General features: G+C 48.1%; 6 protein-coding genes, 1 long non-coding RNA gene and 2 other non-coding genes across 10 annotated transcripts; 7 read left to right on the top strand and 2 right to left on the bottom strand.

Annotated features, from left to right (window-relative positions):
- Window positions 1-8,343: 8,343 nt before the first annotated feature.
- Window positions 8,344-8,745, top strand: LOC144146438 (CCR4-NOT transcription complex subunit 7-like). The gene has a single exon (XM_077678392.1). It carries the CDS (start codon window positions 8,344-8,346, stop codon window positions 8,743-8,745), a length of 402 nt encoding a protein of 133 aa, XP_077534518.1.
- Window positions 8,746-12,699: 3,954 nt separating this feature from the next.
- On the bottom strand, window positions 12,700-32,446 carry LOC144146437 (uncharacterized). The gene is made up of 5 exons (XM_077678391.1): window positions 32,255-32,446; window positions 26,561-26,678; window positions 22,340-22,599; window positions 16,102-16,692; window positions 12,700-13,494 (listed from the first exon to the last, which is right to left on the bottom strand). The coding sequence occupies exons 1-5, from the start codon at window positions 32,444-32,446 to the stop codon at window positions 12,790-12,792; spliced, it is 1,866 nt and encodes a 621-aa protein (XP_077534517.1). The 3' UTR covers window positions 12,700-12,789.
- A 6,770-nt stretch (window positions 32,447-39,216) lies between these two features.
- Window positions 39,217-40,443, top strand: LOC144146435 (uncharacterized). Its single transcript, XM_077678390.1, has one exon. It carries the CDS (start codon window positions 39,250-39,252, stop codon window positions 40,441-40,443), a length of 1,194 nt encoding a protein of 397 aa, XP_077534516.1. The 5' UTR covers window positions 39,217-39,249.
- A 3,949-nt stretch (window positions 40,444-44,392) lies between these two features.
- On the top strand, window positions 44,393-44,464 carry Trnaa-cgc (transfer RNA alanine (anticodon CGC)). The gene has a single exon. It is a non-coding gene; the product is annotated as a tRNA-Ala (tRNA).
- A 20,437-nt stretch (window positions 44,465-64,901) lies between these two features.
- On the top strand, window positions 64,902-71,249 carry LOC144146167 (uncharacterized). The gene is made up of 3 exons (XR_013317672.1): window positions 64,902-64,984; window positions 66,519-66,788; window positions 69,673-71,249. It is a non-coding gene; the product is annotated as an uncharacterized LOC144146167 (long non-coding RNA).
- An 11,625-nt stretch (window positions 71,250-82,874) lies between these two features.
- LOC144144681 (2-oxoglutarate and iron-dependent oxygenase domain-containing protein 2-like) lies at window positions 82,875-106,655 on the bottom strand. 2 transcript variants are annotated; one of them, XM_077676208.1, is made up of 8 exons: window positions 106,449-106,654; window positions 105,462-105,518; window positions 93,025-93,138; window positions 92,322-92,409; window positions 92,106-92,230; window positions 90,796-90,984; window positions 89,133-89,437; window positions 82,876-83,036 (listed from the first exon to the last, which is right to left on the bottom strand). In XM_077676208.1, exons 1-8 carry the CDS (start codon window positions 106,566-106,568, stop codon window positions 82,940-82,942), a joined length of 1,095 nt encoding a protein of 364 aa, XP_077532334.1. In that variant the 5' UTR covers window positions 106,569-106,654; the 3' UTR covers window positions 82,876-82,939. The 2 variants fall into 2 exon arrangements, with proteins under 2 accessions (XP_077532335.1, XP_077532334.1); XM_077676209.1 differs by lacking the exon at window positions 105,462-105,518 and having other exon boundaries at window positions 82,875-83,036; window positions 106,449-106,655.
- Trnaa-cgc (transfer RNA alanine (anticodon CGC)) lies at window positions 103,262-103,333 on the top strand. The gene has a single exon. It is a non-coding gene; the product is annotated as a tRNA-Ala (tRNA).
- A 525-nt stretch (window positions 106,656-107,180) lies between the features above and the next one.
- Window positions 107,181-111,373, top strand: LOC144146166 (synaptic plasticity regulator PANTS). Its single transcript, XM_077678132.1, has 4 exons — window positions 107,181-107,287; window positions 108,444-108,489; window positions 108,581-108,699; window positions 111,080-111,373. The coding sequence occupies exons 1-4, from the start codon at window positions 107,201-107,203 to the stop codon at window positions 111,290-111,292; spliced, it is 465 nt and encodes a 154-aa protein (XP_077534258.1). The 5' UTR covers window positions 107,181-107,200; the 3' UTR covers window positions 111,293-111,373.
- A 144-nt stretch (window positions 111,374-111,517) lies between these two features.
- Window positions 111,518-132,984, top strand: LOC144146165 (uncharacterized). The gene is made up of 6 exons (XM_077678131.1): window positions 111,518-112,450; window positions 115,462-115,618; window positions 117,387-117,489; window positions 122,183-122,291; window positions 125,090-125,146; window positions 132,650-132,984. The coding sequence occupies exons 1-6, from the start codon at window positions 111,600-111,602 to the stop codon at window positions 132,915-132,917; spliced, it is 1,545 nt and encodes a 514-aa protein (XP_077534257.1). The 5' UTR covers window positions 111,518-111,599; the 3' UTR covers window positions 132,918-132,984.
- The last annotated feature ends 9,456 nt before the right edge of the window (window positions 132,985-142,440 follow it).

Below are 142,440 nucleotides of genomic sequence, written 5' to 3'. Positions count from 1 at the left end.
CTTACTGTGGGTATGGTTGAAAGACAGCTGCCGCCTTCGTGCCATCCTGCGGCTGGCACTGCGGCGTAGCTGTCTTTTGCATTTGCATTTAAGACATTTGCATATAAAGCGACCGTTAGCGACGTACACATTAAAATGGATCGTACCACCATGGCTTGGCCCTTTCTCGCTTTCATAAAATAAGTTTTTTCTGTAGTTAGTTAAGATTTGGTAATAATATTTCGCGATATCTTTTTCCTGCAAATAAAACAGTATACCTGTACTACCCCTAATAAATTAATAGTTGCATTTGTTAAAACCCCAACTTCATTCTTGAGAAGAGCTGCGGGCGCTACAGACTGGCACTGCGACCGCGGAAAGGTTCTATTTTGTTAATTCTCGCTTTTTCTTTTTTTGTGTGCGTTGCATATAAGTGCATTCGTTTATGCAACCGTACGGACTGGCACCATCACTGCTGCCGCGGCGTACGCATGCGAGTAACACGTTCCAGACCGCGCTCGACCAACGCAGAAGCAGACGGAAGGTGTGCTGTACCGGGTCGGACGTAACGCAGCAACGTACGTGTTGTTTTTTAATTGGCGCCGCGTATCGTAAAACGGACCATTGCAAAAAGGTTGCAGGTTCATAGGGCGTCTTCATACTTTGGCTCCGCCAGCCGTAACGTTTTTTTACGGTGAAATACGTTTGACGTAACTTCAATTTAATTTTCAGGTTACGGCGGGCGCAAGTTTCTGACTTTCGGTTACGTCGAACGTAACTCAAAACATGAGGTTAAAATACAGTCGGACGCAACTTTAATTTTAAAAATCGCACGCCTCGGTTCGAATCACCTGAGTCGAAACTGGGTGCGTTATTCCGGGAAGGGGCTAAATGGGAAAATACGAAACGGGAAGGGCGTTTTGTACCGGGTTGAAGCGGCAGGGAACAAACGAGAAGGTTCAAATGGGAACGGGTTCAAATGGGAACAGGGGAAATGGGAAAGGCGAAGAGCTCTGATTCTCATCGTTTTTTCGCGTTCGTTGTCATCTGCATGCAATTTTCTGCAGCCAGAGCACCGGACTGGAGCTCGCCGGAACATCAAGAGCGCTCGAATAAAAGGGCTCGTTTTGGGGACGCAGGGTGCGCTGACGCTTCGTCAGCTGTTACATCTCGCTCTATCCCGCTTCCGTGTGCTGCCACAACAGAAACTCTGCCTGACGACGCCCCCGTGGGCACGCTACCAGATGGATATTCGGGACAGCCTGGAGCGGTGATCCTTGAAGACAAGCATGATGGAGGTGTTTATATTGACAGCAGATCGGCGTCAACCTTGTTGACTACAGAAAAAGTTAAGTGGAAGAGGAAGGAAAGCGACCTCATGAGTCAAATTGTGCGACTAAACCGCTGCAACAGCTGAGAGAGGATTCCTTCAGTGCGGACCTTTCGTACATACGGCAAAAGGCCGCTGAAAACGTGTCTTCCGCATTATTCTTGCTTGAACAAGTAAGGAATTTTAAGAAAGTAAGGCCGACATGGTCCGAGGAAACAACTTGTCGCTGTGTTGTTCTCAGCCCCATATATCTACAAAGGCATATGAACGTATACGAGGTGAAGCAATTCTGAGGCTGTACTGCAGAAGTGCTCAGTCCGGGCTTATCTGCATCCAAAGTGGCGATATGGGCTTCACAAAACTGGTTGCAGCTCGCCTTAAGACTGAGGCAGAAATCCTAAGCAAGCCACAATCAATGGGTGTAGCCCGAAAGAACCCATTCCCGTTTGACCCCTTCCCGTTTGAACCCATTCCCGAAACGCCCTTCCCGCTTGACCCGTCCCGTGTGCGCCAGTTCCCGAAACGACCTTCCCGTTCAGCTGGTTGGCTGCCTAATAGTCTTACTATGATGTCTTCTCGCTGAACGTCTGAAAGGCCCTTAGAGGTAGTATTCCCACGACAATTTTAAGTTTCTCTAGTAAAGAAAATTTAGGCTAGAGACGACCCTGCGCTGCTTAAGTTTTTGAAGGTTTGCCCTACTATGCAAACTGAGTACGCCGGAGTGACGGGAATAAACAGAATCAATAAAACGCAAAGCTAAGTTTATATTTTTCGCCGCTTCTCATGACTGCGATTTTTTATAGCCAGATGTGGCATATGTATCCAGATACATAGGGTTACTTTATTTTTATACATCTTTTTATCTTTTATAGTTTTCATCTGTTTCTTTTCGACATTGATGTACACTTGCGCTATTATAACGATTACATGTGTTAGTCCGCCAAATACGATTTCTTTCAAAGTGAGGGTGTTTTTGCGATTTTTTATTTGTGCTTCCGCGGCGCTTTTCTTGGCTTTTTTATTTTATCATTTTTTGGTTTGTTAGTTTAAAAGACTTGTTTGTTAATTTAAAAGATTTGTTTATTAATTTGTTAATTGTTACTTTGTTTGTTAGGCTTTGTTAATTTAAAAGATTTGTTAATTGGTATGACGAATTGTAACCAAATGTCGTCGTCTCTAGATTCAAAAAGTGAAGCCCACGTTTGAAAAGCAGTCAATTGACGACTCTGGATGTACTGAGCACGCTATCGCAGCGGCTGTGAACAAACGGAAATAAATGAAAAACAATATGAAAATGTTTTTATAACGTTTCATAAACTGGGTACGTTATTCCGGGAAGGGGCTAAACGGGAAAATGTGAAACGGGAAGGTTCTTTCGCCCGGGTTGAAATGGGAAGGAACAAACGGGAAGGTTAAAATGGGAACGGGTTCAAACGGGAACGGGCCAAGTGGGAAAGGGCGAAACGGGAAGGTCGTTTTGCGCCGGGTTGAAACGGGACGGAACAAGCGGGAAGGGTGAAATGGGAATGGGTTCAAACGGGAACCTCCCCGCTCCATAGGTGTAATCTGTCACTTGTACGATACACGACGTACGATGTACGATGCAGTGCTGTGGGTTCGAATCCCAGCTGGGTTGATGGATTTTTCAATTAAATAATTCATTTTTTTTATTTATTACAGCCTACCCGCCGTTGTCGCTTGAGCTGCGCTTCACGTAGATAGCGCGCTGCGCTCGCGCTCTGCTTCCAGAAAGACTCGTTTCCGCTCCGTCCGATGCGCCGTTCCCACTTAGGGTCGGTAGAAGCGATAGTATAGCTACGTCATCTACAAACTCAGCCAATCTTTCTCCCCTTACTTCTAACTCCTCTCCAGCCTGTATTTCTTTTTTAGCGTATGGCATGCGGTTGCGCCGGCAGAGTTTTCTGCGTACACGGCAGCGCCGGATGTTCCTTTCGCGTGTCCATAAAAAGCTTCGCTTTAACATGTCGTGTATGACCAGCATTTTTTTCTTGCCTTTATTGTAGCAAATCGAGGGTTCAACACGTCAAGTATTCATCTTATTCCCCGTGCGTTTGTTTTTTACATCGAAACTGTATATCGCTAGGATACAGCAGGTCGTCCCCGTGGACTCAGACGAACGATTTTCAGCGGCGGATATATATACTGGGTGTTTCCGGGAAGACGAAGTAATTTTTAAAAATGGGCATTTCGGAGCTAAAATTGTTTTAATTGCGCCAAGTGAACAGGAACCGTGGCGGGAGCTATAAAACGGTTTCAAGTGCCATGGCATACTTAACTAGAAGTTATTAATTAACTTTCTATTTATTCTAGTTAGGTGCTTGGTTGTAATAGGGAAATTGTAAAGGATCATGAGTCCATCCGATATCGATAATTAGATTTTTGAAATTGTAATTGCGTGCAGAGCCACAGCGCTCAGAACCTCAGCTCTCCAGATGCGCACAGCGGGCTCCGTGCGGGAGCTGAGCGCCGCAAAGCCACGCCCACGCGCTCATGGCACTCAGAGCTGTACACGTCACGCGCACGCCGTGCTTTTTCTTCTGCACGAACAGATGCAAGGGGAGTAGTTTTCATTGAACTTTCTCGCCCGCCCAAATGGGAGTTGGCATCATGCTTGCCGAGTGTGGCCGAGAACTGCCGCCATTTGCGTGCGGCGGTCACGATTCATCCGCAGATAATATATAAGGAAATACAAGTAAAAGAAACTGAGAACATTGTAATCCGGAAATCCGGCTATTAGATGCTTTTCGCCTGTTCAGATGCCCCTTGCCTCTGTTCGTGCCGAAGACAAAGCGCGGCGTGAGAAAAAAATGTGAGTGACGAACGAGCTGATAAGCGTCGCGTCCGCATCATGCGCCGTGATGATGACGTACTTACCTCATAAGGAATGTGTCTGAACAAGTGTATGAGCATATTGATCTGATATGTACTACTACATAATTATTTTTGGTCATTTTTTTCTAAAAAAACCACACAACAAAATAATCCATGTATAATCGAATTAATCGATGCCAATTAATCGAGTTGAAATATTAACTGACACCCAACCCTATTAATTACTCTTGAACCATGTAAATTGGTTAAAGAGTCTTCAAGATCTGTAAATTTTTTGTGCTTTATGTTATGCCGGACGTAACTCAAAACATTGGCCTAAAGTTCTATCGGACGTAACTTTATTTTTCAATTTGGGGTTCTGTCAGACGTAACTCTAGAAACCAGCTTAAAGTTCCGTTGGACGTAACTCTAGAAACGGGCTTAAAGTTCCGTCGGACGTAACTCTAGTTTTCGATTTTGGGTTCCGTCGGACGTAACTCTAGACACTGCGTTTCTGAAATCGTGCGTTCGCTATAGTGGTGGGGAGTGTTTAAAACAGGGGTATTGGGCTGGCTACCTTTCCGTGTGCCATCCAGAGACGCGCAATTGCCAACTTTGTGCTTTTTATCGTTTCATGGATGCGTCGGGTTACCTGTTCTAACGCGTCTTGTTCTTGTGACGGGCGTCAGTGCCCTTCCTCGCTAGAGTGGCAGGCAGGGAACAAGTGTCCTGCATTCGAAACAAGAGAGATCTCATTACGGTGGCTGCGCTTGGACACTGCAGCTTTTGCAGAAAAGCTAACGTGTATTAAAAAAGGTTTATAGGTATGTATGCATGGTGACGTTTATCACTTCTTATAATAAAGCAGGGTTACGGAATTGTTACACTGCAATCACGTCACAAGCCTTTTCGCGCAAAGCTCCTGTGTTCGCAAATGAATTTGAAAATCAAGTTTTTACCCGGCAATTTCGCTACTTTCGGGCTCTATTTATACCTTAAATTCCTGTTAGACTAATTAGTTTCGGTTTTCATTTTTCTTCTTTTTTTTGGCCACGAGTGGTCGCAGGCCAGAGAAACAGATCAACTCATTGCCTCAGAGATCAGATATGCTTGAAGTTGATTGATCATGATCCTGAGGTTTAAAGCGCTGACGCTACACAGGCGATGAGGCGCGCCGTAGTGGAGGTCTCTGGATTAATTTTGACCACCTGGGGATCTTTAACGTGCGCCGAAATCGCCAACACAGGGACGTTTTCGTTTTTCGCCTTTATCTGAAAAGTAACCGCCGCGGCCGGAAATCGACCCGCCGTCCATTCAGGTAATTGTTAAATCATTTGTTATCTCCTCTACACACCCTCTTTTACTCGAGGTAGACATCGTGGATACCGGCCCAGTTATCTCTTGAAAGGAACGATGCCTCATACCGCACCCTGCGCTTTCGCCGCGTGTTTCCAAACGCTTTGCCGCTCACCGCTCCCCAGGTGACGTGTGATGTCCCGTGGCGTGATGTCACTCTATTAATCACTTGCTAAAAAGAGCCCGCCACTCGGCCTCTGTATAGACATATGGCAGAGTTCTGGGTACAGGAGCGCAATATCTGGGTTCGGGCCTCAGGGGGTTTAATCATTCTCGTAATTTTTGATTCCAAAAACGTTTTCTAAAATCAATTCTGCGCGTTGTTTTTGTTAATATGGGTGATTCGGTACCAATTAATGGTCGATCTTTGTTGGGGGCGCAGCCTACGTGACCCCGTTTAATTAACGTTCTGCATCGCGCGTAGTGACACCACACGTCACGCGGGGACTCCCTGAGCAGCGAAGCGTTTTGAAACACGCCACCGGGTGTTTCTTTCCGGGATAGCAGACTATACTGCCATGACCACACTATGCAAAACCATCCCCGGATACTCCGACATTCACGCCCATCCTGACATTCTGGCCCGACATCCCCCGACATCCTGGCCGCCTACAAGCAAAACCTTCTCGTTTACACATCCTGAGATGTCTCCTGGAGCTCCAGATAAACACATTCCTTCGTGGTACATTACCACGCTCCATACACGTAACTCTCCGTACGCATACAACTGTAAATTTTGCGAAAATTCGGTGTGGGAGTGCCGACACACACCAACGCTTTCCCAAGTCACATCACCCCAGTTGAGTACTGGGAAAGCCGGCTGAGCAGCTCAAACCCGGATCACCACCAACGCCTCGTTTGTAGACAAGGCAAGACAGGCCGCCCCGACGAACAGCTGCCGGGACTAAGAAGGTCCACAGCTGGTGGTCAACCATAAAAGATTCAGGGGAGCTTGCACGGGCGCGCAAGACGTGAATGGCGAAGCTGTTGCATGGGAGCATTGCCGGGCACATAGTTGTTTCAGTGTCATTGTTTATTTGCATAGTCGCGGTGCTAGTAGGTTGGCTGGTTGGTTGGACCCATATATATACAAGAATGTCGCGTACCAACTCTAGGTGATTGGCAAAGTCTCAGTATAATCTCATTGTTGAAGCAACTTGCAAATTAAAACTCACAAAAATAGAAGTGGGATAATAGTGGGTAAAGGGATGATAACAATGTGAGAACATAAAAAACAAAAAAAGAATTCAATACTCTTGCATGTAACAACAGGAATTTGAATAAATGATTAGAAAAAAAAATTGGTTGATGGAACTGCAATTGTCGTCATCTGCATCGAAGTGGTCGTCGTTTTCTTCGCGGCACTGGGTGGATTCTGGTGAAGCTTGCGCTAAGTCGCGCAAGGCTTGACTCGAAGCTGCAGGATTTCTTTATATGTGAGCGCTGAAGGACCCTATCGGAAAACCCCGCGTTTTCCGGCGTTGAAAAAAACGCTGGAACACGCCGGAGGGAATGGAAAACAACGCCGGAAAACGCCGATCACGCCGGGAGCAACGCGGGAAGGTTGCTGGAAAGCGCAAAATAACACGCTGGGGGCAGGGCTCCCACGCGGGCGCGCAGGATAGCAAGAATCCTCGCTGGAACGGGGTCCAATGGGCGCTGGAGCGCCACTGCAAGGCTGGACACGCGGGAAGGCCGCGCGCTAGTGCACGACTTCAGTTGCGACGCTCGACATTGTCTCAAGCCAACGTTAAGCGCCGCGAACGCCAATGATGCTCCGGGATCCCTCGGGTGTTAGCGGCGAGTGTTTTGCTGAAAAATCGCAATTGCTTAGCGTGCGCGGAACGGTAGAATTACTAGGAATAGCTTCGTGCGAGTGGAAAGTGTAATTCGCCTACCGTGAAGTTCCGAGAGAACGGCCTCCTCCGACACATCGCCCACCCCCGTTAGGGGTGAAATATTCAAGATCCCAAAGATTGCACTAGCATTTGTACAAGTTTCAAATTGTTTATTTACACGCACCGTCGCTGCTTTGCACTGTGATAGTAGTAGTCAACGTCATACGCATCGATATCGTCGAGTACCTCATGCCAAGCATTAGTACATGTGCGGGAGCGCTCGACAACAGCAGCGCCAGGTACACGGTGGCCGCTGCGAGGCACGCGCTCTACACTGTTAGGTTACTGTGCGTTGTTCTGATGAAAGCTGCAGTCCACTGGCCGCTGCGCATAGTCATATTCATTGTTGTATTCGTGTTTTAGACGTTTTACACATTATAGACATGTATATGCATAAGGAAGGAAGTTGGGGCAAGGTGTCTATTCGTCGACAGCAGCCCGCTCATATTCCACATATCCATGCGGGGGAGTGACCAAAAACGGCAAAGCTACCTGTGAAACCATCGGGACAAATCCCACATGTGCACTCACGGCAGATGCCGACACTCGCTATTTCTCGCCAGTTTTAAAGCGGCCACTTTCAAACGCACCGTAAGAAATGCTGCCATCGCAGAATGACCATAATCGTAGAGCCGTACAATAGCTGGCGCTGGAAGGTGTATCACCGCTGAGCTTTCGGTCTTTACTTTTTGTTTCTTTTCGCCGGATTGAGTACGCCGTGCTTATGAGGAGTGAGGATAGGGAACAGAAACACCTCCATTACGCATGTGCTGTTTGCATTTCGAATTTTGGGTACGTTGATGTATTCGCGTTTGCACGTATGGTATACGAAACTGGATTATTTTTCATAGAAAAGCTAGGCCGGTGAAGAGGACGACGTTGCCCTTCGCACGCGCAGACGGCACTGCATACCCAGAACAGCCGGAGGTCGCCTCCCGACCTTTTGCCATGCTGCTTCCCAGCACCGGACGCCCCAGCCCCAACGGCAACGGCGTGAACAACGGGCCGAGAGATCCCGCCGATCTCTGCACCATTAGAGAAGTCTGGGCCTCCAACCTGGACGAGGAATTCTACGCAATCATGCACCTCGTCCAGGGGTGCAACCAGGTCGGTCAGGACACGGAGTTCCCTGGTCTTCTGGTGAGGCCCACGGACCCTCAGCTCCCCAAACCCTGCGCTTACCACTACTCGTTGATGCGGGAGAACAGAATCTGGGTGAAGCTGGTTCAGCTCGTATTCAGTTTCTTCGACGAGAACCCCCAGCCAGCACCAGACGACTGCGCGTGGCAGTTTCACTTCAAGTACAACGTCGAAGACGACGTCTGCGATCCTATTCGATCCGATTTATAATTCAATCAAATTTGACAAGCGTGAACGAGATGAAAATCACCCGAACAAGTTTGCTGTGCGGTGCACAACACCCGGCATCGTCCTTTCGGAGAGTGTCAAGTGCCTTGTCTTCCACGGAGCGTACGACTTATGCTATCTGCTCAAGGTGCTGTCGGAAAAGCATTTGCCGCAGAATGAGACTGAATTCTTCGAGTGGCCTTGGAGGTATTTTACAGCCATCTATGACTTAATGTGCATCATTAAGTACTACACCGGTCTCTGGGGACACCTCCAAGGTGTGGCGAGTACCCCGGATGTCGACAAATTCTGTAGACAACACCAAGGAAACGGAAACACATCACATGCTTTCCGGTGCAGTCTTCTTGCGTGCATGGCAAGTGCATTTTTCTACCATAATGGACGACCAGTACCTACTACGGGCACACATCCGTGGTGGATGAAGGTTAATTCCATTGTATACGGCAGAGTATCCAGCACTGCACAGTTGAGCAGCTTGGACATTCCACAGGACCCCACCGAGTCTTAGCGCGACCGTGTGAACTTATGTTTACCAGAGAATCTGGGGGACTCTGAGTCCCTGTTTAGTAATGCCTGTACGTGGTAATATCAGCTGCTTCTGTTCTGGACATCCCCGTCAAAATTGTGTGGCATAGCACGTGTGCTCGGGAAGTGCTGGTCCCTGCAGCTGCTTCTTCGAAAATATATGCTGAGCACAGTCCTCAAACTGCTGCTTATTAAATTTTGCTGTTCTATTTTTGCGTCGCCTTTGGGGGCTATTAATTGGCCAGTATTTTCCGCATCATTTGGGTTCTTTTTGTAGTATTAGTACTGTAATCTGTATTTAATTCCCTTTTCCCCTTTTTCTTGCCTAGAATATTGTTACGGCATGGCCAACCACGCCACGTGGTGAAGAAGAAGAAGAGAGACACGCGGCGAGCGACATAGAACTCGGTGGCAGCGGCGCTAGGGCGTTAGTTTTTTGTCGGGCTCAAGTTCGCTTTTTTACTAAATCTGTTAGACCTTTTACCGCCAAGATCATCTTCTTGAGTGTGTGCCTCGCTACAATATCATCCCTTATTTTCCCCACGCGGGGACACGGAGGATTTCTCTCGGTCACGACTTGCTTTATGGATAGCGACCTGCCCATGCGCGGTGATATCTGTGTACCAAAAAGTAAGGATGAAATGACGCGACATCATGTGCAGTGATGTTTTAATGAACGAGAGAAAAACTAAAACGAACTTTTTCCGTCTGGTCTTTGTCGGCTGTGTGGACCTCCTCGGCTTGCAGTAAGGTTATTAATGTGGAAGCGTTCTTAGTGGGACGGATTTGCGTCCTGTCAAAAAACTAATGCATTTTCCTATAGACCGGTAGGCCGACCGAAAAACTTTAATAGGATCTCTGTACACACGGCGCGCGCGTGAAGCCGGGCTTCTATCGCGTCAAAACGGTTACTTGAAAATCGCAAGAAAGTAACAGCACTGGACAATACAATACATGCAGTCGTTACGAAGAAGGAGTACTACAACAGCACACCTCTATCTCATAAACCGCGTATAAATATACTTTTATATCGCTCGTAGATGCGTTTACTTGGTGCGTGAGAAATTATCGCATGGGTTCGTTCTCCGTTCGCGATTTGGGCGTATGAAGGTTTGACGACCTATTGGACAAACTATCAGCAAAGGTTGGACTCACTCTTCGCTTTCGCGCTTCTCTCAGCTTTCTTTAGGAAGAGATTGTAATTTTTTTCCCTTTCTTTCTCGCCCGATTGCGCTTAGCCCTGCCGATGCACCGTGAAGGCATCCACGTAATTTTGTTTGTACCGTAATTAAAAAAAACTGTCATCCGTCGTGAGACAAAACGCGAATTCACCTCCAGAAGATGCTCTGGCATCATGGCCCATTAGCACTTGGAACGAAGAACCTTTTCGCCTTGAAACCTGAAGATGACTTGTGAGGACATGGCCATCTACTGAAGCTCCATACGAATACATCCCCGCACGGCAGATTAATGCGCTCCATACACCCGGCTCGCAACAGTCCCTTCCCAGATTGGTACAAGCCAGGCACACTTCCTGTACACACCCAGCGCCGTCTAGTTGATTGTTTGGAGCACTCATTCTTTCTTGTGAACTGCAAAAATAACTCTGGTGTTCGACCTCAGTAACCTCGGGGCAGAATCTCTGCACATATCTTGGGAATAAGGGTGGTTTGTTATTTTCTGTCAGCTGTCACCTCCTGAACCGGCAGAATCCTGGTATGGTCGGGATTTATGACCGCCTTTTAATAGAAACTCTCTTTCGTGGGTTCCGTGGTGTCGTTAATAAGGTTGAATGATAGAGGGTGGTAAAATGGTCCAATTTACTCGCTAAAGGGGACATATGGGAATGTAGCCCCTGTTCGAGTGCGGACAGTTGAAATCTATGAGCAGCAGGAGCGTGTCAGGGCTATGAGTTGCCATACACATCGTATACAGGGCGGGCAGTCAAGCGGTTGTTTGTTTGGGGTGTGCAGGGAACACGAAGAGTGGAGCAATTAGCCGTGATTCCGGCTTGTTGAGTCAGGTCGTGGCCGATGGGGGTAGTAAAGTTTTCCTTCGCACTCCTCCCCCAAAGGTGGATCCGCTGGTACCGCCGTCAGCCGGTGAGGACCAGACGCGATGTTCGCCGGTGCGGCCGATGAGGACCAGACGAGATGTTCGCCGGTGCGGCCGACGATCTGTTAAGCCGCCGGAGGCGGCCGTCGAGGAGTCGATGGGTTCGGTGGTTGCTGGATGCCGGTAGCCATTAGACGCAGGCTTGGGTACGATATAACTTGGAGTTTATGGGCAGTACTATTTACAAGAGAAATTTACAATATTTACATAAAATGGGGTAACTCGTTACAACTCTCGGCATAGCCGAAGGTACAGGGTACCTACAAACGAGAATGGACCCAAGTGGTGGATCTTAGAAGAACGCTCGGCATAGCCGATGGCGCGAAGCGCCTGCAAGAAGTAAAATCCGACCCCCGGAAATGGGGTTCCTAGCATTTATAGGATTTGGGCAGCGCCCCTGCTGGTGCGAGAGTGCAAATGATGTCAGGCGGATATCCGGGCTGACATCAGGGCGACATCAGCTCTCAAGGCCCCGATTGGTCCACTACAAACAAATAAAACACACACACAAAAAAAGAACTAACCAATCGTAAACATGTCACCCCCGCGGTCACATGACCCGATAATCTCTCTCACGCAACTCCTAGTCAGCTTTCCGCGAACGCTATTGCCACCGCTAAGCCAAGGCAAGGCCTCAGCTACCTAGAGTCGCATACCGTGAGGAGCGGCCACCCCACTAGGTTGAACGGGCGGTAACTGCTCCAAAGCGAAAGCCGGACGGCTTAGAACGGTCTAGACTAACGCCTTACAGCAACGTCTTAACGTCTCGCCGCTTCGCCTTTGTCCACGGGCGCTCGCCGGCACAATGAGGAAGTCGGGGCTAATCCCCTCCCGAGGCCAAGGACGGCCGCCGCCCGACCCGCGGGAAGAGCTGACCGAGTACCAGCGCAACAAAGGTTCTCGGGAAAAGCACCCCCTCCTCTCGCCGCACAAAAGGAAGGAACGCGAGGCATGCGCTCGCGGCTTCCAACTTCGCGTCTCGCCGGTAAACAAAACGAGAATTACGCAGCGGGCTTACACCCCCATGCCAAGATTCTGCAATAACTTGAACTCAGTATTAGCAGAACAAAAAAAAAAAATAAAAGTCAGCTGCATGTAGCTATTGTTTTTCACGCAGTTTAGGGCTTAGAACTGCAACTAAAAATGACACAATATAACGTGAGACACGCTATACCCTGACACAACAATACCGCAATGCTAGACAAAAGGAACAGAAAAAAAAACACATAGAAACACCACAGGTACACTGGCTGCCACTGGCTAGACGATTGTTCATACGGCCACTTCTTCAGTGTTCCGTTTTCGTCTACGCGCACACACTCGCACACACACCGGCACCGGTGGCCTCCCCACGCTGTTCCCCGGCCAATGCGTATGTCAGAGCCGTTACTGCGCCTCATTCCAGCACTCGTTCGGAAGGCGGGACAGGGTATCCGCGTTGGCGTGTGCCTCGCCTTTCCGGTGTTTTACCACAATGTTATACCGCTGCAGTGCCAAGGCCCAACGCGTGAGCTTTGCCCCTTGCGGTACTGTCTGGGTGAGGTAACTGAGTGGGTTGTGGTCGGACACGACTATGACTTGGGCGCCAAATACCCAAGTATCGAACTTCCTCAGACCCCAAATCACCGCGAATGCCTCGCGTTCAATGGTGGACCACCTCGATTGTGTGGGCGTGAAGCGGTGGCTGGCAAATGCTATCGGCAGCTCCTTGCCGTCGTCGGTCAGTTGAGCCAAACAGGCTCCCGCGGCAATGGCTGACGCGTCGGTGAACAGCCAAAAGGGTTTGGTGATATCGGGTGTTGTCAAGGAGGTGACATCACAGAGAGCACGTTTTATCATTTTGAAGGAATGATCGGCTTCAGTAGACCATGGGATGCGAGAGGGAGTGCCTTTAGCTGTCAACTGAGTCAGAGGCTTCGCGATGGCGGCAAAGTTAGGTACATAGTCCCTGTAATATCCGCACAGGCCCAGCGCGCTCCTGAGCTCTTTCTTAGTCTGGGGTACCTTAAGCCCTTTGATCGCCTCCAGCTTTGCCGGGTCGGGGCCATGCTTCCCGGAACCCACCACGTGACCCAGGTAGCGGATGGAAGACTGCGCGATCTGACACTTCTCTAAGTTCGCCGAGAGGCCCACCGAGGCGAGCGTCGCAAACACGGCGTCTAAGTGTCTCAGGTGCTCGGGCAGTGACTCGCTAAAAACGGCAATGTCGTCGAGGTACGCGCAAGCATAACCCTCATGAGGTGCGAGCAGCTGGTTCATGATTCGCTGAAAGCTGGCGGCGGCATTTCGCAGACCAAAAGGCATCACCCGCCACGCGAACTGTCCCATGTGCGACACGAACGCGGTGGCCATTTGAGAACTCTCCGCCAGTGGTACCTGCCAATACCCGCGTCGTAGGTCGATCAAGGTGATGAAATGTGCCTTGCCTACCTTCAAAACCAACTCCTGAGGGCAACCCATAGGAAAAGCATCGGGCTCGGTGATCGCGTTTAGGTTCCGATAATCGACGCACATTCTTATCGTGCCATCCTTCTTCGAAACGCACACCAACTGGTGGGCGGAAGGACTTTCGCACCTGTATATAAGGCCTAGCTCTAGCAGTTCGTTCACCTGCTTCGTCACCTCTCCCTTCAATGCCTCCGGCATGCGGTACGGACGGTTCCGCTTCAGTTCCGCGCCCTCGATGAGTTTAATCCTGTGCTCTCCCACCCTAGCGATTCTTAGGTTTCCGGAAAACAGGGGGGCGTAGTGCTGAAACAATTCGCTTATGCTGACCCTATCCTCCGGGCGTAGGTGCAAGGTTTTCTCCTCAGGGAGCACTGGGGCAACCTCAGCCGCAGCGATTTTCCTGGGCACGTATTCGACTTCTCCGAAGTCCTGGTCGTCATGGAATATGACGCCAATGTTCTGCACTCGGCAGGTGTAGGGTCGCAGTCGGTTACCGTGGACCAGCATACGTGCTCCCTCCGGCTTCTCTACATAGTAGGAATGCTGCCTGTATTTCTCCCTGACTGTATACGGACCCAACCACTTAGGGTATAACTTTCCGGGTCGCTTATCATCGAACACTAGCACCTGGTCCCCGGGGTCGAAGGACTTCGGGGTAGTGCGTAGGTTGTAGTGGGTAGCGTATTCGCGCTGGCGCTTAGCGCTTGTCCCTTCTGCAGCTTCGGCCGCTTGTTGAAGTTTTCGCCTCAATTTTAGCAAGTATTGCTCGGGACTCTCAGCTAGGGCGATCGGGAGCTCCTGTTCTCCTGTCCACGAGCGTTGGAGAATAGCTAGCGGGCCGACCGGGTCCCTACCATACAACAACCGAAATGGGGACACCCCGGTTGTGTCATGTGGCACCTCGCGGTAAGCCCAGAGCAAAAATGGGACGAACTTCTCCCATTCGCCCGCGTGTTCGCCTACCACATGGAAAAGCATATTTTTGAACACCCGGTTCCAACGCTCTACCGCTCCGTTGCTCTCAGGGTGGTCGGGTGTAGAGAACCGCGGGGAACACCCGAGCCGCGCCAGAAACTCGGTGGTGAGCTGCGCGGTAAAGTTCGTCCCGCAGTCTGAGCTAACTACTTCCGGGACTCCCGTCCTAGCGAACACCGTCAGCAGCGCGTCGCAGGTAGCCTTCGCGGTCAATGATCTTAGGCAGACCACCTCCGGCCAACGAGTACACAAGTCCACGACGCATAACGCGTATCGGTATCCGCGTCTCGAGGGCGGGTCTATCGGCCCCACCACGTCGACGTTCACTTTTTGGAATGGGTATTTTGGTCGGCTTAGCGGAGCTACCGGCATGCGGTCTGTTAGTCGCCGGTCTGACCTCACCTGACAACCGTGACAGCTGTTGCAACACTCCTGGATGTCCATCTCCATGCCTGGCCAATAGAAGCTGTACTTTATTCTAGCGCTCGTTTTTCGACAACCTAGGTGACCACCCCAGGGCGATTCGTGAGCCAGTCTGAGTACTTGGCGGAGACACGCCACTGGCAAAACCAACTGCTTGATCGGCTCCCCCAGCACCTTGTCTCGGTGGTAGAGCAAGCCGTCGATAACCAGCATGCCTCCCTTCCCGTCGGCTGCATCGCGCCACGCTTTTTCGAGGGTTGCGTCACCCTTTTGCTCTGCTCTAAGCGCTTGGGTGTCACTCGCGGCAGGCTCTCGTTCGTGAATGCTATCACCCGCGTCGCCGTCAACCTCACCGGTTACCGCTTCGTTCGCGTTTTCCTCACCCTGTTCCAGGGTTTCTTGGGGAGCGTCTGCCTCGTTCAGCTCAAGCGCGGCCACCAGCTCGTCGCGCTTCGTCTGTGTCGCGACCATCCCGGTTGCCTCCTGCTCCTGATCTCGGTTTTCCTGCAGAACGCCCCAATCCTCCGCGGATAGCAAACAGTCTGTACGCGATGTTAGCTTGTCGGTGAGTGCGCAAAGCACTGGAGTCCCTTCCCCGACGTTGGAGAAAATCGCCTGGCCCGCCCTTAGTGCAAGCGGGAGGACTACTAGCTTAGCCTCGACTTGTTCCCCAAACGCGGACGCAAGCTTCACGGTGCCGTGAGACTCCGTTAGCGCGTCGGGCACGATGCTCTCCCGCACGACAGTGATTTCTGCTCCGGTATCCACTATTGCGCTTATCTCTTGGTTCCCACAGTGCATGGTTACGCTCGTTAAGCGATCCCCCACACCTGTAGGTCCCTCGGTGGCGACCCGCGCGATTAGCCTTTCTGTGCGCGCTGGCGCGTTTGTCGCGGCTGTCTGTCGCTCCCGGACACGTGGGCAGTTCGGGCGCAGGTGACCCTCCGCGCCGCATTCGAAGCATGCGTTAGGTTTCCCCTTGCTCTGTTGGTTAAACCTTGTCTTGGGCCCCTGCGGAAGTTTCCGTGCCCCCTTCGGGTTGTCACCGCTCGGCTTAGTCGCCGGTTTCTCCCCGTTGGTCACGTTAGCCTCAGCGCTAGCGTCTTTGTTTCCTGCGGCACCCTCAAAGGTCTGCAGCAGCTTCGCGGACTCTGATGCGTCAAACCAGCTGGCCCCCTCACGCAGCCTCACGTATTTCAAAGCCTCCTCGGTCAGCCCCGTCGTCTTCAGCTGATCGGCCACGAGCAGGTCCAACAGCTTTTCGAAGGTTGACACACCTCTCGCTTCCACGTAGAAATTTAGGTAGCTGCGAAGGCGGGTAGTGAAGCTTTTCCACGTCTCCGACTTACGCTTGCGGGCCCCGAGGAACCGCTTTTGGTACTCTAAGGGCGAAAGCCTCAGCTCCTCAAGTACCACCTCCTTGACCGATTCGTAGTCGCGGTTCTGAGCGGGAGTTAGTCTCGTTGAAAGGTACTCGACCCTCTCGGCGATAATGGGAAACACTATCTGCCCCCAGAACTCCTTAGGGACTTCGTATGCCAAGAGGGTGCTTTCAACCGATTCAAACCAAATCGGTACTTCCGCGTCCGTAGGGAATTTTGGGAATGCGCCTGCCAGCATTTTCGCATAGTACCGCAAACCATTGTTCCTACCGCGCGGAGACGCACTGCCAGCTGGGCTGGGCCCACGCGATCGAGAGGCACTATTCGCAAGAGCAAGTTCCAGTTTTAGCGTATTTCGGCGCTCCCTTGCCATTTTCAAGTTGTACTCCATCTGGCGCTCTGAGAGCACCTCACTTTGTACGTCGCTACCGCCACTCACACTCTCGTTATCCTCGTCGCCAGACATGTTAGCCCTTTAACCCGCTATCTCTGGCCCACACACAGCTCTGACACAACAGTGGCAGCGGGGAAAGAAATGAGGAGACTCACCCACTTTAGCTGCGTCAAGTGTGGCTAGCGGCCTGTGGTCGCTCGAGATTTCCGCGGTTCGGCGTTCCCGCCAGGCTTCCTAGTGATGTTGTCGATCGGTGACTCCGCCCAGGGTGGTTATGGCTCTGTCGACGTTCGGCTGCTCCGCAGCCAGGGGCGACGATCCGAGATCTCGCCGCGGTGAAGTTCTGCCAAGTTGTTTCGCCCGAGGCGAATCGCCAGAGGCGATGCAGGTGTCGTACCGTTGCTTCCGGATACCAGCCTGTCCGACTGCGCCAGTAAAGTTTTCCTTCGCACTCCTCCCCCAAAGGTGGATCCGCTGGTACCGCCGTCAGCCGGTGAGGACCAGACGCGATGTTCGCCGGTGCGGCCGATGAGGACCAGACGAGATGTTCGCCGGTGCGGCCGACGATCTGTTAAGCCGCCGGAGGCGGCCGTCGAGGAGTCGATGGGTTCGGTGGTTGCTGGATGCCGGTAGCCATTAGACGCAGGCTTGGGTACGATATAACTTGGAGTTTATGGGCAGTACTATTTACAAGAGAAATTTACAATATTTACATAAAATGGGGTAACTCGTTACAACTCTCGGCATAGCCGAAGGTACAGGGTACCTACAAACGAGAATGGACCCAAGTGGTGGTTCTTAGAAGAACGCTCGGCATAGCCGATGGCGCGAAGCGCCTGCAAGAAGTAAAATCCGACCCCCGGTAATGGGGTTCCTAGCATTTATAGGATTTGGGCAGCGCCCCTGCTGGTGCGAGAGTGCAAATGATGTCAGGCGGATATCCGGGCTGACATCAGGGTGACATCAGCTCTCAAGGCCCCGATTGGTCCACTACAAACAAATAAAACACACACACAAAAAAAGAACTAACCAATCGTAAACATGTCACCCCCGCGGTCACATGACCCGATAATCTCTCTCACGCAACTCCTAGTCAGCTTTCCGCGAACGCTATTGCCACCGCTAAGCCAAGGCAAGGCCTCGGCTACCTAAAGTCGCATACCGTGAGGAGCGGCCACCCCACTAGGTTGAACGGGCGGTAACTGCTCCAAAGCGAAAGCCGGACGGCTTAGAACGGTCTAGACTAACGCCTTACAGCAACGTCTTAACGTCTCGCCGCTTCGCCTTTGTCCACGGGCGCTCGCCGGCACAATGAGGAAGTAGGGGCTAATCCCCTCCCGAGGCCAAGGACGGCCGCCGCCCGACCCGCGGGAAGAGCTGACCGCGTACCAGCGCAACGAAGGTTCTCGGGAAAAGCACCCCCTCCTCTCGCCGCACAAAAGGAAGGAACGCGAGGCATGCGCTCGCGGCTTCCAACTTCGCGTCTCGCCGGTAAACAAAACGAGAATTACGCAGCGGGCTTACAGGGGTGAACGCAGATACACAGGGGGAGAGTGGAGACTCTACCTTACAGTATCCTTGCCGAGAATGCGGAAAGTAAACGAATCAATAACGTAATAAAAACTGTTAACTGCCCCCAAGGTACTCCGACATCTTGGCCCGCTACCGGAACTCCCGACGACTCTATCCCACCTCCACCCCTCCCTCACAACCACCGACACCCGTATATGGCGCCGCCTACAAACACAGACGTACCACAATCACACTCGCCTTCACTATGTCTCCCCCACCCTCTACCCATTCAACTATCCACACTGCAACTCTCCCAACACCACCAGCCACTTAGTTTGAAGATGTCCGTCCAATCCCCCACCCTCCCCACCCCGCTCTCCCCCTCTCCTGAGCATTGGGAGCGCGCGCTGCGCTGCAGCCAGCTCGAAGAACAGGAAGCGCTGATTCTCCGGGCGAAGACTGCAGCCACAGCCCGCGGCCTACCGGAATAGGACGGCCACCCAGTGCTACTCCTTTTAAACCAACTCCCTCCCCCTCTTTTCTTAATAAACGTTTTCAACAACAACAACAACAACAACAACAACAACAAGCCTCTAATAGCAAGTAGTCATTACTACGAGGAAAACATGCTCGGTGTTCTCGCGGTGCTAAACCTGGGGCACAGGGCTGTGCCATTTTGAAGCGACAGCTGGAAATAGTTCATTACAGGGCTTCTCCTTTTGGCGTGTGCCTACCTCCGTGCGCTCATCACCGCCTTTTTATCGCCGTGCAGGCGAAGCAGTGCGGGCGTTGCTTTCGATGCCGAGCCCAGGCCAAGAAAACAATGAATTCACCTGTTTTGAAACTCGGACATACAGCCTGAGCCAGACTGCTCTGTTTGGTGGGCAGGCGAACTCAAGAAAAATTTACCTTGGCTTCTAGGTTTCGCCGCAAGAGGGAAAAGCGACGGCAAAACTGCAAGCCTCGACTGTTCCACCACCCGTGAATACTTGGCGCACGTGACGCATACGGCACATATCCACACGGGAGAGTGACCAGAAATGGCAAAGCCATCTGTGACGCTGCCGGCCAAAACAAGCACGTGCACGAATGGCAGGCGCCGACACTATAGTTATTTCTTGCCAGTTTTAAAACGGCCACATTTAGACGCACTGAAGGAAACATTGTCAATGGAGAACCACCATATATAATCGCATAGGCGTAAAATGGCTGGCGCTGGAAGACTTGTCACCGTGGATTGTTTGGTATTTATTTTTTTCTACCGCATCAAGGACGCTGCGCTTACGAGTTATCTAGCAAACAGAAACTCCTTCATTGCGCATGTGCTGTTTGTTTTTAAAGGTTTTGTTACGTTGGCGTATTCGAGTTTAAACATATATGGTTCACGAAACTTGCTCACTGAGAAAGGTCAGTCGCAGAGGAAGACGACGACGGTGTCAGTCGCGTGCTCAGAAGCAAGTGACGGATTAGTCAGTCACGAGCTTGTGAGGTTACCCTCACCAGCTTTCGATTTAGTGTCCCAAACGTAAAGTATTACTCGTACCACTGCAATCTGGCCCTTTCACCACTCTGTGCATTTTGTAACGAATTAGAGACAACTGAACATTTTTTCCTCTCCCGCCGGATGAGAACCGGCGTATTCAGCATGGTATGTGGAGAGCCTCATGAGACTCGTACCATCCTTCGCAATAAGACACGTAACGTACGTGGCATCATTACACAAGTAGAGGCAATGCGAGCGGAACAAAATCAACGCGCTGATACTCAAGGCGTACAAGGCGGCACTGGGGCTCAACGACGGCACAAGCACGGAGAGACTCCTGGTACACGGCGCTCACCGTGAGGCACGCGCTGATGAGTGCTCCGCATTTTCTTGGTATTTTTTTCCTGCAGCACCGAACTTACGTCCTAAACAACAGCTCCGCTGTAAAAGTTTTAACTGCTACAGTTAAACGTGAATATAAAAAAACCTCTATGTAACAAATTCTTGTATTTAACGAAGTTTTCAATTTCCCATTGCCAGCCCCATCGAAACCCACGTGTCGCAACCTCTATGTAACGAAGGCGTTGCAACGGTTAATCTTGATATAACGAATTCGCTATGGTGATGAGCCATTCTTTTGTACACTTTTGCTGAGAAATGGGCTGAAAAAATGCACTAATTTAGTGGACTTCCCCACACCGCAAACTACCGTGCGTATCCAGTGTGCGTGTGGTGTTGGTTAGGAGTTAGGCGTGCCTGTCGACACGTAGTCGCGTGTCTCCACTATCATCTGTGGTGGTTCATTGGTGATGAGTTCTGCGGCCAGAAAACGAAATGTCTTGTCTTTTCAAGACAAACTCCCAGTTTTAATTGCCGTCTCCACTGGCGACAAAGAGGAACGTTGACGCCGGTACGGTATCCCAGACAGCACCCTCTCTACAATTTTGAGTGCGACAAACAGCGTCAAGTTCGCGAAAAGGCGCCCTTGCAGCATAAGGTTGGTCCTTGAAATGGGCTAAGGCGCCCAAAAGTGTTAAAAGGCAAAACTGATACTTGAGTTACATTTGCAAATGCGGCGGTAAGGAACCTTCCGTCTCTGGAGTTCCGTGTAGTGACTAAGTTCGTGGGAAAGCAGCAGGTGCAAATCACGCAGTTTTTCAGTGAGAAATAAATTCGTCAAGTGTGAGTTCCCCATCACTGATGTCTAGCATTTTGGTTTCGTTTCTGTTTGTATCACGCGAGCATTACTTGGAAACCTGGATATAACGAAAAATTGCGAATTCTTGTCAACTTCGTTACATCCAGAATTGGAGGCTTAGCGCAAAAAAGACGATGACGGTGGCAAACGTCCTCGTCTTTTTTGCGCTAAGCCTCCCATTCAGTATGTACCAACTCGCCCAACAGCGCGTTCTGTTAACGTTACATCCAGGTTTAACTGAATATAATGAATGCATCTGTTCGCTTACAGACATGCCAACCCACACAAAACGCCGGGAAGGTGCTTCACTGTTAGGTTACTGTGCGTTATTGTTCTGATGAAAGCTGCAGTCCACTGGCCGCTGCGCATAGTCAAATTAATAGTTGTCTTCGTATTTTCGACGATTTACACGTAATAAACATACATATGCATAGGGAAGGAAGTTAGGGCAAGGTGTCTGTTCTTCGATAGTAGTAGTCAGCTTTTATTTTGTGAAAAGGGGCAAAAGAAAGGGGGAGATATCAAGGGTGGGATATAAATTTTAGGACCCCAGAAGCTATTTGGCTATCCCTGGCCCTACTAAGCAGCGCAAGCTGCTGTGCAGGGTCCCAGCTGGACAGGGCTTCCTCCCAGGACTCTAATAGCATCCCGCCCATATGGCACATATCCACTCGGGGGAGTGACCAAAAACGGCAAAGCTATCTTAAAAACCATCGGGACAAATCCCGCATGTGCACACACGCCACTTGCTGACACTCGCTATTTCTTGCCAACTGTAAAGCGATCACTTTTAAACACACCGTACAAAATAGTGTAATCGCAGAATGACCATAATCGCATAGCCTTACAACAGCTGGTGCTGGAAAGTGTATCACCACTGAGCTTTCAGTCTTAATTTTTGTCTTTTCGCCGCATTGAGTACGCCGTGCTTATGAGGAGTGAGGATAGGAAGCAGAAACACCTTCATTACGCATGTGCTGCTTAAAATACGAATATCTGTGCGTTGATGTATTCGCGTTCTCAAGTATATGGTATACGAAACTCGCTTATTATTCATAAAAAAAAGCTAAGCCGGCGAAGAAGAAGACGGTGCCATTGCACGCACACGCGCCACTGCATACCCAGAACAGCTGGAGGTCGCCTCCCGACCTTTCGTCTTGCTGCCTCCGAGCTCCGAACGCCCTAGCCCCAACGGCAACGGCGTGAACAACGGGCCGAGAGATCCCGCCGATCTCTGCACCATTAGAGAAGCCTGGGCCTCCAAACTGGACGAGGAATTCTACGCCATCATCCACCTCGTCCAGGGGTGCAACCAGGTCGGTCAGGACACGGAGTTCCCTGGTCTCCTGGTGACGCCTGAGGACCCTCAGCTCCCGAAAACCTCCGCTTACGATACTCGTTGATGCGGGAGAACAGGATCTGCGTGAAGCTGGTTCATCTCGGATTCAGTTTCTTCGACGAGAACGGCCAGCCAGCATCAGACTGCTGCGCGTGGCAGTTCAACTTCAAATTCAGTGTCGACGAGGATGTCTTTGCGGAGAACCTAAACATCTAACTGAATCGGGCCTCAAATTTGACAAGGACGAAAGAGACGAAATTCCCCCGAACAAGTTTGCTGAGCTGTGCAAAACACCCGGCGTCGTCGCCCTCTCGGAGAGTGTCGAGTGCCTTGTCTTCCACGGAGCGTACGACTTTGGCTATCTGCTCAAGGTGCTGACAGAAACGGATTTGCCACAAAAAGAGAGTGCATTGTTTAGGCTGTTTTCAATTTTTTTTCCAGCCATCTATGCCTTAATGTGCATCATGGACTGCCCCGGTCACCGGGGAGACCTGCAAAATGTGGCGACTGCCCTGGAGGTCCACAGATTCTGGAGACAACACCAAGTAAACAAAACAGCATGCTTTCTCGTGTCGTATTCTTACGCGCGTGATAAGTCTGTTTTTCTGGCATAATGGATTACGAGTACTACGGACACACATCCGTCGTAGGCGGAGGTTGATTTCAGGCTGTACGGCAGATTATCCGGCACTGGACAGTTGAGAAGACTGGACTTCCCACAGAATCCCACTTAATCTTGGCCCGACCGCGTGAATTTACATTTAACACATAACCTCAGGGACTCTCTGAGTGCGGTATAGTAATTGGTGTTTTGTGGCAAAACCAGCTGCTTCGGTTGTTAACGTCCCTGCCAGTCTGGATTAGCGTGTGTGCTCGGCCTGTGGGGCGCTCTGCAGCTGTTTATTTTAAAATATATTCGGAGCACAATCCTCAAACCGTTTCTAATTGAAAATATGCCTTCCTGTTCTTGCGTCGCCTTTGGGTGCCAATAATTGTGCAGTATTTTCTTTACCAGTTTGATTCTTGCTGCAGTATTAGTAGTGTAACCTGCATTGCAATCCTTTTCCCTATTTTTATCGTCCATAATATCATCTCTTATTTTCCTCACGTGGGGACAAGGAGGATTTCTCTGGGCTACGACCTGCTTTATGACTAGTGACCTGCCCATGCGAGGTGATCTCTGTTCGCCAAAAAGTGAGGATGGAATGACGCGCCTTTCTGCGCAAGGATGTTTTAATGAACGAAAGAAAAAGTAAAACGAGCTTTTTTCGTCTGCTCTTTGTCGGCTGTGCGTACTTTCTCGGCCTGCATCAAGGCTTTTAAAGCGAAAGCCTTTTTAGTAGAGCCGATGAAGTCCTGTAAAAAAAAAAATATTCCTTTTCCCGTAGACCGTCTGGAGGACCGAAAAGCTCGAATAAGATTTCTGGACACAGGGCGCTGCATGAAACCGTGCTTTTATTGCGTCATAACGATTACTTTAAAATTGCAAGAAAGAAACTGTTCTAGAAAAGATAATACACGCACCGATCGGAAAGTGTTACGGAAAGTGTCGGGCGCGTCATGTCGCCCCATACGAAGCGCAATGTCTCAGTCGTGGCCTTTGCTCAGTGGTCGCGGCCAATCAACATCTCAATCGCCGCTCCGAGACCATGCATTTTCGCGGCCTTCTGGGCACGCCGAGTTCGATATATCAGATGTGAACTTCGTCATAAGGAATATGTTTCGCGTGTATTTTCGTAACTGATTTATTTTTGTTCGATATATAGCATAATTCGCTCTATCCGGGTTCGCTATACTAGGGTTTGACTGAATTTGCTGGAGAGTGCGAGGGCCGTGGCGCCGGGATTACTTGTGCGCAGTCGCGACACAGGGGTGGAGGCCTTCATTTAGGGGACATCCACGGGGTACTTCTTTCGGGAAAATCAGTTCCTCCGGGTCAGCAGCGGCCCTCAGAAGTAGCCCTCTGTGTGAAGTGAACAAAAGAGAACAAAAAACAACAACACCCACAAGCCAAAAGAGACAACATACAAAACACATGCAAACAACAGCACGAACAATACAGCATCAGTTGGGCTGGTATGAAGGGGGTGACACGCATAGTTTAATTCACAAGCGGCCAGGGTAACAAAAAGTTCCTTTTTCTTTCCCCATAACTTTCCCCATTAGGATACTCGGGCGCCTTACTCCGGCGTTTGGTTCATCCTACAGTGCCAGTTCTGCTTACCAAAAGTGGCCCACTTCGCACTCTAATCGCAGCGGGAGGCCTCAAACCCAGAAGGCCTCGCACACATCCATTGAAAGCTTGAGAATAGGTTGAGGACGTTTCGACCCCAATGCCTCTAATCATTCGCTTTACCAGGTGCGACTGCTTTCCCATCGAGCGCCAGCTATCCTGAAGGAAACTACGGAGGGAACCAGCTACTAGATGGTTCGATTGGTCTTTCGCCCCTATACAAGGGTCGAACGGTCGATTTGCACGTCAGAATCGCTTCGGACCTCCACCAGAGTTTCCTCTGGCCTCGTCCTGCCCGGGTAGTTCGCTGTCTTTCGGGTGCCAACGAGTGCGCTTACGCTCCGCCCCGGTGACAAGAGAGCCCCTAAGACGGGCCGTTGCTGCTCCCTGGATCGGACCCCTGTGCGGTCGAGGATGGCAAAATGTTCCTGCGTTTTTGCAGCCACCCCATTTTATAGGGACGATTTCCCGTGCATGCCGGATGAACTTGCCAAGCGTTGTAGTCCCACACAAGGGCCGAGCGCCAGGCCGGGGAGTCACTTGTAGCTATTTTACCGGTAGGTACCATCAAGGCACACGAATGCACATCGGGCCTCCCACAGCCACGGTGGACACTTAAGTCACAACCGCCTGTGGCAGGACATGCCGCAAGACTCTTTCACCCTCGGCAATGCGGCATGATGGCCGGGTGCCCCGCCAGATGGACAAAGGTCAGGGGCCCCTCGCAAGGGCAAAGGCAGATTTCCAGGAGAGGAATCCCCTTTGAAGAGTCCGCACTCTACCAGGGAAGGCGTGTACCCATTAAAGAGTGGGTGCCCGGCGGTACGCCGATTCGAACCCGGTATCTCCCCTATACGAGGCAATAGCTGTACCTCTGAGCCATCGCTGAGCCATCGCTAGGTGACCTAAAGAAACCCTCCGTGTACCCACGTGAAACGGGACCTTCGTGGGATCTTCGCGAGCAAAAATACGAGATGGGAGACCACATCGCAATAAAGGAATCTTTAAATGCTGCACAAGATACTGCAGAATTTATGGCACCTAGAGGCGATGCAAACACAGGGAGGCAAATTTTAATGAGGAACGGTTTGAGGCCTGTTCTGCGTATTTTAGAAGAGGCGCAGAATGCAGCAAGGACTCAGAACACAGTGCAAGCCGCACAATTGTGGCGAGAACACCCAGAACAGGAAAACCTTCCATTACCACGAACTGCAAGTACGGTCGGGCTCGGCGTCCAGGGGATTTTCTGGTGAGTGTAAATGATCAGCCTATGTGGGACACTGCGACAAATCAAAGCTGCTGAACTGTTCACTGCCGCATACTATAGGCTGCTAGAACGTCGTGGCGTCCATGAAAGACAAAACACTTGACACTGTCCGAGAAGACGATGCCAGATGTGGTGCACTGCTCAGCAGACTTAATTGTTCGGGTCAATTCGATCTCGCTGGTGTCTGTAAATTCGATGCCGCATTCAGTTGGAGAGCGGATGGGGTGCTCCGCAGAGACGATCTCTTCGACGTTGACCTTGAAATTAAATAGCCGCGCAAAGCTGCCCGGTGCTGGCTGGCCGATCTCGTCGAAAGAAGTAAATCTCAAGTGGACGAACTGCAAGGAGGATTGGTACACTGATGGCTGGAACGCAGTGTCTGATGGCGTGACAAGAACACCGGGAAACTCCGTGTCCAGTGCGACGCGGTTGTTCTCCTGGACGAGGTACATGAAGGTACATGACAACATTGAATTCCTCGTCCAAGTTCGACACTCGCACACCTTGGATGGGGCTGGGATGGCAGGGATCTCTCGGCCCGTTGTTCACCAGGTTGCCGTTGGGGCTGCGGTGTTCTGGGCTGGCAACGAGTATGACGAAAGGTCGGGAGGCGACCTCCGGCTGTTTGGGGAAGCAGCAGCTTCTGTTCGTTGTTGTTGTTGTTGTTGTTGTTCCTTCGCAAAATGGCGCATACCCAATCAGGGGATCGGCCAAACATCAGTTGCTAATTCGAATGAGATTGCTGCCTAGGTGGATGATGCAAGGAAAGTTAGAAAATTTTGGAAGCTTTTTTCTTCTTGTTTTTGAGGAATCGAGATTGGAAATTAGTCAAAATTGAAACAAAATAAATAGAGAAAGAAAGAAAGAAACAAAGAAAGACGAAGAAGAAGAAGGAGGAGGAGGAGGAGGAGGAGGAGGAGGAGGAGGAGAATAATAATTATTAAAAAAAAAACAGCAATGGAAACGTTTGGAGGGCTCTGGTGAGGTTCCAGAATAAGATACGAATTAGGTTGTGAATCTTTTGGAATTTTCTAGTGCTAATGGCAACGCCGTCTTTTTCGCTGGCTGAGCTTTATCAAAAAGCCAGTTTGATATACCATACGTGTGAACGTGAATGCATCAACGTATCAGAAACTCGTAAAATAAATGGCACATGCGTAACGAAGAGATTTCTGTTTGCTAGCCTCACTCGTCGTAAGCGCAGCATCATCGCTACAAAGAAAACAAAAAAAAAAAAACATCAGAGGCCAACCACTCCGCGTTGCTAAACCGTAGCGCCAGCTGTTATACGGCTAAGCTATGACCATAACGATGATTTTCCAATGGCTGTACTTCATACGGCGCGCTTGAAACTACCCGTATCTCCCATCTGTGCGCGTATGGGATTTTGTCCTGGGGTGTCACAGATGGTCTTGCCATTTCTGGTCACTCCCCCGTGTGGGTATGTGTCACGTGCGTCATGTGGGCGAGGTGCGATATTCCGCTCCGAGATCGGTGTACGATGCACTTCCAGTATACGATGCAGACAGACAAGTAATCGTGTCGATACACCGTGACCCGTCGTCAAATCTACACTTAGCCAGATTATTGCCAATTATGGTCTAATATTATTGGCCAGAGTTCTTCAATATATACAGTTGAGAAACCCCGCTTCAGTATCCGGGCCGCGCGTGCCCCCCTGCTCCGTTGAAGTGAGGGGCAAGTGTACTGGCGCGCCCTTAGGGCACAAAAACTGAATTTCGATAAAGTATTACATAATCACAATTTTTTTGTAAAATAAAGCTAATTTTTAAATTATAAGACGTTAATTATGTAAAATGTACCTATGTGTTATGGTTTCTCGTTTTATGACTTACAGCAGCCGCCGCAAGCATTTCAGTACTACTTCAACTTTCTGCCGACAGACGACAGGCTAGTCAACTTGCCCCTTGCTTGCCCCCAGCGCAGGGGGGCAACTGAAGACCGGCTTTTGATACATGGGGCCTATGGGGAGTTTCGCAACAGGTATATATTCAGTAACTGTGATTATTGGCTATTCGCTGATTTTAAATGCGGAGCATTTCTTAGGCTCGCCTGGTCCTCCGTCGTTGATGGCGGCGCCGTCCACACGCTCACTGCGCATGCGCAACTCTCCTCCTTACACCCACAGCTCCGCGATACTACACTATAAAAAAAGAGTTACCGGCGCCCGGTTTCGATCCCACGACTCTCTGGCCGCAACGGGAGGTACGCGGTGCTCTTCCCACTACGCTACAGATCCGGGACAGGAGCAAGTGCTACGAACGCGCCTTATGTCCTTGACTCATTCAAACTACGTCCAAGAAGCTACTGATACAACGAAGGCACGCGAAGCTGAACGTCAACGGAAACGACGAACTGAAAACTTTAGAGGGGGATGCTGAATTTCCCGTGGGAAAGCTGTGGCGGGAAGCGCCACGCGCCTTGCAGCTCAACCAGCCCCGTCCGCAGCGCCTCTGATGCTGATTGTGGCAGGATGCCCCTAGGGATTGGCCAACCAAAGAATCCATCACGAGATAGGTTCGCGTTCAACCACCGTCGTCATCTTCCCGTCGGGGAACCGCCGAAGAAGAAGAAGAACGAGAAGACAAAGCTGACTTGCTCAGTATGATTAATTATTCTCTCAGGAATGCTTGGATACCCGATGGGTGGCGGATAGCAAAAATACTTCTTATACCGAAGAATGTTGGTCAGGGCTTCGCTGTTGATAACGTCAGGCCTATCTCTCTGACTTCTAACGTAGTAAAACTAATTGAGCGGATCTTGCTTCACCGAATTATGGAATTTATGTCTGAGTATAATATCCTCAGCCCAAGCCAAATTGGATTTCGCCCAGGTTGTTCTATTTGGAGTGCCCACATCGACCTTGAAAGTCGTATAAAACTTGCCCGTCGATATAAACAGGTTGCGGCTCTAGTGACCTTGGATATAGCAAAAGCATACGACAGCGTGGAGTATCCGGTGTTATTGTCTCGCTTACAGAAATTAAATTTCCCGAGATACATTATAGCATGGCTGTATGAGTTCCTAAAGGACAGGCAGTTCTGGTGTGTGAGGGGTAACATTTGTTCCTCTCGGCGCTCGCAGAAAAGAGGTGTACCACAGGGAGCTGTCCTTTCGCCGGTTCTTTTTAACATCCTGTTAAGCTCGGTCCCTTTGGTTTCGGGTGTCCAGACTTATGTTTATGCCGACGATATTGCGTTTTTCGCATCTGCTTCTGACATACACGAACTGTATGTATTAATGCAGTCGTATCTGAATACTTTAGATTCCTGGTTAGACAGCATCTCTCTCACTATAAATGCCAGGAAATGCTCTGTGCTAGTTTTTCAGTCCACTTTTTCCTTTAATATCTCTCTCTGTTATCGTCAGCACATCATACCCCAGGTTGATTCTTTAAAATACCTTGGTGTAGTATACACAAGCCAACTTGACTGGAGTCCACATATAGAGCGTATAGCTACTAAAGGAGCACGTGCTGTTGGCATATTGAGGCGCCTCAGTCATAGAAGAGGGGAATGCGCCGTGAATCTCTTCTGATGATATACCATATGTACGTGCGGCCTATTTTAGAGTTCGGGTGTGTTCTATTCTCGGGTGCTGCTACGTATAAGCTCCATCGCCTAGTTCTTCTGGAACGCCAGGCTCTGCGCTGCTGTTTAGGGCTACCTAAACATGCAGCTAATGCGTTACTTTATTTGGAAGCCGGAGTTCCCCCTCTGAATCACCGATTTCGAATACTTACGGTGGAGACTTTCTTGAGAGCCTATGGCGGGGGGGTTAGCAGGGCACAATTTATCTTTGTAGCTGAGCCAGCTGTGTTTCTGGCGGCCCAGTGGCCCAGGTCCTATCGACCGCAAGTTACTCTAGCACAAAGCTTGGTGTCTCCATTAGGGGTTGCGCTCAATAACATACTTCCATCTCTTGATAGGGGTCATACGATAACGGTCAACTTCCGGAACATATTTCCCCAAAATGCTAAAATGTTACCTGCCAGACTGCTCAATGGTATCCTAGAAGATCATTTGGCCTCAATTCAGCAAGATACTATCATTTATACAGATGCTTCTCAACGAGATGAAAAATCCGGAATAGGTATAGTTTCCCCTTCCCTAAATTGGTACTTTTCGGTTCGTCTGGTGGATTTTACCCCAATATTCTATGCGGAATTCTTGGCAATAGTGTTGGCACTACGAAAGCTTCACATATCGGTATCGTCTCCACTCATAATTACAGATTCCCTATCCGTAGGCTTAGCCCTTTCTTCTCCGAAAGACTCACCTCTTCTACGGACGTTTCGGTCACTTCTGCCACCTCATATTACTGAAGTCGACTTTCTTTGGGTCCCTGGGCATGCGGGAATCACCTTTAATGAAACCGCAGATTCTCTGGCAAGGGTAGCACTCTCCGGGCCTGTTGTCGATGTCATTGAGACTACGCCTCTATTAGCCGCCGCAAGGTTCCGTAGATTGTTGAAACTGCAAAGGCAGCACGAATCAGTCCTATTGTCGTTGCGAGATTTCTGTCATCTCAAATTCTCCTGGAAACCGAATTGGTGCCCCTCACGCGACCTGGAGGTGATAGTAACGAGCCTTCGATGTCGTGTGCCCCAGTTGAACAGATACCTCCACAGGTCTCGTCTGGTGCAGTCTGCCATGTGTAGTTACTGTAATGAAGAAGAGTCTGTCGACCATTTCCTTTTGTCCTGTCGACGATTTTCAAGCCTCAGACGTCAGCTCCATGAGGTGCCGCTTCATAGCGTGGTAATTGACATTATCAGTGCCGGCTCTGCTATCATTTGGGGCTTCAGAAACGGGATATTGCCGCCGGGATGTTTGTTCTGCTCTTCTGCGCTTCATAGAAGATTCCAAAAGATTCACAACGTAATTCGATTCTTATTCTGGAACCTCACCAGAGCCCTCCAAACGTTTCCATTGCCGGTTTTTTTTTTAATAATTATTATTTTCCTCCTCCTCCTCCTCCTCCTCCTTCTTCTTCTTCTTCTTCGTCTTTCTTTCTTTCTTTCTCTATTTATTTTGTTTCAATTTTGACTAATTTACAATCTCGATTCCTCAAAAACAAGAAGAAAAAAGCTTCCAAAATTTTCTCACTTTCCTTGAATCATCCACCTAGGCAGCAATCTCATTCGAATTAGTAACTGATGTTTGGCCGATCCCCTGATTGGGTATGCGCCATTTTGTGAAGGAACAACAACAACAACAACAACAACAAAGCTGCGAAGAGGAGGGCGTGTAAATTGCTCTCAGCCGGTGACCAATGTCAACAACCTTTACCTCACCAAAGCTGACGGAGACTACCTATTCTACCACAGAGACAACATCGACAAGAACATGATGGACGTGTTTCGGCGCCTCGAGAACCACCGCCTACTCACCTTAACACAACAGCACTTGCGTGCCTTTGCCACCGGTGTGGACCCGGACGCGGAATTCCCTCTGGCGCTAGTGAAAACCAGATCACTCAACATAACGGCAACACAATGGAACCACACGGAACCGCCACGATGCTTCGCATCCTCATCAGGGTTTCCCACGGGGAGATGGTGCAATTTTTTTTTCTCTTTGCCTTCAAAGCACCCCGCACGCTCCTACCGATTTGCCATTCAGCCCTCCGCCGCGTCGGCGTTATGCAACTCGGCCCTCCGCCTAAAAACATTGCCGAACCCTGCAATAGAGCATCTGTAAAAAATCCTCCGTCGCATGCCCCCGCGCGAGGGACACGAGTAAATGCAGAGCATTGGGGTCGTTTACGTGGCGTAGGGTTGGTGGTGGTGGTGGTAGTTGTTGGTGGTAGTTGTTGGTGGTGATAGTTGGGTTTGATAGAGAGAGAGAGGAGAGAGACGTAAGTAGGTAACGTTAACTTGTTGCGTTCGTCTGCTGCGCCGCGTTACGCATGTTCCCGACCGTGGTCAAGTTGTCGAACCACAGCAAAATTTGACGCCGGATTGAATTAGAAAGAGGATGCGGTCCCCCGCAGAGACGTGCTCTTCGACGTTGAACTTGAAGTGGAACTGCCATGCACAGACGTCTGGCGGGCTGGCCGTTATCGTCGAAAAAACTGAATCCGAGCTGAACCAGCTTCATCCACATCCCGTTGTCCTTCGTCAACGAGTAATGGCAAACGGGTGGATTGAGGAGCTGAGGGTCCGTGCGCCTCACCAGAAGACCGGGGAACTCCGTGTCCAGAGCGATGTGGTTGCACTCCTGGACGTGGTCCATGATGGCGCCAAATACCTCGTCCATGTTGGACGCCCCCACGTCTCCAGTGGTGCAGAGATCGGCGGGATCTCTCGGCCCGTTGTTCGTGCCGTTGCCGTTGGGGCTGAGGCGTTCGGAGCTCGGGGGCAGCATGACGAAAGGTCGGGAGGCGACCTCCGGCTGTTCTATGCAGTGGCGCGTGTGCGTGCGAATGGCAACGTCTTCTTCGCCGGCCAGCTTCCTATACTATACGTGCGAACGCGAATACATACAGGTACCAAAATTTTGTAATGCAAACAGCCCATGGGTAATGGAGGGGTTCCTGTTTCGTATCCTCACTTCTTATAAGCGCGGCGTACTGAATGCGGGAAAAAGAAAAAAAAATGAGACCGAAGGCTCAGCGGTCATGCACGTTCCAGCGCCAGGTGTTGTACAGCTATGCGATTAAGGTCATCCTGAGATGACAGTATTTTCTAAGGAGCGTTTAAAAGTGGTCGCTTTAAAACTGGCAAGAAAAAGCTAGTGTCGGCATCTGCCATGTGTATGTGTGCACGTGTGGGATTTGTCCTGATGGTGTCACAGATAGGTTTGCTGTTTTTGGTCACTCCCCTGTATGGAAATGTGGCATATGAGCGGGATGCTGTCGACGAATAGACATCTTTCCCCAATTTCCTTCACTGAGCATATAGTACATGTTTATAACGTGTAAGACGCCGAAAACACGAAGACAATAATTAATTTGACTATGCGCAGCGGCCAGTGGACTGCAGCTTTCATCAGAACGACGCACATGAACCTATAGTGTAGCACCGTCCCATCATGTTGTATGAGTTTGCATGTCTGTAAGTGAATAAACGCATTATATACGCAGTTAAACCTGGGTATAATGAAGTTGGCAAAAATTCGCAATTTTTTGTTACACGCAGGTTTAGATTATGGCTGGCGTGAATGAAGCAGAAACGACTCCACAATGCTAGACATCAGTGATGGGGAACTCACACTTGTAGAATTTATTTCACGGTGAAAAACTGCGTGATTTGCGAGTACTGCTTTCTCACGACCTTAGTCACCACACGGGACTCCAGACAAGCCAGGTTCCTTACCGCCGTATTCACAAACGTAACTTAAGTATGAGTTTAGCTTTTTGGCGCTTTTGGGTGCCTTAGCCCATTTTAAGGACCAACGTACGCTGAAAGGGTGCTTTTTCGTGAACCTGATGCTCTTTGCCACGTTCAAAATTGTCGGTAGGGTGCAGGTGGGATACAGTACTGGGCGTCAACATTTCTCTTTCTCGGCGGCGGAGGCGGCCATTAAAATTGCGAGCTTGTCTTGAAAAACATGGCACTTTTGGTTTTCTGAAAGCAGAACTCATTACCGACCAACGTACACCACAAATGATACTGGACACGCGCGACTCCACACCGACAGACACGCTTAGCTCCTAACCAACACCGCACTCACACTGGAAACGCACGGTAGTTTGCGGTGCGGGCGAAGTCCGCTAAATTAGTGCGTTTCTCCAGCCGATTTCTCACCAAAAGTGTAAAAGACAATTGCTCAGCAGCGTAGCGAATTCGTTATATCAAGGTTAACCGTCGCAACGCCTTCGTTACATAGAGGTCGCAAACACATGGGTTTAAATGGCACTGGCAATGGGAACTTGAAAAACTTCGTTAAATCCAAGAATTCGTTATATAGAGGTTCGTTACACCCTGGTTTTGCTGTAGCAGCCAAAATTTTAACAGCGGAGCTGTTGCTCAAACCGTAAGGTCAGTGTTGCAGAAAAAAATACCCCCAAAAAATGTGGAGCACTATTGAGCGCGTGCCTCACGGGGACCGACAAGCGTTCCCGGCATGCGCAGTGGCTTTATAAAAAACAAACTGGCAAAAACAACCTGGATGCTGAGCACGGTGTTGTGACGTTGTCATTCCACCGCTGACAACCCGTTGGTGCATATGTGAAGGCGTACCCGAGCCGAGCTCCGTCGCCTCCGACATGCGTGTGGTAGCGTGGTGAAGCGAGCGGCCAGCCAATGTTGCTGCATTGAAGAAGACCAGACGCTGAAGGCAAACCTAACTTGTTTACTTCTTGGCGAGAGATGGGCCGAAGCCAAAGAACAATGCCCCGACGGGCGAGGTTACAGTACAGGACTAGAGGAGTGGCAGCATTGATTCACTGCTGCATCAGGAATGAACTACAGCACTTGGTGGGTCTTATTTATACCCAAAGCGCTAACGGTCAAACAAGCGTTCCCTCTAGATTGTGCACACGACACAAACGGCACAGAACACTCTTTCCAGAGTTCAGGAGAGGTCGGAAGTAGCGGCGCACGCTGAGCCCGAGAGAGGAAAGAGAGGAGGTCTCCGCAACAGCTTGCACGCCCTTCGGACAAGTCTCTGCGTGTTGTGTCGGTCGCCGCCGAAGTTTGAGTCATGCCGATAGCGAGGCGCCAGCGATCCAGACATGTAGCGGCGCGTTTGAATCCGTCGGCTGCAAGCGGGAGTCACCGGCAGGGGGGCTTGCTTGAAAGGCGCACGTATTGGAGGCTTCGCCACACAGCCGAGGAGTGTTGCACAAAGCCCTGTGGCGGGCTGGGTCGTAACAGCTTCGCCGCCGGCGGTCTGCGATCCCGATGGATAAGGGCCTTCAACCGTTGTCTGGAGGGATGCTTTCGGAGAGAAGTGCTCGCCACACGCTCGACTTCAGGCCTAGGCTCTAGCAACGTGTGGGTACGAGCTTCACCGGGCCGGTCACTGGACGAATAGTGGCTCCCCAAGAACGTCTCTGGCATGGTCAGGCAAGCAACAAAACAACACAGGAAGACACAACCGCACCGCCGGCAAGTGCGAAGATAAATCCACGCTGTACCTCTAACAGGCTTTTAGTTGCGATAAAATACGCTAATTACTAACTGCACTAGTTATATTTTAGCCCAGCAGCACTTTGGGCAATCACACAAACTTGAAAGGTGACGTTTCACGTGATTGGAAATGTCCTACACAAAAAGAAAGGTAATCGTAAAGGGCGAAACCTGCTTCATGAAAAACAATGAAATTGAAAAAGTCAGGCGTCTAAGGCCACTTCTCGCGCTGAGAGCTACGATTTGAGCTCTCGTCATTGCCCTGAGCTTTCCCCTTTATCAATCGCACCTTAAGTGCACCCGTTCTCTGAAAGCTGCTGCGACCGGTCGAGAGGACATCGGCCTTCTTCCGAGACGTATCTCGAGCGCGCGGAGAAAACTGCTCTACTTTCCACCGCTCGATCAAGGCGTGCGCTTTCGTTCTCAAGCGCTCCTAGGTCCGCTGAGAGCCGGCGCACAGCGTGCGTGTGGCGCTGCCACTCGGCAGGTGCGCATAGGAGCTCTTGCCACATTTTTTGCGACACTGTCGGTAAGCGAACACCGCAGGGTGTTTTCGCTCTCCTTTCCGGCTGTCAAGGCCAATTTAGGCATGGGCGGCCCGGTCTCAGAAGACGGCACATCCCCAGGCGACACCGGAATCGCTACATGCTCGGCTGGCCGTTGCTCGCCATCGAATATCTGAGTTGGAGGTGGAACGCTAGCGACTCGCTCAGTTGCGGCGTCATCGTTAAGCTTACCTGCACCGTGAAAACCATTCAGTGTTTTGACTGCTGGCTCTGCCCAGCGTATCTCGGTTCTGAACTCGCGTCCGGAGAAGCACCTTTCGTTTCAACGGACTCGTGTTGCCTCCTTTCGCTATCGTCGCGGTTTAGGCTTTCCCGCGGACACGACGCTGACACATCTCCGTTCACAGTATAGGGGCCTTACGCACAGCCTCCGGAAATGCACTATCCTCGCCTTCTCTCTGAGTCTCGCCGTTCCTCTCAGAGGCGGCGACACTATTCTTACTTGAGCCCTTCGCAGCGAGCTCAGCTGATAGTTTGCGCGGAAGCGCTTCGAAAAACTGACCCTGTTCGCGCTACAGCTGATCAGACCTGTTCGAGAATACCTAGGTGCCTGTATTCTGGAAGAAGTTGTGGGATACCACCGCCTGCTTGACAAGTTCACCAAACGGACTGCGATGCTGACTTTAGCAATATGCAGGCGCACGTTCTGTGCTACCACGGCCTGCTTCACCCAAACACTTTGTCCCGTCAGCTGATCTGGTTCAACGTACGAAGGGTGGACCGTGTTTACCGTCGCCGCGGAGTCGCGAAAAACTCGGCATGGTTTACCGTTGACCACGGGCTCACGTACGCACGGCTCCAGAAACTGCCTGCCGTCCTCACTCTGATCTAGCACGATGAAGACAAACGTGCCCTTTTTGCAACTTGCCGCGGAATGCCCCGTCTCGTCGCAGTTGTAACACGCAGCTTGTTTGCGCGCTTCAAAAGCTTTCTTTCTGCGCTGCTCCTCAGCGTCTGCGCTCTTTTCGTTTTCGCGGCCAGTTTCACTATCCGAGAGAACGACTTTGCTAACTCCACCGTCTTCCTGGTGAGCTCTGCCTTTTGGCCATGACTTATTAGGCCCCGGCCTGAACTCTTTTTGGCCGTCTTTCGGCCCCTGCGCACCTCGACATGCGACGAACTCGTAGGCTAGCTGAGCTGCATTATCCACAGTATTTACCCCTGGCCTGTCTTGCACGCAAAGACCCAGGTTTTCTGGTAGACGGCTGTAAAACTGCTCGAGACCGAAGCACTCAACTACCTTGTCGTGCTCTCCGAAAGCCTTTGCCTCTTTGAGGCACTCTTCCATGTTAGGCCTCAGCTTATAGGCGAACTCCGAGTACGACTTCTCGGCTTCACGGGATTTCTGGCGAAACGCCTCTGCCGGACTTTCTCGTAGTCGTCCGCCTCCTCCTTTGGCAAGCGGGCCATCACGTCGGATGCCTCACCTGGAAAAAGAGTAAGCAGCTTTTGCTATGAGTCTCGGCCAAACTGGGCCCTCTCGCACGTACGCTCGAAATTGACCAAAAAAAGACCGATGTCTTTTCCTACCTTGAAGGGTGGCATTAGGTCACTCATTTGCAACGTAGGTCGCTCAGTCACCGCAGAATGCGCGCTCCTGCAACTCTTACGCCTAGGTCAAGACGCCTCGACCTCTAGACGCTTCATGTCCAGCTCATGCTGTTGCTCCCGTTCTCGCTTTCTTTCCTCGCGTTCCTGTTCTTGTTTTCTTTCCTCGCGTTCCTGTTTCTGCCTCTCGCGTTCCTCACTCTGGCGCTCAGCCTCTGCAGCCTGACGTTTAGCGGTCTCCCTGCCATTGATCATCTCAATGCACTCAGACAGCTCGTCATCGTCAGCCCCAACAGCGAGTATAGCCTGTATCAGCTCTGGCTTTCTCAGCGCGTCCGTAACATCCAAGCGCGACTCTTTTGCAAGCTCCAACCACTGTGGTTTTTTCAACGCCTTCAAATTCATGTCCGGTCTAGAGTACTGCCTTCCCACTGCTCCAAGATTGTTTTGCGCGAATACCCCACGCGACAAAAACACCAGCCCTACCAGCTATCCTCAGAAGCCCGGTAAAACTCAGTGAAGAAAAGCCCCGCACTCCCTATTGACCGCCGTGAATTCTGCGAAGTCCGAAGCCGCCTTGACGTCGGTGGTGTTAGATCTCGCCCCGCTGGCTCCAGGTGTTACGAAGTTGCCACCCGACCACTGCCAACCAGTTGTTAGAACGTTGTCATCCTACCGCTGACAACCCGTTGTTGCGTACGGGGAGGCGTACCCGAGCCGAGCTACGTCGCCTCCGACATACGTGTGGTAGCGTGGTGAAGCGAGCGGCCAGCCAATGTTGCTGCCTTGAAGAAGACCAGAAGCCGAAGGCAAACGTAACTTATTTACTTCATGACAAGAGATGGCTGAAGCCAGACAAGAAGAATGCCCCGACGGGCGAGGTTACAGTACAAGACTCGTGCAGTGTGACAGCATTGATTCACTGCTCAAACAGAAATGAACTACAGCGCTGGGGGGGGGGGGGGGGGGAGGTACTCGAAAAGAGTTCACGCTATTGGCGTAAGCTGAGGGAGCAGCTCTCGGTATGCAACGCTCAGAAGACATCGTATCGTGGGCACCGCGCTGTGCAACTGGAACTGAAGGACAGATGGCGACTTTTCTCCCCGAGCAGTGCGCGGCGTCTCTACCAAACAAATGGGTGGCGGCAACCCCAAGACGCCTGGCCACCTGCAGAGACAGGCTCTCGCGGTGTTAGACAAATAAGTGTCCCATGCTTGGCGCTCGCTTCGTGATGACATGACCTTGAGAGTGTTTCAGAAGTACTCCATAAGAAATTCCCTGGACTGCGCCGAGGACGATTTGCTGAATGGGAGACAGCTACACAGAAGCGGTTGTACGACAAGATACCAGACGGCTGTATTGAGTAACCTTAGACAAAACAAATGCTGGTACTAGCTTTAATAAACTCGTGTGCACGTAGCTTTTTTCCATTTTTTCTGCTGCAAGGTAAGGGAGTCAATCCGCATTCTGGCTCAACCTATATTCCGACTTATACAGTAATTTTCCTCAGCGCCTCACAATGTACAGTCGTCAAAACTATCAACAGCAAAGATGCAGGTGCCAGTATACGCACAGAGCGGCAGCTTCCGCTAGCCACCGCCGCATGCTCGGCGACGGTTAATCGACGCACCACGGAGCTGTCGCTGTGTGCGTATACTGGCACGTGCACAACGCGAGGTGGAAAAAAAAAGACAAAATGCACAAAGCAGGTGTACGTTCAGTCCTTACGTACACCTGATTATTCTCCAATCGCGATAGCTAGGGAACGAGCAATCGATTGCTACTTTTTGGACTCTTGAAGGTCGAAACTAGGCCTAATTGCCGCCGCTATGGATGGTTGACATCGGGCAAGTTTGTAGAGGAGGCATAGCTCTAGAATTGAGACGCCTCTATGTACTTGTCTTTTACGGGACATGCCTTCGTCCTGGGGGTGTAGCTCAGTGGGATTCTGCTTCCGGCCACCACAGTGAACGGACGCAGGATGCAGGGCTCCTCAGGAGCGGTTAATGCGGCCGTTCCCGGCCGCGGTAACAGGTTTCTTGCTCAGGACGATTGTTATCAAGTTTCGTTGCCGACATTGCCTACAGGACGTATTGTTTTTAATACCGTTTTTTTGCACGGTGACATGCGTGCGCGCCCGTATCGCGTTGAAGATTTCCGCGATACTTTGGCTCGGCTGGAATTGCTCCCTGAGGTACTTGCCTTGGGGGCGTTCCAAATGAGTCATGTATGGGCGGTGACGTTCAAGTCGGAGCTAGGCGTCAAGAAGATCTTGGAAGCAAAGGAGCTTCACGTCAAAGGTCGACACTGCCTCGTCATTGACCCTGCCAACCAGGACCTGCGGCTGAAGCTCCACTGGCTGCTTTACAACGTGACCGAGGACGACGTACGAGTTGCGCTGGCTCCCTACGGGAGGGTCAGCGAAGTTTCACGGGAGCGCTGGCGTGTTCAAGGCGTCCACGACAAGGGCTCGACGACGCGGTCCGTGACCCTCAAGCTCAACGCGGGCGTGAGGGCTGAGGACCTGCCCCACCAGCTTCGTGTCGCAGGCGAGCAGGCGCTCGTGGTCGTGCCCGGCAGGGCCCCGCAGTGCCTTCGCTGCTCTGGCACGGGGCACATGAGGCGCGACTGCAAGGTGCCGCGCTGCACTCTCTGCCGCCGCTTCGGTCACGAAGCGAACGAGTGCGTGCGGACGTACGCCAAGGTGGCCGGACCGGTGGGGGATGTGGACCGAACGGAGAACATCATGGACGAGGAGGAGACGGAGGCGGCTGCAGCAGGGGGCGGAGGAGACCCGGTGACGGAGGACGCGCCGCCTGAAAAGAGCGCTGAGGTGAAGGAGTCGGCCGCCGTCGTAGTGCTACCTGCGCAAAGTGTCAACGAAGGAGACCAGCTGACGTACGACGGCGACGGTGAGAGCCCGGTGAGCGTGGCGGGTCAGTTTGCGGCGTTGGAATCTCCCGCCCCCCAAGAGGGCGTCGACTTGAAAACTGGCGACCAGGACCAGTCTGTGGCCAAGCGGCCGCGTCAAGACAGTGTCGGACAACGCGGAGGGGGGGATGGCTCCGTAGCGGGGGGGTCGGTGAGTGTGGGACCCACGTCGCGGCGCTCGAGCTTCAAGCCGAAGCTCAACACGCCCTACGACAGAGGACCCACGGCAACAAAGAATTCGTAAGAACGCCATCCTTGCCCTCGTTTTCGGACTGCTAAAAGTATTTTTAAGTTTTCTTTGTGTGTCTTTGAAAAGCAAGAAAAGTGCAGGGCGTGTTCTAGTCATGGGTTTAAGCTCGTTAGTTGTATTACGTGGGTTTTTGGTTCTGTGTCGGGTGTCGAAGGGTTTTCCTTGCGGTCATTGCGCGTTTTTTTGGGGGGGTGTGTTGGGCGTCGAAGAGTTCTTCCTTCGTTTCAGGGTGGGGGTTTGGGGTGTTTTGTATGTACGAGCGTCAAGTGAAGCTCTCTCAACGGGCTCAAGTTGGATCCGTTTGTTTTTTTCCATGGGGGGAGGGGGGGGGGCTGTTTTCGTCGTTTTACGGTGTTGTGTTGTTTTTTTTTTTTTCATTTGTCAAATGTACCAGCATAAATGCTTTCGGGTCTGTTTGTTTTCTCTCTTAACCTGGTGTATTTAAACACGCCAATCCGTATTGCCACGCTTAACGTCCGGGGGCTTGCTGACAGGAGACGGCAGAATCAGTTGTATCGTTTAGTGACCGAACAGGACCTGGATATAGTGGCGGTACAAGAAACGAAGGTTGAGAGAGAGGAGCAGACAGATCGTATGGTGCGCCCGTTTGCGTCGAGGTACGACGTGTGCGTTGCTCACGCGGTCGGGATGTCTGCGGGCGTTGCCCTGTTGGTTCGAAGGAGTTTGGGGGCAACCCTAGAGACCGTCACCGCGTCCGAGTGTGGGCGTTTTGTTGTGTGCGATTTTGTTTTATCGTCAAGCGAATGGCGCTTGATTTGTGTGTACGCGCCCACAAAGGCAGCGGAAAGGAAGGGTTTTTTTGAGGATGTTCGCGGGTTTTGCGATACGGAGAGGCTCGTTTTTTTACTTGGCGACTTTAATTGCGTATGTTCTGCGCAAGACAAAAGTAGCTCGACAAGGTTCCGCGATGCGAGTACGATAGTTTTAACTGATATCGTCGCTGACTTCGCGCTGGAAGATGTGGGCGATAGCCTTGGCAGTAGCGGTACCGTTCGCTATACACACTTCCAGGGCAACAGTCATGCGCGTCTCGACAGAGTGTATGTTTCGTCAGAGATTCTGCCGGAGTGTGATAGCTACCGAGTTTCCCCCGTTTCCTTCAGCGATCACTGTCTTGTGACCGTAACCGTTGGTAGAATGGTAAAACCAGGCAACGCGTTCTGTTGGGGGCTTTGGAAGCTTAATAACAAGCTGCTGCAGGATGAACATTTCACTGAGGCCGTTAATGCATGCGCACGGACGTTTTTCGGTGGAGAAGAGAACCTTAACTTTACTCTCAATTGGGAGCTCTTCAAACAAGAAGTTAAGTTAAAGGCCCTTGAAAGATCATCCGCAATCAAATACGACGAGAAGCAAAGAGAAGCCTGGTTACGAAGTACCCTGGACGTTTACGTTAAGGAAGAATGTGAATCGCCCGGGGCGTTGAAGGATGACATTAGAGGATTAAAAGCGCAGCTCGAAGTAATAGATAAAGAGAAGTATGAGGGTGCGCTTGTGCGCGCACGAGCTGAGAGATTTTTGCACGGGGAAGCGCCGACTAAAAGAGCGTTCAGCGCGGAAAAGAAGTATGCGCGCAGAAATGCGATAGTGGAAATTGAAGCCGAAGGTGTGGTTTATAGTGACCAGGCTAATATAGAGCGCTGTTTTTGTGACTTTTATAAAAATTTGTTTTCTTGTCATCCTGTCGATGCCGTCAAGTTTAGAGAAGAGTTTACGTCTTTGTTACCGTGCTTAGACGAGGAAGTTATGGCGCATCTCGAAAGAGATATTACAGTAGAAGAGATACGCGGCGCTATCGACGAGTTAAGCCCAGGGAAGACGCCGGGCCCCGATGGCCTGAGCGCTGCTTTCTACAAGGCGTTTAAGGGTGACATTAGCCCGGTCCTATGTAGAGTTTACTCTGAGGCGTACCACAAAGGTGTGCTGCCACCTTCTTTTCTCGTGTCGCACACTGTGCTTATACCGAAATCGGAGGAGGTTGCGAAACTCAGGCAGATCCCTGGGTATCGTCCTATCAGTCTGACAAATGTCGATTATAAGGTTTTAATGAAAATATTGGCAGGCCGCTTACAGACTGTCATAAAGGACCTGGTAGGGCCGCATCAAACGTGCGGGATCAAAGGGCGGTCGATAGTTACAAATATTCATACTGCCCGAAGTGTTCTGGAGTGTTGTGACGCCATGCAAGGGACTTTGGCAATGCTCCAGGTAGACATGGCTAAAGCCTTCGATCAGGTGTCGCACGAACTTTTGTTAAATATGTTGGAACACGTGAATGTTGGTTCTGTTATTCTGAATGGTGTGCGCATGGCGTACACTGGGTGTTCTACTAGGCTTGTTATTAACAAAACGATCGGCGCACCCGTTCCTGTTCAACGTGCCGTTCGTCAGGGTTGCCCATTGTCTCCGTTGCTTTTTTGTTTCTACATTGAAGCGTTTTGTTTAAGTGTAATCCGGAGCAAAGACGTCAAAGGGTTTAAACTTCAGTCGTGTGAAGTGCGGGTGTTAGCTTACGCTGACGACATTGCTCTTTTTTTTGTTGATAGGAGAAGCATAAGCATTGCTGTAAACACCTTGAAATGTTTTTGTAAGTACAGTGCCAGTGGTGTTAATTGGCAGAAATGTGTTGGTTTCTGGCATGGCCAGTGGGACAGTATGCCTAGTGTTTTCGAGTGTATCAGCTGGCAGACGACGCCGGTGAAGTACTTGGGAGTGCCCCTCGAGAACTATGTAGACAGCGACCCTTATTGGCGCAGTCAAACAGTCGAATTGCGTGAAAAGGCCGAGAAATGGAAGGGAAGCGGACTTTCAATATTTGCTAGGGCATCAGTGTGTAATGTGTTTTTAATTAGCAAACTGTGGTACGTTCTACAGGTGTTGCATTGTTCGCGGGCACGTGTACAGGCCTTGCACCGAGTTTTTGCTATGTTGATTTGGGAGTCGTCATGGGAGAGAACAAGCCGTACGAACCTGTTTCGGCGCGTGCGTCTTGGTGGCCTGTCATTATCGCATTTGTTTTTGCGTCAAGTGGTAAATCGTTTTTTGTTTCTTCGGGATGTGAAGGACTCCTTTTTGCGCACTGTGTGTCAGGTGAAGTTGGCCAGAGCGCTTCCTGATTTTGTTGTAACGTCAGCTTCTTTATCTTTTGGCGCAACGAAAGGCTACTTCCGTGAGGTGGTACAAGCCACCATGTTTTTGCGTGCACGCTTCACGCTAGAGTACTTATCTAGTGTGACGCGTAAAAGATTGTATAATGACCTCGTTGATTCCGTACTTCCCGTTCCATTGTATAGATCGCTGTACCGTGTAGGGCCAGGACAGGATGTGCTCAAGCGTGTGAAACGTATGGCGATTGGCCCATGGGTTAAGACGTTTTTCTTTAAACTTCACTCGGGCGTCCTTGATGTGAAAACGTGGCAGAAGGAAAAGGGAATGTTTTTGCCGGGTGGGGTGGACTGCTACCCGTGCAGAAAACCCGAAACTGTAGAACACGTGTTTTTGGACTGCTGGGACGGGGTCTTCTTTTGGGACGTGCTTCAGCGAACCCTCAAAAAAGATTTTCCCCTGGACGCTCACGGCATTAGGTTTTTACCTATTGAGAGTGACGAAGTACCTTACGACCTCGTGATGGTCCTGGCCCTACATGCAATTTGGAAATCCCGCATGGCCATACGCCATAGGGACGTTGACGCTAAATGGTCAAGAGAATATTTCGCTGATTCAATGCGTATGATTATTGAAGTGTGGAGGGCTCAGCCTGAGCCTCCAGAGTGGTTGCCTGTGATGGAAACACTGACCAACCTCAAACAATTTTAATCGTTTTTCTGCTGTCAAGGTGATGACTAGCAGTTTTATCGTTGCAGTTTTTAGTTTGATGGTGCTTGTTTTGTACTGAAATGTTGCAATAAAAAAAAAAAAAAATGGGGGTGTAGCTCAGTGGTAGAGCGCTCGCTTCGCATGTGAGAGGCCCCGGGTTCGAACCCCGGCACCTCCAATGTTTCGTTTTTTCAATATTTACCCAGTTTTTAGAATAACGAATGCAGGTGTTCTAATGCTGTTTTTTTTTTCCTTTTACCATAACATATTCTTTGTTTCAGAGCCGAGTATTTCGCTTTTTTACCGCTCGATCGTTCACTTTGAAGGAGCTGCACGGGGCCGCTCCATAATTTAATATGAGTGTGACGGTTCCCATATCTGACACTTGCGCTTATCCTCAACGTTAACTCGTGTACAATATTTTGGGATGAAGTTATTTTATCCCGTGTGCACAGTCCGGTATTCGCTACGAGTTTTCATGTAGGGCGTTCCCAATGATGGACGACTACGTGAAAGACGCGTCCACTAGAAAATAACGGTGGTGTTTTTTCCGGTGTACGTATGACGGAATGCTTTACAGCGCAACCTGGTATTTTGCGACCTTTGCGATAGATCCTTGTAAAAACAGGAATTTTCCTTGCCACCGCCACTCTTGTCGCGTCGCCATCGACTCTAGGTAACACGAAGCTACGGCCGTACACGAGCATATCTGTCGAGGCTAAATAAATGTTACAGAACATTTGTGCCTAGGGCGATGACCGGAGGGGGGGGGGGGGGTTGCTAGTAGAATTGAAGAACAAAGCCAACAATAACGAATGTAAGGAAAATAGCGATAAGTGCGTAAAATTCGGCACACCTTGAAGGTTCCTTTGGTAGCAAAACCTTTCATAATTTTAGATGCGAAGCCTGCTCGGGGCTGTGTCCCTCCCTCCCTCGTTGTCGTTGTCCGCCGTCCGCACTCTACTGTGCATGCGCGTCTCTTCAGCTCCGTCAGCGTTTGGGCTGACGCCAGCGCAGTCCACTATAAAAAGAAATAGTTAGGCGGCGCCCGGTTTCGATACCACGACTCCCTGGCCGCAACGGGAGGTACGTGGCGCTCTTCCCACTGCGCTACAAACCGAGACGGGAGCATGTGCTATACGAACAAGCCTTATGTCCTTCACTCCTTCAAACTATGTCAAGAAGCTACTGATACAACGAAGGCACGCGAGCGAAGCTGAACGTCAACGGAAACAACGAACTGAAAACCAATGGGAACTTCAGTCGACCACATGGCTGCTTCGCATACTACTCAGGGTTCCCCTACGGGAAGATGGTGTTGTTTTTTTCATCAACTGCTGGCTTGAAATATTGTCTTCAGTAGCTCTTCAGATATGCATGCTTCACTCGATCGTGCCTTACCCTATAAATGATGTCTTCTTTCTGCCCCGGTGGGCCGAAGCCGTACCAGGGCAGTTGCTGCAGGCGGTAACAACAAAGTTAAGGAATCAGGATTAGTAGTCAATTGGGCTGGACACCGAATAAACTATTGTGGTGTCGCGTCGGCGACAGCCCCGAAGGGCGAGGAGTACAGACGTGCGCTCAGGTTGAAGAGTCAAGCCAAAGAGAGATTTATTCAGCCCCCTATAGGTAGAACCACCGACATCGAAACCAAAACTGAAACCGAAACCCCAGATGCTACAATGGTAAACCACCGGTAGCTCTAGATAAACACATTTCTTCATGATACATTACTACTTTCTGCACACACGGCTCTCAATACGCATAAAATCGTGAAGTTTCAAAAATGCGATCGCTATCGCATAGGGGCAAGTGGCGACACACACCAACCAATTAACAATTCAGAACCCCTCAATTGAACACTGGATGTCGTGGCAGATTTGTTAATTTGTTTTCACGTGTTCTTTGTTGCCTAGATTTCTGCTGTACTTATATGCCAGATGTCACAGCAATGAACTTCAGTTATAACTCAGCGCCTGTGTGCCTCGCTCCCCCTTTCGTCCTTGTTTGTTGTGTGCGCTGTGAAATGAAGAATATGGAGCACTGAAAGGGTTGGCTGCGCAGCTCATCAACAACGTCTGGAATATAGACCAGGCGACACAGGCCCCACACACGAAGAGCTTCCTGCACTGAGGAGGCCCCACACATGGTGGTCAACCAAACAACTTTGACTGCTATATATTGCGCTTATTCGCTGTAAAAACATACGATCACCTATGAGCTGACGGCATGATGCTACACTGTTAGGTTACTGTGCGTTGTTCTGAAGAAGGCTGCATAAAACTTCAGAGCAAAAGATAAAGAAGACGGCCTACTTGACATGTGTTAGACCTATACTAGACTATGCCTGTGCCGTATCGAATTCCTCGCAAGTCGCACTGAGTAATGAACTAGAGAAAATTGAAATGTGGGCGGCTAGGTTTGTCCTGGGACGGTGCAAGCGGGGAGATATTTGCACTCAAATGAAAAGCGAACTTGGGTGGGAGCTGCTTTCCTCGCGCCGACGAAAATTGCGGTTAAAGTTCTTTTTTTTTCAGATATTTCATGATAAGAAGAGTTAAACAAACCTCATTACCGTTCATATTGAAATGACCATGTTTTCAAAATAAGGAAATTGCGTACCAGGACGGACCTACTCGCTAAATCATTTTTTGTTAGAACAATTAAAAAGTGGAGCAGGTTGTCTGAAGCCCAAGCATGCTGTAAAAATGAAGATTTTTTAATGTCCATGCTGTAACCCCCCGCTGTAGCCCCTTCGGGCAATGCGGCGGGGTAATCTCTGAATAAAGAAGTAAGGAATAAAGAAGTCCCCTGGCCGCTCCGTATAGTCACTTCACTGTTGGTTCACGTGTGTCCGACGCTTTACTCATTCTAAGCATATTGTCACGGTGCAACAACTGATGAGGGCCAGTATAACGAATAGAACAGAAGATGTATTTCTATGGGCTTGTGCCTAATGTTTGGTAGCAGAGAGAGAGAGAGAATAAACTTTATTGTTAGTAAAAGGGTTGCGTTGGAGCTATTTTAGCTCAGTCAGAGTGGTTCCTTATTCACAGGTTCCCATATGCTTCCCGAGCCTCCTGGCCCCTGTGGATCAGCCGAAGTTGGTTTTCTAGGGCGGGACCAGCCAGCCAGGTCTCCCATCGCTCATCCTCTATGCTGACGGAGTCAACAAGAATGGGGGGGGGGGACTTGAGTTTTGTGCATTCTCCGATGGTGTTAAAACACACCATCGGAGAATGCACAAAACTCAAGTTTTGAGCATAGCGGCATAGGGGACATTCTTTTGAGCATAGGGGACATTTTTTTGCGTATCTAATTGGGAACATGCCGTTGAGGAGTAGAGGGTGTAAGAAAGAGGCTGCCTGTATCTGTCGATATATTGATTGTTCTTCACTAGATAGTTTAGGATGAGGGCGCGGAAGGCTTCTTCTGTTCTCCCTGTAATGTTTGAGGATTTCTGCATATTTCGTTATTGGGTGCATCCCTTCTTCCGTTTCCTCTGTGGCCCGGAGGTAATTCAGTCTCGGGCCTGTCGATGGGCGAATTCGTTGCCCTCGATCGAGGAATGCGCAGGGACCCAAATGAGTTCAATTCTTGTTTCAGGGGGTTTCCCGCTTGTCAGGATTTTGGCGGCAGTTTCTGAGATCCGTCCTGTTCTGTATCTGTTGTAGGCTTTCGTTGAGTCCGTGAGAATTGTCGCTGTACGAGGTTGCGTTAGCGCCAGTGCTATGGCGGCCTCTTCCGCTTCCTCTGGCACCGTGGTGTACAATGATGCACAGTTCACTATTTTGATTCTTGTGGTCACTACTATAGTTGCTTTGTTGGAGAATTTGGGCAGGGCAGCATCAGTGTAGAGTATTTTCTCATGTCTGTTTTCTTCCAACAGCTTGTTAATTGCTTTTACTCTCGCCTCCCTTCTTCCTTTGTTTCTGTTGGGGTCCATGTTCTTTGGGGTTGGTTTGGTCTCGATTTGTGAAGTCCATTGGTCTGGGACTTGCCGCTCCGTGACGTGTGGCGCTTCTTGCTATCCTGTCTTCTTAAGTACAGCCCTTCCGGCGTCCGTTTTGCTGAGGCGAACTCGTTGATTCGAAAGGTGGGCTTCTACTAGGTCGTCAAGCGTGTTGTGGACTGCCATGTGCAGAAGTCGCGCTGTTGACGAGTTTTGCGGTATCCCCAGGCCTTGTTTGGTCGCTTTTCTGATTAAAGTGTCTAGGTATACGGTGTCTGCCTTTCTGAGATTCAGGTATGGTGCTGCGTATGTTATCCTTGATATCACGAAGGCCTGCAGCAGGCGTAATGTGTCGTCCTCTTACACAAAGAACACGCGCTCACGAAGGGGCACGTCCTCGTCTTCTTCAGGGCTTAGGCGGTGATGATCATACTTGTCATCCATACGAAGATGATGAGGATGATGAAGGGCCACGCAAGAACGACACACACTCGCTCCGGACGATTGGCGCGCCCAACAGAGAACGCTGCGTCGGCGCCGTTGCTCTGGAACGGATTACACACGTAACAATATACAGTCAAACCCGGAGCGAATTATGCTATATATCGAACAAAAATAATTCAGTTACGGAAATACATGGGAAACATATTCCTTATAACGAAGTTCACATTCGATATATCGAACTCCGGGCGCCTAGAATGGCCGCCGAAATGCATGATCTCGGAGCGGCGATCGAGATGTGGATTGGCCGCGACCACGGAGCAAGAGCGGCGACTGAGACATTGCGCCTCGCATGGAGCGACGTGACGCCTAATACTTTCCGTAACTGTTTCCGATGCGCGGGACTCGCGACGGAACCCGCCCAGTCAGCGAGTCCGGACCAAGACAGCAGCATCAGTGAACGGTGGGAAGAGCTCGCCAACGTTCCCGATGATGTCGCGAGTGAAATCCGTCCGACGCTTATAATGAAGTGCTTTCGGCAGTCGATGTGCTCCGCCAATGCTTCTTAGATTTTTGAGGACGCGGACTCGAACTGGTGCGAACAATGTTTCGTGTAGAGAATGCTAGGCTAGTTGAAGCCGCCAAAAAGAAAGTGAAAACAAAAATCACCAGCTTTTTTTTTTTTTTTTTGCAACGTGGGCAGTTAAGGTGGAAAGTAGCTTTGATACTTGCAATAAATAGATTATTTTGGTATGGTAATGGTTACTGTACTGTGTTCGTTTCTGCCTACGCGGATGGCGGAGTTGGGGAGGCGGCGGGGTGCTCCAGCGGATGGCGAACTCGTAACAATAGGCTCGTTATAGGCTGGTTCGGCTATATCGAACTATTGGATATATCGAACTAATCGCGGTGCATATTGAAGTTCGCTATAAACGGGTTTGACTGTATATGCATAGGGAAGAAAGTTGGGCGGAAGATGTCTGTCGGCGCGCGCACCAAGGCACATATTCTACATATCCACGCGCGAGTTTATAAAAACGGCAAGACTGTCTGTGACACCACAAGGGTCAAACCCCACATAAGCACACATGGAAGATGACACTCGTTATTTCTTGCCAGTTTTAGTGCAGCCACTTTTAAATGTACCTAGAGAATACCGTAATTGCATAATAACCATAATCGAATATTCGTAAAACAGCCGGCGCTAGAAGGTGTGTCACGCTAAGTTTCGCTCTTAATTTCTTTTTATTTCAACGCATTGAGGACGTTGTGCTCATGAGGAGTGAGGCTAGCAAAGAGAGACATCTTCATTACGCGTGTGCTGTTTCCCTTAGGGAATTTTTTTCGTTGTATTTCCGTTAGCACCTTCGGTATACGAAACTCACTTACGAAAAGAGCTTAGCTGGAGAAGAAGTCGAGGTTTTCATTAGCACGCACAGAAATTTATTTCTTCAATTAGTGAGTAGTAGTTTCTCTCAGTAACCGCCCCTTTCCTGGCCAATCCCCCTGAGTGGGTATGAGGCATATTTTCTGGCACCAACTCCACCACGTCACTGCATCCCCAGAACAGCCGAAGGTCGCCTCCCGACCTTACGTTTGGCTGCCTTCCAGCCCCGGACGCCGCAGCCCCACCGGCAACGAGGCGAACTACGGAACGAGAGCTCCCTCCCATCCCTGCACCATTACAGAAGTCTGGGCCTCCAACCTGGACGAAAACTCGTTCCGGGCAACTCGTGCAACTCGTCCCGGAGTGCGACCACATCGCACTGCACGCGGAGTTCCCCTGTCTTCTGGCGAGGCCTGCGGACCCTCAGCTCCTCAGTCTACCCATTTGCCACTACTCTCTGATGCGGCACAATGGAATTCGGATCAAGCATGGTGCAGGTGGGATTTAGCTTCTTCGACGAGAACGGCCAGCCAGCACCAGACTGCTGCGCGTGGCAGTTCAACTTCAAATTCAGTGTAGAAGAGGACCTCCCTGCGGGGGACTCCGACCTCTATCTAACTGAATCGGGCATCAAATTTGACAAGCATGAACGATATGGAATTCCCCCCGAACAAGTTTTCTGAGTGGTGCAAAACATCCGGCTTCGTCCTCTCGGACAGTGTCAAGTGCCTTGTCTTCCACGGAGCGTACGACTTTGGCTATCTGCTCACGGTGCTGACGGAAAAGGATTTGCTGCAGAAACAGACTGAATTCCTCGAGCTGCTTTGGATATATTTTCCAGCCATCTATGACATAATGTGCATTATGTAGGACTGTCCCGGTATCTGGGAAGACCTGTAAAATGTGGCGAGTACCCAAATGTCGACAGGTTCTAGAGACAACACCTAGAAGACGAAACCACATCAGATTTTTTCCTGTATACAGTATTCTTACGCGGGGGAGAAGTGTATTTTTCTGGTATAATGGACGACGAGTACTGCTACGGGCACACATCCGCCCTTTATGGAGTACGACAGGCTGTACGACGGAGTATCCGGCACTGCACAGTTGAGCATCCTGTACTTGCCCCAGAATCCCACCGATTCTTTGCCCGATCGTGCGAACGTACATTTACCAGAGAATCTCAGGGACCCTGAGGCCGGTAGTAATGGCTGTTTGGGGTAACAGCACACTAAACTTTTTAACACCCTTAAAGGTGCTAGAAGGGTGCACTCAACATTTTGCACCCTTTTTGCACCTTTTAAGGACTAAAACATTGCTCCGGCACCCAATCATGAGGGTGCCACATATTAAGGGGTGTAAATCTTAACATTTTTACACCCTTTATGGTGCAAGGAGGGTGTACTGAACATTTTGCACCCTTTTTGCACCTTTCAAGCACCCAAATATTGCTCGGGCACCCCACCTCGAGGGTGCCAAAATTCAGGGGTGTAATCAACAGTTTCATAGGGTGCTACGACCGTTAAAGGGGTGCTAAAAAGTATTTCTTCTCGATTGGGGTTTTACCACGGCACCTTATCGTTAGGGTGCCTAAAAGAACGGTGTGTGAATGCAAGCATGCAAAATTGCACAAAAACAGGCTGAATGTTTAAACCGCACATTGCACTATTTCACCGCCCGTTGAGAGAATAAATATGAACTCTCCACATAGACCAGGGGAAAGGCTCTAAAATTGCTGTTCGTAAATTGAACAAACGTGCTGAATGTTTAAATTCCACTCTGCACTAATCTACTGCTTCGAGTGTATCACAAGGTTCGTTTCGATGTCTGGGTGCACGGGAAGGAAAGGCTACAAAATGCCTCTTGTAGTCCTATAAATAAAACATTTACGCGAGGCATCGGTGTCCTCAACGAAATCGAATTTACCTAAGAATTTGTTCCCGTATTATTATGCCCCGGGCAAAAATTCCAACAAGACTTTCTTGTTGGGCTCACAGCACGCCTGTGGGGCCAATACGAAGTTCTGTCGGCACTCTATCGTTCCAATAGCCTAGTCTTCCAACAGGGAGTTTAACCTTGATGGCGTTTGTGGGGCCCATAAGAAGCTCTGTGGGCACTCTATCGTCCCAACAGCGTAGTCTTCCAACAGGGAGTTTAACAGTGATGGCGTTTACCGGCTCGCCAACACGATAAGTCAACGCCAACAGACGCCTCGTTCGTAATCAGCGGCGCGAGCGCGCCATCAGACAGAACCGACAGACGCCCTGAAGGTGGTTTTTAGGGCCTAAACAGCAGCGTCTATGTCTGGCATAGACGCTAGACGTCAACGTTTGTGTTGTGAATTTTCCCTTCAGTAAGTAACAGTCAGACGGACGATAACATAACTATGTGAAGATATGCTTTGGCTCATACCACGGCAAGCGCAATCGTTTGTGGCTGCAGCCTCGGTTGCTCTTCGTCCACAACAAACTGAATCGGCTGTACAGCTTTCTTCGAGGGCGTGTATGCAGGGGTTCTATCTTCCTTTTTTGGGCAGGCCGACGGGGGCGGTCGTGTAAAATCATTTTCGCTCGTCGCTGCCGTAGGGTTGCCACCTTCCTGGTTTTGGACCGGCCCGACCGGTTTTTTAAACAGCGGGCCGGTTGCCGGTCCATATCTAAAACCAGCCGTCATCAGCCGGTTTTTGGCTTTTGTGCTGTGATTATGCCCGTTTTGGCGTTTTATAAGCGTCAATTCAACAACTAAGACGATAAATACGTGTCGACAAGCACAGGCGTGCGCACAGGGGGGGCAGGGGGGGCGGCCGCCCCCCCTAATCATCTGAAGGGGGCGCCAAATTTGTCCCATGCCTTGCCGATGTAACACATGAAAGTAAAATTTCTGCTCAGAAATATTTTGTGTGTGTTGCAATTCCATCACATTGAAATAAAAATTTTATAACCATCCCTCTTTGCACTGCGTTCGCACCGCAAGGCCTTCAGTGAGAAGAGGTCGGGAGTTGCTCTGGGGGGGGAAGGGGGGGGGGGGGGCGCAGCGGTAAGACTTTGCCCCCCCAAATTGAGAACTCTGCGCACGCCTATGTCGACAAGCTGCGCAAAGACACGCGAGCAGAGAAAATACACGGGCGAGCGCGCTGCCTCAGATGGAGGGGGACCTAAGGGAAGAACAAAATAACGAAATTCTACCGCCGCGGTCAGCAATTGCGGTTACTTTTCAGTGAAGCACATGCAGAGCGATTAACCAAGCTCTCAATCACTTTCAGTACAAACGTTATGTTGATTTCTCTCTAAGAAAACACTACAATAAATGGCACTGCATGTTAAAAAACATGGCGTCTTTTTTCAACACAATCCCCCCTCCTGCCCTCCCCCCGGAAGGCCCGTTTTTTTTTCGGGGAAAGGTTGTAACCCTACGCTGCTGTTCTGCCTACCTGCTTGCTGTACCTATTACGTCGCCGCCACCGCAAATCCTCACTTGTTACAAACTCAGAGGTTTTCGCACTGTTAGCAGTCGTTTTACACGATGGGTTTGATGCGCCTGACATGCCAGGAGTGACATCGCTTGTAGTATTAGAGCGACGTTGCTTGTCTGCAAGACGGTGCCGGTCAAACAAGCGTTATCAACGCCATAATTCTAACGGCACATTCCATTTATTTCGTGGCTGCCGTGGCTTGCGCAGAAAAGGTCGGGTTGACTGCGATAGCTTTTCTTGAGTCAAATAATGGAGCTTTGGCTCAATCGCTTGCAGCGCTAGCAATGCGGCCTCGTCTGCAAGACCGGTGAGTGAGAAACAAGCGTTAGGACAGCCAGAATTTCAAAAATGCAGCATAAACTAGACCATCGTTAAAGGAGGCGATGACTAGACACAAGCAACAATATTCGTTGACAACATATGTAAGTATAGAGTTGTTTTAGGCGCCTCGAACACCGCCCGCCGACATAGCTGTTTGTTAACGCGTCCGTTTACTGTTTTGTAGGTCAATGGTTCGATTCCTCGTCGAACGTGTTTTTTTTTTTTTTTTTTTTACGTGAGGGTTTTATTAGCTCCTTTATAACGACCAGGGTAAGCACCTGTTCCTTGCTTTCTATCACGCCGACATTTACCGCCCTCTTCCTAAACCCAAAGTAGCTCGTTTTCTCGCACGTTCTCTCTTAAGAAGCCCGCCGTGAAAACAAAACCAAAACAAACGTCAAACCTCTTTACAATATCAGTATATATGTCAATTACTTTATGTGTATTCACTTTTTGTGTTTAAAAACCTTAAATTTAAGTTATAAACACATTTCAGACTTTGAAAGCAGAAAGATAATTACCAACATTACAGTAGTAACACAATTTTCGTCAAACATAGAGGTGCTGCATTTGAAGTCTGGCAACTATCTCTCACTTTTGTGCGTGTTTTTTCGTGGCGTTTTGTGCCGAGTGGTTGGTGGCGTGATTTAATCTGTTTTATCTATTTCAAGCTTAAATCATAGTTATAGAAGCTTTATGGGTGATGTCTACCCTTCTAACCTACGCGTGTGTTGAACATGGGGACCCCGGAAGAACGATCATCGCCGGATAAAATACTGCGCGTCAAAAGTGGATGACATTGCATCAGGGGCCCTATTCTCGACTGCACAAATTGCCGGCAATTCGCCCATGTTGTTTTGCGTAAGCACGACGTAAGCAATCAGTGACGTGCTGCACCTATAGCTATGACGACATGCAGTGTAATTTGACGTGTCTTTTATAAAAGTTTTATTACAGATGACTAATTTTATTACTAAACGAAAACAAAACAGCTGAGACATATAAAAAAAATAAAGGTGAGTGTTGAAACGTATTAAAAAAACACAGTTGTTTGGTCAAAACTAGAGTCGGTAGCATGCTCATCTGATAACAATACAAAACAAAAAAATTTTTTTTAAATAAAAAGATTTGACAGCGATTGTAAAATGTTAAAACTATTGTAAAAAAAACACGCGAGTCTTATTTTATTTAGCATTTTCTTCTGGTTGCAAATATGTTTTTTGAAGGACGTAACTTTGTTATTTGTGTCGCCATCGGCATCACCAAGCTGTATCGTCTGCTTCAAACCCGCGTGCTTCGCTTGCGCAATGGACGAACCCTCGACGAGTGGTACATTGAGGCAGCGCGGTCCGTACGGGCCCCGCATAAGCCCACAGCAGTGGGAACTCATGCTGAACTTTATGACCGAGAAGCCACTTCTCGGCAGGGAGGCCAGTGAGCTTAGGCCCGAATTGAGGACCCAGTTGTGGAACTCCCTGGCGAGGCTCCTCAACCGGGAAGGGCCAGGCAGACGCTCGGTGGACAACTGGCGGCGTTTGTGGCGTCATCGTGTGGCTGCGGCACGGGCTGAAGCAGCGAAGGCCGTCGCCGACTTCAGGTGTGACAAACTAAGTTCTCCGCAAATGCCGCTCTTGCCGTTCGCGTGCATCAAATTTACGCATGCACTTGCGTGGACGGTGCCCCAGTAGTAATACGGGTGCATGCGCTTAACTGCAGTCTGTCAAAAGTTTCTAGGCCATGCCAAAGGTTCATAGGTCACACAGAATTCAAAATGCAAGCTTAACTTTTGAACAAGACAAACTTTTCATGCCAGAAATTCGGCAAAGAGCCTGTGTTATTGTCTTAAAAGAACTTGGTCGCATGAGAACATTTAAGATAGTCCACTTAATTCGTTGGGACCAATTACTTTTGCTATGACCAAGAAAGTTTCGCCAAACTAGGTTTCTGTGCACATGCAAGATATGTGCGCGCCCCTTTCCATAATATTAATGCTTAACAATTGCTAAACATGGCAATGTTTCTTTTCCATGACAGGGTCACAGGTGCGGGGCCGTCCCGCATGCTGAATGGTTTGGACGACGACACTGTCCGTGTCGTCAACATCGCTGGCCTCGAGTCAGTTGTGGGTGGCGGTGGCCCCTCATTCCCGGCACGTCGTGGACCTGGTGCCTTCCCTGTCGCCCAGGCAAGTAGCAAAACGTTGAAATGAATTTGGGCATGCATTCAGGCTGAGATTATGGAACCGTAGCTGCCTAAACAATGAAAAAAAAGAAAAAAGAACTGAATGAAAGTGCCACATTTGGCAATCATCATGGTGAAGTACTCATGGCCTGCCATGCTCCTGGAAATATATCTCACATGAGGGAAATTCCCTATCATTTTTTTTGGTAGACATTGAAAGGTTGGCAAGACATTTTAATTTTAATATTGTCAAGCTGGAAGCTAATGTTGGTGGTCCCACCGGTGACCTTTTCTTTGTTTTGCCATTCAAGAGTGGAAAGTGTTCTGACCACCGATTGCTTTTACTGTGATTGGGTGGGGTGTTCATCTTCCAATGTGAAATCACCTGTATATTATTGCATCATGCAGAGGCAAAAAAACAAGCTGTAATAGGCAATCATTTTTTTTAATGCATATAGAGGTCATCCTGCATAAACAAGGGCAGTTGCCTCATATGCCAAAAAGTGATGCTTGTATGAAGGGAGGGGCAGGAAAGTTGCTGCATTGACTGCAGCAACTTGCCTGAAAACTAAAACATGTCATAACTACATGTATCACCCGATAAGCATCAAAGGTGCCCGCTTCGCGTAAGCATGACACCCATGCCTTAATAAAAATGCCGAGGCTTGCAGCATACACCACAAATCATTTTTAACCCACAGGCGGCCATACGAGCCAGGCTCGGCATCGTGTCAGCAGCTCAGGGCTCCTCCCAGGGCTCCTCGCAAGTGCTGCAGGATGAGAATGCTGCTGCGGGCAGCTCATCGCCCGACCACCCACCAGGTACGAGAGGTAGACATCAGTGTATCGATTAGACACACATTGTAGTACATGCCCTAACTGAGGTCACTTTTTTGTAAAGCTGTCCACCCGCCACCACAAGCATCCTCACAGGCTGGCTGCCAGGCGCTGGCTGACCATGATTATGTGCCAAGTTTGGCCCCGCCTCTTCCCCCACCAGCGTCGCCAGGTGAGGGCGTCATTGATGTAATACCCCCAAATGAAGCATGCTTAATGCTTCATGTTGCTACAGTTTTTCTTGGTGCTAAACGTATACTCAGTGATGACAGTGCTGTTTCACAGGCAGTGGCACAGAGTGACCGTGCATGTATGCAATTTACATTTAGCAAAACAAATTACCGTTTCCTATGGGTGAGTCAAAGGCAGCCTGAATTTCGCCCTTATCCTTTATCACACATTGCCCTTCCATATATTGCACTTGTTCTGTACATTGCGCCAGGCCAGCCTGAACTCGTGCTCGTGGGGACACCTCATTTCAAGATAGCAAAGCTCCATTCAAAAACTATTGGTACCACTAAGGCGTAAAAATAACCTGTCAATAAACAGAATTCCAGCAGTAGTGCTTGCCGACTTGCAACCATGAAAACTAATCAAAGTTCACGTAAGGAAATGTTTGGAAGCCAGGAGCACTCCATACTTTTGCGGGCGATGGAACTTTTCAACACCATTTTATTTTACGGGTTCCCCAGCATATGTTCAGCAATTATTGGGATAACTGTGTTCACAAATTTTAGTGCGTGAATCACTGTGGGAGCACACACCACAAATGCAGTTTTTCATTTGCAGCCCTGCAGCAGTCTAGCACCAGCCGGACACGGTGGCCCCTGCCGTCACCAAGTCCACCAACAAGCAGCAGGCAGGCATCACCAGGCTCGCCACGGACTCCACCAAACCGCGGGCTGCCACCACAGCTCCGCACGCCACCGCACCGCTTCACGCCACCGCGCCGCCGCAGACCCGTTCCTCGGGCTGTAGCAAACCGGCACGGTGGTGCAAGGACAGCACGCTTGGAGAGCCTGCACGATGTTGCGACCACCTTGGCAGCAGACCATCGGCACTTGATTTCGATCCAGTGCCAGCGGCTTGCTGCCGAAGAAGAGTGCAGGGCGGCACTTCAGCGGCACCTTGAGGCAGTTGCGTACCCAACATTTTATAATAGACGCAAGCTGTGTTCACAAGGGCGCACCTGGGCACAGCAAAACGTTGGGACTGTAGTTTTCAAGTATGAACAGGCCTTAGGTGTCACGTAAACATAGAAATGTAACAGGAAAGCACGCACAGGGAGGCAAATGGTAGCCACACTGACACTAAAGGTATAGGCGATGAAATCCGCGATTTCACGTCACGTATCCGCAGTTCAGCTTTTTTGTGCTGTGTGAAATTGCGAACATTATCATTTACAATGTTGAATGCCTCACAGGATGCTATTTCATTTCCATGCAGGTTAATATCAGAACTGGAGCTTTGAAACTGTGGAAAAACAAGTGCCTTCTATTATACCACAAGGGCAAAAAATCATGTCCTAGTTTCGTTGTTCTTGCTTCGCTCTTTACAAAAGCGAACAATGGGACAAAAAACTGACAAATTTCTGCGAGCTACCCAAAGTAATATTGATGTTCAACATAATAGAACTCTGCTGCCTCTCCTCTGTTTTAAGTTGTTCTTCTGTGTTCCTGAACAGGAGGCGGTGCGGAGTGACCAGCTCGTGCGGGCCATTGAGCTGTTGGCCGGTAGCCAGGAACGCCTGGCCCAAGCGCAAGAGCGTCTCGCTGATGCTCAAGCGCAGCAGACAACGGTGCTGCAGCAGGTGCTGCAAGAGCTGCGGGACAGCAGGCAGCCACCGCAAACTAGTAGCACCCGCAATGGTAAGAAAGGTGCTTGTGTGAATGCTAAGGCACAGGACGCGTGCTGCTTGCCTAGAACATTTATAAATTGGCAATATGATGAATGAAAGACCATAAGTAGCTAGGTGATCAATTTGTGAACCATCATCGCATGACAGAACGTGTGCAGGTTGCTAGCAGCACTCAGGCATACATTTTGTGCAGCATACAGTAGAATCTCATTAGCATGAACTCAGTTACGATACACTTCATTAGCCTTAATGTGAGATCACTATTTGTGTAGCATAGCAGATTCATAGTCTTTTGATAAATCCTCATCTGTAGCGTGGTAGCACTTCAATGACATGCAAAACAGTTTGAGCAAAGTTACAACTTGTAGGAAAGTGCGCGGAAAGAACCTTCACTCACCATGTTTTGCATTGCACATGCTAACAGCCTGCAAACAAAAAATCTCCATATTTACATAAACTAAGAAAACTAATCTGCAACTATGCATTGGAAGCCCATTCAAGAAAAACTGGAATATATGTAGAAGTGAAAGCATGTAATGTGAGTGTGCCCCCCATAGTGCATCACACTGCACATGTTGCTGAAAAGGTATGGCATAAACGTAAATTTTCATTGCTAAACTTGGCATGTGGACTTTGCAGCAGACACTGCCACGTTCACAGCAACCTCAACCTAGGAGCATATTATTGCATTCTATCTGCGGTGCTGTACGTGGTGCAATAGGTAAACCTGGCCCATTTGGACATTACCTAAAACAAAAGTTCTCGTAACCGAAATTGCACCATCTATACCATTAGCTTTCACATTCAACACAGGCAGGGGAATCACAAACTACAGACCTTGCAAAGCAATTGCCTGAATCACAAACTACAGATCTTGCAAAGCAATGTCACATAGTTAAACAATTAGAGGAGTTGCATGTGCCAAGCTAGATCTGGGCCATCAGGCGCACAGTAGCGAAGGGTTTCGGGGTAATTTTTGACCACGTTTGGAGCTTGAACGTGCCCCAAAATGTCGACACATTGGTATTTTTAGTCTACCTTTATCAAAAGTAAAGATATCATAGCAAAGCTGATCACGCGGATTAAACCTGTGCTTGCTCTCACATCAAAAGGCGAAAACAACTATCTTGCGTCTAACCACCTATTTTTTGTACTTTTAGGTGGAGACTGAGTGACGCATGTGGCTACAGTCCACGTCATTCCACTGGACCTTGATGACGCACACAGACCAAGGCACCAATACTTGGCCGTGCCGAAGGCCGAGCAGCCACACCAACACAGTTCCCCAGCACCACTTGGCCGTGCCGAAGACGGAGCAGCACCACTTGGCCGTGCTGAACACAAAGCAACACCACCGTTCCCCAGCACCACTTGGCTGTGCCGAAGACGGAGCAGCCACACGAACACCGTTCCCCAGCACCACTTGGCCGTGCCGTAGACGGAGCAACACCTCCGTTCCCCAGCACCACTTGGCTGTGCCGAAGACGGAGCAGCCACACGAACACCGTTCCCCAGCACCACTTGGCCGTGCCGTAGACGGAGCAACACCTCCGTTCCCCAGCACCACTTGGCTGTGCCGAAGACGGAGCAGCCACACGAACACCGTTCCCCAGCACCACTTGGCCGTGCCGTAGACGGAGCAACACCTCCGTTCCCCAGCACCACTTGGCTGTGCCGAAGACGGAGCAGCCACACAAACACCGTTCCCCAGCACCACTTGGCCGTGCCGAAGACGGAGCAACACCACCGTTCCCCAGCACCACTTGGCTGTGCCGAAGACGGAGCAGCCACACCAAGAGCCTAGGACGAGTTGCGGCTACAACAGAATCTGCAGAGCAACTGCTCCCGTTGTTCCCTGCCACGTCGTGCCATTCCTTCTGGCCCTCCTCGTTCCTCATCATCGTTGCTTTCCTCATCATCGGTGCTTCCCTCATCGTTGGTGCCTTCCTCGTCATCCCCAGTGGTGTCAGGTTCCGGGCAGTCATAGTGCAAGCAGAGGTTGTGGAGCACTGCACATGCTGCTACAATGGTTGATGCCGTGGTTGGTGCATAGTGCAGTGTCCGGTACCTTTGCAGGCACCGAAACCTGGCTTTCAGCAGCCCTATGCAGCGCTCCACAACCGACCGCACTGACGCATGAGCCGTGTTGAATCTGGCTGCTGGAGTCCTCGCTGCGTGGTCACCAGGCACCGGGGTTACGAGCCATGGCTGCAGGGGGTATCCACTGTCACCTGTGCGACCAACAGATTAAGATGTATCACAAGAACTGCAAAAGCAAAAGTCAGTCTGCCACAATTTCCCGCATTACCCGGCAAGCCGGTGTGATGGCACCATGTGCAGAAGGAAAGAGAAAAAAATCGGCCCCTGGGGCTCGGTCATCAATTTGCAAGTCTTCCAATCAGTACGTGAGTGTGATGTTCTATCAGGGAAACCGCCGCCTGCCATGTAAGTGCCAAGGAGGCCACTGCAGGCAAACTGGTGACAAGGACATCCACTAGACTGATTAGAACACAAAACTATTGTGTACTTATGCACAAGCGAGGCTGCTGCTATCGTTAACATGCTAACTGCATTACACACAAACGTTTCAAGGAGTGCACTCTTGCTTCTCCTTGGTGTGCAGGCGTGACAAGCGCAGCCTTCTGTTCTTTATCGTACCTGAGCTTGCCTAAGAGCTTCACCAATATCTGTGAGGGGAGCAAGAGGATTTATTAGCGTTTTAGCAGCCCACGGTGACTTGCCTCGCAACCTGCTGCCTATGCCAACCGGATAGGCTCATCCACATGTTTGGTGGTAGCTTGGAGGTTGATCTTTTAGTAAGTGTAGTGTCAGATACACTATGCCATAGAATTGCGAAAAAAATGTCTTCAGAAAAGTTTGCTACTGAGCTAGTTGGGATACAGGCACAAAAGATGGTTCGTGCTGTAAATAGACATAGATCTAAAGAGCACCGACTGCCGAACTACCATACCATTATGAACAGATTTTACATGCAAGCTTTCTGTAGCACATGTTCTTCCTTGAAATAATAGGAATTGAGGCAGCGCCACTACTTCACCAGGGGTGTGGATGGCACCTGCGCCATGACACAACTGTTCCCCCTCAGAAACATCTAGGATTTTTGAATGGTTACGCGTGAATGACATGATGGATATCTGTACTCCCAAAGAAACCTTGGTAGTTTTCCCATGTTTGTTCATTCATTTATTTCATGGCAGAAGGAGCTTGCTGTGATAGGACTGGAGTTTATTCAGGCTAAAATGTTGGTCCCCAGTATGTCTGTGACCCTTATCCATATCTGTTGCACCAAAAACATTTGCCCGCACCGACACGCCAGACATGCACATTTGCCGAGATGAAAACACCTGAGCTAAAAGACGAGAAAAGAACACAAATGTGCAGTGAACACACAAATGTGTTCAGTGAGCAATGATGCAAGGCACAATTTTTGAGAAGTGCTTAGAGAATTGAAACTGGTCATCAACTATTCATAATGCGTCTGTAAGGGTGACTGCGTCGGTCGTTTCCTAGGTTAAATGAAATGTTTACCTTCACAGCAAGGCGAATGTCTTAACCCCCATTTTTAGGCAACTACTTTGGAAAGCGATATAATAAATCTCAGCCTTCCTTCGTTTATGTCAAGCTACTGGTAAGCGCTGAGCAACCCTCCTAATTTAAACATGGAAAAACCTCACACGGCAACGTGTTTCTCACAAGTTTGTGCATAGTGATGCTTTCCATTGTCAGCATTAAGGTGACAATCCGGGCTGCTTTCATGTGTTATATACACGTGAAATTTTTTTTGCCAATGCATTTAATGAATTTGAACAACTTCACACTGTTTCCTAAATCAGGCCGATTTGATTACTTTGAAAGCCGCTTAAGAGGGCGTGCCTTATTATGACCATGCTGTGTTGTATTTGTAAGCTTCACTGCGGAGGCATTTTCTTTTCGCAATAAAAATCCTTTTGCCTTGCGCTATGTTTGTACGGAGATTGGTGGCCTGTAACGGTGTTCTTCCAAGGCACAAGTTCCACAAGCATGAAGTTGGTATGCTTCGGTAACGTGTTGGTGGGCGAGTTGGTTCATTGTTATGGGAAGATTTAGTGCATTATAGGAAAGGACGGCAAAAAACAAGACTGGTGCTATCTGTCTTGTCCGTTCACTGTCCTCCTTTTGAATGAACTAAATATTCTTCCAGTAACTGTGTATGCACTCACCAAGCAAGTATTCGCCTGGTCGAACAAGCCTCCCGCCGACGAATTCCTCATGCAGCGAGGATGCTTTCCAGACAAAGGAATCGTGCACTGAACCAGGGAACGTTGGGTCCAGAGCGGTGATGCGCTTTTCAGCATCACACACCTGTGAAAAAAAAGAATCGCTTGAATGGTTGCAGTTTTTCAGCATGTTTCGGTGGGCTAGGCAGCATGGACGTGTATTTGTTGTGGCTATAGCCATATGCTTCAGCTTTAATTGACGCCATATCTTGTACTCCTATCAGGCACATCTCGCAGAATCAGCCATCCACAATAATGGTCCTAAAACAGACATCTCTAAGGTGGAACAAAAATTCTGACATGACATTGCATAACCATACTAACACTTTGTGCATACCCCAACTTGCGTTTCCATATTTTGTTGTCGACGAATGTCAAGAGCTGCACATGCACTATTCTGACGTAGTGGTCGGGTAAGGATCGAGTTGCAACATTTATTATTGGCGGATGCCAAGCAAGAAAGGCATGCTTTGCTTATCCTCGCAAAACGTTGGCTTAGATCGCTTCGAAGCAAAGGTCTTTGAGCGGTGATTACTTTATTTTAATGCAAGTTTGCGATCACGGCATGACATTTTGCTATAAACGGTGCCTGCAAAACTAGGAGCCATTTTTATCATTCAGTGCAACAGATGGCTTACCACCATTACGTTCAGCGCGTAGAATCCCTTCCTACAAAAGTAAGCCGCCTTGTTGATGTCGGGGTCATTTGAGGAAGGGGCTTGAATGGCGATGAGGGTGCCGTCAACACAACCGACGCAGCCGTCGAACCGGTCGTCTAGACGAGCGAAGGCTGCCTTCGTCGCAGCCACAGCTGCCCGAGTTGAAGGGAACGCGATCCACTCTTCGCCCAGGCAGTCTACAATGGCTTGAGCAACAGCACGAATGCAGCGGCTGACACTAGACTGACTGGTCGCCAAGTGCTCATCTGTTGCCACCATGCCCTGGAAGCTGCCAGTGGCAAAGAAACGAAGCGCGCACAACACCTGCAGCTCGACGGTGAGAGAGGTAGCTGTGTTTCGCCGGACTCTGGCGAGCTCGCCCTGCAGTCGTTCACACAGCCAGCGAACCAGCTCTTTCGTCAATCGGTATTGACGCCGAAATGCATCCTCAGAGAGCAGGAAAGCATCCCTGTGAAGCCGATAAACACGTTCATCGAGCTCCCACTCGATCAAGGCGACGACGAAAGGAACCGCCATTTTCGCGTTCTTTTTTTCTCTCCTTTCCGGAAGTATGGAGCTATATCCGACATAGCAAAAACATTTTTTTGGAGATTAAAAAATGCACAGTTTAAGCAAATTTAAGTTTTTTGTTTAAAACGAATTACAGTATTATTGCTTATGGTCAATGTAAAAATAAAGTGCTGCTTATGCGAAACTGCGCCGGCTGCACATTGCCGCACATTTCGCGGCGCCGTATGCCGGGCAATTTTTTGCCCTATTTTGCTTGTATTTTGCGACAAAAACAGCCGCCATTTTCAAGCTGTTACGTAGCCTTACGTCACTTTGACGCAGGCTGAAGTTGCCAACGCATGACGTAATCGTTCCCGCCAAGTGTTTAAACTACGTCACGCCTTCTCAGCCAATCACAGAGAGGGTGTGTGTTAAAAGCAGTATTGTTGTTGAATAGCAAAGATAGGCTTACGTTGTCATGCACGGTGCATTTGGTCTAGTTTTTCATTGCCGGCCAAGAATTATGTGCTTTCAGTAAAGAGAAATAAGGCAAACTTTAGAACCGGTGCCCGTACACGTCATAAAACGTCAAAATGACGACAGCACACACAACCGCTTTGTCAACCGGAAGCACGTGACCAAAAGTGAAAGCCAATCAGAAAGAACTTCTGGAAAATTGCCGAGAATTGCCGGCAATTTGTGCAGTCGAGAATAGGGCCCCAGAACAAAGCGTGTTCGTGTGTCCGCGAGATGAAGACGACAGTGAAGGAGAATTTTACGTTGGAAACATCGTTTTTGCTCGGGTAAGTACGCATTTTTTATTATTCTGTATTTGGTTGGAACGAGTTCTGGTGTTTATGGGTCAGTAATTCGCTAGACCCCCATCTCGTTTGCTCTGAGAGCCTACGTGAGATACTTGTGTGGCGCCCAGTCCACCGTTTCCGCAGAAGTCAGCATCAATTTACGCTGAAGCTAGACCTTGGCTACGATGCTCGCGCTGTGGTACACGGCTGCTAATAATTTCACATCATGCAAGGCTCTTTAACACCGGGGCGTTTGTTTATGTGTCTCTCAAACAGTGCCTTTGCGGTTGCAGATCGCAGTCGCAATTTCGCGTGAGTGGCACAACGCCGTGATTAGTCCTCCCTCGTGAATACCCGCGGTATACCAAGAAATAACATGAACAGGAGGTTCCCTGGAAGTGCATGTGAAAACGCGTACACGTGATTCCATGGCTGGCGTCTCGTAGGTGTTGTGAAAGTTGTGAAATCTCTCCCCCCCCCCTTCACGAATTCCGTGCAGTGCGCTTCACAGCTATTGCGCTCGCGAGACCGGCGACCGTACGCCTCGCGGTCTTCGGGCCGCGATATGTGTGCTGTTCTCGTGAAGCTCGACAACAGCGAAATTGCCGTACTCGCTCACCAACGCGCCCCGACAGCGTACGCGTCGACCGGGTGCTGACGGAGTTGTGCTGGAACAAAAGCAGGCAAGAGATGAGGGCGCACGAGGTGTAGTTAAACATGAGAATTTACAAAGTGCAAGGTGGAGAAAATAGTATGCAAGGGCCGGAAACGGTGAGAGAGTTCGGGCCGCGCGCCAGCGAGCGAGTGCGGTAATTTACGTTGCCGAGTTTCACGAGTCCGGCACGAATATGACGACGCCCGTCTGAGAGTTCATAGAGGTATAGAATTCACATACGTGCAAATTGAAGGTGAAATGCGCGCATGTGGCTTCGCAGGGAGTTAGCATAGTCTCGGGGTAGTGGGGGAGATTTCACAACGCCTACGAGGCGCCTGCCGATTCTGTCAGAGTAGCTCTCGGGAAGTCTGGGGCTTGATATCAGAGGCATATGTATTGTTTAAATTAGTGCAGAAAATTGAGCCGATTCGCAAGTTCTCATTTTCGCAAAACCGCAGGCCATACAGAGACTAACAAGAAAGCTGTAGGCACTCACTCAACTCGATTTATATTGGAGAATTGAACGTGCAGATACAAGTCAGACATTGAAATGGAGGAGCCTCAACTATCACACACCAGTTCCGATTGAAAGCAAGGGATACAGATGAGCTGCTAGCCTGCGTTCCATGCAAATTAGCTCAGCAGTGACCTTTGCATATATCATGCATACCTCACTCACAGTACCTGCGGGTCTAATAAATACATTCTTACTGTGACCTAAATTTCACTTGGGGTGTTCCGGGAATGTTCTTATTGGTGCCTTGGAGGTTACTGTCTTTAAACGATTAAAAATCTACTTGATTTAAGCATTCGTGCTTTGTGTGTGCTCTTCTTGTATTTCAACAAGTGTCAGCACACTCACAGATTATGCACCTGCAGGTGCTGCTGCTGGCTGTCCTGGGTCAGCTGCCTTCCAGTCCAGTTTCAAAGGCTTTGCCAGGGCCTCCCTTGGCCAACCGACACTGCACCTGCTGTACCCAAGTACTGCCTGGCCTTTCGTTGGTGCTCCGTACGCTTTGCCGCCAGGAATGGTCATTCATCCATCATCTGGCCGCTTGGACCACCCGTTCAGAAGTCAGCGCATTTGCTCGACACATCGGTCCAGGCACTGCTGCCATATCGGTGCACCCACCGATTATGTATTTTCAGGTTAGTTATTGCATGTTGTGGAACTTGCCATGATGTATACCTGTTAGCAGTGCTGTGGCCTCTGATTATTTGAAACATTTTCATGAAGCGGTGCTGTGCGTATGGAGCGTGTCATTGCTTAGCAGAGATATTGAAGAGAATCTGGGGCTGACGACTAAAGAGCAAGAAGAGAAATTGAACTGACTTTGAAGCAAGTATTCGTATGTAATCAAGCCAAGCAAACATTTAGGATCTTTCGATATGGTTTTAAACTTGCAATACAAACTGGTCTACTTCAGATCATACTGGTAATAATCATACTATACCGAAAAGTACATCCCGCAGTCTGTAGAATTCTGACAGCGCTTTTTTCGCAGTCTCTCATGACAGGCACTAATCTCAATGGTTGGAAGATAGTCGAGGTAGCACCAGTCTTTAAATCAGGAGACGGTACTTCACCATTAAATTTCCCTAACAAGCACCATATGCAAGGTCAGGAAACATTTCATCCACTCTCAGGTCGCTAATTATTTATAAAATCACAATATCACATTCGAGTATCACCACGGTTTTCACAAGGGTTACTTGAGAAACACAACTTTCAGGATTTGTTCACGATCTACATTGATCCATTGACACAGGCTTACAAACTGCGGTAGTTTTTCTCGATTTTTCTAAAGCATTCAATCGCATTGCACACCACAGACTACTTCTCAAACTTCACCCTAATGTCCTCACTTGAGCAAAAGATTTTCATTCTTCTCAAATGCAGTTTACTTCTAATAACTATATACTTCTTTTGCTCGTGCCACTTTGTTGTCCCCCCAGGCAGGTTGCTTGGTCTGTCTTCCATGTTGCATATCCTCCCATGTAGGTCTATTTGCAGATGATGTTGTAATTTATCACACAATTTCTTTCAACTACTACCGTCAATGCTTTCAATCTGATCTTAACACAATTAACTCCTGGTGCTGCAAATGGCTAATGTCGCTTATCTCTAAAACAAAGTGCATGACTTTAACGGTGGCAAGTCTCGGATTGTAAATACTTACTTCATTAACAACAGCCTGATTACCTCTTGAGACAAAGGTGTTTTGGTAGGCCGGTAGGGGAGGGGGGATTGCATGGTGGATTTCAAAAGGTACATCGATTGGGAAAATAAGACGTGTGATTAATATTTTCATTTGCACTCCAAAACTCGCTTTATTTCATATGTTTAACCCACTGCCGTGGCTAGGGTGGTGTGCTGTGGAGGCGAATGTCGGTTAGATACCGCTTGGTGTAGCCGCGTTTCAGATGGAGGCAACACGTAAAGACGCCCGTGTTTGGAGATTTCGATGCGCACAAAAATACCCAGATGGTCAAAATTAATGCGAAGCCTTCCCCTACAGTGCTCCCCATATCCCAAGTGTAGCTTTGGCGTGTTAAACCACCGTTTTTTTTTTCATGTTTTTTGTATAGTACCAGCTGCTGTAGCAGGTGCAACTTAAAGGTAAAATTATACATAATGTTTCCAAGAGCTAAATATAAAGGCCATATTGAAGTGCGTTTATGGGTCTATCTCATAGCAGTAGTGAAAGGTTATATACTCTGGTGCAGGTTAAGAACGCCAATGGCTCATGTGGTGTAGTCCAGTGTTTGACGGAATGCCATGTAGGCAGGTAAAAGCATTATTGCAGTGATGAAACGTAGGTCACTGACCAAGTCAAGAAAGCCATTTAACGGTTTGTTGCTTGTTCACGGTGAGCATGTGTCGTGGAAAACGAAGCTATATATTGGGCATTACGCGGCGCAATGAGTTTGCATAGATATGGTGCAGATTGCCATCCATTATGTTGATAATGTTGGGCGTCGTCTGAACAATGAGGGACTCGAGCAGTAATCGAGAAGATAGATTGCACTCAGTTGTCAGTAATTTTGTCTTGTTCCAGTCGACCACGTGTCCCGTCCTCTCACGGTGCTCTGCCAGTGGACTTGTTTTTGCATGGCCCTTGTTCAATTCGTTCCAGTGCTGCATTAATCTTCTGTGCAGATTGCCCGTTTCGCCAATGTACACTGATTTGCATTCAGCGCATGGAATCTAATAAACAATACCCGGAAGCTTGGAGCGTGAGAGGGGGTCTCTCACGCTGACAATGTCAGAACGCAGCTTGCTAGTGGGCACATGCACAATGTATGCACTGCGTGTCTTGAAAATGTGTGCGAGAGTTTCACCGATGTGTGGGACGTAGGTAATTGCTGCACGTTTTGATGCAGTCGTTGTCCTGAATATAATGCCTAAAGCATTATATTCAGAAAGAAGCGAAGAGGGCGACTAGCAAGAATCCACATTGACATTAGCAGGCAGAAGCGTCCACAAGGCCTGTGTCAAAACGTGCTGCAATTCTCGTCCTACACATCAATCAAACTTTCGCACGCATTTTCAAGAAACACATTGTGCACATCGTGCAGGTGCCCACTAGCAAGCTATGTTCTGACATTGTCAGCGTGAAAGACCCCCTCTCACGCTTCAAGCTTCCAGGTGTTGTTTATGTTTTGAACAAAAAAAGTGCCATTTAAACGTGACACCTCCTTCCTTGCCGATTTCTGATGCCTGATTGTTCAGTTTGTGGGGATAAGTTTAGCAGATTGCTCACATGTCTAACCTGTATTTGTGCTTGAGCAGTGAAACGCTGATGTTAGCAGTGAAGTAGGTGAAAATTGTAGTTTGATTGTAGTTGTGTGCAGATTACCTACATTGTGTTAATTCGTAGAAAAGCAAAATTGAGGTAACCCTGCTAACTGTTCCGCATTGCAGCATTTTATTATGCAAACGTTAAGGAGTTCAGCTGCTTGTTAAAGGTGAAATAAACAGTGGTACAAAAAGAAGAGCATCTACTAAACAGAAATATCTTCACAATCGCAGGATGCCAACGGTCCGCCTACCAACTTGTGTCCTGCATCGTTTCTGCTGGCTGGAGCGGTTCATGGAGCATTTTCCTGCTTCTCAAAGTTTGTGGTCAAGCGCTCCTCCAAGTGAAAGATGCCGCAGAGGGATCTTTTGTTTTAATGCCACAATTTCGCGTGCTCAGCAGCAAATTTACTCGTAAGGCTTTTTAAATATTCATCACCCAAGAGGGCATGTTACCTTCGTCTTCGGTGGAATGTGTCTGCACTCAGGTTATTTGTGACAGAAACAAGTGGACCACGTCATGAGAGTCATTGAGGCCTTGTTGATTGTGCATGCTTCTGAAATGACATTTTCATTAAGCTGAATACTTTCCACATATTACGATTTTTGAACAAATTATGGTAAAAGTCATGATTAGTTGTACTACACTGCAGGAAGGAAATGCCAACATACGTTTTAAGCACCTCTGATATTTCAGATCGTTGGCTGGTGAGCAATAAAACAAAACTGAAATTTTTTTAAAGTAAAATCAAATATTCGTTGTCACCAGTGCATGAACATAGTAAAAGCTATCTAGTCACCAAATTTAGAATTAGACACGAAATGCCAAGAAAAATAGGGAAATAAACTAGACAGCTGGCTACAATAAACCAATTCGTAAAATTCCTCAATGTCTATCAAGTGATGATTCTGGCGGGTTAGTTAAGATGTCAGTGGGTTTACACACCCAACTTGCAGGGAAGCACATGAGCTCCCAATATTAACATGTTTTAGTGAAGACCGTCTTCCTTCATTAAGCTGCTTTGCACATTGATGCCAGTCTAATAAATGTCCTGAATTTTTGTTATGATCAATCTTTGTATGGGAACCATATATTTTTATATGATGTCGCTGTGTATTTCTGAAACTGTATCTAGTCACTAATTCCAATTTGTCGTGGTCAGGTTTTTTCAACTAATTCGTAGCTTTTTTAACAATTATGGTATATTTTGTGTGCGTAAAGGAATGCCTCATTGCATGTTTAGCCTATGTAGTGTTGAAAGCGGACATTTTGCTTCAAAGTGGAATGTCGGGCTAGCAACAAGGTACTTCGCGTGCTGCTCACTTTCATTCATGCCATTATTTTTTATATTATCATTTAAAATTAAAAGCCAACCAATTTCCTGTCGTTTTAATTTTGTCACCTACTTTATACTTTCTTTTTTTTTCAACTTTGTGTAAGGATTGACTATCCATATTTTTATGATACCAAGGCATTGGACTGGGCTAGCTGGTACATGTTTGAATGGATGAAAAACCATAGGAAAACCCAGGACACAGAAGAGAACGACGGGACAAACTTGTGCTGTCATTCTGTTTTAACTGTTTCCTGTGTTTACCACTGGTTTTTTATGCATTCAAACATTTTTTATGAGTTTGTTGAACAGTGATTAGTTTAGGTGTGTTCAAACAATTGTTGGCTGCGAAGGCTCCCTGTAGCATTTGTATAAGTGCTCTCTGCTTTTTTTTTGAGCCAATACCCCACCACCAATCTTCATGAGGTGGTCTTTTGTAGAAATAAGTTGAAATAAATATTTGTTTGCATTGCTTTACATGTTTTGAAAGAATTTCTTGTTCATTCTTGTTTCATTCAACCCCGTTTCAGAATCCTGCTTAAGGCATTTCCTCTGTTATTTTTTTTCAGAACCAGGAAGGGTGCTCATCCTCGGTTCTTGCTGAAGCAGCAGTATCCATACTTCACACGTGAGCTCTGAACACACAGTAATTATGGTATGAAACATTCTACCAGTATAAGCCTGCTTTGTAGACGTCATTGTAGATGTCAAAGCTCTTGACAGTGTAGTCCAATGTCTGGTGTAACGGGCAATGTCTACAACTTGCAAAAATTAATTTTGTGGCTATAATGTTTGTGATTATTTTAAAATGCACGTCAACTACTATTTAGAATCGCTGTCTAAATTGGCAGCCATTTTCCTGGTGGATACAGAAAGTGAAAAAGCGCATGTGTAGAGATTTCAGTGCACCTTAAATGTCCCAAATTTGCTAAAGCTAATCCAAAGCCCTCCTTGTGGTGCACTTTATATCCCATGTACAGTTTTGCGTAAAAACAGCTAAAAATTTATGATCAATTTAAACTTATTTTAATGTTTTTAAATGCAAATATTCTCAGTTTAAGCTGCCATATTTAGAGTAAAATATTTTGTAACAATTATATAGCTACCAAAGGTTTACAGAAAAGCTTTTTGCTTTTGGTTGTGCACCTTCTTATCAAAAGAAAAATGTTAAGAAAGGCAGAAGAAACCCAACTATGGAAATTAGCAAACCCTAAAGCTGCGGATAGAATGAATGTTTTGTAGAGAATCTTTTGCTGATTTCAGTTCTAGTCAACTCTAAAAAAGTCTATCGACGTAGAATGCTTACCGTGAGGCACCTCGTAATACTAGCCAAAACTAATGGGCCCTGGCTGTTGGCTTTTCATTTGCAACAGTGACAAATGACCCCACATCCACCGGCAGGGACATAATGCAAGGCACCATGTACAAGCTAGCCTCATGATAAAATAATGTTTTCTGAACAATGGCATTACATTTCAACCATGGGCTTCACCAGGGAACTTGTATGCATTGTTCTGTGATGTTTGCAGTTCTTGTTATTGCTATGTGGGGTTATTTAATCTAAAGGTATGTTTATAAAACTCCAAATACCACCAAACCTTGCAAGTGCTGTACCATATGAATATTTTTCCGTAAAGCAAAAAGAATAATGCAAACGAAAATAAATGGCTTGGGTACCCAACTTTTATAAGTAGATTATGAGCCGCAGTACGGAGGGAACTATATTATGAGCTGCATTACGGAGGAAACTATACATTTTGCATTTGGTCTTCCTTGATATTGAACCTTCCTGCTCAGCTCAAGAATAAGGCACTAAACATTGCAGGTAGCTACCTTGATTGGAAGTTTGATGCAATACTAAGAAGCCAAGGGTTTTAAGGTTCAAGGGAGTTTTGTGTGGTTGAAGTGTTGCACACCTAATTGCTTTCACTGCACAGCATGGTTAGGCTCTGCAGTGAATCTCGAAGGATGTGTACTGCAGTTCAGCAAAGTGAACATATAATTGGTTTTTTACGAAGTTTTGGGTAATTAACTACCTCTAAAGTTATAACTGTACTGAGATGTGGCTCCTGACTTTTTAAATTGATGTTTTAACAATCGGTGACACAAGTTCAAGGAAATTATCAGCTGATGTTGAGCTTCAATGGAATGTCTCACAGAACCGAGCTTGGAAAGCACGAATGTTTCATACCATAATCGTGTGTGATATTGTGCAATATGTGGTCTCACACCTGCTGCACCTGTGAACCGAGGATGACGCACCCGTTTTGAACCCCTTTAGGTGGGTGCTTTTGCAGAAGATGCTCCTACAGATTGGGGTGCTAAGTAGCACCCTAGGATACTTTTAGGCGGAAAAGGGTGTTTATAAGGCACCTGTCTTCTGGGGTGCTTCACAGAGGGTGCTCCTGCGGCGACAAAATCCAAGCACCCTAAAGGGCGTAAAATATTCAGTTTTTAGGGTGCTCCTGCGGCGACAAGCTGAAGCACCCTTTTGGGCGTAAAAATTTTTAGTGTGAGCAGCTTCTTCTGTTCTGGACATCCTCGCCAACATTGTGCGGCTTAGAATGTGGTCTCGGTCAGTGCTGCGCTCTGGAGCTCTTTCTTCTAAAATATATACACAGCACAGTCCTCAAACCGTTTCTCTTTGAAACTAGCCTTCCTATGCTTATTACAGGGATACTCCTTTAGGCGTGTGCTAGACGCCGCGTGCGCATGACAGCCTGTTTTTCGCCTTGCAGGCGGAGCAGTGCGGGCGTCGCAGCCGATGCCAAGCCCAGACCAAGAAAACAATGAATTCGCCAATTTAAGAACTCTGGCATAGCCCAAGTCGCACCGCTGTTTGATGGGCAGGCGAACGCAAGAAAAATTTACCTTGGATTCTAGGTTTCGCCGCAAGTGGGAACAGCGACAAAAAAAGTGCATGTCTGTGCTACTTCACCACCCATGCATACTTCGCACACATGACGCACATGACACATATCCATACGGGGGAGTGACCAGAAATGGCAAGGCCATCTGTGACACTGGGGGGCAGCGTGTTTCCAAACGCTTCGCTGTACAGAACACCCACGTGACATGTGTGATGTCACTGCGCTCGGTATTCTTTTGAGCGCATGCTAATGCGACCTCACCGTTCCGGCTCTGTGGCTTGGATGCATAGTGCTGAGTACTGGCGCTGATGGCTTGGGTTGGAGCCCCAGCAGGTCCGTATCTTAGGTTTTTTTTTCATCGGTTAATTTTTTTTAAAGTTAATATTTTTTCTAAACTCAAATTTACGCGGTGTTTTTGTAAATAATGGGGATTTGGTATGTCTTAGGTCGCCTTAGGTTTGGGGCGCAGCCAATGACCACGTTAAATTATCGTTCTCCATCGCGCGAACAGACATGTCACGTGGGTGCTCTGTGCAGCGAAGCGTTTGGAAATACGCGCTACGCGGCAAAACCAACATGTGCTCGTATGGCAGACGGCGACACTACAGGTGCCAATAATTGTGCAGTATTTTCCGTAACATTTTTTTTTCTTATTGCACCATTAGTACAGTAATCTGTATTGAATCCTTTTCCCACTGTGTCTGGTCTGCAATATCGTCTCTTATTTTCCCCACGCGGGGACACGGAGGATTTCTCTGGGTCACGACGGGCTTCATGGATTGCGACCTGCCCATAGGCGATGATCTCCATGCGCCACAAAAGTGGTAATGATGTGACATTCTGTATAGTGATGTTTTAATGAGCTAAAGAAAAACTAAAGCAAGAGCGTTTTTCGTCTGCTCTTGGTCGGCTGTGCCCGCAGAAGGGTTATTAAGGCCCAAGCCTTCGTAGTGAGACCGATGGCGTCCTCTGAAAAAAAAACTAATGCATTTTCCCATAGACCGGCTGGTCGACCGAAAAGTAGTGATAACCCGCGCTTCCATCGTGATAACCCGCGCTTCCAGTGATAACCCGTGAACCCGCGCTTCCATCATGCCAGAACGGTTACTTGAAAACATAGAGTATCTTAGTAAGAATACTAGAGAGTTAACTGCGCTTGGCAATCCATGTCGTCGTGGGGGCTTATAGGAAGAGCACCCCTTTTGGTTTGGGCTTGGCATGACAACTCTATTCTTAAGCGGTTTTGGGAATTTGCTTTCTTTACTATTCATTTACACGTCTACGAGCTACGAGAAAGCCGAAATCCTCCCGGTTCTATGGTAGCCGTGTTCGGTGAAACAGCAGGCAGTGCGCGATCGTACATTACCTTGGTCATGCCGCAGTCGAAGAGCGTATGACTGAGCGGGTAATATGCCGCCGAAAAATTTGTAGCTGACGAAAAAAAAAACGTATTTCGACGAAGACAAGATACGACAGATACGGGCGCTTAATTGTACCCGTCCTATCTTGCCATCGTCTGAGGCTCTTTAACGCCACGTTTTCTTTTTTGTTGTTAAACTGTAGCTGACGGTCGGTGCACCGGTTCACCACGAAGGCGACGTTTTCAGTGGTAAGAGAGAAGGGGAAACGTGAGTCACCTTAGCAAGAAAAAAAAATCTCCAGCCCTGCTGTAAAGCCTAACCGCGCATGTAAAAAAAAAAAAAGCTCGTGCTCATGCTGATGATAAAAATACGCCCTGCTTGGGAAGTCACCTCGGCCGCCGAATTCTCTAGAAGCCATTCTGGATAATTGGAGACATGGCTACGAGTGTGCGAACCCTTCCCTTGACGACTTGCAGATCCCGCCACCACAGCCTCGATCGAGTCTATGACGAAAAGCTGGTGAAAGTCTGCAATGCTGAATATGACTTTGCATCCACCACTTGCCGCAAGGAAGACGACGACCTGTTTGATGCATATGACGACGATTAATAGCACCGCAACTATGCAATTGAACAATGATACTGAAACTTAACTGTGTGTCTCGCAATGCTCACCTACAATGTGTCGCGCAATGCTCCGCCATTCAAGTCTTGCGCGTGACTTCAAGCTTCCCTGAAATTTTTTAAGCAACGTGGTTGTTTTTCTGTTGAATAATTTTAAACACCGTAGTTGTTTTTCTGATGAATGGGTTTTGGTTCACTTGTTTTTTTTTTTTATTATTTGGAGTGATTTTGCCCGCTTTCGGTTGGTTTCGGCTCTCCATATAGGTTATAACAGGGCTAGCCAGCTAGCTCCGGTGAGCATTTACGTGCGTATTTTTTAAGTGCGAATGCACTTTATAAGCGACCCCAAACCATCCACCGCCGGCGGCGTTGGCGTCCGCAGTGCTCCTCTATATTTGAAAAAGAAACAGCATCCGGCGCCAGGTTTCGATCCGAGGACTTTGCGGCCGCAGCGCGACGCTCTACCGACCAAGCCACGGACGCGACGGTGATATCAGCGTTAGACGCGCCTTATATCTTTAACGCATTCAAACTACGTCGTCAGCGGCGTGCGTTGGCGACTCAGCGGCGTTATAGCGGCTTGATAACTGCGTGGTGTACACGTGATACTACAAACCCGATGGAAGAGATGGAAGAGAAGGCGGCGAGGCGGTGGGCTGCGGGGGCCGAGCGCAAGCGCCGCAAGCGGGCCGACAACCGTGCATTCGCACTTTCACATTCTCCCCCTCGGGGAAATGCGGGGGAATTTTAAATGCATAGCATTTTAGTAACTCACAATGTCACGCGGCGTTGGCGTGCCTTGTCGTAGTCCGCATGCGCGTCTTGTCGTAGTCCGCATGCGCGCCTTGTCGTAGTCCGCAGCCAGGAAGAAATAAAATAACAGTTTCCGGCGCCCGGTTTCGAACCCATGACGCCGCGGGCGGAACGCAAGGTGCCCGGCGCCCTACCGACCGAGCCACGAAACCGACACACATTTCGACGCACCGAACGCGCCTTATTCGCCGCGAGCTCGACATGTAGGTGGCGACAGCGTCGCGCTGCTAGTGTGGATGATCCGCTGAGCGGCCCGTAAGAATGCACACTGTGGGCGCGCTTCGTGCCTTTTTCCCGCCGTATGTGCGCACGAAAGGTGCAAACAAGAGTGGTATGCTGTAGTTCGGTTCCTCAACGTTCAATGGAAGCGGCAGTCAGTTTTCATTACTACTCATCGGGAATCTCAGAACGGCCGTAATTGTGACAATGAACTTGTACGCTGTGGCTCGTAGCAGGCTCGATCTTTACAGACTATGGCTTTGAGCCTTCAATAAAAGCATAAATAGAAACAAATCAGGAAGCCTTGATCTCTGAAATTCAGTTTACAACGGCAATCTCAATCGCTTTCACTCGTAGCATGACGCATTCTTGCATTTGTGGGATGCCCTGAAATGGTAACACTACTTAACTGCGCTGAAATTCTTTCTAAGAGCTGACCATATTTTTTGTGTGTTCAAAAGGCAACATAAAATTACTGAATTTTGATCAGCGCAGAGATATAAATGTAACCGCTCTAACGGGTCTTTTAAATGAAATTTTAATGACTCTGAAGGAAGGTTTGATGAATAACGGTTTCGGATCACTTATTTACGGCTTTCGTCGCAAGTGAACTTGCGAATTGAATTGCCAACGCATGCAGTACAATCAACATCTCATGCTTAGCTAGGTTTTCGCAAAGTGACAAGCAGGCTTACAGTGGGCAAACCAAGCTTCTGGGACCTCACAGTGAGCACAAATTTTCTGTTACGGCTGCTCTGTTGACCATTTGCGTTCCCTTTAAAATCTAACAGGTGTAAGGTCGCTTACGAACCCTAAAGATGGCAATAAATGAAGTTGCGCTGTTGCAGATGTAGTAAAACATTTCCTTTTTATTTCTCGTAGCGAATCAGCGCAACGGGTTCCCGGTAACTACTTTGTTTTGTAAACTGAATATCGCCATTGTCTTGGCATTTAATTCTTGAGGATTGGTAAAAAAATGAAATTCTGTGCATTTAGTTTTTTTTTCGGGAAGGGGGGGGGGGGGGGGGTCCTGCCAACGTTGCAAGAGCAGCGAGAAGAGAACGCATGTAACGCGAAAAGCCAAACTATGGTTATCAGAATTACTTACAATCGAAACTACACAAGGCGTCGTGTTCTGTAGCGGTGAAAAAGCCTGCAGTAATCCTGGAGAAAAAGCAGCACGTATTTTCAAAACTGATTAACCCCCCTTTGGTCCGGAATTGTCCAGGAATTGTGGCTCGCCTTTTTCAAAATTGTATTGAAAGCAAGCATCGTGGAAAAAAAATTAAAAAAAAAACTGCGAGTCATGGCACACACCACTCACACATGTAGGCAACAACGTGCACTATATTACGCGTTTTCTCCTCTTTCTTTAAACTTAGGTACACCTCAAGAGGTTAAGACGTGACCATATTAGGCATTTGGTTATGCTGAGTGAGACACGTTTCTGGACAAGGTGATTCATGTCGGATTTGAAAATGATAAATATGCAAATGACGCACGAAATGCCACATGACAGACGCAAACTCACAACTGCTTAATTTTACTGAAAAATCCCCCCTAAATACTTTTGCGCATCCATAGAAACGTATTTTAAATAATACGTAAAATTAGCAACTGGATACAGTTGAATAAATGTTTATTCCTCCTCCTCAGTATAAACAACGACTGTCCAAAAATGGTATTTATTTTAGAAAAGGTACGGGAAGGACACGATCACACAGGCGCTTGGGGGTGTAAAATACGTGTCCGGTAATGTATGGGCGATAGCGCACGGGTCGTGTGCAGTGTAAATGTTTTTGTTTGTTTCTTCTTTCTATAAGGACACAGCGCAATTTTACAAGGGTGTGGAATTTGCACGCGTATGCACAGGTCTTGTCGCTTCTTACCCGTTTCGCGTACTAAACTTTTATCCTTTAAATAATCACCACGCCACCTTCAAAAAGCACCCTTCGACGTTCCCGAAACGGCAGACGACTGCACTCAACAATAAGAAAAGTGCAATGTGTGGAAGCAACGTTTATAACACGTTTCACACTCAAGCGGTGACCACGGCGAAGATGTTTCGTGGAATTAAACCAGCGCATTAACCCGCAACGGCCGCTGATTATTGCGTTTCTAGAGGAAATGTGCAAGCAGAGGTAACTATGTCATTGCTTACTGCCAAACGAGCACACATATTGGTTGTTTTGTCGTGTGCAGAACGCGTCTTGCGCCACACGCAACGTGAAAAAGCAGACGACGCGAGAGCGCCATCCACACTAGGAGCGGTTCGTCCCGCCGCCGCCAGGGGCCGACTGTGTTCGCGCTCGGGGCGAATATCCTTCACTCATTTCTCGTTTGTTTCGAAAGCGCCACAAGTTGTCCCGCGCCTCCAAAAGATGGCGACACGGGTCCCGCAATCAAGAGATACGACTTGCCGGCGCACCCCCTCGGAAATGCTGTGCATTTGATCGTGCCCCTCGCGAGGGGGATGTCTTTTTAAAGTGACACCTTGTTCACTATACTTATAATTTTACACTACTTTCGCAGTCCCCCCGCAACGCATGATGGTATGCGCACAAGATCTCGAGACCGGTTTGTTTTAATCGCACCTGCGGTTTTCGCGTGCAACAGCGGATTGGCCTACACTTACGTCGCCAGTCTCCAACGTTGGTATGTGCCATAAGTGCGCAAGTTTCCCACGCCGCGCGCACGCAAGCGCGCCAGCTGCCGCCTCTGCTGCTCCATGAAAACCTGAAAACTCTGCGAAAACTGCTTTGCCCATCGCCAATTTTTTTCGCTTGCTCTCCTCTTGAGCAGGATGAGACTCGCAGGGAGTCACTAAAAACATCATGAAGGGCGGTAAAAGAGTGCTTGTATTTTTGTTAGGGTGGTATGGTTAGATTTATTCCTCTAATGTGCACTAAAAAAAACTCATATAGCCCCCGGAGGTTTAGCTAACTAAATACTTCACCTCAAGTTTAAATTCCGTCCTCACGCACCACAGCAGTAAACCTTCGCTGTAAGGGATGCCGCAGAGAAGAGCTGTGGATTTATCTGTTACGTCGGATTGGCTAACATGCGTTGAAAGTGAACAAACGCGAGCCTTTTTTATACGGCGTAGAAGTTTCGCCTTCAAGGCGGTATTTCAGGTCACTTTATGCCCTTTCTTGAGGCGGTGGTTACTTCACCTCTGGTCAAATGCCGGTGCAATAAATTTACATGGCATTTGGCTGTTAATATGGTCAATAAACCGGCGAGTTTTCTTGATAGAATTTCCTTGGGTAACATTTCGATGGCACAAGATCGTGTTAATAATTTCTATTTTCCCTATGAATCCCCACATATACGAAGACGAAAGGTCGAAGTTTTAAATAGATGACAATAGTTTCAATTTTATGCAACCAGGATTGAGGTTCGTTCAGTGTGTACGTAATTTGGCGTGGAACAAAGCGAAAACGCAGGACGACAGATCTGAGGGTACCCTGAACGTCTGTGAACTCGTAGTTCTGTCATCCTGTGTTTTCGCGGTGTTTCACACGAAATTTTTATTTTCGTTACCCTACCTATGGCCCTTGAAGTGAGAAAAAAAAATTCCCCGCATTTCCCCGAGGGGAAGAATGTGAAAGTGCGAATGCACGTGTTGAATTTGCGCGGTTCGGTAATGTTCGCGAAAGAGAGATCACACACACACACACAACTACAAAGAAAGAAAGATGCATTTATTCACAGACACCTATTTGTATTGTCGTTGTACTTGATTGCTAGAGCGGATCTCAGCTTTGAAATTTCGTGTCAGTACTCCTTTAAGCGGGTGCATTAGCCCTTCTCACGCCCGATTCCTGGCCAATCCCCCACGTGGGTATGTGTCATGTCAGCGGCCAGGCAGCGCGCGCCCATCTCCCCCCGTTGCCAAGGAAGACGAGGAGATTCCTGGCCAAGATGTGCGTCTGATACTTGAGAGCCACGCAACTAATCAAAAAGAAAACACTTTTGGACAGAACGACGCAAATACAAAACACAGAATCGCGAAAAAACTAACAAAACTGTAACGCCCTGCATTTGCACTTAAAATCTACCCAGGCTTTTGTTTCTTGCGACCAACACATCACACTTGCAGCTGCGACATGCTTCTCCAGAAAAGTTTTATGGTGGCCTATTTGCAACATGATACTTCAAAAGAAAACACAGTGAAGATGCCAGCAAAGAAAGGAGTAATTGTGCTGTGCGAATCTCTTCTTTCTTTTGTGCCCTTTTCGTAGTGTTTTCCTCCAAACGGACACTTTCCTTAGCTGATTTATTACTGTCCCTAATTTACGATGTTATAACCATTACATACCCAGCCGCGGAGGCTCAGTGACTAAGGCGTTGCGCTGCTGAGCACAACGTCGTGGGTTCGATTCCCGGCCGCGGCAGCCGCTTTTCTGATGGAGGCGAGAAGCAAAAACGCCCGTCTGTACGAGATTTCGGCGCACGTTGAAGAACCCCAGGTGGTCAAAATTAATCCGGAGCCCTCCACTACGGCGCGCCTCATCGCTGCGTTGCGTCGGCGCGTTTAAACACTACAATCAATCAATTATAACCATTACATTAATAAACTCCGCCAAGTATTCACTTTTGTGCAAATGCAGGGTCTTACACTGTTCGTAAGTTTTCACCATGCGTTTTGTTTTGTTTTTACGATCAGTTGGGGTCTTTTTGTCTTCGGTTTGTGGGGAAGACAAGATATATTTAGGTATCTCACTTGTTGACATTTTTTGTTTCCTATTTTGTGTGCTTTGTATTTTTCTTTTAAATCGCGTTGTTTGATCTATTTTAGGTATGTTTTGGCTGTTATTTTTCATTTGTAAATTGTTTTGCGTGCTTGAGGTAGATTTCTGCCGCGAAATAACCCCCCGTAACAAGCTCAGATGACCGCTGGCTGTGCTTACTACGAAACGCATATATGCCTCCCGGAATCGGTGTGCACCCTCCTCCTGGGAGGCCTGGGTTGCCCACCTCGGCAAGACCTCTTCGTCGACAACTCTCCTTCAGCACCTGCTCACCATCAGGGGGAGGTCGTTTGATCTCGACCTCCTAGAGCGTTACTCTCTCTCTCTCTCTCTCTCTCTCTCTCTCTCTCTCTCTCTCTCTCTCTCTCTCTCTCTCTCTCTCTCTCTCGTCTCAAATCAAGGTCTACTACATACCTTCCTACATTCCCCCCCCCCCCTGCATTTCTGTGGACGCCCATGCCGAGCACAAGCTTCCGCTGTGGGGAACCCCATAAGCCAGGGGTGTTCTCGGAGTAACACTCCGAGTCACACTCCGAGTAACACTCGATAATTCGAGACCTAAATTTGTGCCGAAAATGTAAACAGCGAAAAAGATCAAAATTACGTGGCACAGGACATGTCCAAGTGGTCTCGAGAAGGCATGTCATTCGGGAGCCGCGTACTTTGTGAGACTCTCTTATCGTACACGGGCAGTGTGTGACTGTCACCCCTTGTAAATCCCAAGTGAGGTAGACATCTTTTGAAGGCTCAATCCTCTGTAAAACGTAGTTTGTAGAACTTGGCACCGCGTTTGCGTCGCGGTTCTCACTGTACGTGCGCAGTTGTACTCAGTGCACAAGTTGCAGTTAAGTGTGACTGCTCAGGCAAACTTTACGGTGCATATTATCCTAGATTCCTCGGTAAAGTTTTTAAAGATTCTCGAAATTGTGTGCAACAAAACGATGGTGCGAACGGGACCACGGCATTTCATATGCAATGTTTTGCACTGCATTGTTCACAGCTTTAAGCTATCAGAGCAGGTCTCCTGCCGTCCCCCCCCCCCCCCTCCCTTCCACTACACTTGGAATAGTAAGAGCACTTTTAGCTGTCGCTTTGGCCGTTGTCAGTCACCAGTCGCATAAATGTCAGTCGCCAAGCAAGTGTCCTCTATTCGAAACAAATTGACGCACATGGTTGTATTTCTGCACAATTATTTGCAGAGTTTCGTAGCTTTTTTTTTCTTGGCACGTTCCTATATGGCTCTGCAGATAGCTTGACGACAAAAAAAATGGGGAGGGGGGAGCAAAGGCACCGAAAACTAAGGGGATATTGTTCGCTTACATCATCCGAACAAGATCGGGGATGTCGTCTTCACTTGTGCAGATAATACTTTTTTTCTCTCAAAATGGGTTCTAACACAGTGTAAGTGCACGGAAATGACCACAGGAGTCCACATTGCCGTACACAAATGCACGTATATTGTAATGTAAAAATATAAATCTGTTCACAAAATGCAAATTTTCGCGCGGAAAAGGGCACGCTAGGCGTCTACTCGGCCTCTCCGACAACTTCCGCCGAGCGGCTGGCCGTCGGTTGTCCCTCCGGAACAGGGACCGGTGGTGGGATGGTGTTGGGCGCCGCAGAACTGCGAGTTGCAAGTAAAATTAACCGCACTTCATCAGAAGACCGACACGTAAGATGGATTGAAAAAAAAAAAAAAAAGAACACGAAGGTAGGAATAAAACATACTGTTTCCGTGCACAGAAGCGCTCATGTGTACCGTGAGTGTCACCGCACACCGTCATGACACGTCCACCTCGGTTCCAGATAGTTTCGATATAATATATAGCTTCCGTACCAAAAATATTACCATACCTTTCTAAAGAAAGTTGAGCGAAGCAGGAAAGCTTTCTCACATCAAATCTGCGTGAAAAGTACGTCAGAAACTTCGCTGAAAGTGTTTCCAATCCATCTCCAAACCCAGTGTCACTAGATAAGGCTTCAGAGTATCGACACTCTTTTCTTTTCTTTTATTGTTCCGTATCGCCGCCATGATTACTGGTCAGTTCGCATCACGTGACATTTGTTTACGCGACTGTCGTCGTTCTGAATGCGTATCAAACATACCGCACTCACAGCATTTCAGCTGAACAATTATGTCCAAAGAGGCCGTTTTGCTGCGTCTTCGGCAGCGTTCTTTACAAACGACCCACTCGAAGTTAGGGACGAGGCCCCGGAAGCGGCAATCCGGCAACACTGATAAGCACCAAAATGGCCGGAGTTGCTTACTTGCGTGCCTCAGTTATATTGAACTAGAATGACGGTACTCTGAGCTCGTTTCCTGAGTCAAAACTTAAAGGAGCCATGAATACAGAATACAAGTTCGTTTTATTCGAAAGATTGCTCATTTTATGGTGCCGCCATCGCTTGTCCGGCAGCAAATGATGCCGCATTCACTGAGAAATTAATCAATTTAGGATGAAATTTTGATTCTCCCGCCAAATCGTGGGTTTTCGTTATGTCAGCAATGAGGTCATAAGCGCGTGTATTCAAGCGAACTTCCACTGCGCCATCCGGGTTTGCGGCCTTGCTTTCCGTCAGCCTTCCCAGATGGCGTTACTATAGTCATCCACGAACCGTTGTCCGCCGTTTCTTTGTTTTGAGCATATTTGCATCAGGCTCGTTTTCGTTACTGTAGAAAGTGGTCGTTTCGTGAAACATGGGGTGTCCTCGACAAGCAGGGTAACGTAAAACAACGCCGCTTACGCCAATCCGCCAGTGTCCTGTAAAATGTACAACATCAAAGCGGTGGAGTGCTGTGCCGCGAAAACAAGCATAGTGCGCCCAGTACCACAGCAGTGCGCATCGATACTTCTATCTTCTTTCTCTATGCTTCCGTGCGTTCTCGTAACTTTCATTGTTTACCGCACCATTCTTACTGCTGTAAAATGAGTATACATTACACTTAAACGCAAATAGTTCGTTCGAAAAGCCTATAAGCCGTGCCCAGTTTGCGTTTGCTGTTTCCGGCCTCAGCCAATCGCACAGCTGGGCTCATATCAACGTTTTGGCTCATATGACATCAGAGGTTCTGTTGCGGGAAATGAACTAGAGGGTCGCATGGCCGTTCCGTTATTTCCTAATTATGTAGCTTATTTGAGTAAAGTGTGCGTTAAAAGTGGTGTCAGTATGATTCTATCGAGGCAATCTTTCTAATGAACCGCACTTGTGTTTTGTCCTCATGGCTCCTTTAAAGCAGTACTGGCACAAAATTTTCGTGCCAAGATTTTTTTTTCGCTGCTATCCATGGGTAATTACCAGCCCGCTAATCATAGAATGGCACGTTAGACGGTCGATAGGAGCGTAAATATTTATTTGCAGATTGGTGTATTCGTGTCCGTTTCGGTTTCGGCTAGACGAACAACGAGGCGGCCGGCATGACAGGAGGTCGCTCGTGACGTCACCGTTCTCGTCGCACACCACTGCTGGTGCGGACGCGCGCGCGCACATGCGCGCCCAGACCGGCTGTGGTCTCCACCATCGCCACGCTCCGGGCAGCATGACGTCAGTCCCAAAATCTTGACATCCACACAAGGCGGAAGACAGCGCGTCGGCCACGTTCATGGGAGCCCTCATGTCGGCAGTTTGGGGCCAGAAGGGACAGATAGCGTCATGCTGATGCCGATTGCGAACTGGTATCCGTTCTGAGCTTTCTCGGGTACGCAAAATTAAGATAGATTTAAAATATGTTATGCTGGGCGGTTACTGTTGAAACGTGGAGGGCGATATCTCCATAAACAAAGGAACCCTATTAGATAGTTGTCCCAGCTTAGAAATTTCTTGTCAGTACTCCTTTAGAAGACCGAAATCGCAAACGAAGAACTAAGCCATGCGACGATTTTTTGCACACACTAAACGCATCTACGAACGATCTAAATGTATAAAGGTACTTGTTTTATGAGATAACGGCATAACATTGTGCCCCCTTCTTCGTGATCGATGTGTGTATTATCTTATCTAGAGCCGTTCCTCTTTCGCGATTTTCTAGTAACCGTTTCGACACGATGATAGCCCGGTTTCACGCACGCGCCGTGTGTACAGAGATCATATCAGAGCTTTTCGGTCGGCCAATGGGTCAACGTGATTGATTGATTGTAGAGTTAAACGCGCCGACGCAACGCAGACGATGAGGCGCGCCGTAGCGGAGGGCCCCGGATTAATTTTGACCACCTGGGGATCTTTAACGCATGCGCTGAAATCTCGTGCACACGGGCGTTTTTGCTTTTCGCCTCCATCAGAAAAGCGGCCGCCACGGCCGGGAATCGAACCCGCGACCTCGTGCTCAGTAGCGCAACGCCTTAGCCACTGTGCCACCGCGGCGGGTCAACGGGTCAACGTGGAAGTGCATTAGTTTGACACGACGCCATCGGTCCCACGAAGAAAGCTTTCGCTTTAAAGCGGAGCCGTCATTCTGTTTATTACAGGCAAGCGTTCAAACGGTCCTATCAAGCTAAATTTGTGGAAATACATCAATTGCACAATCATGCTTATTTATGCCAGCTTTTGCCGACGACGGCTGCGGAGTAAGAACAAAATATGAGGGGAAACGGCTATTTCTAGGGCGGCCGAAGAATGCCACGAGAGCTTGGCCTCGGTTAATGGGACCCTGGCTCTTGCTCTCGCCCTTAGGTTTTCGAAGAGGGGGGGGGGGATATATAGGTGAAAAGGGCCCGAATGAGACCTTGGAACACTACCGATGAGCGCTTTCACCCTTTCCCTCGCTTCTTTAAGCACTGTGAAAGCACAGCCCCGGAGCTGCACTATGTCATTTGCTCGTCGCAGCTGACTCGCCTTCAGTTTCTGCTTCCATGGCTTTTTTTCCTTAGTTGCTATCGAAAGCGTTTATTGGTGCAACTGAAATGGAGCTGGCCAATAGCTCCTGCATTGCTGCAATGACGTAACTCGAGCGCGCGAAAAAACGCCATGGCCGGGAAAGAGAGAAAATATTTTGAGCAAGTTTCTTATGGGCATACAGTCGGTATATCTGGTTGAAGAACTTTCGTACCTCTTACTCAAAGTATTTAGGAAATAAATAAAGGCGAAGAAAGCCTTGCAGGGTCTCTAAGCTAGAGGCATCTGTCGCAGAAGAAGAAACTGCTAGGCCGCTGCGATGGTCATTTCACTTCGAGGCCCCGGAATGATGTGTGGCCGTTATCATTTCGTCTACAAGATGCCAGTACCCTCTCCTTCGCCGTTGCAGCTCGTTTTCATGGAATATGATAGGAATAATAATAATAATAATAGGAATAATAATAATAATAATATACAATCACGTTTATTTACTGCCCAGGAACAGCCAATGGCCTTAGTGCTGGCGCACGGATAGCGATAAATACAAAATACAAGAAACATACCACAAGAAACAAACACACTACAACCACACACAAATTGAAGTGGTGTAAATGAAATAAAACACAGGCTGAGTGAAAGGTGAGTACAGGTAAAAAAAAAGTGAAGCTTTCCAAAAACAAGTCTTCTGGTCTTCTTGTGAAAGTGCGGTGAAGGTAATAACAATAATTTGCACTGCACTACATTATTAGCAAGAAGCAATGACTGACGCATTTGTGGTTTGTTATCTTGTAAAGACAACACAAGCATAGCAACAAAGTTTGTCAAAAAGTAACGGAAAGAAACATTGGTCGGAGTATAGAGATAAAGGATAAGACGAACAAATCACAGAAAACAGTTTCAAAAATATGCTACCATTAATTGGTTTAACAAAACCGCAGAGAAAGTAAATGGCAGCAATGAAATACTCAAAAATAAATAAGAAACAAATAAAAAACAAATAGAACACGGAGACATAATATGTTTAACATACTGTATTGTTCAGTATGATAAATTTTAAAAGAACTTTGAAAGATTTCAAAGCTTTCAAAGAAATGGTTGTATGAATTCTGAACTCTGCGGACAGGAGAGGGATTAGAGTTGCGCTCAGTGGTCAAGAACGGGCGATGCGACCTTGAGGGCCTTTGTGGAACACTAAGCTGTAAACACTTAAGCATGTCTGCGCAAGAAAGGTCACCATGAACAATTTTGTGGAGAAATGTAAGGTCTGCACGCATGCATCTGCAGTTCAACGAAGGGATGGAAGGAACTATGGGCAAGTCAGAATAAGGACCCGGACAGTGCGGCGATGACGGTGCTTAAGTATGGATGAAAACTTATTCTGCACACGTTCTATTACTTCGCTACTAGATTTGGAGATGCCGTTCCAAGGAACAGAAGCATATTCTAACTGAGGGATACATATTGTATTATATAGCTTTAGAAATGTATCTGTATTCGACACACATTTCCAAGACTTCGGAGCGCTCGTCGGGTGATGAGACTAATGTGAGGAGAAAAAGAAAGGGTACTGCCGAAGAGCACCATAAAGTCTCTAATCTCCTCAACCCTTTGCAGAGGAGCTCCCTCAGTACTGGAGGAAAACAGCGGGCGTTAGCTCGGGACTTTGGCTGATTTTAAGCGGACTTGGTCTGCGGACCTGGTAGTTTGGATTTTGGATTTCGAGAGGATGGATTCTGCACTCTGATTTACCACGGTTTGCATAAAGCCAGCTGCGCTTCTAACATGAAAACTTTTTAGCAAATCGTAACTTTTTGTGTCTGCAAGTTAAAAATACCAAGAAAGTGTCGAGTGCGCGCTCCTTAGCGTGGGCCTCGCGGTGACCGCGAGGCAGTTAACAAAACCAAGAAAATGCCAAGCGCTCGCCTGCGTGTGCCTCGCGGCGACCGCCTGCAGCGTCCCATGCGCACATTTGTTGGCAGCGCAGCGGTACCGGCTCATTACTCTGATACCTTCATTGACGCAGAAGCCATAGACTTGACCAAGTTACTGTCGTTCTTTCACGCCCGCTCGCCTTCTCTTTGACTTGCATCTGCTCAGCCTCCTCAATCTCACAGCCCCTGATAACCCCTCTGTTGATGCTCAGCCATTTTTCAAGTGAAGCTGGGCATCTTTTCGCTTGCGGATCGACGGCGTACCGGCACATTCGGAAGTAAGGGTCAGTGAGCTAGTATGGAAATAGTATGTCACGGTGTGCATTCAGGATGCACCTTGAAGTCAGGAACAGCGTGGCGCGCCTGCCACTGCGTAAAAATAACCAGCATTTCAAATGCCAGCTTATGGAGCCAATACTTGTGGTCGTATCGTATGTAACCACCAAGAGAATGATGTTAGGTTCAAAGCTTAGGAATAGAAAGCGCCATGAAGCAGGAAACTATCTAGCGTATGCATTCCAGGGCTTAAAATGTGAGGGAAACGTGAATTCGAACGGATATGTGATGCGAAAAAAAAAAAACAACAAACAACAAGGAAAGACAAATGCAATAAGTATAGCTATGTTCAGACTACCGACGTAACAGCCATATCGTGCGCTATGGACGTAAAAAAACGGCGTTTCACGCAGTTGGGTTGGCTGATACGTCAAATGACGTCATTATTTAAAGATATTACGACAGTTCCGACAAAAGTATGAACCGTGCCTTACTCGTCATTTAGCGGTGAGATAAGAACATGCGAGGCCGAATATTACATTCGGGTGAGGCACAGTAGAGACGGTTAGATGTCTTTGAAGTGCCTTTCATCGTTCAGGAGTCATCAAATGGCTGACGACGAATGATGACGAAAGCGAGAAGGATGAGAAGGATTACGATGATGATTGTGCCAGGGGATGTACCTGGCGGTGAAGCCGTCCCCGTATCCGTCCGCGGCCACGAGACTCGGCGGCTGCGCACACAGCGGGCAGCGGCGGTTGCGCAGCTCGGAAGAGCGTAGCCAGAGCACGAGGTTCACTCGCTCCCCGCTCGTCACGTTCAACGAGCCGTGCATCTGCTGGCCCCGGCGCAGCACCGCCCACCTTGGCTTCGGCTTGTACAGGTGGATGGGGCAGTCGGCCAGCATGGGGTCGCAGTCAGACATGTCCGCGAAGTACAGCTCGCCACCCTCGAAGTCGCGCCGTCCGAGGCACACGTCAAGCGACACCTGCGAGAGCAGACATGTGTACGCACCCAGTCGGGAAAATACTTAAAGGGACCCTGCAATGCTTTCTCAACTTTTTCAATATCCTAAATGTGTTACGAACGTATTCAACACACTTAGTGCTTAAAAGAAGTGGTCACAAAGCAACTCGGCAAAAATTACTTCTATGCCTAAGTAACTGGCTCAAAGACTTTTCTTTCTTTCCCGGTCTTGGCGTTCTTCTACCGCTAGAATTACGTCACTTCAGCGGTGTAACAGCTATTGGCCGGCTTTCCTCCAGTCGCAGCAATGAATGCATTTGATGGCCACTTAAAAAAAAAAAGCCAGAAAAGCCAAGCAGAAACGGAACGCGTATCTGGTGCGACGAGCAAATCACGCAGTGCGACTCCCTGCTAGCGATAACTAGAGATTTCGCAGTGTTTCCAGACGTGAAGGAAAGACGTTTATCGAAACTGTCGCAGAGTCCCTTTAACTGACAGGAGAATGTATAAACACAACACAAAACAAACGCACAAAATTTGCGGCTTCGACAGAAATTAATAGCGAGTCAATTTCCAAATAAATACGCACAAATCGTGTTGTCATATTTCCGTGTTCCTGGTTTTTTTGTGGCACGTGTCAACCAGGAAGAAGACAGATTCACTGCGCGAGTATTGTTACCTCACACGGTCAACGTATGTGAACTCATACGTCATACGTCTTACGTCGCTGATGCGGGCTCGCTGATGCAGGCTCGGCTGAAATTCGGCGCAATTATCTGACCTTTCACTGTAAACGGTACCTTCAAATAAATGGTACTTTTGGAGTAGGCCGGTGTCCACTACGTGCGTCGACCACGAGCCAGCGTCATCTCACCTAATTATCATCATCATCTAACTTCGGCCAACCGATCCCCATCGGGTCACATCGAAACTCAACTGGTGTCGCGACCAGGATATTCAATTTCAACTGCGGCCTTCATGGAAGACATGTCTACTGCGTGCGTCTTCTTACTTGCCTTCCTTCCCGCTCAACACTACGCGCGTCAAGAACTGGTGCTGCGGTTGACAAACGCGATTGAGACGTTGAACGTTCATCGTTACGTCTCGCATCTCTCGAAAAACTTGCCATCCTATCGTTTTGCTCTGGTTCCCACCTGTGTCCGTGATCCGGTATTTCTATATTCTGTACATTAGCCCATTCCGAGATGTGTCGCACATGCTTAGTAAGCTCTGCTTATGGACAATGGATCCACACGTAGAGGCTGTCAACTACGCGATCGATGTTCCAATTGGATTATGCGATTGACGGAGCTTGCTTATAGTTGCAAGACCTTTGCGGGGTGAAGAGAAAAGTCGACGCGTCCCAACCCACTGTTATACCTCGGAGTTGTCGAATCGGTACTCGAGGCGCTGCTTGCTACAGGGTGAGTTGAACGTAGTGAAGGCCACGTGCGAGTCGAGCCGCGAGCCCGTCCAGGCCGGGAACAGTGCCTTGGCCAGGGGCGTCAGGTAGCGATCGCGTAGAGGGGCCACGAACCCCTCGTCGAAGCCCAGGTGGCTGAGAATAGTCTGCGTAGAAACGTGCGCACCGTTCGTCACGACGGCAAGAACTTACGACGGCGTGTGGTCAACTGGATCGAGGGATTCACTTATCCTGTCCTCGCAGCAATTATTCTTAGAAACAAAGATGATTTGACTAGACCATTACTCGAGAAATTATTGGACGCTGTTGTCAGGGCAGCTTGACATGGCTTTGCAATAAATGCAGCGCAGTTTCTGATATCTGTTGCCGGCTCACAAAAAGAAAGCCAATATGGCTCAGACGGTGAGCATCTCTTGTCTGCGAAGCTCTTAGTGTGCGGTCAGGGAGCTGCCCGCAACGTATGGGACATAGATTACTTTATCATATCATACGTTGTTAGGAATCAACACTAGCATGATGAACAATATACGTTGCAGTAATGTGCTTGTACCATGGGGTGGTTCATTCGCGCGTATTAAGACTGTCAGAAGGTTAGGAACCATATTGTTGAGATGGTGTGCAGAGATGCCACCATATATTGACACCTTAATCAACAATTCTTCGTAAATAATGCTTCACTTATTTATTTAGGTGGGAATTTAAGCTTTTCTCATCATCTAAATCGTCGTCGTCCATGTCTGCTGCAGGATAAAGTCCTCTTTTGATGATGTTTCAGCCGAATTAATACTCAACCATAGTGGGCGAATACAGTACAGGAGATTGTGTAGTTTGTGTCCAACTAAATGTTCCTAGTATGGTTACATCTGCCTGGTTGCTTCACTGCAAACGTGGAAATATTTTCTTTGAGGTGAATATAAAGAAAGGATTAAGAATGCCATTTAGGGCGACCACGAGCCCTTAATTTAAACCCGTCATTCGAATGTTTCAGCAAACATCAAACATGTTCATTTCCAGCACAGTTGGGGTGGGTGCACTCGGAACCGTTTTTTCACTTAGACAGCATAGGGGTGAAAGCTTGCTGATATATATGACGTACAAAACCATCACTGTGTTGGCTTTCATAGTCATATTGACAGTACGTTTCATCATGCCCTGATACCAGAGCTGAGACCCCATGCCGTTATAAAGCGAAATATTGTCATGGTATAGACGCACGTATACCCCGTAAAGATTTACTGTGTGAAAGGGGCTATACTCTGGTGTGTACCTCGTAGTTGTTCAGGACGTTCGGCCTCATCCTGGGCATGTCGGAGCGCTCGAAGTGGTCCAGTTCGCGCAGAAGCTTGTCGGCAAACTCTTGGGTCAGCAGGGGGATCTGGTAAACCTCCTTCTCTGCGCGCCGGGAAATTGAATCATCAATTAGGAAATAATACAGCTGTTGCTCGGTAAATATTCTTTCTTGCCAGGAGAACTCTATGTTTACCTTTCGAAAGAACGCACGAAGCAGGCAGCCCTTCCGGTGTCGAGACCTTCTTTACCATATCCAGGAAGTCAGGATGCAAATAGGCGTCCTGCATGGACAACGAAAAAATGCATATCTCGATCGCTTGCTTCCAGATCCAGGGCATATTTCGCTTTACAGTAATATGTTCATAAGTTCCACACATACGCATTCGTACGTACATGCGTGCATACCTGCATACATAAACACGTGCATACACATACACATACATACATACATACATACATACATACATGCATACATACATACATGCATGCATACATACACGCACGCACACCCACACACATACCTACATACCTAGATATATACATCCATCCATCCATACATACACACATATATACATACATACATACATACACGCACGCACACACACCTGCACACATACCTACATACCTAGATAAATACATCCATCCATCCATACATACATACATACATACATGCATACATGCATACATACATACATGCATGCATGCATGCATACATACATACATACATACATACATACATACATACATACATACATACATACATACATACATACATACATACATACATACATACATACATACATACATACATACCTGTATACATACCTGCATACACACATACATACATGCGTGCTATATGTGTGTGCGTACAAGCGAGAAGGCACGAGAATGCATACCTTGAGCTCGTAGACGCCCCTGTCGAGGGGGATGTTGCACCTGTTGTCGGCCTCCTCCTTACTCTTGTTGGCATCTCTCAGTTCCCTGGCCCGAGCGGTCACGACAGCCTTGATCTGCCCAGGAGGATGGATATAGGTGAGGGGGCAGAATTCGCGCACAGGTGATGAAACTGTGTTAGGTGCTAACGAACGTGAGCAGGCATACAATACCTCTCGCGATGGAGAATACCTTTAGCTACACAGCCGGGGTTGCACCATTCTCCAATTACTATTCTCGCACAGTTAACATGGCAGCTTTGGGATTGTTCATCTGCGGTGCACATTTGGAAAAATGGTTTTACAACTGAAGCTACAGCGCACAAAAGCACACACAAAGTCAAGAAAGGGACATGCGCAGTATTGGCTAACAACGGAATGTCTAACAAGACAAAACATGTATATACATGTAACATATGGCAACAAGAACAGCATGAAACAGATGAACAACAGATAAAAACGCAGTGCAATTAATCCGTCCGCCATTGCTGTCCAGTGCCAACACGTTCTTCGTTTAGAGAAGTTCCTTCGCAGTGAGAGAGACCGAATTCACACTAACACCGCCGTCACCGAACGGCACAATGTATTCCGCTTCAATAATTTATCTGTCTAATTGGCACTTCCGCCCAACGCAGTGTATAGTTCCAACTTTGGTACGCACCCACGCTGCTTACAGTGAGCCGCCAAGCGTACTGTCAGCCCCCTTTCACATTGCGATAATGTTTACGCAAATGATCATTTCTTCTCCATTCTGCTACATTCTATAGAGGGAGAGAGGAACCAATTTTTAAGGACAACCGCCTGTACATTTGCCACACTAGTCTGTACGCCTATCCTTTTTCTAGCTCCCTTCTCTCCGTTGTACTTGCTTCGTTTACCTCTACCCCTAAACGAGTTCATTTCCATGGACAAAACCGCCAAAGCGCCAAGGCCTAAGACGTCGAGCGCATGCGTAAGGCTAATCAGGCACACCGCATAGGGCTCAGAATTCATTTAAGGAAACCACAAAACAAGTATCAAAACTGCATTGTGTATGATAATGCGGCTGTGAACAATGGGACCCCTCCCCATGTGTTCCTGGTAAAGATTACGTTCTCAGATTATGTTTGAAGGCTAGTGTTGTAAAACCCGTGTTCGATATTTCTCGGGTCGAGCACCAAAGCCTGCCGTCGTTCGGGTGCTTTCCCTCATCGACGTTCGATGACCCGGTGTGTCGATGATGACACCGCGGTGAACTATGCCGCCACTGGACAATAACCCTTTCGGCGACCTCGGGGCTCCTCAAGCGCCAACCGGCCAGCTGCGGTGCTGACAATAGCATCGCTTGGCGCCCCGCATGGCAAGCTTCGGGGGCGTGCCTGCGCATCATTGTCATGCCCTTTTGTGGCGTGTCTGACGACGCTGGAGATGTCTTCAGCGAGCCACCCGACGAATATTACGACAGAGGAACGCAAGACGTCTTCCTGGCGGTTCAACATCGAAAGGACAATGGGGGGTCCGACCCAAGGAGGTTGTATAAAACTTCTGGAGTGGAGGCGGGCAACGCATAGCGGGCAACGCGGGGAGGTGAAGCCGGGCGAACCGGTCGGCGGCCATATTGCCATGGGTAGAAAAGGCGCTGCGCCGGCAGGGACGCTGAAGTGCGGTCGCGTTTTTTTGGCTTTACAAGGGGGAAAACGATGGTAAGCTAGTATATCGATTACGATATTTGAGGACAGACTGAATTTTGCATTACGCGTAAGGTTTTGACGTAAGATATGGTTCAAGCAGCGAGTTCGCCTGTGTATATCTTACGGTGGTCAACAGAGCTGTCGATGCGGGAAAACGCGCAGCGCTATGCTAAAGGCACCACCCCTGATTTTATTTCAATAAACGTTTATTCGGTATAGCTAAGGCTATAGACCGCCCCCTTAACATTAAAATTACCTCATGTTGCGCGCCATGGCAAGAAATTCCGCGTTATAAGGTTACTATTAGCCGTGATTTCACGCTGGAAGTGCGGGACACGCGAAAGCGCGAATTTTTGACGCTTGTTTCTTTTAGCGGCGTGGCTAGGATTGATGAATGCTTATTTATTAATGATTAATAAATAATAATGCAGTAGCGGTTCGAATGGTTTTTAAGCATTACTGCAAGAATCATATCCATCAGGATATTGCAATCTTTATATGTAGTGCAAATGCACGTTTTCTGGTTTAAACAACATGCCCAGTTTTGCCCTTGCCGAAGACCAAATTAAGCACGAGCTTTTGATTGATTGATTGATTGATTGGTTGATTGATTGATTCATTGTGGGGTTTAACGCGCTGACGCAACGCAGGCGATGAGGCGCGCCGTAGTGGAGGGCTCCGGATTAATTTTGACCACCTGGGGAATCTTTAACGTGCACCGAAATCTCGTTCACACAGTAGTTTTGGCTTTTCGCCTTCACCATAAAAGCGGCTCCCGCGGCAGGGAATCGAACCCGCGTTCTAGGGATGCACAGTGCATTAGCCACTGAGCCAACGCGGCGGGTCTATTTCCAGCTTTTCAATCGTATTTAATGGATTTGGCACACACTGAAGCACATTAAATCAGGTTTTTTTTTTATTCCGCGTGCACTTTACAGAAGGCATGGGACTCCCATTGACTTTATTTTTCAAATCCAGATGGTTACTTAATTGGATGCACGACTACATTAACCGCGCACGTTGACACGATAGTAGCGTGCTATTGATAAGAGAATATATACTCGCAGGAGGTTACTCAATCACATTCACAACCTCGTTGACCGCGCAAGTTCGGACGCGAGCAGCGTGCTATTGATAACAAAATCACGCGGACGAAGAACGCGGGAGAGCATTGCGGTGCATCAAAGACTTCTACGAAACAGCGCTAACGAGAAACGTCAGTGTATTCACGTATGGCCGGATGTAAAGGAAATGTATTAAACAAGAGTGCCTTGATTTTTGACGGTAACTGCCTTAACAATACTCTGCATTTAAATTAGTGCGGAAAACAATTTGCGCCCCACATAGTTATAAACATGTGATTTCGCGCAGCCAAGCGACTACAGGACCACTACAACTACGAGCGAAAACATTCGCATATCTGCGTAAACAAGCGCGTACGGTATGCTCAGTAAGCGGACGGCAGGTGCTACGGCAAATTTTCCCTTTAAATCACGCACAAACGGCGGGCAAATGTGCCCTCATAACGTTATAATACTAGTAATGCCCTCGAAACCCAAAACAAACAGATACCCTCAGTATTCACAGATGAAAGGTGATCCCCGACGCCTTCTTCGCGCGATTAGAGCAGCCGAACGCGACACACGAGCAGACCATTTCTGCTTTCTACACCTTTGGAGCATCCATCCGCGAACGAGGATCGAACGAACACGAGTTCTGCTCTTTGGCAAAAGAGAACTCGGAAGAACGACACATGGGGCAGAAAAAAATGTCATTGTGTCTACTGTTTATTTTAGTTGTTAGCGCCCAAGAATGTAAATAATTACCAGATGTGTGCGCCCCCGGCGCACGCACGGGCGACTTGCGAAGCGCTTAACTAGAAACACGGAGAGGGGAGCATAACCGAAACCACATGCGGCGAAATGAACGCGCGCAAGAAAAGCTCGGTGCGCTTGAAGGTAGCCGCATGAGAGAATCAACTTGCAAAACAAAACAAAAGAAAACAAAAAAAAGAACGGAAGCAAAAATATAACGTAACCCGCCGCAAAAACAAGTACATTATGCGACGAATGCAATGCGTCTGCTACCGCGGAACGAGTTTTCTACCCACGGCAAGATGGCGGCCGTCGGCGTCAGTTTTCGAGCACCATCTCCACTCCAGAAGTTCTATACAACCTCCTTGGTCCGACCCCAGGCGGATTGCCACGACGGAGGCAACCATGCCCACCTGTGAAAGAGAGGAGCGGGTCTCTCGGTGTGTGTGCGCGTGCGCGCATGTGCGGACGTCACTCTCAGCGCCATGAATTTTGTGATTGGTGCGGTCCTGACAGCAGCCGAGGGAAAGGGTGAAAGGGGAAGGACCCGACGTGCCTATTTAATCTCTTGCGCGCAGGGGTTCACTGCCTGTTCTCTGATATCGAGATGCAAATACTTGTACATAAAGTTTTCTTCTTCTTAAACTTCGTCATCATGACTGCCGCGGCACGACACCAACCACGGTCCTCTTCAACCACGCTACCCCGGTTCGCAACACTAGGCAGGACTACTGGCACTAAACAGAACAGCTCTTGCCCAAGACGCCGAGAACATGCGTCAGGGTAGGCAGGACTAGCGTCACTAAATAAAGGCTAGGCAGGACCCATGGCATTTGCCGCATCTTTGGACACAATTCTGCTGCTGAAATGCTGTTACACGCGTTATCTTTGATTCGCATTCGGAACGACTTAAGTCGAGCGCAGCCGCAGAGTAGGGAGAACAAGCTAAATCTACCAGAGTTGACCGAGTAAAACGCATAAACAAAATGGCGGCACCCATGAACCGTTGCAGTGCAAACAAATGTTACGTAATGCGAACCATGGAGGAAGAACTTTTTCTTCCTCCACGATCAGTGCCGGATTAGGAAACTTTGGGGCCCGGGGCTTCTGCGTCCTTGGGGCCCTGATGATGATGATGATGATTATGATGATGATGAAAATGATTCCGCTTTAATATGCCAAAATTTTCGAAGCCCATGTTATGCTCTCTGATCAGTGATAAATTATACATAATTTTACGCTTTCCGGAAACTAATTTCTTGGCTTTATGTATAGTATTATATAACGGATTTTAACAGGCGTTAAAGTTAGTATGGTTTGATAGCCGGTTCGTCACGGTTCACAATTAATCGAAGCGCCGTGTCGGCCTGCACACGCCATGGTACAGAAGAGTATTTTCTTACAAGAAGCATATTGTATTTACCCTGTAAAGTTTTAATTTTATTGTAAAGTTCTCCACCTGCATATATGGGAGGGCTCAAAGTCCGCGCAGGCAGCTGTCACTCATAGACATCTGCCAAACAGTTAGCCGCCACAGCTTACGGGCCAAAATCCTGTAGATTACCCGCGCAGACGAAAAAGCACGCGGCGGTTACAACACGCGCAACCTTCCTATCGCAGCACGATTAGCACAAAAAAATGTCACTTTTTGGGCTGGGGAGCGATCGGCTTCATGCGTGGGTTTGCGCATGGCCGTCGAACTTTCAGCGGCGAGAAACTCCTGTTGCGCGCGCTGCTTTGATGGTCTTGATAGTCGACAAGCCGTTGCACATTAACGGGTCCCCTTTGGGTTGGAGAGCGACAGGTGAGCACGAGAGATGGCGTCAGACAACAGTTTAATAGGGATAGAATGTCTCTGCTCCCCCCCGTGCTACTGCTCCCGTCGGTGCCGCGCAACAATTCCAGCAGTCAGTAGTTCGTTGTCGATCGGTCGGGTCGTTGTTCGGTCGTAACTGGCAGTGGAAACACGCTGAAGCTTCTCGTCTAGATTCGGGGTCTACGACGGAGGCGAGTATGGGTGGGCCTCTCGTTTTCGAGTCCTCAACACGTCTGCCGCGTCGACCGTCGAGTGTTTTTCCCGCGCTCCTTCGGGGGTTCCTCTACTCCTGGCACCACGCCCAAGCGCGACCAGAACTGCGGGCCGCCTTCTTTCCTCCATGGGGCCGCCCTTTGGTCCGCGCTGCGCCGTCCGGCGGAAGCGAAAAGCGCCCACGGGAACAAGCAGCTTAACATCCCCGAGTCGAGGCGGAGGTCCGTTTTCAAGACGGCATCGAAGGGGCCGCACGCAGGATGCGTTTAAGTGGGCACAGCTTTCGTCATCCCGAACAGAAACAGACGTTGTTGTTGCTTTGTTTGGCGTCCACGCCTGAGCTCTTCACACCGGCTAGGCCGGCTGATTCCCCAGCTCGAAGGGAGCCGCTAGGGTCGGGCTGGCCCGGCGGCCTCTGCGTCCACACAGAGTGGGGCCTAGAGAATTAGCTACGAATGGAGTCGCGCGGACGTGTAGCTTCCGCAACGCTTGTTGCTCAGACAGCCTGCAGAGGCTACATCACAAAGGCACGGACTGAAGCCGAACGACCCCGCGAGTGGCCTACACAACCTTTGAACATTTAAATAACCATACGCTGACCATTGAGCGAGAAATATCGAGTCGATATCAATCATGCTTATGCGATTCAACTAACCCACTAGCTTTATTGAACGGGTCGTCATCGCAATGAACGTCCTTGTCAAGCGCTATACATTGAAATTTCTGGCAGAAATTGTGTATGAGAGGGCAGTGCTTAAGTTGTCAATAATGACATATAACGACCCTCATGTTTAAATAATTTACAATGTTATTCAAACATTATTTCATTATTCGCATGCCTGATCCTTTCTTATACCGAAACATGCGCGCGCCGAAACGTCCGCGTACTTAGATGTCCGTGTACCGAATAGAATACCGAACCGACCTGTGTCGCGAAAATTTAGACCGGAGCCGAGTCCAGGGCCTGTTTTATGTGGCTTCTTAGGCCCGGTTAAGCTGTGTGCCCAGGACTTTTGGTCAAAGCCGTATTCTCATAAACCCCGGGAAAACAAGAAAGAGAAGTAGGAATAACTGATTTAAATTGAAATGGACTCGAAGGTTGTCAAACATAACGTGAGGGGCCCCCACTCCTCCACACCTGTCACGAGTTAGTCAGCTCCGGTGTGAAGGTGAGGTTGAAGCTCCTACCTCAACTTTCAATGCGGGCAGCCAGCACACTAAATAACTTTTTTACATGGTCGAGCGGGGCCCCTGACAGCTGTGGGCCCGGGGCTGCAGCCCCCGTAGCCCCCACCTTAATCCGGCCCTGTCCATGATGCGAACTGACCAATGATCATGGCGGCGGCACGGAACGATAGTAGAAAAGAGTGCGGATATTCTGTACCCTCATCTAGTGACACTAGCCGAGCGCAAGCGACAGGCCTGCCGGGACGGCGAGAAACATTTCATATACCCTCCTCCATCACTATTTGTAGGGGTTTACAACAGCTTTGCTGGACATCCACTTTTGCAGGGCGGGATGGCGACCAATTTCTTTATCTTCATCTATCTCCGCCTTTCTTTCTTTACTTATTTGTTAATATGTTCATTGCCATCTTGATTCATTTCTTCCTGTCGGTATACATTTATCGCACAGTTAAAGCACTTAGCCAATGAAGCACAAAAAAGAACCGCAGCAGAATCGCGCGACCCTACAAGAATCACAACTCAATTTTCGTCTATATGTTACTGAAACTGAGTCTAAGCCCTAAGCAGTCCGCAAACTCCTCTTAGCAGCTCTGAGCAACCGGCACATGACCCGTAAAATGGCTACTATCTCCTGAAAATTTAAACTTCGGGCACCACCTCGAGATTTCCAACGATAGCGCGGGTGAACAATGTGCTCTTGAACTTCTTAAAAAAAATGCGTGTGGCCTTTCAACTGCCTGATTGCCTTTTTTTTCCCTTCCTAAGGCAGCATTTAAACTTCCCGCGAATGCGAACTACGTGCCGCATTTATTGTCCTGCCAGTACGCGCTTCGTATAACGTACTCCTCCCAACCAGCTAGTTTACCCAAAACTTGCTAACCAAAACTTATAAACCACCTGGCCATCTGCTTGGCCAATCGACCGATTATAAAGCCTAAAAACTGCACAATTTGGATCGCCAGGGCCCAAAAGACAGGCGCATTCCGCTTTGCAGCGCTCACGCATTATATTATTATTATTATTATTATTATTATTATTATTATTATTACGCAGGGTATTGATGATGAAGGCAAGTAATAAGAAGTTTGATTGCTTTTATCAGAATGTCCGTGGACTTCGCACTAATTAAATCAGCAGAATTTTTCCTTTATTCTTGCTTGCCTCTCATTATTCTGACCGCAATTTGGTTGTGCCCGGATTCCTTGTTCCCTCCGCAAAATGTGTAAGAATGTACTTAAAAAAAAAAACGCAAGCATTAGAAGTTTTTCCAACAGATCACCCGTCAAATGCCCCATATATGTTTGAGATTTTGAACTGCCGTTACCCTATACCTGTGTGTCGCATTTATTCCTTTGGTGAGATAAAGCACACGTAAGAGGCGCTTTGTTTCCTTCAGCCATCGATGGCGTCCCTTAGTATTTACTTGAAATTTAAAATCCCTGCCGCAGTGAATTTTTACCCAAAAACTCCGCAGAATGCTTGAAGCACTCGCACTAGCACTTTTTAAGCCCACATACCACCACGCCTCACAACCCCTGATACTTCGAACGTTCAAACTCTAATCTGTGCCACATTTAGTAGGACAGGGGCACGTGCTTCACAGAGCGCGCCAACATCGGGCGAGAACACGCATTTGTAATTTTCCTCACAGGGCCTCACAATGTACAGAAGCGAGTGACAGTCTACGCGCAGAGCGGCAGCTTCCGTTAGCCGCCGGCACAACTTCGGCGGCTGTTCATCGACATAGGTCGGCGTACTCACTCGTGAGTACACTCATTTGTACTCATTTGTACTCAAACTCACGAGTGAGTACGATGATGAGTGATCACACACCCAGAAAAAAACAGTGAGTACGATGACGAGTGAGTACAGGGGTAAGTCCACTACTCGTGAGTACAGTACTCACGAGTACACTACTCATGAGTATGAGTACTCATGAGTACAATATTCATGAGTACAATATTCATGAGTATGAGTACGCATGAGTTTGAGTACTCATGAGAATGAGTACTCATGAGTACACAGTACTCATGAGTATACATCACTCATGAGTACACAGCACTCATGAGTACAATACTCATGAATACTGTTTTTGCGAGTGCTTGCACTCTTGAGTATATGCACTCCTGAGTACAGTAGTGCAAACAGTAGTGCAAACAAGAAAACGGACGACAAACGCTGCCGCCCGAAGACACGCAGAAAAACGCAGTTTACGGCCACGGCCGCATCGACAAGCCCCGAGCTCCCCTGAGCCCGACCCGGCCTGAGAACAAGAGGAGACGCCAGACGCAACGCGAGTGCCTACGTTCAATTTCGCTTTCTCACATGTACTTGCCTTCGCGCAGTAAGTCGCCCAATGACAGTGCACCGCGTAAGACGTTTTCTTCCTCTATCCTGATTTATATGTAACCTGTGTTTTTCTAATCAATTAAACAATTTATTTTTTTACTTAGTCTAGCTAACAGTGCAGATAAGTTGATTATTCGTGAGTAATACAAATTGAGTACTCATGAGTACAGATTGAGTACTCATGAGTGCAGAATGAGTAGTACTCATGAGTAGCACTCATGAGCACTGGCACTCATTGAGTACTCATGAGTATAGATTGAGTACTCATGAGTACAGATTCAGTACTCTTGAGTACAGATTGAGTACGAATACTCGTGAGGACAAATGAGTTTGAGTACAAGTGAGTACGATTACAAATGAGTATTTGATGAGTGAGTACGAGTGATTTTGTGAACAGACGAACTTTTTGAGTCTGAGTTTGATTGAGTACACCGTGAATGAAAAAAATTGTGATTGAGTTTGAGTGAGTTCTTTCTGTTTTGCCGACCTATGTTCATCGATGCCCACGAGGCTGTCGCAACGTGCGTGGACGGCACCATGCACGTGAGGTGGAGACAGGGAGCATGTGCACGTTCAGTAGTAACCACGGCCGGCTTTATCGGTCGTGGTCAGTAGGTACACTTGATTATCCTCCCATGTTGTGGAACGAGAAATTGCTTGCGACCCTTCGGACTCTTGGAGGTCATACCAAGGTTTAATCATCGCCTCCTGTATTTTACAATGCCAAACGCATACCTGCAGCGCCCATATGTCGCAAGGTGGGGCCCCGAGCTGAACAGGCATCACCCAACCGTAACTGAATTCGAGAGAGGCTTTGTTTGAGATTGTCGAAGTGACTGCGCTCTCGCCAGCGTTGGAAAACTGAGACCCGCGGCGGAGCATGTTTTGCCAAAGTTGCCGCGTTCCACCGTTCCACTACGCTGACTACGCCGACCACGCGTAGCCCAAGATGAACCGGTCACATGACTAAAGCGTTGGGAAGGCTAGCGATTGGGAGAGAGTGGCCGCAGTAGAAGGAGAGGGCTCGGTTGGCCGGTCCGGGCTGATGCGTTTGGCGTTGTAAAAATACAGGTGGCGATGGTTTAATTGACAAGCGTCTATAATTGAAACGCCTCTATGTACTCATCTTTTACGGGCCTCGTCCCCGTCCTGGGGGTGTAGCTCAGTGGTAGAGCGCTCGCTTCGCATGTGAGAGGCCCCGGGTTCGAACCCCGGCACCTCCACTTTTTTTTTCTTTTTTTTTTTGCAAGGTACAGAGTTAGGAAGATGAGAACATATATTCCCATGTTGTCTTCTGCCTTCAACGTAAGGTGTTCGTTGTTTGAGAACGGAGTAATCGATCGTTTAGTTTGAAGGGGCTGCTTGGGCCCGCTCCACAAGGCGGCGCCCGTATCTGGCATTTAATTGTGCTTACGATCACTGTCAACTCGCGCACGATATTGCGGAATGAAATTACTATATACCGAGTGCACAGTCCTGTCTTCACTACGTGTTTTCATACAGGGCTCGCCCGACATCAGGGTGATGTTTTTTTCTTCCAACGTACATATGAAGAAATGCTTTACAGCGCAACCTGATATTTTGAGACATTTTAGCGATCGATCGATCGTTGCAAAAACAATAATTTTCGTTACCACCGTCACTGTTGCCGCGTCTTCGATCGTTCTCTCTAGGTAACATATGAAGCAGGGATTTATACACCCCCCCCCCCCCCCACCCACACACACACACACACACACAAATATTCCAAACCCCGAGCACCTTGCCTGGGATTTATACACCTGGAGAATTTCGACACCCACCAAAATCTAAATTCTAGATAAACCCCTGACGTCGAAGCTACGGACGTACACGAGCATTAATTGCTGTGAAAGCTAGTACAACTTTGCTAGATGCTAAATTTAGTTAACTCGTTAACTCGAACTCGGATATCCCGAAATATCGGTTAAGTCGAAACTTTTGTGCATTCACCTCCAATAAGCCCCCCTTTATCTCGAAACGGTTTTTTGGGGATTACGGATTAGGGTTGCCACCTGCCCGGTTTTGGACCGGCCCGACCGGTTTTTTAAACAGCGGGCCGGTTGCCGGTCCATACTTGAAACCGGCCGTCATTGGCCGGTTTTTTGGCCCTCGTGCCGAGATTATGTCCGTTTAGGCGTTTGATAAGCGTCGATTCAACAACTAAGACTACAAATATGTGTTGACAAGCTGCGCAAAAACACGCAAGCAGAGAAAATACGTGGGCGAGCGCGCTGCCCAAGATGAAGGGGGACCTAAGGCAGGAACAAAACAACGAAATGCTACCGCCGCGGCCAGCAATTTCAGTTAAGCTTTCAATCACTTTCAGTATAAACGTTATGTTGATTTCTCTCTAAGAAAACGCTACAATATATGGCACTGCATGTCAAAAACATGGCGTCTTTTTTCATCACAAATTAAACATTCTATATACCACGCCCCCCCCCCCTCCCCCCCTTCTGAAGGGCCGGTTTTTTTTTCGGGGAAAGGTGGCAACCCTATCACGGATATATCGAAATGTTGACAGAGAGGACACAATTAAGGCAAAGTCCGTTGCAGGCAGCTGATAAGGTCCCCGTTCAGCTCTCTATGCGCCGAACGCAGTCATGAATGGCAAATATACGATGTACGTATACGAGTACCGCAATACGGACCGACACCTACATCGTTGAGAGAGCTGTGGACGATGCAGCGGATCATGAGGACGAAGAGGAGCCCCGAGAAGTGCCTGCAACGACTGAAACAACAAAGATCCTGCACCTGCTTATTCGCAACAAGGTGGAATATAGCGATGACGACCAACAATAGATGCGATGCGTTGAGCAGCTGGAGAGTGCTTTTCTGGGACAGGAGGCGAACTCGAAACAGGCAAGCATCACGCAGTTCTTTCTTCTTCCGCAAAAATAAAAATTAGTTTTTCCCACGAATGTTTTGAAAGCGATCAGCTGTGCAGTGGAGCTCTTGTTACCAGCAATTAGCTTGTTTCAGTGACCTGGCCACAATATTACTACTTTTCGCTTATCTCGAAACTCCACTTATCTCAAAATGTTCACCGTATTTTACGACGTCGAGGTATCGTGGGATTACTGTAAATGTTACTGAACATTGGTGCCTCATGCGACGGCCGGGAGGGGGTAGTCAGCATCATTGAAAAACAAATCCAACAGTAAACAAACAAAAACACCGTTTAGGAAAATACGGTGATAAATGCGTAAAACTCGATCGGTAAAGCATAAAGGTTGTTTTAATCACAAACCCTTGCATTGTTTTTTTTAAACAACTGCAGGTAGCAAAGCTCGTCTTCAGTCGTTCAGTCGATCGATTGTGCCTTACCCTATCAATGATGCCTTCTTTCTGCTCCGGGGAGCCGAAGCCGTACCAGCGCAGCTGCTGCAGGACGTACAACAAAGTGGACAAATCATGCATTAGTGTTCTCTATGTATAGGGATGGGTGCCGATTATACAGTTTAACCGATCATTCGGCAGGAATAATCAATTCACAGATTAATTGAACGCATTTATTAAAAAAAAAAAGCTTTCAACCCAGTTTCCAGCATGAGGGCTTTTTTCACAGCGTCTCTATCATCAATACATGACGTAGAAATAATTTTAGGCATAACTTAATTATAGTAGAGCAAGGGAAGCAAAAACTTTTTCGGTAGATGTGATCAGTTTCCAGCCCTGTACAATCCAAGTGCGCTAAACCTAGGCCTGACACGAGGCAAGCACGAGGCTTATCACGAAGGCACCATTTCCGTAATTTATGAGCCTGGGTTTTGCCACAACTGAAAGTGAACTCGCCACCATGGCTGCTCATCAATTTTATGCGGTTTTTTTACGTTATCATCGGTTATTTATAAGTTTAAGGTTAGTTCGATCGCGTATAACATACGCATGCATGTCAAGTTATCGTCATGAAGTTATACACGACGAAAAAAAAAAAAAAAAAAACCCTCAGCCTCCTTTTTTTCTCGCTACCTTTGAATGATTTGTTTTCACCATTAAAACCAATGAGCACGCTGTCGTTTTGTCAAGTGATTCCAAGGTGGATTACTTGAACAAGGGATGACTGTACCACAAGCTCACCACAAGTTGGAGGGGAAACTGTTGAACCGATTAGCAGAACATTTCCATAAAAATAATTTGAATTAGTTATTGAAGCGATTAGAAAACGGCGTATTAGAAAATATTTGAGCCCGCGGCCCGGCCCCGAGAGATCAAGCCAACAGATAGCTGTTCCAAGTGACACGTAACCTTTATCAGGGAGCTGTTCCAAGAGACACGTAGTTGATATTGCAGAGTAGATAGCCGCACACTTACTGTGCTGAACTCCCGCAGGAAGGCATCGCGGCCGAGATAATTCACTCTCATGTCCAATTCTGGAACCACGATGTCACTTTTCGGGTAACAGGCACAACGGTAGAACCTCTGCCGCTTCATGCTCCTGCCTATGTGGTAGTGGGGGTAGTGACAGGACCTGCACCTCCCGGGATCACAGCACGTGCGGTAGCGCTGTCTTCTTTTTCTTCAGTATAAGCCTGGGTGAGATCGAGATTCGTGCTTGAACCGAGCACAAAAGGGACACGAACACAGAAGATATGAACGAGTGCGCGGCGCTGACTTACGACATGTGCTTATTACTCGAAAGAATTGTTGCAAAAAGGACATAGGGAAAAAATGAAAAACGTAAAGGAAGAGGAAGAAAAAAAAAAAACGCTTGTATATTCAACAGACGCCAAGGTCTTCTGCACAAGCGTAAAAGCAAGTTCTTAAAGGGGAAAATATCGCAAGGACGGGGCCATACAAAGCTGTTCGCCTAATAAAGCTTCATATTAGCAGATTATTTAAAATGAAGGAGTCGGATATTAGTAAGAAACTGTATGGTTCGCTCCTGGTACCGGAACCGAAACCGAAAACATGCTCTTAAAAGCTTTAAGTAGTAAAATAATGTGTTTGAATACTAATTTTCTGGCTAATTGTTTTGAGTAAAAACTACTACCATTATTATTTCAAAAACATAGTTCAAGTTTTGCTGATAGCAGAGTCCTTGGAGTCACTGCTATCGCAGCAACATGGCGGCGCTCAGTAGCGCATTGCGCACGGAAACTGCTAGGGTTTCGCCAGAAAATGCAGATAATGTTCCTCGAAATGCTTGGATGGTGAGTGCTGTGTCACAGTAGCTAACTGCACCATTTGTTGCTGTTAGAAGTGATCCGGCTGTGCCTGCATGGCTTGCAGAAGGAACGAAAAAAGCCGGGTGGCTCGACCGATGTGACCGCTGCTGACACACGTCGCGCCGGTGTGGTCGAATGCTTTCCTGCTGCTGTTTGTCTTCGTTTGTATTGTTATTTTTTCTCCATTCTGTGTCCCCTGCCGTGGGGTTGCTTCCATGGGATTTCAGCAAACGACGCAGTGAATTTCGTAATCGCTTCCATGCTTCTGCATCACGCCCGTACGGTTGTTCCTCGCGCAGCTATCCTGCCGGCATGCTGCTATCGTGAGGCGTCCTTCATGTCTGTCAATTTAAAGCTACCGAATAACGTTATGGGCGGAAGACAGACGAGTAGAATTCGACACACTTTTCATAGCTCTGCAAGCTTAACAAGCCTAGCAAGCCTGGCTGGTATGGGCAATTCTGCCTTTTGCGGCCCTGTACGCCTGGTTCCACCCAACATGAGTACAAATAAAATCACAAGTGGCTTGTTACTTATAGCCACTCGAAACGGACTAAAAAAAGATAATGAAATTGTACCTGGGCTTTTTGTACTTGTAGATATTGTAATGTGCATAAGCATTCTTTAGCGCCCTACACACGCACGCGCGCACGCACACACGCGCACACATACGCACGCACGCAAAGAGAGAGAGAGAGAGATCCGTCCTAACGTCTGTAATGCGCGACACGAAATTTAATAGCTAGAGAGGCCTCCGAGGCAAACATGTGGGCTTAGTGGTGTTATCGTAATTTTCTGCCCCCCCTCTACACACACCCCACCCCGCTCCCCCTTAAAAGAAATCTTTGGAGATCTGGCTTCCCCGTGCTTCGGAGTTCCAACTGTTCGAATGACGCCCTTTTTAATATGCAATGACTAATGAATGCATGCATTGAGAACAAATAATGGTCATTGTTATCAAGGTTCTTGCTTTTCAAGAAACAGAAGTGCTGGTTGCAGGCCAATTAAGTTGTGTGTTATCTTTCCAGCTCCTGAGTTTGCTGCACCATAATTTATATGCCTAGAGTTGATCACACGCTTTGCCTTCGGAGTTGTGCCTTATGCCTTTATGCCTTTGTCGCGGCTCTGTGTTTTGCTGCAGGTGAGACCATGTGAATGGTACAGTGAAGAGCACTCTGACTGCAAAAGTGAGTGAGGGCTCTGGTGCCAATCTTGTTGCTCATGATTTACTGTGTTCAGCAGTTAGTAATTTTGCTGCTTTGTTGGCTTGCCTCCAAGGTATCCGGGGAAAGTTTCACCAGTACTTTGTCCATGGCACTACCCTAGACTGCAGCCAATGGCAGCAAGACTACAACAACTGCATGCTCTGGAGGAAGAAGAAGGACCTTGATGCACTTGTGAGTATCTTACGTGTGAAGAGTGCTTAGATGTCCTTGTTACTTATGCCTGTCAAGGAAGTGCTACATTCCAACTGAAAAAGGCCAATTTTTAAAGGACATGCTTTGCAGACTCCTGTCATTGTTTATAATAACTTGGATGAGTAGTTTGGACTGCTCTGTTGTCATGTTACCGCATCATAACCGAAAGTGTTCCTTAAATTTCCAGTATTGTATGAATGAAATTGCACCATGGGCAGGTTTCGCACGTTTTGTCTTAGTCACGAATTTAGAGGTGGTTTAGTGGTTGATGCCTCGGACGGGAGGAGCGTCAAACAACTCCCCCTTACGTGCGAATCAGGTGATGTAGTTCGGACCTGCCAACTGGCAATAGGTACGAGTCAGGGCATGGGATGGCTGTTTAAACAAAGCCTATTTACTTTCTTAACACGCGCAGGAAATACAGAACGAACCGGCACAGAGGGTAATACGACAAAGCAACACACTTTTGACACCCCATTAGGGTCAGAGCTGGCAGTAGACTGACAGAGAGTACATTGAAGACAAAGCAGCATGGGACTCGCTGATAACATGGCCAGCCGACCCGGGTGCAGCAAAGCAGGTGGAAACACTCTTTTGCCACGCTGTGCGCCTTTTCTCGCCGCTAAAATGGCGAGCGGTGAAACGACAGCCAAGCAGGGACACCAATTTCACGACACTTAAGCATACTGATCTTCATTCAAGCATGCTCTAAGTTACGTGTATGCATTCTGTATGCTAGAACATATTTCTTAGAGCTAACATTACAAAAGTTGTTGGCTGCTGGGGTTTAAGTACATAGAACGCCGTGAGGTGGTATTAGTGCAGTGGATCCTGCGGTCCATGCTTCCTTTAGTCCCCTATGTGGTCCCCTATGTGGATTGGCCTTCAAGATAAGAAGCAGTAATGTTTTATCCTACTCCTCCTTACCTACAAGCTGAAAGGAGCCATAAAGAAAAAATGCAACTTTCTTCACTTTAAAAGAACTAGTCTTTGGTAACTCACTCAGCTCCATTCTCAGTCACGGAAGATGGAAAAAAACGCATGAAATATAGAAAAACTTTCTAATTGCGTCGTACAGTGACGCGATATGGGCAGAATTCACGTATTATGGGCCGGCCCTAAAAACATCATTATCAGTGTGTTAACTGCACGTTAACATTCAAGTGATGTGGTCAAACAGGACTAGAGGCCCTGCTACAATCGCCCAGTTGTGTTTCGTTGGCGGGGGCCTAGGTCGGCGCTCAGCCATTGCGTAAGTAAGATTCTGTGACGTCGTAGAAAAACTGCCGGAATGTGGCCGGGGAGTCACCACTGCTTCATATGTTTTTAATATCTCGGTTACTTGCTTAGAGTTTGTGACAAAATTTTTGTCATTCTTATGATGACAAAGCAGTGTTTTCAGTGAATGAAACTTGTATTTTGTCCTCACGGCCACTTTAAAGGGGCCATGCAGACGAAATACAAGTTTGGTTCGTTCAAAAGATTGCCTCGTTAGAATCATACTGACACCAGTTTTAACACACACTTCGCACAAATGAGCTATATAATTAAGAAAGAAAAAAAAGGAATGGCTATGCGACCCATTAGCTCATTCCCCGTAACAGAACCTATGATGTCATATGCTGGGATGTGTGATTGGCTGAGGCTGGCAAAAGCAAACGCAAACTAGGCAGGGCTTATAAGCTTGCCGAACGAGCTATTCGCGCTTAAATGTAATGCATAATAATTTTACAGCAGTAAGAATGGTGGGGTTAACAATGGAAGTTACAAAAATACACTTGCACATAGATGTACCGTAGCACACTGCTCTTGGTACTGGGTGCACTGTGCTTGTTTTAGTTGCACTGCAATCCACCCCTTTGGAGTTGTCTTACACGACACTGGCCGATTGGCGTAAGTGACATTGTCTTACATGACCCTTTTTGTCGAGCATACCCCATGTTTCACGAAACGATTACACTACCATAACAAAACCAAGCCGGGTGCAAATACGGTGAAGAACAAAGAGACGGCGGACAGTGGTCCGCAGCTCAGTATGGGGGCGCCATCTGGGAGGACTGATGGTAAGCAAGGCTGCAGAGCCGAATCACGCAGTGGAAGTTCATTTGAATACCCGTCCTTCTGACTTCATGGCAGACGTCACGAAAACACACAATTTGGCGGGATAATCAAATTTTAACCTAAATTCATTAATTTCTCAGTGATATGACATCGTTTGCTGCCGGACAGGTGCTTGGAGGGCTATAAAACACAAAATCTTTCGAACAAAACAAACTTGTATTTTGTCTGCATGGCCCTGTTAAGGGAAAGGACCAAAGCAATTTTTGTTTTTTTCCCATTTTCTTTGGTTGGTCGACAGAGGGCTGTGGTGCAGAGTGAGGAGAAGCGCAAGGAAAACCGTCTCAAGGCCAGCCTCGAGAACAACGTGTGGGAATTGAGGGACAAGCCGCCCGAGAACTGGAATGCACCCGTGCCCGAGTGGCTGGCCAAGAAGTTCGAGCACAGCTACATCTCCCAGGTGTCCAAGACGGAGGCGGAAAGTGGCGGCAAGAGTTCCTGCTGCATTTCATGACACACCCTATTTAGGTTTCGAGAAGTGCACAACGCGTAGGCTATCCAAGGAAAGTAAATAAAAGTGACCCTTTACATCTAACTCATCTAGCTTGGCTCTCCTTTCTTTCTTTAAAAGGTGGTCGGTAAACTCCTGTTAAAAAATTTAGGGGAAAAGAATGTGCTCGAGTAGCGCAGGACTGCAATGGTCGGAAGTCAATGGGAAATGCTACCATCGTGCTGTGGACTTAAATAGGTTAATGATGATGATGCAAACTGTGAGATGATGAAAAAAAGAACTAAATAAGAAGCTCTCAAATATCGTGAAGATGAAGTTCAAAATTACAAACCGCAAAGTCGGTGACATCGTTCGTTACCCCTTGGCATTATTATGTGGCGTTTGTCCTTCCGATGAAGCGTCGAGCTCGGTGTTTGTGGCAAACTGTTCAAGTGAGAACCCTGATGCCTTCACCTCCTGGCCACTGATCGATGGAAAGTTTAAGTTCCTTGTACTACTTGTGCTGGGCAAAAACGAGCTGGTCTTGAAGAGTGAAGAGACCTGCCAAAGCTTCACACTAGTCTTCGAGCCGCTCTCCTCTTTCCCATCCAACTACATCAGGCTCGTCTATGTCTTATGTCGCGATGCACCTGACGAAGGTCACTTCCAGGGGCCTCAAGATGAAGACTGTTCCGTCGAAAGCGCCCGCGACCGCATTGCCCTTGGAATGCAGTTGCTCCAAATGACAATGTCCGAAAGTCTCGCCGCCTCTGGAATGTCCGGGAAGTCGTTCCGTTTGGAGCAGAGCAAGGACTTTGGCAAGCCACTTGTGCATGTCTTCAGAAGTAAGCTTTGCTACGATGAGGCCATTGGGATGACAGCAGAAGACGTCTGGAGCTACGTCGCAACAGAGCTGATGAACTCGGAGCTCAGAGACGGTGACCGGTGCAAGTTTGTGGCCTTCCTGTCCTGGACTCGTTACCAGGCCGGTGTGGAACCAAAGACTCATGGTGACGTGTTGAGTCGAACGTCGGGCCATGTTATGATAGGTGCGGGTGGACTGGCACTATGCGGGACAGGTTGCCTGTACACCTGGGCACGTAGCATTGAAGAGCTTTCGCAAAGACTGTACGACTCGCGGCTGGTGGATCGTCTTCGCTTCATGGACGACAGCAACTACAGGTGAGAGGGGGGATTGCCTTTTGCGCTGGACTTAGCTTGTGGAAAACATCTTTGCTTTTTTGGGGTGGGGCTTGTTCTCGTTATGATGCTACCGTAAGCAAGAGCTGAGTGTTGAAAGGCGGCAAGGTGTCTGAGGAAAGTATGCCTCTGTAAAAAAACGTTCTTGCAAGAGACTGTGGAAGACGTTGGCAGCTGTGGAGAGAACCTTGATATCTCGCTTGCTGTCGTAATAATTAGTATTTGTAATGGGGATGGTGTTGCTGTTAAATTTTCACATCCGTCATTGCCTTTTGTGATCGTGCTCACAATAACCTCTGCTGTGGTGTTACCAAGGGGCACGGGATGCTCCCATGCTTTTTATCCTGCATCCCCTCTTCTGTCAGGTCTCTGCAGAAAAGGGAAATAAGCTATCGATTCCTTGCTCATCCACCCATACGCACCAAAGTTATTAAAGGAAGAGGAGGGACGAGAGGGAGGGATGAAATACTGTAGTGATGAGATACGAAGATTTTTGAGGAAAGGGCAGACTCAGCACTCGATGGACGTGGCTGGAGATTTCTGGGAGAGACTTTAGTTCTGCAGTGGACACAACCAGGATGATGATGATGATGATGAAAGGAAGGAGTGCCCATTATGGCTGGCATTGGCGTTTGCTTACTGTACTTGCTGCGGTCATTTGCTGGCCAAGCTGGCTTTTCTGGCGGCTTCATATAAGTTTGCCAAGTTGATTTCTCGTTGCTGAGTTGAGTTTAGAAACTGGCCAAGCTAGCTTGTCTGGAAACACTGTGTAAGGTTTTCAATTTGATTTCTCGCTATTGAGTTGAGTTGGCAACGAAAAAACAAATCCAGACTGTCAAATAACACGTTTCAAACATTTTAGAAGAAAGAGATCCTGCCCTAATGATAGTGGTGTCCCAAATGTGTCAGCCAAATACCACTTCTTTTTCGTTTGGCAGCAAGCTCATATTCTTGCCACAAAGTTTGTAGTGGCTGTGCTATGCTTCGCTCAAATTCCCACCACATTTAGTGTCACCGTTAGTCCATTTTGTCATTTTTAATGTCACCTTTAGAGTCACCTTTAGTCCCACCACCTTTAGTGCCAGCATATAATGTTGTACGTCAGTGCTCTAAGACAGCTTCACCGGACAGCTGTATTTTTGTACTTCTGTACTTTTGTACCATCTGCTCACCTATGCTACCTGTGTAGAAGCGTGCTTTGCAGTGTTGTCGTGCATTTGATAAGTCTGCTGCTTGGGGTTACCGGGTGGCCACTCCTGTTAGCTTGAGAGTTACTACTTAGGTGTCCCACGTTGTAAAAAAAGTGTTCCTGTCAGTGTGAATCCTTTTGATCAATTCCATGGAGGGAAAGGATGGCACGCGAGAAAGAAGAAAGAGCGTCGCTAGACAACGCATGTTAGGAGTTACAAGCACGTCTTCCACTACTGTTCTTCGCTCTGCTGAAGAACAGTAGTCAGCCCTCTATTCAGCCTCTCTTCAGCACTGTGGCTACTTCGGAACTGGAAGTGGGTGTATCACTGACCACACTAGGAACAGTGGCTGCTGTATGTGCCAGTGGAGAGTGGTGTAGCTGCACAGGATGCACAGAGGATAACAGTATCGAGAGGGGAGGAGTTAGCGTACAAACAGATGTGTTCTGGCTTATGCGGCCTTATCTTCCAGTGTTTGTGCACTGCATCGCCCCTATCGTCTATATTATCTTGCAATAGCTTTGAATAATTGTAAAGTGAAAGCTTTCTTAGTGGGACCCATGGCGTCCTGTCAAAGCAATGCATTTCCCCATAGGCTGGTTGGTCGACTGAAAAGCTTTGGTAAGATCTCTGGACGTGGTGTGTGCGTGAAACTGGGCTTCCATTGTTCCAAATTGGTTAATTTAAAATCATGAATGAGGAATGGTTCTAGGTAAGACAATACACGCACCTATCCTGAAGAATAAGTACAATAGTATACCTATATTTTCATAAACACGTATCGGAAACATTTAGATCGTTCGTAGATCCGTTTACTTGGTGCGCAAAAAATCGTCTTATGGGTTCATGCTTCATGTGAAATTCGGGTCGTTGAAGGTTTGGCGGTCGATTGGATGCACTTCTAGCAAAGGTTTTGATGCACTTTTGACGTTGGAAAGCTTTTGGGCTTCTCTCAATTTTCGTTAGGAAGGAATGGTAAATTTTTTCCACTGTTTTTGATCAGTCCACCGAGTTTTTCACAGGGTCCCTGCCCCGTCATATTGTGCTGCAGTAAGCCGGTAATTTTGAGCCCCATGACCCTGTAAAACCCTACTGTCTTGGTAATGGCAGCAACATTTCCTGTCGAATAGAGTTGCAGTGAGGTATGATCTGTACTCACTAACAGGGTTCAACTTAAATTGAGGACGACTCAGTGAGCAATAAAACGGAAGATGATAGGTGTAACATTAAGGGACAAAAAGAGAGTGGAGTGGGCAGGGAACAAACGCGTGTTAAGGATATATTAGTAGAAATTAAGAAGAAGAAATGGACGTGGGCGGGGCATGTACCTAATGCGAAGGCAAGATAGCCGTTGGTCATTATTAAGGGTAACAGAGTGGATCCCTAGAGAAGGCAGGCGTGGCAGGGGGCGGCAGAAAGTTCGGTGGGCGCAGATGAGGTCAAGAAGTTTGCGGGAATAAATTGGTCGCAGTTAGCACAGGACCGGGATAATTGGCGGTCCATAGGAGAGGCCTTTTCCCTGCAGTGGGCGTAGATAGGCTACTGATGATGATAATCTGTCCAAGTTTTCGAATAATGCAAAGTTGCATGTTGTCTTTGTGGTTCCTTTAAGGAATTGGAGCCGTGGATTTGCTAGTGTTCTCACGCCCCAAGACGGTGAACTTTGACAGGTATAGCAACAATTGGACCTTCCAATTAACAGAGTGGGTTTCTACATTATTTATTTAATGTCAGTGTATTTGTTGTGGCTTTTCCTAAAAATTCCATCCTTCTTGTCCACTGGTGGCTGGTAAATCTTCCCAGGGGCACACTGTCGGCGTGCTACTCGAGCAGCCTGGGAGGCGTGCTCCACGAAATGGGCCACACCTTTGGCCTGGGTCACACTGCCGAGGGCATCATGGGCCACGGATTCCACGACATCGCCCACGTCTACACTGTCTCTGACCGGGACGTGGAAGACGTGAGTGGGCCTCGAGTTTTTCAGCTCCTGCTGTATCCATGTCTGAGTGGAAACCGTATTTCGGCAAAGGTAGAGCTTTGTTATTACATTGTCTCCCACAGTTGCCACCTTTTGGGTTAAAACACTGTCTGAAATGTTTGTTGGAGTTAAAGGCCAACTGCACAAAAAATTTCAACTTCTTGAAAAAGTTGTTTCCGTATAGTGTGCCTAAAAAGACTGCAAGATACAAAATATGACAGCTCAAATACACGTATTTACGGGGCAAACGATTATCAAAATTGGAGATCTTGAAACGGAAATTGAGAAGAATGCAGCCTTTACGGCCAGGCTGAAGTAATGTTCCAGCTGGTGAGTGAGCGGCTGAACGCGGCCGGCCGGCCGGAGCAAACCTGTGGGCAGCGCTTCGCCCTTTCAGCATCCCTAGGAGAACTGCGCCCAGCGGAGGTGCATTGGTTCTCCTGGCTGGCCTGAGGAAAAAGCACCCCGCCGGCCACAATGGCACTTCTGCTTCGTGGCTGTTTGTGCGATCCGCCAGCAGGTGCAGCGTCGCCTGCAAAGAAGCTATTCTAAACGTTTCTAACAAATTAACAATGCATTTCACGGGGCTACCAGTCATGTCCCAGTTGCTTTGGTGGTACGTGCTGTACGTTCGAAGTAATCTTTGAAGTAGGATAGGTTAAGCGGTTACCATCATAGCGTTTCAACTTACTGATGTTATAAATTTTTACTGCTTAAAGACAAAAGGTAGTGCATCGCCTTTGCACATTACAAAATGTCCAATTTGTTGAGTGGGCTTGTGTTCCTTGCTGCTGTCACATGGTTGCAATGCTGCTACTGTCACCAATCTTACTAAAACCCTAGAGCTTGCACGAGTGTAAATGAGCCCCCGTGCGAGCTCTGTCATGTGTTTGCCCATTCGTCTGTTTTTGTTTTTTTGTATTGCTCCCACTCGTAATTTGTGCATGAGCTAGAGAATGCCTAGGACGGCTGTCGTGCTGCATTAGTAAAGCCTTCATTGTTGAAGCCAGGTCTCCTAAGCGGGTGTTCTTCAAAAAGTCCTTATCGACACTGCCAAGCAATGATTGCATAAAAAAGGTGCCTTGATCGGTTTCCCTTCATGACAGAGTACGAAGGAACTGCACAGCTTTTACTTTAGCAAAGCCTTGTCTGAACCAACTGTAGTTCACCGTGGTAGAAAGTTCACCTTGGTTAAAGGAGTTTGGAAACAAATGTAATGAATATGCACGAGAGTGCTGCTTGGGTACAGCAACCGACTGACCATAGCCTGACCGGGGCAGGCATTCATTGTTGCCACTTTGATTGACTTTTTGCACGAGTGTGGAACGCCAGATGTACTTTGTCGGATCACCCCTTCTTTTTCTCAACAAAACTGATTTTCAACAGCCAGCAAGAAAAAACAACAATGGGGAAAAAATGGGAACAACAAACGGATGTCATCGGGAGTTCCAAGTCCCTTCCAAGGAAGAATTTGTTCAACTGATATTTTAGAACATTGGTTAAGAGAAAGGCTAAATCTGCTTTTATAAAAGCGTGACCCCACTTTCTACATGTTTTGTTTTAGTTGAACTTGTGGCATTGTGAGTTTATTCCTCATATGATGGCAAGTGGAGTAACTAACCAGCATGAAAATTTGCTTGTTGGTGGTTGATCCAATGAGCAGAAATGTTATGTCCGGTTGTTTTGGGGATGTAAGCGTGTTTCGAATTTTACTGCCAGCAAAAACATGATGGGAGTCTTGTCTCTGCAGGTTTGGGGCAACTTTCGCTCCGTGACGGTGGAAGCGGCGGGGAACGGGGATGCAGGGGCGGAAGGAAATTCCGGACCATCAAGAATACGGCTGACAACACTGAGTGAGCTTGATAATATTACTCTCACCACTACTGACTACAGCAGCAAGAATCAGAACTTGTTTCCCTGTACAGCTGGTGCTTGAAATAATGCAGGTCCTCATGGTTCAAATATGAAACGCCATTCGCCCCCACAGTATGCTGTATCTGAAGTGGTGTCAAAATGACTAACTTTGTTGTTTTTAAAACTTTAGCAAGCTCTGTCTCTTATTTGTGTGAAGATTTCGCTTTGTAAGAGCCTCTTTGCTTTGTGTGAGCAAGTCAAGTATAACGTCAAGCATAATTCTATGAAGGCACACGTTTTTCTACTGCAGTCATCTTTCCTTGCTTGCTTGATTGATTGATTGATTGGTAATGGTATCCCCTTTGTAATGGGGTGATGACATGTCATCTTGCTAAATAATCTAGTATTCCTATGTTGTACTACTGGTTTAATTCTAGCACTGCTCTTCGGGCAGTCTCAAAATAAATTTTGTCTGTTACAGGTGGTAGCTGTCCTATACTTGGTGACAAGTTAAAAACGGCACCGGAAGTTGCCGCTGTGCCTTATCACCGTAGCCGGATGTTTCTCCGCACGGCGCAAGTAGGGCGTTACTGGAAATATTTTGAACATGGCGTGAGCCATCACTGTGATTTTTTTTACTTAATATGCTTATAAACGACTCCAGTGACGACAAACAAACTGCGTGAGACAAGGCAGGCAATATCACGCATTCATAGCAAACCCCTTTCAAAACGCGCGCGCACTGACGTCACGGGTCCGGCGCTTCGGCGGAGTGATACACTACATGTGGTGGTGCCGTTTTTGAGTTGTAACCGAGTATAGGCAAAATTCCCCTTTTGGCCCTTCTTCCACCAGCGTCCTAATCTTTTTTTAGTCGCCTCGACAACCTTGCAGTTAACTCCCTCTGTGCTACCCTTAAATCCTAGGACTTGTGGAAGCCGAATACTATTTCCGTCTTGAAGATTTAGATGGATACTCTCGCATTCTAACACTATGTGCCGCATAGTTTCTGTTTCTTTGTTGGTGACCACGCATACCCCATCATTTTGTGTATACTTCCCCACGAAGCTCTTAGTTCGCAAGCAACCTGATATTGATTGATTGATTGTAGGGTTTAATGCGCCGACGCACCGCAGGCGATGAGGCGCGCCGTAGTGGAGGGCTCCGAATTAATTTTGACCACCTGTGGATCTTTAATGTGCGCTGAAATGTCGTACACACGGGCGTTTTTGCTTTTCACCTCCATCAGAAAAGTGGCCGCGGCGGCAGGGAATCGAACCCGCGACCTCGTGCTCAGCAGCGCAACGCCTTAGCCACTGAGCCACCGCGGCGGTTTCGCAAGCAACCTGCTCGGGCCTCAAAAAGCAAAGCACTGCCCTTGGAATTATCATAGAAATTTCCCTTTCTGATGGCCAATTTCTGTGCCCTGTACATCTCTAATGATGTTTTAGCTTCCATTCTTTTTTAGTGTAGACAGTATCTTTAGTCTGGGCAGTGAGTGGTGTACAGAGAACTCAATGTTACTTGTGGTTCCCCTCCCTATCTGGAAGGTGTTTTGTGGTAGTGGCAGTGTTGGAGTTTTGTGCTTGTAGGCCACAGCAGGATGAGTCAGCTGTTGCTTGCCTAGGAACTGAGGGCAGGGATTCTCTGTTCTGCCTCATGATGTTGCATGTAGTATTGGCTGTAGGCATTGGCGAAGTTTTTCGATTTATTTGAGCTTTTCTTGTTTTGTAGGGGTTCACAAGTACAAAGTGATCTTTGCTTTCAAAGTGAATATGAAATGAATGAGGACTTTGTTCAGGTACTAGTTGTAATATAAGTGAATATTTAACAATTTGCACTAAGAAAACTGGAGTTTACAATTTCTCAAGCACGCCTCAATCACTGTAGTCAGTAGACGTGACAATTTGAAGGTGCCGTCATAAGTAATTGAAACAAGGATTTGTGAATATGACAAAATATATGTCTTACTGGCTTTATGACCGCCATTACTGGTTTGCAGGAAGCTTTTTCAATTAGAGAGGATTCCTTCAAATGCACACCAATGCAGCCAGGCAGTTTCGGAAAGAAAAAATTCCTGTAAATTTACAAGACTGTGTTCCATCCAATCACTTTTGACGGCACCTGTACAGGCATAGATGCAGAAAATGTGCTGGGGCAACCATATACAGGTTCGATCTAAAAAATATGCTTTGGGCACTATTTGATCAGGAAACCGGGGCTATGCCAGTATGCAGCTGGGCTTTCTTATCTAGAGAGAGTTTACGAGAGCAGATTGAGGGTGAAGAAGTTATTCAGTTGGGAAATGAGAAGCCCTGTGGGCAGAGTTGGTGATATGCTAAGGTAAGAGGCCCTCCCAAAAGCACCATCCTCCTGCTGTTTACCTGCACGTCACGGTAGTAGTGTGGGAAAGCCCATCGCCACTACTAGCCGGTCCAAGTTTGCGGTGGTGAATCGTTAGCGCCCAAAGCAGAATACATCCCGTGCTCAACTAAATCTGACTGGTCATAAAGAATATGTTTTGCAAGTGTTTTAGAGTAGCATTTCTCGTTCTCGTCTCGTCTCTAACAAGGCATTATTTCACGTATCCAAGTTTATGGAAACAACTTCCCATTTGCGCTTTCGAACTTTGAAGTGATTTGAGAATTTATTCGAAACTTTCGAAGGATGATATTTGATTCGAAGCTGAATCTAACATCACATTCTGTGCTTCAATATTTGAAAGTTTTGAATATTTGCACATTGTGATGTTTTCGTCTTTTGACAAGCTTTTTTGGTTTTACTTTAATCGCGATGGCTCTAAGCAGATTCATGGGGGCAGCATCTCTGATGACGCTGTTTGGAGAGAGGGCGATGACTGATAATGCCAGGGTGCTGTGTGGTTGCGACAGAGATCAGTTGGGCCAGAGAGGCACTGTGCCTGTGATGTAATCATTTTGCTTTGCGAAGCCAACAAAGCTGGTGCTATGCACGACCTCTAAAAAAACCAGGGTGCCACTGTCATTGAGATGTCCGGGTTGCACAGATAGTGCTCCAACAAGTGTGGTGCACATTTGTGGGCCTTTGGCTGTGGGCTTCTGCAAGATTTTGGGTGGGGCGGGTAAAGGGAGGGAAGTGAATTGCGTCATAAGTATTGGAGTGATGCAGAGAAGGAAAGGGAGTAAGAAAAAAATTAATGTGAGAGTCACACATATTTACATTTGTAAACAAAGTGTATGTGCAGTTGGCTTTGAAATTGGTTTTGCAAGCTTAGTTCAAGGTCAAAAACTGGGCTAGTTGGTATACATTCATGATTAACCAGTGCAAACTAAACGGCACAAGAGAAGAGTACACAACACGAGTGCTCTCGTCCCATTTAGTTTGCGCTGGTTAATGATGAATTAGTTTGAGGTTTTTCGACACATAGTTAGTGGTCCGTGGGGGCTGTCAAGTCCTTCTCTCTTGGGCATCCTCTCAAATTCTGCCAGCCATAGTGGCACAGTGGCAACACTGTTGTGCTGATTGAGCACGACGACGTGGGCTCAATCCCACTTGTGGTGTCCATGTATCTCATAAAGGTGTAAAGCAAAGACTGTTGAGATTTTGGCTCGTGTTAAAGGCCCCCAAGGTTGCCTAATTTAATCCCTAGGCCTCCGCAGCAGGTATAGGCCAGGTGTAGCTGCAGTCTGTAAAACCCCCAAAATCTGGAAAACTTTGAGTCCTCAAATTCCGATGCTAGTGATGACTGCTTGCAAGGAACCTTTGTGCATCCTTGCCCTCCGGTGCAAAACACACATGGGGCAATATTTTGCGAAGTAAAGTGCTTTAGCGATAAATTATACAATGAATAAGACATAAAGACATGGTGGCAAGGAACAGAACACAGCAAACATCAGAAAGACAAAACAAAAAAAGAACAATCAAAGGGTATTTATGGATAACAAGAATCCATTTGAGGGCAAAGAACGTATGTCACTAGGTAAGTTATTGCACAGTTCAACAGTTCATAGAAAGAAACCAAATTTAAATGTGCCAGTACAGGCGTAGAATGGCCTGGAACACACAGATCTTTTGAAAGCTTGCACGACGAGTAGGTTATAGAGTGGTAATGCTGGTAAAGATGGTAATGCTGGCGTAGGTGAAAAAGCAGAGTCGTATTGCCTGAAGATAAATCTAATGGCCTTTTTCTGTACCGATTCAATTTGTTTGATTTCACACTGGTTGTAGGGGTTCCATACAGGTGACGCGTATTTGAGCACGGGGCGGATAAGGGTTTCGTACACAGCTAGTTTCATGTCACTAGGAACCGCAGATAATGTACGCCGGAGGTCACCAAGTTTTTTTGGAGCTTTTGCAGTGATGTAATCAAAATGATTGGGCAGGACAGCTTATGAGTGAAAAGAATGCCAAGGTGTTTATATTGGGGAACATTTTCTTGGCGTGCAGGATAAAAATGCCTGAACTTGCTGTTTTGTTTTTATATTTCTGATTTGATTTGAACTTATTTGATTTCTTCGAGAAAACCTAGGGGAGGCTGGGACTAAAGGCAGATGTAGCCTGACAGAGGCCTCAGCCACCTGATTGTCTTTCTATGCCGGGAGATGAGCTTTGATTGTCTCCGGTTCAAGTAGACGTGCCATGTGGGAAACGCACATCAAATGGCCCTCATTTGTGTATGTGATTCTGATTCGCTGTCTCCTTCCCCTCCTTCAGAACCAAAACCTCAGCCTGGCAATGTGGTGCCGCACAGGCCAGGAACCATCCCCCTGACTTCGGGAGCCACGTGGTCACGTTCGTGTGCTATCATCCTTGACAGCCACCCGTAAGAAAAAGTTTCTGATTGGCTGACTTCCTTTATCCTTAGCTCATTTGCTGAGCTGAGCTCCTGCAGGGCAGTAAAAGAAGAAAGAAAAAGGGGCAAGGAGTGACAGGGTGACTATATTTTCTTCAAAACACTCCTGGCTACAATCTCTACAACAAAAGGAAACTGGTTGAACTTGATCTAGGGCAGGCAGTCAAGTGCACGCTGCGGGAGACTAAATGCGATTGCTTGCAAACTCAAGGGAGAGGGGAAGAAGAAGAGATACTCTTTTGTGTGTGTCTGCCACTTTTATACCATCATGCGTGTGGTACCTCTATGGGCGTAACCGGATGTGACATGCTCAAGTGAATGTTCTAAGTGTTGTAACAAGATTTATTTGAACCATCTTCATGCTCCCATGTCCCATGACAGGGCCCGTTGACCTCCTTGCTAGAATGAAGGCGTCTATTTCATTCCATTCTCCTTACCGAACTATTCAAAAAGCGCAGCTGTTGAATGTGGAGTGGGTTTTGTTTTCACGGTTCCCTGGTATATTTTCTGAACTGTATGTGCGGCTTGGTGCTTGCATAGAAAGGAAAGATGTGTACCTCAAAAAATATAACCGTGGTGTTCGTTTTATCCATCGTTGATATTGCCAATCACTTAATTTTTCGTTGCATGGCCGTGCCTATGTAAGTTAAACCGGGTGCCATCTTAACAATTGCTCCTGGCTAGGTTTTTATTTTTTTATTTTTTTTTTTAGTGGTAGCGCAAAATGAGGTTTCGATGCACAACACCATTACTGTCAACATCAAAGGGCTGTAGGACCACTGATATTCCAGCAAACAGATGCCCATATGACCATTCACAAAGTGTATATGCAAACTGGAAAGTTTTAGTTCTGAGTTTCATTTGTTTTTGATTGCAGCGATCAGATGCAGCTTATTCTTTTTTTATTATGTTAGGCTTGTATGGCTGTTGCTAAGGCAGTCTCTGTGATTTATGCAATCCAAGCGAAACTATAGAATGCATACTTCATGTGGCAGCTGCGTCACAGTTTCTGTTTTTTGTTGCTTCGGTGCAGTTCACTGCACTTATAGCAAGGATGTAGAACTAGCCTCAGTATTCGCTCTTATGGTACAATTGTTTACATATGACGAGTGCATTCAAGTGTGTTCAAGTTATAAGTGATCTCCTTATAATTGGGATCAATGTTTCAGTTTTTTTTTGCTTTGGTGGGATGACCCCATCACCATTTCCAACCTGAAAAATGCAGCCAAGATGCAGCCCTAACGGTGTACCCACTACATAGAATACTGGCAGATAGCTACCAGGTCGCGAAAATCATTTGCGCATCTGCCTTGGAACTTTACCTATCATCATCATCTCTTTGCACTCCCCTTTTCGGCAAGAAAGAGTGTTTGTAATGGCAATGGCCAGCTGGAAATGGAGATGCGATAGTGCCACATGAGAGAAACTTCACCGTTTGAGAAGTTGAGAAGTAGTGCTTTTCTACCTCACAGGCCTACAAGGTAATGGAATTTTATGCAGGGCTTGATTGTATGTGAGCTCTAGTAATGGCACTCATGCTGGACTGCTTTTTTCTTATGTTATTTTACTGATTCCATCATGCAGGGTAGACAGAAAGCTGATGTTAAAACAAACAAAAAGAAAAAAGTGGGCGTATACTGTAAGGAACACACCACAAATATAGTACATAATTTAGAGGGGAGGAGGGGGGTTTGAATGGAAAAGCAGTTTACAGGGGCCATGCAGACAAAACGCAAGTTTGCTTTCTTCGGAAGATTGCGTCATTAGAATCGTGCGGACACCACTTTTAACATAAGCTTAATCAGAAGAAAAAGGAATGGCCATGCGACCCACTACCTCATTTCCTGCACTAGAACATATGACGTAATATGCACTTCCATGCGATTGGCTAAGGCTGGCAGTAGCAAACGCATGTTAGGCAGGGCTTATAAGCATGGAGGACGAGCTATTTGCGCTTAAATTAAGGGCAAATTCTTTTTACAGCAGTAAGAAAGGTGGGGTAAACAGCAAAAGTTACAAAAGTACAGGTAAACATAGAAGTACCAATGCGTACTGCTGTTGTTATGCGCGCATTATATTACTTGTTTTAGCTGCACAGCACTGCGGCGCTTTGGGGTTGTCTCAGATGACACCGGCCGATTGGCGTAAGTGACGATGTCTTGCGTCACCCCATTTGTTGAGCATACCCCATGCTTCACGAAACGATTACTACCTACCGTAACAAAAACTAGCGAGGGGCAAATACGATAATAAACAAAGCAAAGGCGGACACAGGTTCTGTGCAGTAGGGTGGCGCTGTTTAAGAGGACTGAGGCAAACAAGCCTTAGCAGTCCGTTGCAGACTAAACAGCACAGTAATGTCCACTTGAAGACCTGTTCTTGGGATGTCATTTCAGTTGGCATGAAAACACAAGATTAGGTGGAAGAATCAAAATTTTAACCTTAGTTGATTAATTTCTGAGTGAATAAAGCATCATTTCCTGCTGGACAAGTACTGGGGGAACTATAAAATGCCAAACTTTTTCAATAAAACAAACTTGTATTTTGTCTGCATGGCTCTCTTAAGCTTCACTATATCTAAGAGCCACATGCTTCGAAATTTCAAATGACGGTTCTCTTATCAAAGGAAAGGCCGAATAATGTATTAATTTGATTGAATAGTAGAACAAGAGAACGAAATAAAAGTGCAATTATGTGTCTGCTACTGTATCCTACTAAACAGTATGGTACAGTAGACATGCAGTTTATGGTGGCAAATACATTTACAGGTGGCTGAATACAGACAGGAGTTCAAACGTTCCTGGCACCATTGAACTTCAGAGCGGGTGAGTAGACTGTTTGGAATGCAGACTTGTTCAATCAACCTGAGGCCCCCTGCACATTTATTGTGCCGCTTCAAAGCGAGACAAGGGGTGTGTCTGGAAAGCTGTGACAAAAAGTTTTGGTGCCAGAAAAGGGAACTAGAACTGGCTTCTGTGTTAAAAAATGTTGCTCTAGAAAGGATGTTAAAGGGGCACTGATACAAAAATTTTGCATCTTGTTTTTTTTGTTGCGATAAGTAGCTAGTGACCTACTTATAACCTGTAGAAACCTCATTTGCTTCAGTGTGCGACGGTTGTTTAATTAGAGGCATTTTCAATGCGGCCAGTCGCAGTTTCGGTTTCAGCGAGTGCCGCGAAATGATGGATTTTGTGGATTTTGTGTGAACAAAGCTGACCACGTGACCGTCAGAGGGATATCACAGAGCAGAGCCGCCGTAGCACTGTCGAATCCGCATCGACAGCAGTTTCTGCGAATGCCCCCACATACTGATCTCGTGAGGCACTTAATTAAAAAGCGACCGTGGATGTGACGCAGGCGCTGCGAGTGCAAATGCTACCGCGGCTAAAGAACGACGCGCGACGCTCGAGACGGGTGGCAAGACGCGCGCTGGGAGCAGCCGGCCGGTCTGCCTACAAATCCGCCTACAGATGTGTTCGGCTTAGTACTGCGGCGGATATTCGAGTGCCGCTCTTGTAAGCGGTGCAGATGACAATTTTTAATGCAACCCGCCATCGCATCATTAACTCCTTTCTCATGTAAGCCACCATGATCGGGACTTGGGGACAATTTCGTGCAGCGGTAACAAGCTATCACTCGAGCTACCTGCGCCGGCCTGGGCCACTCGCGGCCGTGGCCGCTGCCTGCACAGCGACCGTGCGGCTAGCTGAGTGGGCTTTTCATGCCTCCGGCGCGTTTTCGCATCCAATGGTAATAAACAGTAATAGAAACAGAGTGCCTGGAATCGCTGTAGAACTTTGGTTGCGGCCAGCTGCCCGATGAGCTGACGAAATCATGGCGCCTCCGCCGCCAACGATCGGGTCGTTCGTTCTCGAGAGCAGAAGCTCCGCCCTCCGGCCCTCCGATGGAGCGGCGAGCCGGCGAAAAACGCCGGCAGTGAGGAAGCGGCAAACACAAACTCGTGACGTGTTTGGACGTTGTTTATTTACCCAATATGTCGATTGCGCGTGGTCCTCTGCTGGCTGCTCGGTTGCGTTTCGCACACTTTAAAATTGAGTTTAAATATGTTCTAGGCTGTGTTCGCCGCTGATATTTTGCAGATGATGTTAATGTGTTCCCACCAATCTATCTCCGAAGTTATCTCACCTTCAAAATTTTGTGTCAGTGCCCCTTTAATGCTAGTTCAACTGCTGTTCAGAATTTGTACTCGACCTTGGCACTTGGAAACTGGAGTTCTTATACCTAAGCCTCTTTTTTTGGGGTGTGTGTGCAAATTGTGATTTTTACTTTTGAGGCGAATATGAAGCGAATTAAAATTTTGTTCCATTAGTTACAAATCGAAAATGTTTTTTTGAATTGCAGTGAAATATTTAGCGATTTAATAGAAAAACTGAAATTTACAATATTTCCAGCATGCTTTAGTATAGCTTGTATAAAAATAAAAGGCTAATTGGAAAGCGTTTCCGAAAATTTTCAGCGGCGTAAAACAAACATAGAAAGCCTATTCTGCTGCTTTTAGCTGTATTGATGGCATTTAATTTTACACGGGGCAACGGCAACATTCATTTCATCTACCTAATATATAACCTCAACCAGAAGTGCTTCAACGTATTAGTATAATCTGGGTATAAGTATATATTCTTATGATGCGACAGAACTGAAACAAAGCAGTTCGTGTTATGCAGTGCAGGTTATGCAGAGAACTAGAAGAAGTAGAAGTGGCTGGAATAGCCACAGGATAACGCGAGTCGCGCACCGAGAGAAAGAAGAGGTTGAGGTGGTTTCGCTTCGACCACCGGCAAAGACCCATTCACCAGTGTCTCCGGCCTCACCCCTTCACTGTAAATAAATCCATTCCATCCGTTTCACCCGTAACAATATTCTTGCAAGCCATATGATTGCGATAATTGAAACGGCAGTTCCATGTCAGCTCTACGAAAGATACCTGGTGTATGAGTCGACGCAAGCCATGAAAAATTAGCCTGATTTTCAAAGTCGGTTTTAGTCATGCCCTCATGGTGTGGTGGTATCATTGCCACTTAGCGACCCTGCGCTCGTGGGACCTCTTGTTTGTACTAATATTGTAGGAATATTACTTTCAAAACATGCTTGCTCCATGCAGGACACTCAAGGACTTTTTCTGCGGGGGGCATTTTATGCCTAATATAAACACATGTAGAGAGTTGGGACCAAAATGGATGCAAGCGCGTGATAATAAACGGGAGTCTGGCATCTCCTAGTGCACAATGTCAGTGCCTTTTATTAACAGCGGAGCTCTTTAGGCTGAGTATTATCCATCCACGCACAAAAAAACCTCAAAGTCAGAGGGAAAGTGGCAGAGAGGAAAAGGAGCCCACGAGCAGGATTTGGGAGTGCGCGCATCAAGAAAGAAATATGGTTAGGGAGGTCCCAGGAATCGAATCAGCGACCTTTACGCCGTGAAACCAACGACTTAAAGGAGCCACAAAGACAAAATACAAGTTGGGTGTATTAGAAAGACTGCTTAGTCCTGATAAGAATGATACCAATATCATCGCAATCTTCGAATAAATAACAGAGATATTAAAGAAAACGTGCGAAGCAGTCGCGCCTCCCTAGCCAATTTCCCGCAACTTTTCTATAACATCACGGAACCTTGTTTGTGCGATTGGTGGCCGCCTAACTGACCTGTCGCGACGACACATGACTGGACGTCTGTAATGGGGCCTCTAGTTCCATTTGACCGCATCACTTGAATGCTAACGTGCAGTTGACGCACTGAAAATTATGTTTTATTGTTGGCCCGTATGACGTCATTCTTGCTCATAACATGTCACTGTGGCGCAAAATTTGAAAGTTTTTTAATACTTCTTTTTTTTTCGTTAAAAAAACATCTTTTGTGGCTCTAATGGAGCTTAGTGAGATACTGAATCCTAGTTCTTTCAAATTAAATAAAGCTGTATTTTCTCTTCATGGCTCCTTTACAACCACTGGGCCATCCCAGAGGCCTGGAGGGGTATGGGGTTAGCAGCGGCGAGGAACAATGTCCTGTGCAGGCAATTGGAAAGAAAAAAAAAAACACTTCCTATGGTTGTAATTGAAGCTGGATCCCTCGTGTTATAAAACCGGTGCCTATCTGATAGAGCTATCATTGCATTCGGGGCGCACAGCATTTCCCTTGGGTTCGTATTGCGGGCATTGGCTTTGGTCTTGGCTATGTGTTCTAGCGCGTGCCAACGCGGTCTACTTTGGGGGAGATGTGAAAGGGTGCGGATGAAATGATCTGGGCCTGCCAGTCATGGAGAACTTTCAGTGGCAAGTTTGGAAATCTATGTGAGGTGTGACAGCCATGTCTCCGACGAAGACAGAGGAGCCGCCAGCTCTACTGCTTCTCCAGCCTTGCACCAGTAGTGCATGCTGCGCCAGTTATTTTTGTTAAGAAATCTTCATCGTGATTCCTAGGAGTATGATACTGGAAAATATTACATCTCTTTGTAAGTCCTATATAGAAAAAAACATCAACAAAGGAACGCATAAAAAAAAATTGGCCGCGTATCTGCTTCTTTCGTCGTAAATGTCGTCCAAAGACGATAGTTTTTATTGACTTTTGCCAAGTAAATGCCTCCCTTCGCTTTCCCACTCACCTCTAATGTTGTTCCTCTTGCGTCGCGCTAGTCCCAAGGTAAAGACGCCAAAGGTTTGCTTAATTAAATCATTTCAAATTTCCCGCGTTCCACTGCTCCAAACCGGGTGTCCCGATGCCAACGCTGCCGTTCGGCGAAGACGCGCGTGAATCGCGGCGCCCTACTTCAACGTTTATAGAACCGCGTTTCCCTACTCCACGTGTGTTGCAAGCAGAACGTGAAACCTATGTAGTGGAACCTTTCGTAACTGTTGCCGGTTGATTCCTTAAAATGCCGCAAGAAGCTATAGTGGCGCGGGCGACAGCAGGAGACGCCAAAGTGAATTTTTTTTTGGGAGTTGATGAAGTACAGTTAAACCTCGTTGTAACGAAATTGAAGGGGCGCCGCGATTTGCTCGTTATAGCCAATATTTCGTTATAGCCGTAGCCGACATTTACTGCAAATATTATGCATTGTAGTTACCTAAAACCATCCTAAAACAAAAAGCGGGCGAAATAGCATCTTGCCGAACGGCGGTAGTCAGTAAAATAAACACATTCCGGAGGTAAAAAGGAAAAGTCACGAACCTACTTTATTGCAGTTCAAAACTCGTATTTCAAACAGACTTGGCTACGAAGAAGTCCGTAATTGGACGTTGATGCACCTTCCTGATGCGAGCGATGGCTCGCTCAGTTGCGGCCGCTATGTTCACGCCATCTTCGCCGCCCTCGTGTGCGCCGAAGTAGCGGCGCAGCACGTCCACCGCATCTAGTGCCTCCGGCGCCGTCCTTAGCGCTTCCTTTCACGCCACGTGCAACAGCGCTGACGATGGACTCTCGGTTGCTCCCGATGGTGGACAGCGTACTCGTCCACACGTCAGTCTCTTGCCACCTTACCACGGAGTGCACCTTACCTTCCATCGCGCCCGATGCGACGGCTTTTATCATAGCCGTCTTCTGTTCAAGCGTGATAGACTTTCGCTTTCGCTTCCCGCCTGTCGCACTCGCGTTGTTGTAATCACGCGGGCAGTACGACGATAAAGCGACGTCGGCGATACGAACAGGGGAGGAGGGGGGACAGGAAGGCGACGCAACCGCGCGCGCCGTGTGCATTGGGGCTCTTCTCGTACTCACCGCGGATAGTCCGCGGGTAGTCCGAGGATTCCCCGAAGCCATAGGGATACATGGGAAAAACGACCGTCGGACTGCTTCTCGGGGAGCCCACGTCCGAGACTGTAAATCGAAGGGCCCCATTGTCTGCATGCCGGGCGCAGCAAGAGGAGGGTGGGAATGGCTTCGCGGGCGCAGCGTCCGCATGGCGCGCCATCCAGCTTCGCGCGCGTGGCGGGAGTTTTGAACTGCTAATACAGTTGCCGCGTCGCGCACTGTCTTAAATCCGCGTTGCGCACTGTTGTAAAATTAGCTCAAAATTTGATTTCTCGACGAAATTTGTTCGTTGTATCCCGTAACGGGCAAATTTTACCTCGTTAAAACGAGGTTTTAAATACATTGGCTTCTATGGGGACTTTCAAGGGGAATTACGATTTGCTCGTTATATCCATTATTTCGTTATAGCCCATCTCGTTATAACGAGGTTTAACTGTATTTAATTTCGCCAAAGTCAAGCATGTATGATTTTTTATGAAGGAACACTGCAAACATCACTTCTGTATTAATTTGTTCTCTTATATTTGCGTAATGTCTTGTTCTTCTTCAACAATGTTCACAGGTATGAACATTACACCAGACTTAGACGGGTAGATTTAGCTATGACTATATAAGACTATTGCGCCGGCATTGTTTTAGTTTGGCTGGGTGGCTGAATCGAGTCACAGACAGACAGATGGACAGACATACAGACAGACCAAAATTTCTGGGTTTAAGTAGCCCAAGAAAGACTATCGTCTTTAAAAAGAGATCCACTTTGCGCATATCTGATTAGAAAACAGGGTCCAAGTCAGTACACAGCTGAGCTTTCTCATCTAGAGAGTTTACTAGGGCAACTTGAGCATGGCGATGTTATCAGGATGTAAAAGAGAAGCACAAGGGCAGTGGATGTGGCCTAGTGCCACGTAGGTAAGGGATGCTTCCCAAAAGCAGCTTCCTCTTGCCGTTTAGCCGCACGTCACCGGTGCAATGCGGGAAAGCCTGTTGCTTGTAGTGGAGAATGCTGGTGCGTGTTTGCGGCGGTCGATCATAACTACTCGTTGCAAAGCATACACTTCACATGTGTTTTAGCGGGCACTTGTAGTTTTCAAGTAGTTTTCAACGAGGCATTATTTCATGTGTTCACACTTACCACAACAACTGCGCTTTTCATTTTCGAAATTCACAATATGTACTTTGAAAATTTATTCAAAATCTTCTAGCAGTGCCGTTTAGTTCAAAGCCGAATTGAATATCGTGTTATTCACTTCAATATTCAAAATTTTCAAATAATCACACACTGCTAATCTATTTTTATAGAGTTGCTTACACTGCTGCTTGTAGAGGCGATGAGCACAAATGTTGCAGAAGGCATTTTAACCATGTTCTCGATGTGCTGTGATGAATGTCAAATGATTAGTTTTATGTAAATATTTTTTGGGCACAGCCTTTGAAGGATTAGGGTTTTAAAGCACATGTTATCGTATTCGTTTTTATGCGTTCAAGCAAACTCCCTAACAAAATGCCACAGCAGTTATGCAGTGTGTACCACGAGGTGGCACCACTAACATATGCTAACGGTTGTAAGCCTGCCTGTTTGGGTCAACAAGTTTGTTTTTAACCTTTGGGGGCCATGCAGACAAAATATGATTGTGTTTTATTCGAAAGTTTTCGTGTTTTGTAGTGCCACCAGCGCTTGTCCTGAAGCAAATGATGCTTTTTTCGCTGAGAAATTAATCCATCTAAGTTAAAATTTTGATTCTCCCGCCAAATCGTGCGTTTTCATGACGTCTGCAATGACATAACAAGAGCAGGTCTTCAAGCTAAACCTACTGTGCTGCGAAGCCGTGTTTACCAGTAGTCAGCCTAGATGGCGCCACCATACTGCGGCGGGCCGTTTTCTGCCTTTGGTTTGTTTTTTAACCGTATGTGTACCTGGTTTGTTTTTGTTCAGGTGAAAAATAGTGGTTTCGTGAAACATGGTGTTCGCCCGACACATATGGTCACATAAGATGCCATAGCTTACGCCAGTTGGCCAGTGTTGTCTGAGACAACCCCAAAGCACCGCAGTGCTGTGCAGCTAAAACAGCATAGTGCGCGCAGTACCAACAGCAGTATCCATCGGTACTTCTATGTTTACGTGTACTTTTGTAACTTTCACTGTTTATCCCACCACTCTTACTGCTATAAAAAGAATGTGCTCTAAATGTAAGCGCAAATAGCTGGTTCGGCAAGCTTATATGGCCTGCCTAATTTGCATTTGCTTTTGCCCGCCTCAGTCAATCGCACGGCAGGGCTTATGACATCATAGGTTCTGTTGTGGGCAATGAGCTAGTCGGTCACATGGCCATTCCCTTTTTGCCTAATTATGTAGCATATTTGAGCGAAGTTTGTGTTAAAAGTGGTGTCAGTATGATTCTAACGAGGCAATCTTTCGAACGAACCAAACTTGTGTTTTGTCTGCATGGCCCCTTTAATTAAAGTAGTTGCGCAAAGCCCAAGGGCGTAGCAAAATTTACACTAAGAAAGACAGGGCGTGGTTATTCTCAAAATCTTCATTTTGCTTTTGTCTCATCTCCAGTGGTCGGCTGACATCTCCACACGGCATCCGGCTTCTGGAACTCCGCCGCATCGAGGACGGCATGGTTGTCGCATTCTGGGAGTTCCCCGACGCAGCACCGGAAGTTTGCATCAGGCCGAGCAAGCTGAAGTCTTTGCCGTGCTCCACTTCGTCCCAGTGGCAGGACTGGTGCGAGGGAGAGGATCAGATGGTTCACGTTTTTGCATTGGACACTGCCGGGAACACATTGGGGAAGGACGTGTGCTTGCAGGAACTGGAAAGAGAATAAGATTCGTGGCTTGAGTGAATGAGAAAGCGAAAGGGGGGAGGGATGGAAGGGGGGAAAGAGAGAGAGGAGGAGTTGCGAATAGGAGGTGGACCTAGCCTCGCAGTATGTGCATGCAACTGTTCTGCCTGAGCACCACGTTCCCAAAGCTACTCATCGGATGTTACCGTGAGATTTAAACGTCGCTGCCTTCCAGAAGCAGGAGGACTAGGGGTGAGGTGTCTCCCATGCTTGTTTGGGTATATGATGTCCTCCAAAGAGTAAGCTTGTGCGAATAGCGGATTTCTGGTTCCATGTGAATACAAAGGCAATAGTGAACTGCATCAGATAATTTCGAAGCGAATGTTTGAATAGATAAGGTGCTAAAACAGGTGTTAATAATTTTATTAGTCAGACAAACTTAACTTCTTTCATGTGTAGTTTCTTCGAACTCTTTATTTCTATCCATGAAAATACAAAAAAAAATATCCAGGTAGTTTCCAAAGCTCTCTAGGTAGTTACAGAAGTCTGCTGGGACACTTCACAAGTGGTGCTGCTTGGCTGCAATTAGCGTGAACACAGCGTTGTCAAAGCATTTAGTGTTTACAAGTTCTCATGCGAAAACACCAGCTGTTCAATGTTCTTAATGAGCATGTGCAGAAAAGAGTCTTTCACTTCTAAGCTGAGTTGCAGGAACTGACGAGTACAGTCTTTGTTAAAATTTTGTGGGCCTAGCCGGAAACGCGCAGGCTGCAAAAAATTCAATGTACAAGGTTACGTCCCGAGCGAGGCTGAAACTTTTCATGCGGGAAAGCTAGAGAAAACACCTTTCTTTCTTGCTGCCTCAAAATATTTTCGTCACATTTAAAGGTAGAGCCGATTCTTTGAATTCTTTGTGGTCGAGAAGGCTTAGGATGGGCCCACAAAATTTTGACAAAAGGTGTACAGCCTCAACGGAAAAAGATTTGCACAAGTGATTCATGACTGGAGTGGAATGATCGTGGCAGGTGGTGCTATTGTCATTTAGCGCTCCTACAGCGACAGTGCCAGGCACATTTCATTTTCTTAAGGAGGGGTGGTCGGCGCTAAGCACTCCCACAAACAGCTTGCATTTGAAATGATAGCTTGCACGCCGCTTATCTGCAAAATCATGCGGCAACTTTGCTGCGAACGTTCCTTAATTTCTTCTTTTTTGTAGCTGGCGTTGGGAGCAGCGGTATTTTCTTTATCGCAGTTTTCACCCAAGCTCCCAGTTTGCTGGACGATAGTGTCAAAAGCTGTCGGTGCGAGTATAAATACAAGCCACAAGAACGTGCGCTTTCAACAGGTGAATTTATTTGCCCACAAAAAATGAACGCAGCACAGCGTTACATCATTAATGCCTCTGACATAATTACACAAATTATTACCGCACTTCCAGAGAAAAAGTTGTAGAACGATAGACAACTTTCAATTTAAATTAAATTAATTGATTGACTTTTATTAATTAAAAAAAGCTTGTCTACGCAAGGGTATTAATGAAGCGCGAACGCTCCGCCAGCTTCCACAACGTTGCGCGTGCACGCAGGCAGCGAGGCGTAGAGGGTGCTTGCAAAATCCGGGAGGCCTTGAAGTCGCGTGTCCATTCATTGTTCACCGCCTCCCAAAGCAGATCTGTTGACGCTCCACGTAGGTGCAGCCTTGCCAGTCGCTGCTTCGTCAGGCCCCACATGTTTTCAATAATATTCAGGTCCGCTCCTTTTGGAGGCCATGGGAGCTCCTGAATGCAGAGTTGTTCGATCTTCTGCCTGACTAGCCTTTTAAAAAAATTAGATATTTTCAGTCCATCAAGTTTAAAAAGCTATTCAAGTATCCAAAGGATAAGAGCAAAACACAATTTATTAGCTTGCATTAAATGGAATTCAGCGCTATTATGTGGAGGCCCCACGATTAGTTTTTTCAGATATTGTAAAGATGGTTTAGGAAAACAAAACCTTTTTGGAACGTGCAGTTTTATAAGCAAACAAAAAGCAACTAATAACAGCTCCTTTGAATAAGTAGCCAGAAATGTACTTTGTAATAGAACCTATGTACAAAATACAGTCAGTTTACAGCTACCCATAATTCGTAAACACAAAAATGCACCGGGAATCTTCAGTTTGAGTATTACGAAAAAAATAAGATTTTTAGTCTTGCATTTGAATACATTCACACCATATCATCACATCTGTTAATTAATTTTCAGCAAATATTTGTCTAATCCTTCTGTGTGGGGGTGGGGGGGGGGTGGGGGGGGGGCATATAGGTTGCCAGTAATTATACCTGCTGGTGTGAATGGGGCTCCGGTCATGCTGAAAAATAAAGCACCCGTCCGGAAATGGGCCACCCAGAATGAAGGGAATGAGAACTTGTTCGAGAATGTCCGCATAGGCTGCTGCAGTGAGTGCTCCATTTAACCGGATGAGCGGTCCAAGCCCTCGGTGTGTTATGACACCCCACACATTAACGGACCGGCGACCGCTAGCGGAGACGTGTTGCGTGTATTCTGGTTCGTACCTGTAACAAAAAAGAATAGACATTTTGTATTTTGTTTGTTACCCAGCAGCTTAAATCTTTCCGGAAATTCTCATAGTAGCGTTCGAATGAAATGTTAACTAGTTAATTAGAACTCTCAGATGCTACCAGGAATACAAAACTAGAAAAAATAAAATTACCGCTGTCACAGCTGCCGTAAACATTGCATAATTTCTTCTTAACAAATTGACTAATAAGTATAAAGTCAAAATGTCTCTTCTATGCACTTATACACAGGAAACTGCATGACTTACCGGGCACAATACGGCCGCCACACTCGCCGCTGTTGGTCCCACTTGCTGCTGAAGGTGGATTCATCCGTGAACACAACGTTCATCCATTCCTCAGTCGTCCACAAAAAGTGCCTAGTGGCAAACTCCAACCTAAGCGCCTTGTTTTGTCGCGTTAAAAGTGGCCTCTGGCAGGATATTCTACTGCGGAGCCCCAAACGAGCGAAGACGCTCTCTGATGGTAGTAAGAGATAACTGTAGGCCAAGTTTCTGTTGAATCTCCTGGGCTGTAGTAAAAGGGTTGTCATAGGCTCAGACGCAATCAGCCTGTCCTCTTCTTCAGTCGTCTGCCTTGGGCGTCCACCTCGGGCAGCGTCTTCAATTCTACCTTCTTCAAAAAAGGCCTGAACAATGCGTGTAACGCTTCCAAGTGAGCACCCGACCTCCGCAGCAATGCTTCTCCTTGTCCGACCTGCTTGAAGAATTAAGGGTCAAGATTTTGATCCTTGTCGCCTCGTCGATTCGCGGCATCCTATGTCATGTGTCGTTCTGACAAAATTTATTCGAACCACACCCGGTTTTAAACTCTTGCTGTCCTGTGACGTAAGCACTGCCACCCACTGCTTTTGACAGTGCGTCGTCCAGAAAATATTTGCCGGTCAACTGCCCTAAGATAAAGTAGCTCGCAGCTCTAGGAAAAAAAAGAAATCATGTTCATATGCATGTCTGTCGATAAGGAATGCACAAGCGTGTATGCAAGATGTGGGCTTTCGAATGGGCCGACAGCAGGATGGGCTGCTTTCTGCCAGCCACCTGTTCTTGGAAAATGGAATGTGCTTGCCACTCTCGCTATCGGCACGCTGGGCAATGATTGCACCGCGTGTCGCGATTTTTCGGCTCCAGTCATGAATCACTTGTGCCAATCTTTTCCCGTTGAGACTGTACCTGTTGTCACGCACTAAGCCTAAATCCCACACACACAGCTCCGAACAACCACACCGACCCGACTCCTTTTTTCCCAACACTCAACGCTAACCCCTCACACTTTACTCCTTCCTCTCTTCTCCCAGTCCCGATAATGATGATCGTGCCATCACGTAGCGCCCTCTCTCGGCACTCCCTGCTTCTGTCGTCGTCTGCGCCACGCCACCCTCACAGGTCTCCCCCCCCTCGAAACGTGAAGCCACCACTACACATCATCTGCAGCGTCATAGTAGAGCGTCAGCTGATCTGCGTGTCCCGGACCACGGCGACGCCCCGTTTTGGGGTCCAGTACGACGAAGTCATTCTGTCCTACACGTTTGACTGCGCGAAAGGGACCGGAACGCCGGGGTGCGAGCTTCGAGGAGAAACCTTTGGCGGCACCGCTGAGGGAGTGACTTTCAAGCAGAACGAGATCACCCTCCTGTATTGTCAGTGGCCGCCTGTGCCGGTTGTAGCTGGTCTTCTGGGCACGCCACATGTTGCCCTGGTGTGCCCTGGAGAAGTCGAGCACCTCCTGTAGACACTTGGAAACCTCAGTAGCAAATGCACGGTACGCTGTTGCAGGAGGCTCTGTGTCGTCTTTGGCTTCAGCCTGCGTCCATGGGGTTCTCAGCTCTTGGCCATAACAAAGGAAGGCAGGTGTGTAGCCCACAACCACTCTTTCAGCCGTGCGCATGGCCAGGGCAATTTCTGGGATGTGCTGGTCCCAGTCTTTATGGTATGAACAATAGGCCTTAAGGCACTGTTTGATAGTGCCATTGTGGCGCTCCACCATTTGCCCGGCAGGGTGGTATGGTACTGTGTGCCGGTCTTGGATGCCCCAGTATCCAAAAAGGCCCTTCCACAACCTGCTTACAAATGGCTTTCCATTGTCACTCGAAATGGAGACAGGTGTGCCATGCCTGCAAAAAACCTGGATCATGCAGTCCACCACACTCTTGCTGGTTGCTGTCCGTAATGGGAAGAGTTTGATGAACTTGGTAAACTTGTCGATCACCACGAGAAGGTATTTGTGGCGTCGAGGTGTCATAGGCAAGGGCCCAATTATGTCCACGCTGAGCTGTTCCATGGGGGCAGTGGCCCATTGGCTGCTCATCAGCCCTTCTGGCTTCCGGCGGTGGGATTTGGTGCGCTGACAAACCTGGCAGCATCGCACGTACTTGGATATGTCCGAGCGCATACCCAGCCACACGAAGTTCTGAGGGGTGTGTTTGAGGGTCTTAAAAAGCCGGACTGGCCGCCAGTTGGGTGCTCATGCGACAGTCGCAGGACCAACTTGCAGAGATGGTTTGGTAGCCAAGGTACCTTCCTATTCCCTCAGTGCTGTACAAGCAATCCACTGTCTTCCATCTTGGTCGTCTCCGCCAGGTCCTTGATCAAAGGTTGATCACTGTCACTGGGCAGAAGCTTCCCGCCCTTCATCACGGTTCGTAGTTTTGACAGTATGGGGTCCTGCTCTTGTTCTTGGGCGAGGAGCCCTGCGTCGTTCAAGACAGTGTGTCGTCCACTGCAGATGCTGCAGCAGCTGCCTCAAAGCTGATTTGTGGGCTGGGCTCTGGAACAGCCATAGGGAACAGCGTCTCGTGTAGACTCGGGCCTGGAACTTCCTGGTGCTGAAGGGGAGCTCTGCTCAAAGCGTCGGCTGGCACATTTGCAAGACCCCGCCTGTGCTTGATCCTGCAGTTGAAACCTTGCAGCCGCAAAACCCAACGCTTGACACGTGGTGAAGTCTGGTCTGTGGTGAACATCCAGGATAGTGAGGAGTGATCGCAGTGGACCTCAAACTCAGTGAACTCAAGGTGTGGTCGGAACTTGTCCACTGCCCACACCACAGCCAGACACTCCCATTCTTGCACTGTATAGCGCTGCTCTGCCTCAGTGAGGACCCTGCTAATGAAGCAAATCGGTCGCAGTTGAGCATGCTAATGAAGCAAATCGGTCGCAGTTGAGCATCATTCTCTGCTGCCTGCAGAAGCACCGCTGTGATACCGACTCCACTGGCGTCTGTTTCCATCACAAATGGTCTGTTGAGGTCCGGCAGGTTTACGACGACACCGTGGGCCAGGGACTGCTTAAGTGAGCTACAGGCTTCCTCTTGCTGCGGCTCCCACCGCCAACGTTGCTTTTTCCTGAGGAGTACTGTGAGTGGACGCGCAGTGATGGAAAACTGAGGTATGAACCCTCTGTAATAACCGGCCAGTCCCAGGAAGGCCTGCAGCTGTTTGACTGTTGTTGGTTGAGGATAGTCCAGCACCGCACGCACTTTTTCCTTGTCCGGCCTACACTGTCCTGGCGATATTTCATGGCCAAGGAACTTCAGGGATTGGCAGGACACGTGCACCTTCTCTGGGTTGATGGTCAGCTGTGCCGAACTTATCCGCTTCAACACCTCCTGAACTTGCTCGAGATGGTTCTCCAGGGTCTCCGAATACACCAGGACATCATCAAGGAACGCCATGGCGAACTGGTGGTTGATTCCCTCCAGCACTCGGTCCATCAGGGTCTGGAGCGTGGCAGGACCTCCGGCAACTCCAAAGGGCATCCTCATAAACTCGAAGGTTCCCTGATGGCAAATGAACGCTGTCTTTGGAATATCCTGCTCTTGAACAGGGATTTGAAAAAAACCCTGTGAGAGGTCAAAACTCGATAACCACCTGGCTCGTCCCAGCTGTGCCAGCAACCAATCAGTCCTGGGCATGAGGTAGACTGGTACCTCAGTGCGTGCATTAAGCTGGCGGTAATCCACAGCCATGCGGTAGCCACCAGACTTCTTCTCGACCAGGACTGGAGCACTGGCATGCTGACTCTGGCCAGGACGGATGAGGTTCTGTGCCAGCAGGTCGTGAATGCAGTTGTCCTTGATGGCCTGCTTCTTGGCATTCACTGGTCGCAGCTTGCATCGAACAGGTGGGTTGTCTCCTGTGTCAATACGATGCTCTGCCAGGGTTGTGCAGCCCGGAGTGGTGGTGAAGATTTCACTAAACTCCTCTAAAATGTGTTTCACGCGTGGGTCTAGGTCCGGTGAGAGGCCGGGAATGACCAGATTGCAAGTTGCAGTTGCGTCCGGCACACTGGCACACACCCTGGCATCGCCCTCGGCAAAAGTGCAGCGCAAACTCTCTGCAAAATCATCAACTGCCTCTGGCTGTTCTCTAACGGCCTTGACAAAGGGCACAATTCTTTGCGGTTCTGTGCCGACAGTCCAACCACCAAGTGACACGTGCAGAGAGATGCCACTCACCGTCAGGAGATCCCTACCAAGGACAACGTCGCGGCACAGGTCGGGAACGCACAAAAACTGCTGCCTGCGGCAACCGGCAGCTCACTCAATCTGGCACTTTAGAGACGTGGTTGACTGCGACCAACCTGATGCCAAGCGCAGCACGCGTACGTCCGCTTTGGGTTTGGCCCCAGAAGCTTGGGCTGCCGCCGCGGCGGGCGGTCCGAAGAAGCTTACACTTGAGCCTGTGTCTAGCAGGGCCTCGAACGTCGACGACCTGATACGAACATCCATAAGGGGCTTTTTGCCGCCGGCTGTGGTCGCTACTTGGTGCGCACTGCCATAGGTGCCCGCCGGGGCAGCACCTACCACCTCTGGTTTCCCGGGCACTGGGCTTGCAGGTGATCCGGTCGCTGGCATCGGGAGCAAACGGGCGGCCCCATTCGTCGACCCGTGGCACAGTTACGAGAAATCTGGCCGATTCCACCACAGCGATGGCACTGCACGCGCATTGCTCCACTCGTGGGCTCCTGCCGCGGCGTCGGCCCCGGCCCGTAGGGTGAGAACGGAGGCACTGTGTCGCACGAGTACAGCCGGTCCCGGCAGTATGACGGGTCCAGCGCAGCTGGGTGCAGTGGCCAGTGATAAGTCGACTTATCACTGGCCACTGCACCCAGCTGCGCTGGACCCGTCGTACTGCCGGGACCGGCTGTACTCGTGCGGAGCCGGTGGGGCAACAGCGAACGAGGTGAACGACGCCGTCGCCATAGTGGTCGGCTGCGGCGGTGAGCGATGGTCGAGGGCAGGGCTAAACGCCAGATCTCTGGCTACTTGGTTGCTCGGAAGTGGTAGAGGTCTGTACTGGAGGCGACGCCAAGCCCGCTCCTTAAGCCGTCGGCTGGCTTCACCAACTCGGCGAGGTCGTTGTAGACATGTCCCTCCGCCAAATCCTGCAGCTGAGGGTGCATCTGCCGTAGCATGCGCTGCACCTTCTCGGCTTCGGTGACCTCTTCCCCGATGCGGTCGTAAAACGTGGCGATCGCATAAATAAATTCCTTCAAATTCTCCTCAGGGTGCTGCATGCGCTGCTCGAGCTTCGCCTTCAGGCGACGCTTCGCGTCAATTGACGAGAACTTGGAGCGGAAGGCGGCGGTGAATTGCTCCCACGAGTCAAAACCGCGCTCAAACTGCCACCACAACTTCGCACAGCCCTCGAGGGCGGCCGGTACCACCTGGGTCAGTCGCTTATCGGCGGTGACCCCCGTCACGAGGCAGAAGTTTTCTAGGCGCTCAAGAAACTCCTCCGGCGACTGTAAGTCTCTAACACCTGAGTAGCGAGGGAGGTGCGTAGCGGTGAGCCGAGGCACAGAGTCGTTGATGGCCCAAGGAACCGCGCCAGTGTTCACTGTCACAGCCCATGCTCCCACGTGCGGAGCTGTGGGCAGCGGCGTCGCCATCACTCGATTGCACACAATCGCCGCGATTCGCTCGTGCTCCATCACGGAGCCGTCGGTGCGCAGCAACAGCTCCTCAACGACACCTTCGAGCGCAGGCGTGTCTTCCACTGCTGTTGTCGAGCCTAAAGCCATCCCTGACCCCGGACGAGCCCCCACTTGTCACGCACTAAGCCTAAATCACACACACACAGCTCCGAACAGCCACACCGATCCGACTCCTTTTTTCCCAACACTCAACCCTAATCCCTCACACTTTACTCCTTCCTCTCTTCTCCCAGTCCCGATGATGATGATGGTGCCATCACGCAGCGCCCTCTCTCGGCACTCCCTGCTTCTGTCGTCGTCTGCGCCACGCTACCCTCACAATGTGGACAGCTCCAACCAGTAATGGGTACATATGGCTTCCCTCTTTGCTCCGCCAGGCCACAAAGTACGGGGACTGAGTAAGAAGAGGGGCTTCCAAATAGTTGGCAACAACATCCGCAACAGAACAGCCCAACTTTCAATCTGTTTCAGAACTGAAGTTTTGGAATGCATGCCACACAGAGTCTTCTGTTGTCTCGGAAAAGCACGCGCCACTTCTGCTTCGACCGTCAGGAGGCTGGTGGTATTTTGCAATCTCTTCGGCAGCAGCTGTGAGAAATCTTGATGCCCACTGTTCTGCAGATGGCTCTGTGTAGCAGGCATCTTTGTACCTCGGGTCGATCAGCGTTGCCAAGGCTGGAAGCCTAGACGATGTTGGGAAACCTTGTCTTTGTGCTTTTCAAGAGGCCCCAAGAAACTACAGCCTGATCAGGCTCATGTGAATGCTGAAAGAGGACAACTTTCGTGCATTCTAGGAGAGAGCTGACCTGAGACAGAATTGGGTAGCCATCACCTGAGACCGCTGTTGTGGCCTGGTCAAGTGGCTGCATAACTTTCATTGCTGCAGTTAGGAGCTTCCACTCAGATGTGGTTATGTTCTCCACGACGTTGAACTCTGACAGTTCAAAAGTAATAGGCCCCCAAAGCCTCAGCAGCCTGGCCATCAAAGCGTGTTGGAACATGCTGCACAACCTTGAGGAGATCCAGTTGCATTACTGTTTGGATTTCAAGAAGGCGTG

Source organism: Haemaphysalis longicornis, unplaced genomic scaffold (genome assembly GCF_048455015.1).
Source record: "Haemaphysalis longicornis isolate Haplotype H1 unplaced genomic scaffold, Haemaphysalis longicornis Haplotype H1 scaffold_7, whole genome shotgun sequence".
Classification (NCBI taxonomy): Eukaryota; Metazoa; Arthropoda; class Arachnida; order Ixodida; family Ixodidae; genus Haemaphysalis; species Haemaphysalis longicornis.
The sequence above is the reverse complement of the archived record's forward strand: the minus strand, read 5'-3'. Positions and strand labels throughout refer to the sequence as shown.

Excerpts from the sequence above, each read along its gene's own strand:
- LOC144146166 (XM_077678132.1), top strand. The coding sequence starts at position 107,201 with ATGGCGGCGCTCAGTAGCGCATTGCGCACGGAAACTGCTAGGGTTTCG. Across the intron at positions 107,288-108,443 it reads TTCCTCGAAATGCTTGGATG|GTGAGACCATGTGAATGGTA; the intron begins GTGAGTGCTGTG and ends GTTTTGCTGCAG. Across the intron at positions 108,700-111,079 it reads AGAAGGACCTTGATGCACTT|AGGGCTGTGGTGCAGAGTGA; the intron begins GTGAGTATCTTA and ends GTTGGTCGACAG.
- LOC144146438 (XM_077678392.1), top strand. The coding sequence starts at position 8,344 with ATGCTGCTTCCCAGCACCGGACGCCCCAGCCCCAACGGCAACGGCGTG.
- LOC144144681 (XM_077676208.1), bottom strand. The coding sequence starts at position 106,568 with ATGAAGCGGCAGAGGTTCTACCGTTGTGCCTGTTACCCGAAAAGTGAC. Across the intron at positions 90,985-92,105 it reads ACGTCCTGAACAACTACGAG|ACTATTCTCAGCCACCTGGG; the intron begins GTACACACCAGA and ends GTTTCTACGCAG. Across the intron at positions 89,438-90,795 it reads ACCGATTCGACAACTCCGAG|GTGTCGCTTGACGTGTGCCT; the intron begins GTATAACAGTGG and ends CTGCTCTCGCAG.
- LOC144146435 (XM_077678390.1), top strand. The coding sequence starts at position 39,250 with ATGCAGGGCTCCTCAGGAGCGGTTAATGCGGCCGTTCCCGGCCGCGGT.
- LOC144146165 (XM_077678131.1), top strand. The coding sequence starts at position 111,600 with ATGAAGTTCAAAATTACAAACCGCAAAGTCGGTGACATCGTTCGTTAC. Across the intron at positions 112,451-115,461 it reads ATGGACGACAGCAACTACAG|GGGCACACTGTCGGCGTGCT; the intron begins GTGAGAGGGGGG and ends AAATCTTCCCAG. Across the intron at positions 122,292-125,089 it reads ATCATCCTTGACAGCCACCC|GTGGCTGAATACAGACAGGA; the intron begins GTAAGAAAAAGT and ends ATACATTTACAG.
- LOC144146437 (XM_077678391.1), bottom strand. The coding sequence starts at position 32,446 with ATGCTGCCCCCGAGCTCCGAACGCCTCAGCCCCAACGGCAACGGCACG. Across the intron at positions 26,679-32,254 it reads CGGAGTTCCCCGGTCTTCTG|CCGGAGGTCGCCTCCCGACC; the intron begins GTGAGGCGCACG and ends TTCCCCAAACAG. Across the intron at positions 16,693-22,339 it reads GCGACCTCCAGCTGTTCTGG|AACCGCGACTACGAATCGGT; the intron begins GTATGCAGTGGC and ends ACTCCCGCTCAG.